General features: G+C 56.6%; 1 protein-coding gene across 2 annotated transcripts; it reads right to left on the bottom strand.

Annotated features, from left to right (window-relative positions):
* Positions 1-18,286: 18,286 nt before the first annotated feature.
* FBLN1 (fibulin 1) lies at positions 18,287-103,618 on the bottom strand. 2 transcript variants are annotated; one of them, XM_030320921.1, is made up of 17 exons: positions 103,423-103,618; positions 87,038-87,143; positions 81,472-81,607; positions 79,281-79,452; positions 74,823-74,882; positions 73,596-73,697; positions 72,640-72,777; positions 71,312-71,449; positions 67,196-67,339; positions 66,267-66,395; positions 65,456-65,581; positions 62,530-62,649; positions 61,535-61,666; positions 59,686-59,809; positions 42,740-42,882; positions 40,717-40,848; positions 18,287-19,097 (listed from the first exon to the last, which is right to left on the bottom strand). In XM_030320921.1, the coding sequence occupies exons 1-17, from the start codon at positions 103,496-103,498 to the stop codon at positions 18,958-18,960; spliced, it is 2,118 nt and encodes a 705-aa protein (XP_030176781.1). In that variant the 5' UTR covers positions 103,499-103,618; the 3' UTR covers positions 18,287-18,957. The 2 variants fall into 2 exon arrangements, with proteins under 2 accessions (XP_030176781.1, XP_030176780.1); XM_030320920.1 differs by lacking the exons at positions 18,287-19,097; positions 40,717-40,848; positions 42,740-42,882 and adding an exon at positions 51,036-51,484 and having other exon boundaries at positions 103,423-103,526.
* Between the last annotated feature and the right edge of the window lie 220 nt (positions 103,619-103,838).

Raw genomic sequence — 103,838 nt, 5'->3', positions numbered from 1 at the left:
TCTCATGAATGTAGATGAAAATCCTAAATAAAAACATTAGTAAATCACATCCAGAGGTATTAAAAGGATAATACTTCTTGAGCAGTAGAGTTTATTCCAGAAATGCAAGGTTGGTTAACACTTGAAATCAATCAGTGTAATTTGTAATAGCAACATCCATCAATTAATAGTAAAAATACATATCCTTAATCTGATAAAGAGCATTTTAAAAAACTCTACTGTTAATGTAAATGAAACTACCAAGCACTTTCCTCTTGCCCACTACACCATTTCTGTTCAACATGGTACCAGAAGTCTTAGCTAGTCCAATAAGGCGAGAAAAAGAAACAGATGCAAAGGAAAGTAAAACTGTTTTATTTTCAGATGGCATACTTATGTACTAGAAAATCCCAAAGAATCTACAAACTACTAGAATCAATAAATGAATTTAGAAAGATCACTAGATAAAATGTCAACATATGAAATTTAGTTTACTTCTGCATACTAGCAGCAAATGACTAGATGATGAAATTAAAAACAATTTACAATAGGAATGAATCTTTTGAAGGATGTGCAAGATTCACACTGAAAACTACAAGACATTTCTAAAGAGAGATTAAGGAAGGACCTAAGTGGCGAGGCATACCACATTCATGGATTGGGAAGTTCAATATTATTATGATGTCAAGTCTCCCAGATTGATCTATAGATTCAATGTCACTTCAATCACAATCCCAGTAGTAAGGCGTATTGACAAACGCTTTATATGCAATTGCAAAGAACCTAGAATAACTGGGACGATGTTGAAGAGAAAGAACAAAATTGGAAGACTTACTCCAGTAGATATCAAGATCTACTATGAGTAACCAAAATTAAGCGACAGCAATTAAACAGTGGGGTATTGCTGTTAGACTAGACATAGACCCATGGGATCAAATTCAGAGTTCAGAAACAGACTCACACATACGTGCCCGCTTGCTTTTCAATAAAGGTACGTAAGCAAGACAGTAGAGGAAAGGACGGTCTTATCAATAAATGAGTTGGATATCCATGTGGAGAAAAGTGGATCCTGACCCCTACCACGTAGCAGGCACAAACATTAATTCAAGATGAATTATATTCCTAACAAGAAAGGTAAAACAATAAAGTTTCCAGAAGACAATATCATCATGACTTCCAGATAAGCACAGATTTCTTTTTGTATGTTTATATATTTATTTTGAGAGAGAGGGAGAGAGCAGGGGAGGGCCAGAGAGAGAGGGAGAGAGAATCCCAAGCAGGCTCCATGCTATCAGCGCAGAGCCCGACGTGGGGCTTGAACTCACAAACTGTGAGATCATGACCTGAGCCGAAATCAAGAGTCAGATGCTTAGCCGACTGAGTCACCCAGGCGCCCCTGGATAAGCACAGATTTCTTAAACGGGACCTAAAAGCTGTTAATCATAAAAGAGCTGATTGATAAATCGGGCACCATTGAAATTAAGAAGGTCTGTTCACTAAAAGAAAGCAGTAAGTGGGTGAGAAATGTGAGCTGCAGGCCGGGAGAAGAGGTATTCAGAAAAGGACTCATATCTGGAAGGCACACAGAATCTTTACAAATCAGTAAGAGAAAGGCCAGCAACTTGTTCAGAACCGGGCGGAAAAGTGGAGGCGATCTCTCACCAAACAGGATCTCCAAATGACAGAAAGTAGAATTAAAGGGACTCAGCGTCGTTACCCATCACACAAAAAGGTCAGGTGAAAACCACAAAACGAGCCATGGATTGGTTAAGAAAGTACTCGACGTCATAGAGCCGACTACCCTGGCTAGACTGCAAGTGCCTGACCATCCTGGGGTTTGCGAGGCTGGGGGGCGGGGGAGCCTCTCCTGCGATGCTGCCACGTTGGACAACCCTTCGGCCTACATTTCTGAACCCGTGATTCCCCTCCTACGTTATACCCTTCAGAAATGGGTGCCCGTGTCCAGTAAAAGACACAGACGACGAAGCACGTGGCAACTTGTGATAAACTGTCGTTTATTCACACAGTGGAATACCACACAATGATCAAAAAGATGTCTGAGGCACGATACCGAATTACAAAAAGGCAGACACAGAGGAGTGCATCCTACATCATTCCATTTATGGAATGAGCAGAATCGTGGCAGAGGTCAGGACAGAGGTCACCTCTGGGGGCTGGGCCTGAGAGGTTTCTGGGTACTGGAGATGTTCTGTATTTTGGTGGTGATCACATGGGAGTATACAAACATAAAGATTCTTAAGTATATATATATTTTAGCTTTTATTTATTTTGAGAGACAGAGAGAGACAGAGCATGAATGGGGGAGGGTCAGAGAGAGGGAGACACAGAATCCGAAGCAGGCTCCGGGCTCTGAGCTGTCAGCACAGAGCCTGATATGGGGCTCAAACCCACGAACTGTGAGATCATGACCTGAGCCGAAGTCGGACGCTCCAACCGACTGAGCCCCCCAGGCTCCCCTTTTTAAAAAACAATTTTTTTAATGTTTCAGAAATCACCTTTTTAAGAGAAATCATTGTGGTTGGGGGAAAAAAAAAACCCAACTTCTGTGAGCCTGATTATTTTATTAAGCATTTATGAGCAATCTTACGTATATTCTTGTAGGGGAACAGCTCCGTTCTGGCCCCTGCCTGCACCCCGACCGCGGGGTCACGTGGGCGAGGCTTGAAACACAGCTGGTCTGGGTCTGGGTCTGGGTCTGGGTCTTGGGGTCCTCCCAGACAGAAGAGCATGGGGAGTTCAGGGAGAGCGGCTACCAGATCCTTTCTCACGGTCCTCCCTGTCCACCCAGAAGGCTGTCCTGAGTCAGCCGGTGACGCAGTGGGATAGCCAGTTTCTCACCAAGCTCCCAGGTTCTGAGGAGGTATGAGGCTTCCGCCTGGACCCCTCAGGGTGCGGGTGCAGGCTACGAAGCCACTCCGCGGCCGTTCCAGCGTCGACTCCCCCACAACTCCAGTTTATGGGGCGGTCACTGTCTCTCTCTCCTTTTCTGTCTACTACGAGCAACAACCGTGTAATCCAAAAAGGCTCATTGTTCTCTGCTGCTGGTTCCGCTGGGGGCCTTGGCCTCGCCTCGCCTCGCGGTTGCCAATTCTTACATATGGAAAGCGGATAGTTTACACTCTGGGCGAAAAGAAGGGGCTATATAAAGGGAGCTGGTATTTACTACAAGCGAACTGTGTGCCGAACACCGCACCCGGCATCACGCGCGTAACCGAATTTCCTTGTCGCAGATTTGCCTCGGTACGTTGGACCGCGATGACTCTCTGTGTATCTATACTTGTTGGCATCGTATCACTTCTGCCCGTGTTCTGGGTGGCAGCCTGCCGTCCAGCAGAGACGAGTTTGCAGAGCATCTGGGTCAAGCCCTTAAGAATCAGCACTGCTGATCTGCCGGGCACCAGCCGGAGCGGTTTGAGAAGGGGATGGTGAGCATTGTCCCTTAGAGGCGGCTGGAGGGAAGGCGGGGACCAGCTGAGCACACGGGAGGGGGTCCGGAGTCTTGTTACCTAAACCGACAGGACTGTATTTTCCGCCACAGGCTGATGGGGAAGAGGGTGGGGAAGGGGACTAAGTATCAAGTACCGCGCTAGGAGTGTTCACGGTAGAATCGTGGTCCCCGCATCGATCTCAGAGAGGGTTAGCTGCGTGCCAACAGCACAGAGCTCGCCGGTGACAGAGCCCAGGACTCAAATCCAGGCCATCTGCCTGCAAAGTCTGAGCCCCCCTCTGTGGTACTCTGGCTGTTGGTAGCCGGTTGCCGTGGAAACCGCATCCCTGCCCTGCCTCAGACTGCGCACCGTCACCTCCAGCTCAGGGACAGCCCACAAGCGCCACTGGGTCGGGCAGAAACCCCGCCAGGCTTCTGAGGGCACCAGCCGACCTTCACGTCAACTGACCTCGAGGGCCCCTGCGGTCGCCAGCCAGTGCCACCGGGTCACCCGCCAAACAAAGCCTCTCTGTGGGCCCCGCCTGTCATCGGCTGCAGTGTGAAGCAAGCGGGCATGTGTGTCGTCCCCTCTGGTCTCCCTCCTTTCCTGCCTTCTTCCTCAACGCCCTGTATTCTGATGACACAGCCCTCCTCCCCCCCCGACCACGTGGGGGTGGGGGTGGGGGAATAACAAGCAAATTGCGGATGATGAATATAATGCGACTAATGACGGGGAAAACGGTGTGAATACCTGCGGGCCACGGCGATGACAGTCGCCATGGGCTGAAAGACTCCATTTACGGCGTTCCCGTCCGGGGCCGGCCGCCCTGCTCTGCCGCTCGGCAGACGCGGGTCTGCTCTGGGGACAGGGCTTTGCTCACTCCATCACGTTACTGCGGGATTGTGTAGCCGCGCCGGGCGGTGGGGGTGGAGAGCCAGCCTCTGTGCTCCGAGGCCCCCTTTGGAGAGTTCTAGAACACAACTAACCTCGGTAGGAGGGCAGATGCGTCCGCGAGGAAGCAAACTACATTATCCCTCTACTAAGAATAAAATGGCAGGGGCGCCTGGGTGCTCGGTCGGTTAAGCGTCCGACTTCGGCTCAGGTCACGATCTCGCGGTCCGTGAGTTCGAGCCCCCGCGTCGGGCTCTGTGCTAACGGCTCGGAGCCTGGAGCCTGCTTCGGATTCTGTGTCTCCCTCTCTCTCTGCCCCTCCCCGTTCATGCTCTGTCTCTCTCTGTCTCAAAAATAAATAAACGTTAAAAAAAAAAAATTTAAGATAAAATGGCAGAGACCGGCCTAGGGCATTTCTAGAAGACAGAAGTTTTGCAGGGTTCATTTGCAGGCGATTCCTTTCTTTTGTTAAGTTTTTTAAAAAAAATTGTGGTAAAACCTACTCACTACAAAACTGACCACTTTCCCATCCCCACCGTCCACCTGCAGAACTTTCTCCTCTCCCCAAACTGGAACAGCCCCCGTTAAACAGTTCCTCATTCCCGGTAACTGCCACTCTACCCACTGTCTCGTGAACCTGACCTCTCCGGGTCCTTCAGGTGAGTGGAATCATACAGTCCGTGTCCTTTTGTGTCCAGCTAGTTTTACTGAGCAAAGTGTCTTCCAGGTTCATCCACGTCATAGCAGGTGTCAGAATCTCCTTCCTTTTAAAGGAATATTGCCTACAATAGTCCACTGCAAGTACAGACCACATTTTGTTTACCTATCCATCCACCAAAGGACACTTTGGTTTCTTCTACCTTTTGGCTCTGGCATCAGGTGATTTCTGTCGTGACGCTCTCTTCGCCTTTTACAATATAATAATTTTGTGCCCCATTTTTAGAAGGATATGAGATGACTTCCCCTAAAGAGCACGCTCTAGAACAGTACAGAGTAAGATAAAGGAGATCAGAAACAAGGCAGGAGGTAAAATTGCATTTTCAATGTCAGCTAGGGTGTTACTCAATTGCACAGTAAGTTTAGATTTGAGCCTCCTGGTGGCCAAAGTGAAAAGGGATATGTTGAGCCTCAGGATTCTGACAGCATATGATGCTTTTATTAGTAAAGTTAGCGGAGTTGTACCATGACGGATCCACTGGCTGCTTTTTCTGAGAATTTATTTCTCAAAATATTTGTGAAATTGAAATGCGTTTTATCTTAAATATCCTGGTGTATAGAGGGAAAACTAACAAAATAAAATGACGAAAACAAAACTTGGTCCAGTAAGTTACAACAGGCAATTAAAGAAATTGGCTTCGGGGCGCCTGGGTGGCTCAGTCGGTTAAGCATCCGACTTCGGCTCAGGTCATGATCTCGTGGTGTGCGAGTTTAGCCCCGCGTCGGGCTCTGTGCGGACCAGCTCGGAGCCTGGAGCCTGCTTTGGATTCTGTGTCTCCCTCTTTCTCTGCCCCTCTCCTGCTCATGCTCTGTTTCTCTCTTGTCTCTCAAAAATAAATCAATGTTAATTTTTTTAAAAAAAAAAGAAAGAAATTGGCTTCTTCTGGGCCTGAAAGACCCCTACACCATTATCCTCTGGCCACCGTGTGTTGTTCATTGTGTCTCTGGGCCTGGCTCTGTACCTGTGCTTTTGAAGATGTGCAATCAGGATTTGCTTAAAATTTAAAATAATAATGGCATTATTTATGAAGTGACATTTACGGAGAGTCCACAGAGGTAAGTCTCCAGGAGGGAGAAAACCAGAACAGAGACCTCTGAGCTCCTCTTCCGGGCCAGGCACTGTGCACTGTGTTTTACATTTGCCGCCTTGCTTCCTTCTCCCCAAAGCCCCGCGAGGTAGTAATTATCAGACCCGTTGTTCAGATGAGAAAACTGACAAGTTGAAGAAAAATCTAAGGAGGCTCTTGACCTGAGCTGGAGAAAAGCACTAGACTTGGGGTGGGTCCCTACAGGGAGAAGGGAGGAAAGGACGCCTTTCCAGCGTTTTCAGCTCCAGACCCACCTATTCCGGAAGCCTTCACGCACACCGTCCTGGAGGAGCCTGCGCAGGTCCTGGGTCCATCGGCTGTCACCTCGGCGGTTATTGTGCGTTGTTTTTATCTCAGGCGTATTTGGATGCGGGGATTTGCACACAACTGAACTGAACGTAGTTGGTAAGGAGGAGAGACTCGTTCCACAGTGCTCATCAGGGCTTACACGCAGGGTGGTCTCTCCTCCGTGTCTGCAGCGGAAGGTGCCTGGGAGGGCCCCAGAGGAGGAGCTGCTAGGCTTGGGGGGGGGGGCGGTGCAGGTCCCTGGGCTTCTGAGGTTCAGGTTCATCTTCTGCTGGGTGGTGATTGGCAATGACCTCCCAGTGCTGCCCGGAGATGGCGCGTGCCAAGCTGATGATAATTCCCTAAAGAAAGCCATCCGGGTCCAGTCGGGAAGCGTCTTTTCGTTTCCAGTCTCTGGTTGGAACAGACTCTGTGAGCACCAGCGGCTTCCACCTCAGAGCCCTGCGTGCCCGTCTCCTGCCGCCTCTCCCTCAGCACCGGAGGGAGCCAGGCCCCGGGTACGAACGCGCCCCACCAGGCCTCACCTCCGGCTGCACCCGTCTTCCTGTCGTACGACAAAGTGCTGCGAGATCCCGATTTCTTCTTGTTTACCAGCAACACCAATGTTCCCAACACAAGCCTGCTCGGCAGAGGCCGGAGTGGGTTCTCCCGGGACGTCAGTGCCGTTAGCACGCGGTCCTGGGATGCCTGGCGCTTTCTGGGCCGTGATTTTGGTTTGGGAGGCTGTGGGGGGCTCGGGTTTCCAGGGCGATGCTGCTGGGGGGGGGGGGCTCTGCCAGCTCCTGACAGTAAAGGCTCATCCAGGGAGACCACGTGGAGGCTGTTTCTGTGAACAAATGCACACTCTTCCTGCTGGGGCAGGCAAGAATTAAGCACCCGCTGCACGCACATCGGTGTAGGAGTCAGAGAGCAAACGATGCCCAGGAGGGTGCTGTCTTGGGAAACCGAAGATTTCTTCTGGGATCTATCAGCCTTTGCGCACAAGGAACATGCAAAGCAGGCCTTCGCCTCTTGGGAAGGATCCCAGGTCACTGGCGACTTGACAGACGGACTGGAATAATTCATCCGTGCAGGTGCAGGATCTGGGGCAGGGTGGCCGGGGCGCGGGACTCATTGCCGAGAGGGAGGGTTTCGTGCAATGATACAATGTCAGGGTCAGAGCGGTCGGCTGATGTTGCCATTATAATGAGTCTGCTAACTGCTTAGATTTCCAGTTGAGGACGTTGGCCCTTGGCCGCTGCCCCGAGAGGGCTGTTTCATGGCCACATTTTGCTCTGTGACATTGCAATGGCTTCTGGGTCCCACCCTCCAGGTGACGCCCCTCTTCCTCGGCCCTATTCCATGCCCGGAGCTCTGCGTGCTTGTCTCCTGTCTCCCCTCCCCTCCCACCCCTGCCTATCCTTCTCCATAATAGTCTTGCCCAAAGCCAAGGCTCCGGGGCAGATTCTAGGTTCCTGTAGAGGTGTAGGGTGGGAGAGAGGGGCAGGGGGACAGAGGTGCAGGCTTCCCCACAGCGTGGCTTCTGTAACGCACGCTAAGGTCACCCCAGGCTCACAGGCAAGTGGTTGCAAGTGACCATACGCAGGATACCACGTTCTTTGTTCTGGATTTCCTGCAAAGGGAGGGAGACAGAAGCCTGCGGGGCCACCCTATGACGGAATGATTGCCTCACCTCCTCTACAACAGCCCTGGGCCATCCCCTCCACTCCCGGCTCTCCAGCACCAGCTGTCCCTGCCTTGTCCGCGGAACAGCCAAGTGGGGAGAGGCCCTTGGGAATGTGTGTCGCACAGGATGGGACACCGGAGGCCAGAATCGTGGTGACGGTGGTAGGGATGGGGGTCAAAGAACCGAGTCCGGTTTGGGAACCATTTCCCTGCCTCCAGCAGCCCATATCAGGGCCCACGGCAGCCGGGCTCCAGAGGACAGGCCACTGAGGGACGGCCTGGCTCCCTGAAGGCCGAGGGCCCTGAGGGTGGGGTTGACTCGTCCCCCAGCATCGGGACCTATGCCAGCACTCAAGGAACCGGCCCCGGCACAGGCACATCAGGCCCCAAGCTGTGTGGACCGTGGAGGGGGCTGCGGGGGGAAGGAAGCAGAGGCTGGCTTTCTAGAAGCATCTCAGGGAACCCAAAGGGAGAATGACCAAAGCCCCAAGGGAAACTCCTGCCTCTTCAGCCTCGCCGCACCGACCCTGGCAGGGCCTCGGTTCCAAGGAACAGCCTCAGACTTGACCCGGCGGAACAAACAGGCAGTGGCAGGGGCCCCTGGGCGCTCGGGTCCAGCCGTCCCGTGAGCAGAGGTGCACACAGAAGGCCCTGCACGCTGGTGGGCGGCCCCTTCACACGGGCGCCTGGCGCAGAGGCGAGCCTGACGGCTTTCCAGGGGAGAGTGGGCGTCGGGCTCCCCGCTCCTAATAAGCACCTTCTTCTCCCGGCGAGTTACCTGCACACAATTAATTATGCAATTATCTAGGCTGGGTTGAGAAGAGTCACCATCAAGTTGTCAAGATAGGCCCTGGGATAAGAGTGTTTCTCTCTGCCGAGTGGAAAACATTCCTTTCTAATTTCCAAGTCCCCTGTGGCTGGCCGCAGGTAAAGCCACCTCTCGTCCTTCGGGGTTAGCCCCGCTCGGGTGTGTATTCATCACTTTTAAACCCTGAACGTGTTTCCGGAGGTATCCCACACACGCGTGCTTTTTATCATTCTTACCACTTCCCCCCCCCCCCCCAGGGCTGGACAATTAACACAATCCGGCAAATATGGGATTTGAAGGGGACCAGGTGGTCCTCGGTTCAGGGCAGAGGCTGGAGGTCGGAGGCCGGGGGGTGGGGCAGGTGGGGGAAGCTGACTTGGCTTCTGGTCTTTGCCAACCCTGACCCGCGAACTCACAGACGTCACTTCGGAGAGGACCATCGGTTGAGTTTTTTAGGCGAAACACGTTTTTAAATTTTTTTAACGTTTACTTACTTCTCAGAGAGAGAGCGACAGACAGAGCGTGAGCAGGGGAGGGGCAGAGAGACAGGGAGAGACAGAGACCGAAGCAGGCTCGGGGCTCCGAGCTGTCAGCACAGAGCTCGACGCGGGGCTTGAACTCACGGACCGTGAGATCGTGACCTGAGCCCAAGTCGGACGCTTAACCTCGAACCTTGATGTATTTATTTTTAAGTTTATTTATTTATTTTGAGACAGAGAAAGAGCGCAAGTTGGGGAGGGGCAGAGAGAGAGAGAGAGAGAGAGAGAGAGAGAGAGAGAGAGAGAATTCTAATTAGGCTCTACACCATCAGCACAGAGCCTGACTCGGGGCTCGAACTCACGAACCATGAGATCATGAACTGAGCCGAAGTCGGACACTTAACCAACGGAACCCCCAGGCGCCCCTAGAAAGTCCTGAATCTTGGGAGACCAGGAAGCCCCCCAGAAGCTGCCCCTTCTTCTGCTCCCACTGCCAGCAGCTCTCACTGGTCACGGTGCGGTCATGGGTCGTCACGTGGCTTGATGGGCCCGCACGTGTGAGCGTCACCTCCATTCCTGTCTGGTGGCAGTGTGTCACAGGCTTCCGTAACAGATACTGCAGACAGAGGCTTTAACATTCATACCTCGCTGTGCTGGAGGCTGAAGTTCAAGATCTGGCTACCGAAAAACTGGTTTCTGGTGACGCTCCCTTCTGGTTTGTAGACGGCCACCTTCGCATCGTGTATGTATGACGTTCGTATGAGATCTCTGGTGTATTTTCTTCTTCTTCTAAGGACACGAACCCTATCTGGTCAGGGCCCCTCCCTGATGACCCTGAATCACTTCTACAAAGGCCTCGTCTCCAAAGAGTCACTCTGGAGGTTAGGGTTTCAACATACGGATTTGGGGCAGGATGGGGGCACAATTCAGTGCACAGCACGGTGGTTTTCCATTCCCCATCCAAAAAACACTTCCTGAGCTCCTATTCTGTGCCCGACACTGTGCCAGGGGACATCAGAACAAAGATGAGCCTCTGCTCTCGGGGTACTTGCTCTCCGGGAAGGGACAGGCACACGAATAGACATTTATTTATTTTTTATAGGTTTTTTTAAAAGTCTATTTATTTATTTTGAGAGAGAGACAGAGAGAGCGAGCAGGGGAGGGGCAGAGAGAGAGGGAGAGAGAGAGAATCCCAATCAGGCTCCCGATGCAGGGCTTGAACTCACGAACTGTGAGACCAGGACCTGAGCTGAAACCAAGAGTCGGATCCTTAAGTCACTGAGCCAGCCAGGTGCCCCATGAATGGACATTTAAAAAAAATTTTTTTTTAATGTTTATTTTTGAGAGAAAGAGGGAGAGAGAGCGTGGGCGGGGGAGGGGCAGAGAATGAGGGAGACACAGAATCCGAAGCAGGCTCCACACTCCGAGCTGTCAGCACAGAGCCCCACACGGGGCTCGAACCACGAGATCATGACCTAGGCCAAAGTCCGACGCTTAACCGACTGAGCCAGCCAGGCGCCCCGACCCATGAATGGACATTTAAAGTACGATTCAGCAAAACGCCTACCACAGGACGACTCCAAATGCACAGAGAAGGGAAGCACTGGTCACATCTGGGAAACTGAGGGAGGTGTCTCAGAGCATCTGGAATTTCTTTTTTAAAGTTTTTTTTTTTTTTTTTAAATTAGGGGCACCTGGCTGGCTCAATCAATGGAGTGTGCGACTCTTGATCTCGGGGTTGTGAGTTTGAGCCCCATGCTGGGTATAGAGGTTGCTTTAAAAAAATTCTTAAGCGGTGCCTGGGTGGCTCAGTCAGTTAAACATCCAACTTTGGCTCAGGTCATGATCTCACCATTCGTGGGTTCGAGCCCCGTGTCAGGCTCTGTGCTGACAGCTCAGAGCCGGAAGCCTGCTTCGGATTCTGTGTCTCCCTCTCTCTCTGCCCCTCCCCTGCTTGCACTCTGTCTCTCTTTCTCTCTCTCTCTCAAAAATAAACATTAAAAAACTTTTTTTTAATCTTTAAAAATTATGATAAAATACGCATGGCATGGTAGTTATGGGGTCAGCCATTCATAAGTGGACATCAGTGACATCAGATACATTTACGGTATTGTTGAACCTATACCTTCTATACCTAAGAGTTTTCCATCCACCCCCAACAAAAACTCTGTGCCCATGGAACACTGACTCCCTAAGACATCTGCTCAGCCCCTGGAGACCTCTACTCTACTTTCTAGTTTGAGGTAATTTTCCTATTCTAGGTATCTACTTCTTTTAATTAAAACCATCCATACAACAGTTGCCCTTCTGTGTCTCGCTTATTTCCTTCTTTTTTATGGGTGAATGATATTCCATTGTATGTATAGACCACATGTTGTTTATCCGTTCATCTGTTGATGGACTCTTGGGTTGTTTCCATCTCTTAGTGGTTGTGAACACTGCTCTGAACACGTATGTAAAAATATCTGTGTGAGTCCCTGCTTTCGATTCCTTTGGGTGTGTACCTAAAACAGTGGGCGTTTTATGCTGGGTCTGGTAGGGTCAGGAGAAGTTCACCAGGCAGAGAAGGTGGAAGCATTGTTACCCCAAGTGGAAGGATCTGTGTGTGCGAACACGTTCTGTGCGTCTGGACCCCGCGTAGAGTGGGTGGGCGGTGGGGGGAAGTAAGGGTGGTGCCCCATGGGAAGGGTCCCGTAGCCGCACCGTGAGGTTGGTGTGGGAGCCTCTGAAGGATCCAGGACCAGGAGGAGCTCCTTCCGGTCTGGGTTTTGGAGGGCCAGCCCGGCAGCTGGGGGGAGACGCAGGTGAAATGACTCACCAGCGGGAGGGGGTGAAGTGAGGTGATTGACTGACTGAATGAATGAATGAACGAACTGAAGGGAGCGGATGGAGGCACGAGATGCAGGGTCTCACAAACAAAGCAGAGGGGCTGGATCTGGGGTGCTTTGCTCTAAAGGAGCAAGTTACTGGGAAGCAGCAGGACCCAGAGGCCAGGGCAGTTGACGTGAGCGGGTCTAGGGTGGCTCAGCGAGGGGGCCCATCCAGGAAGAGACGTGTGCTTATTTCACGGGGCACCAAAGACACCATCCGGAAGACAGCCAGCTCATGGGGTGGTAGCTAAGTGCCCGCAGAAAACCAACAGGAACAAGCCAGGGTGACATTTATCTGCTGGGAGACCCAATGCGGGAGGTTTCAATGATTCAAAGTAATCGCTTCTCTCTGACTTGACTGCTGACCCTTTCCCGTACATAATTTCGTGCGTAATTCTAGCACCATTGCTTACTTAAATGACACCGATTCACGCAGGAGCTGCCACAGATATTAATAAAGCAGCCGTGTTTAAAATGGATCACCCTTCTAATGCCCCATAATGTTTAATAATTAAATTGCGGCACCTTGAGCCGCGGACACGGCGAATCGCGGTTGAATTCTCCAAATGGAATTGCGGCTGCACTTTCCCTTCTGGGCTCCTTGCTGTCACTAGGATGCTTGATTTCACTGCACCAGTCGTGTTGAGGTGGGCGATCCCCCGTGCCCCGTGCCCCCCCTTCTGGTAGCAAATCCCAGGGCCACAGGGGCCCCCGATGAAGCCGCCGTCCTCAAGGCTGAGACCAAAGGGACACGCGAGGTACGTGTACCCACAGTCGGGATGCCTCGTTTTTGCAAAATATGAGAAAATAGCAGTATTAATTCACTATCTATGCTCTCCAAAAAATGTATACAGCAAGAGATGTATTGTTGAGCAGGAACTTGGAAAATTTACATACACATATATGTACACACACACACACACACACACACACACACACACACACACACAGAGTATCAGTTTCCCAGGTTTCCTGCTGTAAAAGGGGGTCCACGGCCAGAAATCAAGGTGTCCGCAAGGTTAACTCCTTCTGGAGGCTCTGAGAGAGGATTCTTTCCAGGATTCTCCCAGCTTCTGGTGGCTGCAGGCAATCTTTGGCTTGTCATGGACGCAGCTGTTCTGAACACGTTTATACAAAAATGTGTGCGAGTGACGCTAACAGCACGGGGCCTGCTTGGGATTCTCTCTCTCCCTCTCTCTCTGCCCCTCCTGCTCTCTCTCTCTCTCTCTCTCTCTCAAGATAAATAAATAAACTTAGAAAAATAAAAGCCCTTATCATTAGAAATGTATATTAACACAGTATTTAAAGTATTTAAACACGAAGTGACAGGATGCCTGGGCTTTGCTTTAAAATGCTCCCTGCACTCTGCCCTCAAGATGTTGGAGAGTAATTCCTCATTCCTTAAGGCTGGGCTGTGTGTAGTGACTTCCTCCCAAAGAGGACAGAACGGACAGGAGGACAGGGCGACCTCACAGCAGAGAAGGCCGACAGACGCACCTCACCCAGATGACGAAAGTCAGCGTTGACCGTTATCAGTCATGTTGATGGCAGGTACCCTGCTATGATGGGTTAGAAGGACACTTCCCCTCCATGGTCTTCCTCCCCCAAACCCATAACCCAGTCTAACCATCAGACAAAGCCCAGCTGAGGGGCGTCCTACAAAATGCCTGTCCAGTACTCCTCAAAACTGCCAAGGTCATTAACAACAAGGGAAGTGTGAGAAACTGTCACAGCCCAGAGGAGCTCAGGGGACATGACAATGACACGTAACGTGGTGTCCTAGATGGGGTCCTGGAACACCAAAAGGATATTAAGTACAAGCCAAGGGAACCAAACTAAAGTACGTATTTTAGTTAACAATGATGCATTAATATGGGTTCATTGATTATAACAGACGTACGAGACTAAGGGAAACTATTTACAGTGGAGAGACTGGGGGCCCGGTGTATGCGAACCGTGTGCTATCTTCACCCCTTTTCTGTGAATCTAAAACTGTGCTAAAAAAGAAAGTCTACTGAAAAAAAAAATACTCCTGGAAAAACAAAAGGAGTCGAGAGAAGGGAGAGACCAGGAGGAATAGTAAAAAGGTGGTTAATTGGGAATTGTTGAAGCCAGGTGATGGGTATGAGAGCTTTCATACACTCTATACTTTAATGCATTAAAAAGAGATCAAAAATAACAAGGTGTTTTTTTTTTTTTGAGTGGGGCGGGAGGCAGAGGGAGAGAAAGAGAGAGAGAGAGAGAGAGAGAGAGAGGGAGGGAGGGAGAGAATCTTAAGCAGGCCCCATGCTTAGTGCAGAGCCTGACTCGGGGCTCAATCCCACAATTCTGGGATCATGACATGAGCTGAAATCAAGAGTCAGATGCTCAACCAACGGAGCCACCCAGGCGTCCCAATACAAAGTTTTAAAAAGTAAAGTCACAGATCCAGTATCTTAGGGATCCTGGCATTGTGGAGACATGACGGGGGGTCACAGGACGGGTGATCACACTGTGAGTTCTGTAGTGATGGGAGCAGAGGGTCATCCAGGGGATGAGACAGGTGTCTCCTTATGAGAAGATGGCCCCGAGCTGGCCTGGCTGAGGAGCTAAGGAGGAAGTGCGTTCGCGCATGCGTGCTGGGGGACAGTTAGAGGTGTTCCTGGCACGAAACGGGGGAGTTGTATGAAATGTAACGTGATTATCATCGGGGTCACGGTGACGGTCACCATACTCCCTAAAGGCCATATTCTGCAAGCTCTGCCGTGCTCTGTTTCTCCCTTGAGACCTCAACAGTCACTCAAGAGTCACTTTCCATCTTATTCCACCTCCAGGAGGGTGGTGAGCAGCGCCTAGAAGCCCACCCCTTCGCTGTGAATGGCGCTGGGAAGCACGATAGGAAAAGAATTGTTGCTGGGACCCCGATGCCACCCAGGCGAGCACAGCACAGCCAGGGAAGGGGACACAATACGCGAAGTGTCCTGGATATGAATCTGAATCGGCTCAGGGTGACGGTCCCGCTGCAGTCCAGGAAGTGGCCTCAGGACAAGCAGACTGGGTGTCCCTGACAGAGGAGGGAGCAAGGAGCCTGCTGCCGAAGCCACGTCCCACAAAACCAGTTCAGACTCCTCTGGGGTCTCTGTCTCCACTGCTTGTCCACACTAGACTCTAACAAAATGTGGCATCTAATTGGGGCACCTGGGTGGCTCAATCGGTTAAGCGTCCAACTTAGGCTCAGGTCATGATCTCGCGGTTCGTGAGTTTGAGCCCTGCACCGGGCTCTCTGCTCTCAGTAACTGCTTGGATCCTCTGTCCCCCCTCTCTCTGCCCCTCCCCTGCTCATGCTCTCTTTCTTTCTTTCTTTCTCTCTCTCTCTCTCTCTCTCTCTCTCAAAAATAAATAAACATTAAAACCAAAGTGCAAATTGATCTTGTAAAATGTTACCAATAGAATCCCGGCATTCACTGTAAAATTTGTTCAACTTTGCTGTATGTTTGAAAATTGTCACGACAAAATACTGGGAATGAAAGAACGCCGCATGGTTTCCAGGTGTTTTCACCTGAACAAACCTGAGAACCTTGTGGGGACTTAGGAAAGCCGGCTTACCTCCTTGGGTTCCAGGTGACGGGTGGCCCTGCCCCCATCTACACCGGCCCCTCCAGGACACCAGGCGACCCAGGCACTCCTGCCACAACGCTGCAGTGCTCCTCTGAACGTTAGTGTAAGTTCCCTTCATTCAAAACGGACGCAGCTTTCTGGTAGAATAGTACAGCACAAGACCTTCTGGAACCTTCCCTCCAAGTTTCTTCTCTACCAAGTCAGCAAAAATGATTCGGTCTGGTGTCGGTGTGCGTTTGCCCTCTCCTGAACTTGCTTTCCCTTTAGCGATTCCCCTCAATTATTTTGTTCTAAGGGACCCCTGTTGTCTGGGGCCCGGAGGCACTGCGGGTTCACATTAGCTGGTCCCCTGATGCAGCCGAAGCTGGGCCCCGGCAGTCATTACTTTGCAAGACCAATGGGATACTTAGTGGTCCACCAGGTGCCCAACCCGGAGCACGATATGCAATAGGAGAAGTTGTGCTCGTGTCTAATTTACACAACGGCTCTATTGACTCTCTCACGGATGGTTAAGAAAATGCAGAAGCAGGAAGACGCCGTACTTGCGCAGGGAATTGGTGTGGCTTGATTGACAGTGGCCATCGCGACCCTCGCCCTCCTCGTCACCACTCTGGACGATGAGTGAATTAAGATTACACACAGGTAGGCGGCACTTTCGTGCCCTGCGTCTCCAGCCGGCGCTGCTCACTGCCGTCTAGGGCAGGGCGGCCGGGCAGCGATTATCGCCTCCGCTTTCCAGATGCAGAAACTGAGGCTGGGCAGATGCCAGTAAGTCACTTATGCTGGGCCCTCCCAAGGTGAGGCCCGAGCCGGCCTCTCTGGCTCCCCGAGTCAGGCGGGACAGGCGCCCAGCTCCCTCTCCTCCCCTCCGCATCTCCACCTGGCAGCTCCTTGTCCGCTCTCTGCCTCCCCTCGGCTGGCTCCCACGCCCCAGAGCGCACTCTCGGGAAGGGCTGATTGGCCAGCTTGGGTCACGTGCTCTCCCGAGAGCCAATCAGTGGCAGGGGGCTTGGCCCTGCCCACCAATGGCAGCTCCCACTCTAACTCCTATAAAGAGAGTGGGAAGGCCCCTGTTCCAGGGGTCCTCGTTTCTCCCTTCCCATTCGCCCTGCAGTACCTCCCCCCCAACTCCCACCCAGGCCTCAGGGAGCAGGAGATACCTCCCCCTCCAAGGGCCTGGGCCCAGAGCTGCCTGGCTCCTGCAGACTTGCCCCCCACCCCCAACCCGCCTCCGCCCCGCCCCCAAATTCCGGGCAGGAAACCAGAACCCCAAGCGGCCTCTCATTTCCTGCCCTTCACCCCCAGGCTTCCATTCCCGTGATCAGACCCCAGGTTCCCCCCCACCCTTCTCTGCCAAGACCCCAAATCACTGGTCTCCAGAGCCGCTCAGATGGCTCCCTGGACTGTCCAGTCCTACACCTGTTGTCCCCCTCCCCACCACTTCGAGACGGCCAGGCCCCAGCAGCTCTTGCGCCTGGCTGGCCCGGGCCCGACTTTCACAGACCAGTGCCCCCCAAATGAGCGACCTCAGAAACGCGGGGAGTTCCCGAAGGTGGCTAGAGACCACATTCTGCAGAACTGGGGCCACGTTGAAATCCCAACGAGGGCGAAGTCCCACGTGGGGCTGAGATCTCAACCAGTGCCAGGGTCCAGGCTGCCGAGATGAGCTGGGATACAGGAGGAGAGAGGCTCTGAGCCACAAGGGGCATCCATACCTAAGAAGATGGGATACATCTGGGCAGGGGCTGGAGGAGAGGCGTGTGTGGAAGCCAGGGACCCCGCTGCCACATCCCCGCGCGTCCCAGTGCGCCTCAGGGCACAGGCTGCACCTTGACTCCACCATCAATGCTGGCAGTAACGGATCACCCTAGAAACCCAGTCTGTCCACGATTCTTCTGACCCAGAGCTTTGCAGAGCTTGGCGTCCGATAAACTGAATTTGAATCCCTTGTCCCTAAAAAGCTGTGTGACTTAGGCAATTGAGCCCCGTTCACTCATCTCGAAATTGTGTACCATCGTGCCCACCTCACTGGGAGCCGTGGATGAGGCACCACGTGCCAAGTGCATGGGGGCGGCGGGGACGGGGGGGGGGGGGGACTCAGTGCACACTGGTGGCCCCTCTTTCCTGCTGAAGAGAATTGTTATTTCCCGCAGTGATTTCAAGAAGGGACCAGAATCCCTCAAGCAATTCTATCAGACGCTGGGGCTCTGTGTCTTGCCTAGCAGGCCTGGTCGTGGGGCACAGGGTGGGCTCGAGCCACACTTCTCAGAGGTGGGCGTGGTATCGGAAGTGACACGGGTGGGAAGCTGTTCCAATACGTGCTAGGCCCCACCCCCAGAACCTCCCCAGGAGGCGGGGTCTCTGAGAAGGCCTGAGGGGACATTCCCAAGCACTTGGAGAGCCCTCTTCTTGAAAGACTGTCAGGCACAGGCCATGGGGAGGCTCGCAAAACTGTTTATTTTCCCCCCCTATGATAAGAAAGGACGGATGCAGGTGCCGAGAAAGTCCAGCCATTCCCCTGGTGAACACGCACGGCTCGCACACAAACCTAACAGGCTGTGCCTTTCCCTTTTCTGTTTCAACAGAACCGTAGGGCACCTTCTGAGTGCTCCCCGGGACATCGTGTTATGCAGCTTCTGGGCAGAACTGGTCATACCTGCTACCCTACCGCAGCCCCATCGTTGGGCGTAAAACACCCGATTGGCCAAAAAAAAAAACCAAAAAAAACAAAAAGTACCAAACGTCAAATTTCGTACAGTCAGTGCAAGAACTGGTTTTCTCTCGGCATCTGGACTGGCTGCCCCCCCAGAAAAACGCCCTTCCTTCCTGGGTCCTTCGCGAGGCCCAGCCCGCAGGCAGAGAAAGGAGCAAACGTTGACCTCTGCATGAAGAAAATAATACTAACAAGCAAGGTTTTCAACAAACAGTTGAGTAATTGGGCTCGCTATTTAAATACCGAAACACAGGAGATGAACTTGTTCATCTGGCCGCAGCTTAATACGTGCGGGCCTGACATTACAAACAAAAACTTAAGAGAGCTCGGCAGGGCGGGCACGGTGGCCGGAGCAAGGACTTGGCCCGGAGGCGTGGCGGCGCCAGGACGGGCCTTCAGAACCAGTACTCGGAGACGAAGATGTGCACGTTGACGACGTTTCGGTGGGACACCACCCCCCCGACCACGTAGTTCATCTCCAGCTTCAGGACGGCATGAAACGGGCCCACGATGGGCCGTACTTGGCGCACGACACCTGGGGAGAGAACGGAAGGCGTCTTAGACCGCGTCGAGCCCCACTCTGAGCCGGACGCTGGAGTCCCCCGCGTGGCATAGGACGGTGAGCTCACCGCAGTCATTTTCCTGACGGGGGATTCGAAAGAGCCCAGAAGAGGGCCTGTCGTGGAGCGGGCGCCCAGGACACGACTGTCCCTCCCTGGACCAGGGGAGGGACCACACGAAGGCCATGACTGGAGGCCTCCTCCCCTGCGCCTGGCCACCTCCCTGTCTCCGGGCCCTGCCGGCACCTCCTCGCCTCTGTGGGACGGCCAAAGGCCCAGAGAGAACTCTCCCGCACTCTGGGACGAGATACATGAGGCTAGGGTGGGCGTTAGCCTCGCTGGGCCGTGGAAAGACTGCAGCCGTCTCTGGGCCTCCGATTCCTCAGGGAGCAAATGATACCATGTGACCCCGTGCTTCTGCACCGCGTGATCCGGGCGACCCAGCACAGCGTCTGCCCGAGATGCACAGGGCGACCTCCCCGCCAGACCGAGGGCTCCCCTCTTCACCTCCCCACACATTCGTGCCTTCTCCCGTAGGCACCAGGAGCTGTTCTCAGTGAGACAGAGAAAATAATAGAATCCTGGCTTCAAAGCCGGTGGAGGATCTAAGTAAGTGCAGGGCTCAGAGAAGTCCAGCAGGGGAGAATGGAGGAGGTGAAGTCTGGGGGAGTCAGGGAGGGCTTCTTGGAGGAGGCGTTCCTCCCGACAGACGAAGCAACGCAAGCAAAGTCTGCAGGCTCGTTGAGCCTCAGTCCCTGCAGGGGACTTTCTCCATCCCACCTGTTCTGATGCTAGGACTTGTCCAAGGTCATGTGATACGGGGGGGGTGGCGGCTCCCTGGAAGTACTCTACGGCCACTTCTGTGGCTGATCTGCAGCTGAAGGCCGGGGTGGGAAGCGTGGGCTAGCACCTGCCAGTCACGTGACCCAGAGCAAGCTTGGAGCCTGAAGTTCCACAACCACATGCTGAGAATTCGCCAATGATCGTTTGCGGCATCGACTGCTGATTCCAGGCTGGTTTCTACAACCATCCCTGCCGCCGACTTAGGAAGCACGCACGAGGCAGCGCGGTGAGGCCCCTGGGGCCCACATAGAAGGCTGGAGAAGGCCTCCCGCACCAGCGCTGGCTCCCGGTCAGGAACACCAAGTTCATGCTCAGAAGGGGAATTTGGGAGTGCCATCCCCCCTTTCACTCTCTGGGCCTGTGTTTCAAAAATGAAATGCCCGGCAGCCGGCGTGGGATTCCAGGCTATTCTAAGTAAACAAGGGCTTCAGCTCTGATGGAGAGATATTCTGCAGGCTGTCAGCACCCTTTCTCTGCCCCTGCCGGGTGGTGACATTGTAGCTTTGTCCTGGGTGAACGCCCACGAACATCTTCAGCTCGCTGCTGAAGACGTGGGCTTGTCACCACCCTCCGTGTGTCAGCGGCCCCTGTTGACCCACTCCCACCCACCCCTCCCGGGGTACAGAGTCTGGGCCAGCTCAGTGGGGGCTCACAGGTGCTGAGTCAAGCATGCTTCCCTGTCCCCGCCCCCCCCCCCCCAGGCAGTCCAGCACCCGCTGTGCCCTGATCAGTGTCACCTTCTCCTCCCTCCTGGCCTCAGCCCCACAGTGGTGCCCACCAGCCTCGGGGGCCTGGGTTACCTGCGGATGTCACCCGTCCTTGGGGCTGAGGTTAAGACTACGCTCCCCGTACTCAGAGTTTCCAGATCTTCAAGGAATTGGTGAGAGGCTGGGGGAGCCTGAGAACTATTTTTTTTTTAATGTTCATTTATTTTTGAGAGAGAGAGACAGTGTGTGAGTGGGGGAGGGGCAGAGAGCGAGGGAGACAGAGAATCCAAAGCAGGCTCCAGGTTCTGAGTTGTCAGCACAGAGCCCGATGGGGGCTCGAGCCCACAAAGCAGGAGATCATGACCTGAGCCGAAGTTGGTGCTTAACTGACTGAGCCACCCAGGCGTCCTATATTATATAGGTATTATATAATGCCAAATATATAACTACATAATAGAAATATGTAAATATACTTATTTAAAATATGTTAAAATCTAACATATAAATATTATGTATAAATATATAGTCGTATATTTTAAATTTATAGAAACTTATACATATCTGTATATCTTATTTTATGTAGATATGTTTATGAATGTTACATAAAACATATAAAATGTACTTATTACAAATTTATATGTAAGCTATAAATATTATCAAATAATGACACACACACTTGAACAGCATTAACAGTTCAGACCCACAGAAGTTTCCGATGTGCCTATGTGTGCCAAGCGCTGGGCTATGTAAATCTGGAGAGAACATGATGGGCTGTCCTGTGGCTCAGTGTGGGCACAGAGAACAGCAGTTACGGCCCCAGAAGGGTTTGTTAACTTTCCTGGGTCTTAATTTCCTCTTCTGTGAAACACGGATTAAAAATAGCAACCTTCGGGGCTGTGTGAGCGGCTCAGTCAGTTAGGCGGCTGACTCTTGGTTTGATCAGGTCACAGTCTCACAGTTTCATGGGTTTGAGCCCCGCATCGGGCACCACGCTGACGGTGCAGAGCCTGCTCGAGATTCTCCCTCTCCCTCTCTCTCAGCCCCTCCAACACTCACGCTGTCTGTCTCTCTCAAAATAAATAAATAAACTTAAACATAAAAATAGCAACCTTCAAAATCAGAAACAGAACGAGCACGAGCGTACCCTCTACCTCCTCAGAAATGACTCGCGGCGGCAAAACGCATCCCATTTCCAATTTAAATGTGATCTGATTTTCAAAGGACGGCTGAACTCTTGCAGGATGGAAAAAGAGGGCAAGTGTTGAGTATTCTTATTGGGTTGATTTCAAAACGTACTGAAAGGAAGGCCCCAAATGTGTAGAGCTCGTCTGCATCTAAGTCCATCACAGGCGCTGTTGGAGGTTTGATTTCTGCGAGGCAGCGGCTCGCCTGTGGCTCGGGCCGCAGCTGCACACAGAGACCAAAGAACCAGGGAAGGAAGCCAGGGGCTGCCTGAGTGAAAGGGACACTGGGAAGGGCCAGGGAGGAGGAGGCCTGACTTCTGATGCAGGTCACATGCAGAGTCGGGATTTTGCAGAATCTTCCCATTTAACGAGAAAAGCGATTGATTAAGGTGGCACGAATATTCGTGCTGCAAGTGTGAAACAAGAAATCCCAAGTGCACAAGCGGGGCTCAGGAGTGTGCCCCTTGCCTTCCCCCCACCCTCCAACCAGAAGGAGCTTCTCGATCCCTTCCCTGTGACCTAATGTCAACACCGAATCTCCACCTCTATCCATAATCCCTGCTAACGCAGGGCTCCCTTTGCAGGTCACACCCATTCTGTGAACTAGCTCTACTTCTGCTCTGGTTTGGGTGGACACGTTCCCTCCATTCCCAGAGTAGTTCAGGCTTGAGTTCAACCTCCTAGTCCTCCCTTTGACCGAGCCCAGGCTTTCTCCTGCTATTACCTTTTTCTTCACAGCTTTCCTACCCATCCATCCATCCACCCACCCTCCATCCATCCATCCATCCATCCATCCACCCATACCCATCCACCTATCCTCCATCCATCCATCTACCCATCCTCCACCCATCCATCCATCCATGTGCCCATCCACCCACCCATCCACCCACCCATCCATCCATCCATCCACCCATCCATCCACCCATCCATCCACCCATCCATCCATCCATCCATCCACCCACCCATACCCATCCACCTATCTTCCATCCGTCCATCCATCCACCTACCCATCCTCCCCCCATCCACCCATCCATGTGCCCATCCACCCACCCATCCACCCACCCATCCATCCACCCATCCATCCACCCATCCATCCATCCATCCACCCATCCTCCATCCATCCATCCATCCACCCACCCATACCCATCCACCTATCTTCCATCCATCCATCCATCCACCTACCCATCCTCCACCCATCCACCCATCCACTCATCCATGTGCCCATCCACCCACCCATCCATCCACCCATCCATCCACCCATCCATCCATCCATCCATCCATCCACCCACCCATACCCATCCACCTATCTTCCATCCATCCATCCATCCATCCACCTACCCATCCTCCACCCATCCACCCATCCATGTGCCCATCCACCCACCCATCCACCCACCCATCCATTCATCCATTCATCCATCCATCCACCCACCATCCATCCATCCATCCATCCATCCATCCATCCATCTATCCATCCGCCCATGCACCCATCCATCCATCCTCTCATCCACCCAACAGAGGGCATTCTGCACAGGGCAGGTTTAAGGAAGATTCCACAGACATTACATTGGATTTTGAGAAATAATTACGAGCCTAGGAAGCACGAAGGACATGTGCAAACCCCAAAAGTATGACGGTTCAGGCCAGTTCTGGGAACAGTGTCAGTCCTGGGGAGAGACAGGCAGACGAGGCTGAGGAGGTGGTCAAGGCTGTTCCTGGGACCTCCCACCCCGTCAGTCTTGCAGAACCAGGAATCTGGGTCTGCAGCCGTCTCCTGGCTTCCTCCCCACCACTGGTCCAGAGGAGTGTGCATTCAGAGCCACCACCAGCCCTCCTACTGCAGAGAAACCAGGGAGGGACTAGAGACGCACGGTGCCCATCCGTGTCACCACTGAGATCGGAAAGCCTCCACCGGGGCTGGTTCCAGCCATCAGGACTTGATTCTGCAGGTATGATATTGGCATCTGTCACGTGCCAGGCCCTGGGGACCAGCTGGACTGCTTACGTCCTCTTTCATGAAGACTCCCTAGCCCTGGGAGTACCCGGTACCCGCTCTCCCTCGGCCGTAACGCCGCATCTGCCCACCGCGGTCACAGCCAGCTCCCCTTTCTGGGGCACATCTGCACTTTGTTCTTCTCTGTCCCCGCTGTCCCCAGCACAGGGCCTGGGGCAGGACAGCGCAGGAGCTCCGTCACGATTACTGAGTGGGATAAAGGCAGAGGAAGATGAGACATCAGTCCCTGAGGTCCCCCACAATCTAGCAAGGAAGACGAAACTCCGTCCTGAAGGGAAGAGGGGCCACGGAAAACTCTGAGGGACAGTAGCTCATGACCACTGTGGCAGCAAAAGGCAGGCCAAAGGGAGAGGCACGTTTCCGTCTTGCCTGGTATGTCTACCTCACCTGCTGGGGTGTTTACCTCCTCGGCTTTCCAGAGCCCCAGGAAAAAAAAAGGCCACGGTGCCAAGTTCAACTGTGTTAATCTTCCAAATCCTCGTCCTTGGCATTTCTGCTTCGGCTGTCAGACGTTGCTGGTATTCCTTGGCGTGTCTGTGCCTCCTAAAGATATAATTAAGCCTTTTTTTCCCCCCTTTGAAAAATGTAGGCCCCCTTGGGCACTTCACCTTCATGTCTGGTCTCTGCTTTGTAAATTGCAGCTGACGTGCTGGGATCCAGGAGCCCGGCGACGTGAGGCACACGGGTCCGATGGGGGACCTTCGTCACCTCGTGCGGTCTGGGGTCTGCATTCCTGGCCCTTGAAGCCACCGCCCCTCAGCCTCTGCTGCTTAGTTGGCACTTGATTGTCCACCAGGTGTTGGGAAGGATGAAAACCAGCTCTCTGCGTGAGTCCTGTGTCCCTGACACGAGACGCCGGTCTATAAAGACACCTGCCGTGGACAGCCTTGGGTTCCCCTGCTGGTTCCTCGCTGACCAGCGGCGTGACCTTGTGTAAGTCGCCATCCTTTCTGAAGCTCAGCCTTCAACCCAGAAGCCCTGGGATTCTAACTGACCGAGTGTAATCGCGTGAACAGCACGTCGAAGAGGCTTTTAACAAGCAAGGTGATGAATCAAGAGGCTTCCGTGATTATCTCACGTCAGTGGAAGTTAACTGTGCTTTTTAAAAGAGATTCAGGTTAGAAAAGACAGAGGTTAAGAGTCACCTGTTGACGTAGCAAAGAGTGAGAAGCTGTCACTACTTGAAACCACGTGATAGTCATTTGCTTACTTGGTGACTATCGGTCTCCCCGCTGCCGTGTGAGTCTGGAGGCCAATGTCACGTCTCTCTTGGCCGTTCTCGTATCTCTGGTTTGTGGGACACTTCGTCCCACTTTGAACCTGACACATAGGTGGCGCTTAACCAACACTTGCTGGACGAATGAATGAATGAATGAATGAACTGAACACCAAAGCACTAAGCACAATCTGTAAGGTTGAAAACGATCACCCAGAAAGGAGACTGTCGGGGGAGAACGCACAGGGAAGGGGGACAAGCGAGAGCCAGGCTTCACTGTCCGGCCTGGGCAGCTGCCACGCAGAGCCAGAAGCAGGGAGGAAGGCAGAGAGCCGGCCCGTGAGGACGAGGTGCCGGGGCCACGACCCAGGAGCTCAGAGGAGAGCCACGAGGTCTTGCCAAACACAAACGCGACGGCAACGGGGAAGGAGCACATCATCACCCGCGTCTCAGGGAAGTTTCCTTGGTAGAAATAATGATCCCCCCAGACGGGGATTAACAGCACAGACCAAGGGCAAAAAGGAAAACTCGAGAAAACGAAGATATACTGCTGGTACAGACAAAGAGAAAAAACTACCACGTGGGGCGCCTGGCCGGCTCAGTCAGTGGAGCATGAGACTCTTGATCTCAGGGTTACGAGTTCGAGTCCCCACGTTGGGCGTAGAGACAACTTGAAGAAACAAAACTAGAGCATGGATGGGCTGGGAGAGGGAACAGAGCCGGCCAAGGGGAAGGGAGATGGGGGGATCCCACATGCCCGTGGCTTCTTGGGCCCTCACCATACTGCTGTCGCGAACAGACATCACCTCCCTTCCCCAGGGGGAGGGGAGTGGGCTCTGAGAGCCCAGATGCCCCAGGTCACACGGCTCACAGGTCCGGATGCCCGCCAGCTGGGACTGACCCCAAAGCCCAGCCCTTCCCGTCCCACTGTGTCTCCTCCCCCCTCACGGTGCTGCATGATGTGGAGGAAACTTCCGGAATGTGCTTTCCCTGGCTGAGTCACACACATAGGGCAAACCTGGCAGAAAGGAACGAACCATGAAGCAGTCACATAAGTAGTCGGCAAGGAAGGAACGGAGCTCCCGCAGCCCTGCCTTCTCGCCCCGAGAAACACCCAGGCAGGTGCTTGCGAGGAAGGGGGACAGGTGTCTGGGCTCCATATTTAAAATGCCAAATGGCAGGGAGCCTGGGTGGCTCAGTTGGTTAAGCATCTGACTTCGGCGCAGGTCACGATCTCATGGTTTGTGAGTTTGAGCCCCGCGTCGGGCTCTGTGCTGACAGCTCGGAGCCTGGAGCCTGCTTCAGTTTCTGCGTCTCCCTCTTTCTCTACCCCTCCCCTGCTCACTCTCTGTCTCTCTCTCTCAAAAATAAATAAACATTAAAAAAAAAACTAAAATACCAAATGGCTCCCAACATGTCTCAGCAGAACTCACCGTCCGTATTTCTTGATCGTTATAAATGTGCCCCCGCCACAGGCCTCCCGTGAGCTAAGGCAGCTCCCCAGAGTCCACCTTGCCCTCCAGGAAAAATCTGGAAAGAAATGCCGCTCTGCATAGACCTGCCTTCCCCCTCGATGCGGAAGCTGACGTCTCTGCAGCGCTTGCGAATGTGCTCGCGAAGCCCATTCCCATCTACCCTCTCGTCCTCCTGTGTCAGCCTCGTTCGTCCTGGAGGAGAACACGGGCTCAGCGCGGTGAAGTGAGTCAGGTCTGGGCATCAGGGAGCCAGCCCTGGGCCACCGCCCCTTCCACCGAGCTGCGTGGCCCGCCGGAGGAAGAGAAGGCCTGGTGCTTTTCTGGAAGGGACTGGCCATCTGATGTACTGACTTGCACCGACTTGGCCAAAAATGTGCCCTTGAAGGGAGGGATGGGCAATCCTTTCCTGCCCCTCCCACCTGCCTGCTGGGGTCCTGCTGCCCCAGACCCAAGCTCGCCAGCCGCTCGGATCTCCCCAGATGCCCCCCGCCCCCAAATCCACCGGCCTCCTCCAGCCTCCAGAGAACGCGAGACTGGAGGTCAACAGGCGCCTGGCTTCCAACCCTGACGTGCCATCACTAGGCAGGCGGACGAAGCCCACCCACGGGAGTTTCCAGACCCTCCTGTCCGCTCCAGCCCCAGCCCCACCCTACCTCAGGCCAGGCCTGACCTTCCGACACCTTCCTCCTCACCCCCAATGCACTCCCCGGCTGCGGCCACAGCCGGCCTCCTAGAACGCAAGTTCTGGGCTCGTGCGAGGCCCTGGCACACATCACATCCCACCCACCCCAGCCCCCGGCTCCCAGCGGGGGTGGAGCATACACCTTGATCAGGCCCCCACGCCCTGTCCGGCCTGATTTCTCGGCACTCTCTGCTCCGGCCACGCCAAGCCCCTCGCAGTCCCCCCAGGATGAGCAAAGGCTACGGAAGGGGCAGGGTGCACACAAGTCTTGCCGACGTGACTTAGCATTAAAGACCCGGGGACCCCAGACACAGACAAGTCCTGCCCTCCACTTTCCAGAGGGCAATACAGCACCACCCTCCTCCTTCAGAGGCAGCCAAGGCCCCGGGGAATTCGAACGCCGGCCGGGTGGGCACCTGCCGGGTACAGAACGGGTACCCCAGGCCCCAGCAGCTGGCTGCGGCGCGTGCCCTCTCTTCTTTATTCCTTCGGCAAGCACGGAGCCCCGGCTCTGGGCAGGCAGCGCACCCGGTGCCGCGGTTACGAACACCGACCGGCGCTGGTGTGGGTCCTCGCGGAGCTCCGGGCCCCCCGCCGAAGTCAGACACAGATGGTGGGGTGGCGAGGCTGGGAAAGTAAGCAAAGAGGCTCCGGGAGAAGTGCTCACCCCAGACCGGGCCCCGGGAGCTCGTGGAAGCTTCACCAGGGAGTCAGTCTCGGCTGGACGTTGAAGGACCGGCCGGCCCGCCCAGGAGAGCTGGGGGTGGGGGGTGCTCAGACATGTGGAAGCAGAGGAATTTCAGGGCTGGGCTGGACCTCAAAGAGCAGGGCTTTGCCCGGCCCGAGGTCACACAGGAAGGTCACGGCCCAGGAGCCCCACGTGGAGTCCCAATACCCCGCGTGCCCTCCTGAGTCCGTGCCTCCGTTTCCTCATCCGGAGATGCGGCGAGTCTCCTAGAGGTTCTGCAAGTGGCATCTGGAACGTGCCGGACGAGGGAGGGTCACAGCTATCGGTCTGACGGCAGCGATGACCAGGACGCCACTCGGGGGTCCCCGGTCTCGGCCACGGAGCGGACGTTCCTCGCAGGGCCCTTCTGGAAACACCCGACATCAAGGCTGCAGGCAATGCTCTTCGCGATCACGGGTGATGGGGGGTGTCTGCGTCCTGTGCGTGTTTATGGCTGTCAGCCGAGGCTTCGGAAGACTCGGGTCGTCACCACACTTTCCTTTGGACGTCGCACAACATGCCTCTCTGCGGCTGTTTGGCTTTGTTCTCGCTTTTGTTTTAAAACGGGGAACAATTTACGAACACGCCCGGTGATATCAAAGACTTCCCCCCCCCAAAGGCGCACGACGGCAGCGGTAGGAGAGAGTCGCAAATCATCCTGGCTGGACACAGACGGTCCCCAGGAGAACCTCGGGGGACACGAAGGGGCTGCTCTGGGCTCGCTCTAACCCCGTGGTGACACAGGAAGGCACACCCCACCCGCCCCCTCCTCCCCTCCAGCCCTCTGTGTAGCCCTCACCACCCGCTGACCGCGAACATATTCTGCTTGTTTCTTTCCGCTCCTCCCCTCTGGAATAAAACGAGTTTGTCGCAAGGATTCACGTCTGTCCGTCTGTCTTGGTCACTGCCGTGTCCCCTGGACTAGGACCTACCCCCGCAGGACACAGACATTATTTGCTGGAAGAAGGGATATGAGAACAGTCCCAAAGGGCCCATCCAGGGTGCTGTGGGGGTGCGGGGCGGAGTAGCTCAGTACTCTGCCTGCAGGGGTGCGGAGGGCGTGCAAGAGGCGATGACCCTGCCCTGGGCTTTGAGGGATGGGTAGGAGTTTACCCAGAGGAGAAAGAGCTGAACGTCATGGCTGAAGTCTGGAAGAAGGGAGAGGCCACGGGGTGTCTGGGGTCCGAGGCCTGGGCTGGTGTGGCTTGCGCACAGTGGAGGGAGGGGAAGGGACAAGAGTGCTGAGCGCCGAGGAGGACAAGGACAGGCCTAGGCTGAGGACGTCTCTCCAGCCGGGGAGGAGGGGTTTAAAAGCCGGCAGTCCCAGCCACAACCGGTCGTGGGGGTCCCTGGCTCCCGGCTTTCAGAGCCAAGTGGTTAGAGCACCTTTTGCTGAGAGAAGAGGACACTTGACCAGGCTCAGCGGGTGCCCGTGGGACCGTGCAGCCAGGTACAGGTGGAGGCCGTCTGTCACAAGCAGCCCCATGTGACACACGGTCCAGGTGCGGGTGGGGTCGTGAGGCCGGACGAGGCTCGCGAGGACAGCATCTCGGGGTCCCAGGACACACAGCTGGCCTTCTCAGGAAGTCACAAGGGGGTCCTCTGTCCCCACATTGTCCCTGCCCTCAGTCCACCAGCCCCAGTCCTGGCCGATCGCTGGAATCCCGCCCTGCACCAGGCGCCGGGCTGGGCCCTCTGGGTGACCCGGGGTTCACGGACGAACGTACTTCCCACCTCTCGCCCCTCTCTGCACCCTCTGTGACACCATGACACCGCTGTGACCCTGCTGCCTTCCACCTGCTCTGCGTGTCTGGACAGCAGTGACCTGAGGCCTTGGTCCGTGGGGACCAAGCAGGCGCGGGGGCGGGAACTCACAGACACCCCCAGGCCGACGAGTCTCCGGGCACCTTGGCCCACCAGCAGGGCCGGTGTCTTGAGTTTTGTCTCCTTCCACCCTCCTGCCGGGGCCGGGACAGTCCCACCCACGGCGGCCCCACCGCGCAGGAACACAGAGCTGTCCGGCCCACCAAGCTCTCAAGCCGCATCATCAGCTGAGACTCACCACGAAGCCTGTCCGGGGGCTCAGACGCGAGGCTCCGTGTGGCCTTCTCTTGTGTCGTCCTCTCTACCACGCTGTCCCCTCCCTCCCCGAGGTGGCCGCGGAGGGGGCCGCTCGTGTGGGCGGCAACCTTTGACTTTCCCCGGCCGAGTCCTGGGCTGCTGGCTTGAGTTTGGTCCAGAAAGCTGAGCTGGGGGGTGGAATGGGGAGGTCCCTCCTGGGGCGGAGGCCCTGAGTGCAGGACAAATGCCCAGCATGCCACTTGGGGCCACTGAGGCAGCCCGGGCAGGAACAGGGCGGTGTCCTGCTGTTCCCCGTGGCCCCTGCGTGCCTCGCTCCGGTGGACTAAAAGCGCTGAGCCCCAGTGAGCCCTCTGGGGGCCCGGCGTGAGCCTGGGGGAGCTCCGGGGGGCGTCATCAGCTGTGTGATGGGGCGCCTCTGAGAGTCTGTGCCTGTGAAATTGGGGGTTGAGAGCCCCCAATCCAGCTGCCCTTTCATATGGTTACGCGGTCAGGCATAGCGCTGGGCCCGGTGCCTTCACCCCATCTCTGCTCCAGCACAGGGGACACAAGAAATGTCTGTGCCTCTCAACTCCATCCAGTCCCCTCCGAGGGACCCCCTCCCCTCCACCTCCCCTCCACCTCCTACTTCCCTCAGTGAGGCCTCCAGCCTCAGGGTGAAGTCAGGCCGCAGCCCATCCCGGGCCCAGAGGCGGCTGGGCCATCACCCTGGGAAACAAGCTGGCTGCTGGCCAGGGTGTGGCCCTGGGGTGACGGGCGGGCTGTGCCTCCGGGAGAAGAGAGAGCGCCTAATCCCTGGGATTTGCCGTGAAAGCCGGGACCCGGCCAATCACTCGTCACCCGGCAGGGACAGCCTCGCTGTTGTTTTCAGACGGAATTTCTGAATCTGCTCCGTAATGTGTACTGATCCCGGGCCAAGCTTTCTGAATCAGGCGGCCGGACGGGGTCAGCAGCACATGTTTAACCCCTTAGGGGGTAATGATTTTAACGAGGTGATCTGGGCCCTTGCTGGCTGGGACAAGAGATGGTGACCTGAAGCCAGATGGCTGGGTAAGCAAGCGCTTTGCTCTGAGAGAGGCCCGGCCTGGCGGTGGGGGGTTGGGGGAAGGGAGGGCAGGGGTGCCATGAGGTTGGTATCTTTGCTCACAAGCTCTTATATCAGGGCAGCTGATGTCGTGCACTGCACACGAAAGAGGCTGCAAAGGGTACCCCCGTAGGGTTTTGCAGTGCGCAACACATTCAGCTGGACGTGGCAGCCGGGCCACACCCCATTTCTGTCTCCCTCTGAGACAATAACAGGTACGGAGCCTACAGGAGCTCAGACGGCAGGATGCTAGGGAAGCTAAGAGGCAGCTTCACGAAAGCAGGCTCTGTAGCTTGGGTGCAAATTTGTAGCACAGCACCCAGCCCAGGGCCCGGCCCAGGATGTTGTGCTGAATGAGCAAGATGATTCAAGGATGACAGAACCCGGAAGGCATGGCCTCCACCATCCTGCTCCTGGCGGGCCTGCCTCGCCCGCGGAGGCCACCACGCGTGCTGATTCCATAAGCCCCGGGCAGCCGGAGCTGCTCTGGGGTGAACAGTCTTGGCCCTGTCCCAAGTGCCTCCCTCTGGACTGTCGTCCCGTCGAGGGGCACAAGCTCTCTCCTGCTCCAGCTCTAGGTGGCTGCCTCACAGGGGCTCATTTATCCCCTAACAGCCCAGCCCGCTGTGTTCAACTCCGCTCCTACAAGGCGGTCGCTGACCCGGCCACGAAAGTGTTGTGGCAATGTCGCCGAGATGCAAACTGAGGCTCAGAGAGGTTCTGTGACCTGCCTGAGGTCGCACAGCTGTAAAGAGAGAACCGAGAATCAAGCCCAGAATGCCTTACCCCAAGCTCAGTGCTCCGACTGTGCTCACAGAGACTCAATCCTGTCTTGCCCCCCAAAGGGCCACCGCAGCTACTGGTATTTTTCAAATGGCAAACTTGAGGGGCGCCTGGGGGGCTCAGTCGGTTCAGTGTCTGACTTGGGCTCAGGTCACGATCTCGCGGTTCATGGGTTCGGGCCCCGCGTCCGGCTCTGTGCTGACAGCTCGGAGCCCGGAGCCTGCTTCAGATTCTGTGTCTCCCTCTCTCTGCCCCTCCCCTGCTTACGCTCTGTCTCTCTCTCTGTCTCTCTCTCTCTGTCTCCAAAATAAACATAAAAAACATTCAAATGGTAAACTTGAAATAAGAGTAATAATCCTTACACACTCACAAATGAAATTTAGAATGCTATTTCAGAATGAAAACGTTCTTAGTTTCCTTTAAGAGGGGTACCGTATGAGAGTGTCAGCACCCCCGTCAACACACGTCACGCTTCAGCACAGACAACGTGGGAAGCGGGGACTGTCAACTCCTTTCCACGGAGAGGGATCCGGTGCCATTGGGATGGGCTTTCTGCACACTCATTGTGCACCAGGCACTGCTGGGGGCTTTCACATAATTGTCTGATCTGATTGCATTAATGGGCGTCTATAATTAGGGCACATCCCTTCCAAACCTGACTTAGGTAACCATCTCTAGGGTGAGTGGGACCGTCACGTGACCCTCCATTCATTCAGATTTTACTAAGCAGTGGCGGTGCCAGGAGCCGGAACAGGAACGCGTTTCAGTTTCTCGGGGGCCCCAGGGGTGCCAGAGCCTCCCACGGGGCTCGGGGCAAACCAAGAACAGAGCTGGCACCTTGCGGACCTGCTCACCAGCTGCGGCTCTGACTGGCTGGCTACAGGACCCGGGGGCGGCCTTCCGTCATTTCTTCTCCGAACAGTGATGCCCACCCGGGGGGGGGGGGGGGCCGTCCCATGAGGCGGCACAGGGAGCGTTCACGAGTGAGGAGGACGCTCAAGGGCGTGGAGCTTGTAAAAGGGCTCCGTGCACGGGTCTGAGCGAATGCACGCGTGGCCACCCGGTGGCTTCTCCACTCGCAAGCAAAACCGGGCCGGACCTCCAGATCCTGCCCCTGGGCCCCGGGCGGCCTGGCACGGGGGACACGAGGCTGAGCCCCGATGTCAGAGGCCCATCCCTTCTCCACGCCAGCCAGCATCAAACATCTCAGAAACCAGAGCCCGCGTGCGGATACGCGCACATCTGACTCCACCCAGTCACCTACACTCACACGTACGCCCCTCCACACACACTCATGCACACTTACCCCCAGGTACACTCACCCTCACCCCCATACACACACACACACGCGCACACACACACACACACACACACACACACGCGCACACGCTGTCAGACCAGAGGGCTTTCCCAGAGACCAATTCACACATGGAGGAGAATCTGAATTTCGCTTCAGATTTGCAGGTTATGCTTAAAGCAAGTTTCCAGCCAGAGAGTGTCCTGCCCAGGCTGCAAACAGTCCCGCTAGGTTGCAACTGCTTTTAGGCGATACAGCTTGGCCCAGGCTGAGTAGATCCCTCTGCAGCCTTGTGCCCCCCGCCCCCCATCAGCCCCCTGTGGGCAGATGGGGAAGAGGCAGGGTCTCCAGCAGCAGCCCCCTGCGCGGCCGCCCGTGGGAACAAGAGCAAGCAGGCCCTGGTTGGGTGAAGAATCAGAGAAGGATGTTCCAGGACCCTGTGCCCCCGCTCGGCACGGTGGTGTTTAAACCTCGCCTCTTGGGGCGCCTGGGTGGCTCAGTCGGTTAAGCGTCCGACTTCAGCTCAGGTCACGATCTCGCGGTCCGTGAGTTCGAGCCCCGCGTCGGGCTCTGGGCTGATGGCCCAGAGCCTGAAGCCTGATTCCGATTCTGTGTCTCCCTCTCTCTCTGCCCCTCCCCCGTTCATGCTCTGTCTCTCTCTGTCTCAAAAATAAACAAAACTTTAAAAAAAATTAAAAAAAAAAAAAATAAACCTCGCCTCTTGACCACGCATATCGGAAGGAGATCTTTGCTCGCAAAGGGGGGCCCGAGACCCGAGACCCCATAGCCAGGAACACTGCGAGTGCTCGAGCTGGAAAGGAGATGCTTCACTGCCTCTCCTCTCTGGCTGCTGCTGATGCCAGTGGTAGAGACGCCAGATGGTGTAGACCAGAGTGCACACGGCTGCACCACGCAGGCCATGGGACGGGAGGCTCTGGGGACAGGCGGCCCAGGTCCAAGTTCCGTCCTCCAATGCTCCCCAGCTGAGAGGCCCTGGAAAGTCACTTGGTCCCTCTGGCCTCAGCCTTCTCATCTGTGAAGTGGGGACAACCCCCGTCGCAGGAGGCGGCAGAGGGATCTAGAAGCAGGGTGGACAGCTCAAGCCCCCCAAGGAACATCACGGACCACCAGTGGCTCCCTGTGGGCCACAGAAGTCCTGGGAGTCCCGGCCCCGTGGCCCCCCCCCCCCAGCCTCGCTTCTCGCCCTCGCTGTGCATCCTCGATGCTCTGGGAGCACCAAACTGAGAGTGGTGGCTTCCCACCCCGCCTCCTGTCATGCTGCCCCCGGGGCCAAGAACGCCTCTCTGCCTGGCTTGCTCCTACTCAGCTGTCAAGACCCAACACTTGTGTTACCTCTTCCAGGAAGCTTCCCTTGACTGCTCTGTGAGGCCAGTGGGTTTGGCCTCTCCTCTGTGTGCCCAGCACATTCCACACAGCCCCGGGAGGGTCCAGTTTGGTGCCCGTCCCCCTCTCCGGGCTGGGAGCTCCCAGAGAGCGCGGGAAGAGCACCTCTCAACTATCTTAGCCTCCAAGAGCCGACCCAGGGTCTGGCCGCAGGAGGCCTCCGCGTGTTTCTGGAACCACGGGGAAGGTGAGGTGATGGGGCCACGGAGTGTAGGCAGGACCTCCAGACACACAGCACTCAGTAGGAAGCATGTGATGCGTGTGCGTGCGGTTACTGGAGCCCAACCTGCGCTTGGTGCCATGTGGTGGCAGGTCCCTGGGTCAGTGAAGAGTGTCGTTATTCCAAACCCCGGAACTCAGGGAGGTAACCGTTGAGAGTTGCCGCCCTGTAGGCAAGTTAGGGCGAAGGGCTGAGCGACGCTTGGGCGGAGACACTCCAGGATTCGTGTAGTGCTTGTCTTGAAGCCTCAAGGCCACCCTCCATGAGTAAAGACCGCCCCCCACCCTTCAAACTTAGGTGGTCAAGATGTCCACGGGGCACCTGGGCAGCTCAGTAGGTTAAGCATCCGACTCGACTTCAGCTCGGGTCATGATCGCACGGTTCGTGGGTTGGAGCCCCGCGTCCCTGGGCTGACAGTGCAGAGCCTGCTTGGGATTCTCTCTCTCTCTGTCTCTCTCTCTCTCTGTCTCTCTCTGCCCCCCCGCCCCGCTCTCTCTCTCTCAAAAGAAATAAACATTAAAAAAAAAAAAAAGGTTCGAAACACCAGCATGCTGAGTAAGGGAACGGGGCCTGGGCTACCCTTCTCGTGTTTCTCACCTGGTCACGGCCAAGCCCACCCCAGGCACCACCTCCTCCCGGCAGCATGGGCTGATGTGCCCAGGCAGGGGGACTGGGCTCTGCACCCACAGCACCTCCCACCGTGCTCTCCTGTCGCTCTCTGGGAGTCAGCCTCCCTAGAGGCAGACACTGCATGTTCCCCGCTCAGCGCATAGTAGGTGCTCAAGAAGCATGGCAGAGCGGGCAAGCCCGTTAACTGAGCGGTCCTGGTGCCCTCCACGCCCACGGGCCTCCCCAAGCCCGGCCAGCGGGGAGCGAAGTGACTGCGGCCAACATTAGATTCCTGCAGATCTCCACCATTTAACCGTGGGAGCGGCCTGCATCTGAAGCGACAGTTCATACCTGCGTGAAACTGATCTGAGATGTAGTTTATGGCCAGGGTCTCTGAGGCCATAACACAGGCGCGGTCACAGTTCGAGCCAAAAGGTTCACGGAAATCTCATGAGGCCCAACGCCATGGGTACCGCGGGCACTGATTTGTTCTGTGTCCATGCTCGTTTTAGTAAAATTACAGCCTTCCCGTTAATTACGCACAGACTGAAAAACAAAACTCTCTACTCCATCGGGGAAGGACAGTTAGCAAACCCGCCTCTTGTATTTCAGTTTATTTGGGGGGGGGGGGGTTGGAGCTAACTACCTAGTAGTTTTAGGGCTGTTCTTATTTTAATTAATATTATTAATTATAAAGGGTGCCCACGAATGCAAATTTTAGGAATCCCACCTCACACACCAGGGGCCAGCGTAGAGGACCCCATTAAAAACAGGAAATGTGAGGGGCGCCTGGGTGGTTCAGTGGGTTAAGCATCTGACTTGATTTAGGCTCAGGTCACGATCTCACGGTTCATGGGTTCAAGCCCCGTGTCAGGCTCTGTACTGACAGCGTGGAACCTGCTTGGGAACCTCTCTCCCTCTCTCTCTGCCCCCGCCCTACTCTCTCTCCCTCAAAATAAACTTAAAAAAAAAAAAAAAAAGCCGCCAGGAAACGTGAGACGTACCACCCAAAGTGGACTGTGTGGAATCACACCTCCATCACAGGCTGGGGGCCCTTTCTTGCCAGGGAGGGGTGAGGGTTTCAGGAAGCTGTTTCCCCGTGGAGCCTGTGTGTGAGCTGGGGTGGTCTTCTCAGCGTGGCCTCGGGGAAATACGTGATCACCCACTGTATGTCACTGCCTGGTGGGGAACCCTCAAGTTCACGAAATGGCTACGTGGCAGCAAAAAGCTGCCAAGACCCCGTCAGTTTACCCACTGGCCAAGGATCAGGCCAGCTGCACGCAAAATTAAAAGGCAGCTCTAAAAGGCAACTCAAGGGGCGCCTGGGTGGCTCAGTCGGTGAAGCGGCCGACTTCGGCTCGGGTCATGATCTCGCGGTCCGTGAGTTCGAGCCCCGCGTCGGGCTCTGTGCTGACAGCTCGGAGCCCGGAGCCTGCTTCGGATTCTGTGTCACCCTCTGTCTGCCCCTCCCCTGCTTGTGCTCTCTCTCTCTCTCTCTCTCTCTCTCTCTCAAAAATAAATTTTAAAAAACATTTAAATTTTTTAAAAAGCAACTCCAGCCTAGTGCTGTCTGTAGTTCCCCCTTGGCTCTGGGGAGGCTTCCACAAGTCCCTCCCCCCATCATAGCCCCCATTCCGGAGCCGTCACCTGAAGGACCCCTTCCCCACGCAGCCCCCGACTGCAGCCAGTAGCCTGCACAGCGAACCGTGAACCCGGGGCCGGATGAGGAAGGCTTTTGTAGTGGCCCGAGAATACCTCAGGCATTAATAGGGCATTTTTGCACAGGCAGAAAGTGCATTTTTCATTTTTCACTGACAGCTGGTTAAGGAGGAATGCCACAGGACGGCTGCTTGGGCCTTCCACAGACAGCAGGAGCTGCCTTTATCCCCGCTAAGAACGGGCTTTTAAAGGATACGTTAGGGGAAGGCCTGGCCCTTTTAGGTTCTGGGTGGACTCAGGGCACTTTCTTCTGTCATTCGGGGGAAGAGTGAGCTCAGTGGCCTCAGGGTCCTGGCGGTCTGTACCCTTGTTATTTCTCTGGGACCCAAATTCTCAGTCACTTTGCCCAAGTCAGCCCGGGCCATCAGTGGGCTCCAGCTCCGGGTGTTCAGGGAGGACCGGGCTCCAGGCCCGCTCTGCCTCCAGCGCCCCTCACCCATGAATGGGGACAGTCCCGCCAGGTCACGGGGTCGTGGCCGGGGAGGAAACACCTGCCCCTGGGACTCGCTGTAAGCCACTCCTTCAAATGTGTGGAGACTCAGCTCAGACCACACCTCCTCCAGGAAGCCTTCCTGAGCCCGGTGTCCAGCATCCGCAAAGCGCATGGCCTAAAGCGGGGAGGGGTTCAGCCAACACCTGTGAGTAGGTAGGTGTCCTTTCCCAGGTACGACAGGCAGCGGGGGGCTGCGCAGTGGTTCACACTGGGCCCAGAGCCCCCGGATCCTGCTGCGCACAGCAGACAGGAGGCTTGCGTGCCTCTGGAAAACACTTTCTTCCTTTCCCAAGGACATCAAGGGTTTCTGCCTGAGACATTGCTTGAAAAGAGAACAGCACCACTAAAAACAAGTTTGCAAACCCCGCCCCCCACCTCCCCGGGGCCCCAAGGTGTTTCTGATGCCGGGTCCCAGGTGCTTACTTAACTCAGCTCCCTCCTTTGCCCCCAGGGAGACAGTCACACCCGTCCCTGAAGGTATTTGTGAGAACCGAGCCCAGGACGGACGCGGGGTGAACACGTGGCTTACAGGCTGCTCACACCTGGGCTCAGGGCCAGCAGCGAACCATCCAGTGCAGGTGGACACGTCTGGAGCTGCCGTGCTGTGCCCGTGTCCAGGGCCAGCATGTGCCAGCACGGCTACCCAAGAGGCCCAGAAGCCCCTGGGGTGCACAGGAGTTATTTGGGACAGAGGCAGGGTTAAGGAAGTCCGGGGAAGAGACCCTAAGCAGAGAAATAAGGCAGCAACGATCGGGTAGGTATAGAGACGAGGGTCCGACCCAAAACACAGCCCGGGTCCCGCCTCAGCGAGACCTTGCCATCCAGACTCCTCTGGCCTCAGTCCTCTACCCGGGGGGAGAGGACGCTGGCACAGGCAAACTCCAGGACCCCGGCCAGATGGGCCTCCTGCAGTCACACCGAGGAGTGGAGGTGGCCGGGCCCACCCGGAAGCGGAACGCATTCCCCGGGGCCAGCCCATCCCTCCTCCACGAAGCACCAGCCTGGATTCCAAAGACCAGGGCACGCGTGACCAAGTGCAGGGAGGGACAGCCGCTCTTGTCTTTGTGGCCTTATCCACATTCCATTCCCAGGGGCTCTGTTCTGTTCCCCGCTCTGCCCCGGGGCGCCGTGGGAAGGACAGCACGCCCTCTCGCCTCTCTGGGCCTCGGTTTCCCCCTCTACAAAGAGGAATCGGGAGAGATGGTCTCCAGGAGCCTCCGGGCTCCGACACGCCAAGATTTTCTGCCCCAGTGGATGGGAAGCCGAGAAACGGAGACTACCAGGTTGATTCTGTCCGGAGGACAGATGCAGCTAGAAAAACACGCTGGTGGGCACTGGATCGGGGCCCAGCCACTGCCCAACCCCCTGGCTGGGGTCACCCAGGAGGGATTTAGCGGGGAACCGAAGGGGCCACCCCCCAAGAGAGCCCTCGCAGGCCACAGAGGCTTATCAGTGTCTTCCGTGTCAGATTTTCATGATGGGTTTGTGGGGCCATCTGTCTCCCCGGCTGGAATGCAAAACATTCACCTGTGGACCCACACGGCCCGGCCTCGGGCCTGGCACAGACGGGGGCTCGGGGAAAAGAGCAGGAATGGAAAGAATGAACGAGTAAATCCGAAGGTTCCAGTCCTGCTCATACGGTTCCAAGGCTGTGATTTACCCCGCGTGGAAGCCACGCCCACAGGGGTGGCAGGAGGGGGCCTCCCGGGCACCGCTGTTGCAGGTGAGGCACCACCACCCCACCCAAGCGGAGCAAACCCGGACCCTGCCTCCTCCTGCCTGCCCTCAGCCCCAGGCCCCGGGGGGTCCCTGAAGGGCCTGTTCATCTAACATGGGGGAAACTGAGGCCCAGGGTGTGCAGAAGGTTTCACGACGGCTCACAGCCAAGCTGCATATGCCCTCCCCTTGGAATCCCAGGGAGGACTAATGTACCATTAATTGTAATTAACTAATTATTCCTGCTGCGAACTAGCGGAGGAGGCGGCTGGGGGTGGGGAGCCCCTAAATGACTCAGTCATGTTTACAACATGCAAACCCATTTAAGAGCTTGTAAAGTCGCTATAAATGGCTCTTTGGCAACAGGGGAATAACGATTCCCTGTCTCCAGCTGCCAGTTTAACAACGGTCGGCGGCGCCGGGGGCGCGGGGAACAGGGTTCTAAGATCCAACAGCGCCACCTAGAGACCTCCTTCCAGAACGTTCTGCCCCAGGGCCGACCACTCTGCCGCTTCTCCCGGTGGACGGACACCTCACAGAATCCAGGGCCTAGGAGACCACGAAGCCCAGTCCCTCCTGCCCCCGTTCGCCGTGGAGAAACTGAGGCCTACGTGAGGAAAGGGCCCGGACCCCGGGGGCTCAGCTGCTCGGAAGACCCTGGGTCTACATCTAAGTCCAGAATGGTAGACGGGATTGTTTTCACTCCCCGAGAACTTAAGGTCTATAAAAACGTGACCGTTCAGGAGAGGTTTATGAACCACTTACCCAGACTCACCTGCTTCCCCGCCTGGGCCTCTGATGGAGCCCTTCCCCTCCCTCTCTGCCCCAGCGGAAGGGCCCCAGCCCTGCTCTGTGCCCCCATGGCGGGGCGGTGCCCGGGACCTGCCAGGAGGGACAACATCTGGACACACCACAAGGCCAGCCGTCTGGGGCCGAGACCAGAGCTCAGGCTCTGACTCCTCACTTGCTTTCCTTCCGTTGACCACCAGAATAAAAATCCTAACAGGTCCCACTGACCTGGGGATGGGGTCCTGAGACAAACACCTTGCCCGTGAGGTATGGCCAGAAGCTCATGGTTGTGAGACACAGAGACCCAGTTAATGCACCCATTCACGGGTGGGAGACTGGCCCAGCCGGGAGCGGACCCCACTCCAAGCCCGCGGTTGCCCTGGGGGTCCCCAGCTGGCCCTGCAGGACAAGGCAGGCTCTAGGAGGGGGGCTCAGACGGCGGCTGCATGGTCCAGAGAGGTCGTCCCAGCAGACCGGCACAGCGGGCCTCTGCCAGGCCGCTGGCCGGGAGGACAAGGAGGCGTCTGGACAGACCTGAACGCCTCCGGCAACTCACCCACAGTCATGCCGTCCATGTAGCGCTTGATGATATCGAAGGAGTCTCGCAGGTTCCCTTCCGTGATGTCGAAGATGATGTCGGCGTGGTTGGCGGGATACATGGGCATGATGGCCCGGAGAAAGATGATCTCTGCGAGAAGGAAGCACAGCATGGAGAGCCCAGAAATGCACCCCTGGGTCACGGGCACCCGGTGCCCGGGAGCCCTGCACGGAGAAGGCGGAGGGGTCCTGAGGGCTCGCAGGTCACAGCCTGTCCCCCTTGTTATCAGCGGGGAAACTGAGGCCTGGAGAAACCTTGGATCTTCTCTGAGGTCATAGAGTAATCAGCAGCAGTGCCAGAGCTGAGGAGCAATTAGTAATTAGTCATAAATCTTCCCGAAGCTGGAAGAAGGGGAAGGGAGGTGGATGAGAGGCAAAGGGAGGGGGGTCAACAAGGGCAAGACAGCGGGTGGTCTCTTGCCCACGGTGATGTGGGTCAGCAAAGCTGCCTCTCCGGGAGCGCCGGGCAGATCGGTGGCTGTGTCTACCGCCGCGGCCTTCTGATACGAAGTGGGGCAGACTACCCCGGGCTGGGGGCGCGAGGCCCCGATTCTACCCTGGCTCTGGATGATCTGGAGGCGTCCTCCCTCTGGGCCTCGGTTTCCTCGCCTTTGGAGTGAAGGAGGCTGACTGGTGGTGCCCACTAAGCGTCCTTTCAGCGTTAAAGGTCAAGGTCTGGATCTGTTGGGCCCGTGACGCCAACAGGCGTCTCCAGCCACGCTCCACTCCCTGCGGAATCAACTCAGAGACCGGCGCTGCCCGAGAGGCCACAAAACCGGCCGTCAGCGGTTTGGGAAGGATTTGTATGTGGTTGGCTGGAACGTGTCATTTGGCACGCGGCAGACCCCAGTCGGCGATTTTCTCCGAGTCCCTGCCTCCCTGCGGAGATCCTGTGCCGCCCCTTTGCCAGAGGAACGAGCTCCGTCAGGCGACCATGTCCCTGGGGAGCCTCTCCTGCCCTCGCCACCCCTCTCTCCCCCCTTCCCCCCTTTTATGTTCTGGCATGTGCTCTCACGGGACCCCGTCGCAGGGTAAACACGGGGTGTGGTCACGCTGGCTCAGCTATACATCTGCCCTCAGAGGCTCACCGTGTTCTTCCTATCGCTGTGCCCCAGAGCGCGGCCTCGAGCCTGACACCCGGGAGGCCCGGTCAACGTTTACTGCAGGAGTCAGTCACGGTGGAGCTCCTCCCAAGGCCAGAGATGAAACCCCTCCCCTCCCGGAGGAAGCGGGGGCAGGAGATCACGGCAGCCCCGCACGGGGGATGTACACCCAGCAGCAAAAGGCGTGCAGAACAGCACCCACACACAGCCTCCCACCAGGTGCCGGCAGGGGCGGGGGTTGGAACACTGCTCTGCTCCTGGGCTCCCTGGATCCGATCCAGCCCCTCTGGGGTCAGCATCGGGTGCAGCCCCGTGATGGCTCCCAAAAGCCTTGGGCTAGAAGCCCCAACGCCGCCCACGTTAAGGCTTATCCTTTCCAGCCTGTCTCTTGCCAAGCCTCTACCCCTCCCAGCCAGGAAACCTGGGCTTAGTTCCTCAAATGCCCGCTGTCCCCCAGACTTACCTCCAGACCTTTCCAGAGGAGTTCTGCTCCGCTTGGCACCCCCTTCTGTCCCTGCTCCCCACTTAGACCCCGGTGGGGAAGTCACTTCCTCCCAGAGGCCCTCCCTGACTCCCCAGCGCTCGGCAGAGAGCCAACACCCAAAAAGATATTTGCCGGACAGCTGTGACCCAGACAGAAGAAGCGCGCCCTCCTGAGCCGAGAGCCCGGAATGGGCCGGCACGGTGCTGTGCGCTCGGGGGACACAGAGGAGATGCGGAGGCAAATCTACGTCTTACCAAGGAGAAGCTCCTTGGGGCCAAGCTCTCGGCTCAAGCATTGGGAGGCCGCTGAGGGGGCTGCCTCGCAGGGACGTCTCTCTTGCGGGGACCTGCCTTGGGGCCCCCACTTCGATTCCGGCCGTGGGAGTCGCCACTCACCTTCAGGGCGGGTGAACTCTCGGAAGGTGGGCAGCGAGACAACAGTATGCGAGATGGTGTGCACAGGATCCAACACGCAGGTGACGTCGTTGGGACGGCAGGACTTGATGCAGCGGACGGTGTCTGTCTTCTCTTGGCGGAGCCTGGGGGGAACCACAGCACAAGAGGCGGATGGGAATGTCGCAACCGCCACTCCCACAGAGACCCAGGATCCAGGAGGACCAGCAGGTGGCCAGGTGGGGAGCGCCCGTCCAGAGGCGGCTCCCGCGGAGAACCGCAGTGGCCTCCGCGGCCCGGCTGCTCGGCGGGGATGCCTCGTGGCCCTTCCTGCGACCTGGACCGGGACCCACGCTCCCGTTTTCACCGGCCCTGGCTGCGGGTGAGCGAAGCTGGGCTATTTGCCAATGCCGTTTCTACAACTGCGGACACATTTGTTCATCCGCTCACTCAACAGGTATGTTTTCAGGGCCTGCTGGGTGCCGGGCACCAAGGATGCCGAGGCAAACGTGGGAGACACGGTCCCGCCTTCCCGGAGCCCTGGGTCAGGTGGGTCGCAGGGGTGGTAAGTGAGAGAACGTGCACGCGGTGCCCAGCTCGGCGCCCAGCACAGAGAAGTCAAACCCACGGTGTCATGCGACAGATCGGGAGGAGGGAGAAGAGGCGGGGGCTTGTTTCAGGTGCGAGTTTAAAATATGTGGGCTAGAAACATTTTAAATCCTCTTTATTGTAAAATAAAACATAAATGCAACACCTAACCGGAACAAAGATGTAGTTTAATGAGTTATACAGTCACTGCTCAGGTCACGAGAGAGATCCCTCATCCACCACCCGAGTCCCCATCATGCGTCCAGATCGATCCCAGTGCCCTCCCGCACCCCCCGGGACCCCTGTCCTGACCGTCCTAGCAGTCGCCTACCTGGGCTTCTTCATTGTTTGTATCATACAAGCATACACCTCGAGACACAGTCATTTAGTCTTGTCCGTTAGAAAAACGTGTTGCTTCTCAAGTCCGTTTTAATCCACAGGTTGCCTCTCTATCCTTTCATTTCCCAGACAGTTGGTCTGTTAAGAAACTGGAAGCCTTTGAGCCATATGGCCTCCTCCACGTGGTCTCACCGGCTGCATCCTCCTGGTGCGATGTGGCGTGTACCTCTGTCCCCTGACTTTCTTGCACACTGGCTGCTGGATCCGGACCTGACCAGATGCAGGGCCAGTCCCTTTGGCAAGGTGACAGATGGTGACGTGTCTTCCATCAGGGGGCACTTGGCGTCTAACTATCTCATAGGGCCTAAAGCCACTGATTCATCGGGGCTTACAAAATGCTGGTAGTCTGGTCCTATCATTTCTTCTTAGTATATTAGTTGGAATACTTCCAGATGCTACTCATATGCTATCTGGTTACCATGGGGTATAGTTCACAAAAGAAAAGCAATGATGCCCGATTCTTGCCTTATTTTTATAAGTTTTCAGGACCATGAACTAGCTCTCTCTCATCATCCAGAGGTCACCCGTTGATTTTTCCAAGTATCGGTATGAACTCATGGATGTGAACTGTTTGATGGGTTTCAACCCACTGCAATGATCATCCTTTGCTGGAGCTCAAGTTTTCCCATCTTTGTCCAGAGGGAAGATCAGAGTGGCTCCTGTGTCCTTTCGACTTGGCCCCAGTAACGTCCAGTAGCTCTCTTGCTCTCTGGTATGACGGGGCGGTCCAGCCTTATTTTGTACTTCTACTGCCCCAGCTACATCTCCGAGAAGTCTTTGTTTTGTTTCGGTTTTGGTTTTTTAGCGGTAAACAGTATTTCAAGACCACAATCTAGATACCAGATATGTTTGGTGCTACTGGGTTGGCCATTTCTCCCAGGCCTCTTCAGTGGACATTTTTAAAGGTAAAATATATCATGAGTTCCTACTGATATTTCTGATTCAAAACGAGAACGACACAGACTTTTAATCTCTTCTGTATTACAGAGGCATCTCTTTTCTTCCGTATCAGAATCCTGGTTCTTAAGAACACAGGAGATGATAGAATATCCCACAATTATTTATTTAGTTATTCTATATTCTGACACAGTAGTCTCAGAAGAGCAAGACTAAAATTACCACCACCACCACGAACACAATTACTTAAAATAATATATATATTTTTGGATACATCCTCCCTATTCTTCCTGCAGGTTTTATAGACGTGCTATATCTACGTTGTTTGGACAGACAGCAATTCATATTTATCTACATTGTTTGGACATATAGCAATTCATTCTATATGCTGTCCTTACAATACTCACTTAGTTGTGGTTGGATAAGCAACTATGCTTAACGCTTGTAGGCTGATACTTTTGCATGTTGATAATGGCTTGTGTCCTTTGTACACATGAGTCTGTTTCATTGAGCATATAATCCTTGGCTTATGTTTTCTTGAGGATCCTAAGTATTCATCTTCTTCCAGCATAAGTGTTGCTGTGAAAAAGTCTGATGACAACATACTTTTTCCCCTTATAAGTCATTGCTGTTTTTGTCTAGATGCCCACTGTTTGTCTTCTCTTTCCTTTCATTTTTTTTTAATGTTTGTTTATTTTTGAGAGACAGAGAGAGACAGAGCACAAGTGGGGAAGGAGCAGAGAGAGAGGGAGACACAGAATCCGAAGTAGGCTGAGCTGTCAGCACAGAGCCTGATGTGGGGCTCAAGCCCATGGACTGTGAGATCATGACCTGAGCCAAAGTCGGTGCTTAACTGACTGAGCCACCCAGGTGCTCCTGTCTTCTCTTTCCTTTAAAGTCCGATAATTTGAGGCCCCCAGGTGGCTTACTAAGTTGAGCATCCGACTCTTGATATCTGCTCAGGTCATGATCCCAGGGCTGTGAGATCGAGCCTCACGTGGGGCTTCTCTCTGAGAGTGGAGCCTGCTTAAGATTCTCGCTTTCCCTCTGCCCCCTCCCCTGCTCACACTCTCTCTAAAATTAAAAAAAATAACAAAGTCCGATAATTTTGCTAGACTATGTCTTGATATTTGCTGTTCTGAGTAGATATGTTCAGGCATGGTGCGTTCTTTCAATGTGGATTTTCAAATTTTTTTTTTTTAAGTTTCTGGAAACTTGCTTGAGTTACCATTTTTAATACTTATTTCTTTCCTTTGTTTTGGGTTAGTGCTTCAGAGATTTCTATTATCTGTATGGTGGGTCTCTGTGTGTGTCTTCTATGTCCGTCACTTTCTCTTTGAGCCTTTTCATCTCTTCTACTTCTTTTTTGACTTATAAAATTTGTCTTCTTTTTGGTCACTCTTTCTCTGAAATATTTCTGAAATTGTTTTTTGCTTTAGTTTTAAATTATTTCCTGGGTTCTGTCACTTCATGTCTCAGTTTTTCTTAATTCTGACCCACAGTTTTCTTACATTTTTGATCATTTTCTTAGTGCTCTTACTCTGTTTTGATATAGGTTACAGTTTTGATCTAGACTGTGAACATCTGTTACTGATGTATTTTCATTATCTGGAGGGATGCCATTCTGTTCCTTATTATCTCCTTTCTTACAATAATTTTTGTAGGAGACTCAACCTTGCTACTTTTTGGTTGATCATTTTCAAGTGGAATTAGTTTTCCTGAAATTTTAGAAAAAGGCACATTCACAGTTTTTCTGACTTCACAGAACTCCCTTATCTGTCATTTGGGGCAGCTGGCCTTCTGATATTCCTCTACATTTACCTGGACCTTCCTTATCCAGTCTGTTGTCTCTTTCCTACTGAACTCTGCATTTCCCACCCAGCAATTTCTCCATAGTGTGAGATCCTGACATTAAGGGAAGCCCCGCTGGCTCAGTTTCAGGGGTTCCTAGGGGCTAGATGGCTCCGTTCCCTCAATGCTTCCATGAGCTCCTTGCACGCACTGGAATGGACTGAGTAAATGTCTCCCAGTCTCAGCCGCTGCTCCATAATTTGTCCTCTGTATTTTCTAGGGAATATCTGTTGACTATTCTGGAGTCTCCCACTGCTTTCTTCTGCACAGGTGCCGATACCATGCCGATGGACATACACTGTACTTGGGGGTTCGTAGGGATATCCTGTCACCTCATTTAGTTGTGCATATTTTCTGTAGATTTAAGTTTTTTTGTCTAGTTGTTTGTGTGTTTTGGGTTGGAATCCAGAGAGCTTCAAACACTATGCTGCTGCATCTTTCCAGATTCTCTGTGCTAGAGGGTTTGCACACATTATCTCACTTAGTCTTTTGGTTTATTTATTTTTGGTCAGTACATCATGGACTCTATTTACTTAATGAAAACAGTGGTGCTATGTGAGGATAAGGTTACTACCAAATGACCATGTAATATAATAAAATTTTAAGTTTCTCTACCCAAAATCTCATAGCTGAAACGGCTTTTTTTTTAATTGTCAAGTTAGCTAACATACAGTGTAGTCTTGGCTTCAGAAATAGATACCCGTGATTCATCACTTCTACAATACCCAGTGCTCATCCCAACCAGTGCCCTCAATGCCCATCACCCATTTTCCCCAGCGCCCAAACTTCCACCCCCATCAACCTTCAGTTTTTTCTGTGTATTTAAAAGTCTCTTGTGGTTTGCTTCCCTCTCTGTTTGTACCTTATTTTTCCTTCCCTTCCCCTAGGGTCTTCTGTTAAGTTTCTCAAATTCTACACATGAGTGAAATCATTTGACATCTGTCTTTTTCTGACTTATTTCACTTAGCATCGTACCCTCCAGTTCCATCCACGTTGTTGAAAATGGCCAGATTTCATTCCTTTTCGTCACTATATCTCACTGAGTCTTTACAGCTCTTTCCTCTACACTACACTGCTTCCTTTATACTTGGAAATCATAGAATGGGGCTTGTATCCAGTGATTTCAGAGATGAGGCCGGAGTAACAATCCAACCGGCACTGACTGATCCCAGCAATCCTATCTGCTTCACAGCATTCAAGACAGCAGGGGACAGGGTTTCGGAGGACAGGAGGCAGAGCCAGGCTGCCTGGGTGTGAATCCCAGCTCCACCTGAGACCAGCTGTGGGACTCTGGGCAAGTTACTTATCTGCTCTATGCCTCCATGTCTCCAATGTGAAATGGGGATCATAACCGTATTTTCCTCACAAGGCTGTTGTGAGAGTTCAATTTAATGCTTGGAGCAGTACCTGGCCCTCAGCAAGCAGTACATGTGTTAGCTATCATAGTCATGATTATTATCATTACAATAATGATAGCCATGATTATTATCACTTGCCCTGGGGAGCCTGGGTTAGGACAGTGATGGAGTCAGAAGTGCAGAGTCCTAGGAGTCCGAGGTGATGGCAGTGACCTTAGACACATCCAAACCCTCTGAACCTTCATTCCCCATTGAACTCAAGATCCAAATGGACACTCACATTCCCTCCAACGAAGGAAAAAACCAACACTTATTGACTGCCGACTATATATACCAGATAGGGCCTCATCTGCGATTACATGTAATTTTCAACATAATCCATGACGGCGGCCTTGAAGCTCTGAAAGGCAAATGACTTCTCCAAGGTCACAGAACTAGTAAGTGGCCAGGAGGACATTCAAACTCTTGGTTATTATTTTTTTTCTGCACTGTATGATCTCAGCAGCACGATGTAGGACTATGACCGTATAGCCCCAAGGAACTGCAGGGCAGAGAGAAGCCTCCAGGTAGTGCAGATATCAGCCCCACATATGCACTCAGGCGCACACACAGAGACAGCAGAGGCGCCCTGAAATGGAATGGGCCACCTTAAGATGTAGGGACTTCTACAAACAAGGGAGAGCGCAAGCTAAGCTGGATGGTCAGTTGGTGGGAATGTCGTACAGGGGACTCTGGCAAACTCTGTAAGGTCACTGCATGGCCTCTAAAGCCCCTGAGCATTTCCCCCCAACTCAATACTCCTAGACATGAAGGAAAAGGGCTTCTTCCAACCTGGATAATCTGGAGCATGGGGAAGGAATACTTGAATACGATAACCGGATCCCTGCTGTGCCTTGCTAACTTCACAGAAGAGGGGATATTTGAACTTAGCCTTGAAAATACCATCCATCGATCATTCATCCATCCATCCATCCATCATCTATCCATCCATCATCTATCCATCCATCCATTCATCCATCTTCCCATCATCCATTCCTCATCCATCCATTCATCCATCTGTCCATCCATCTATTTATTCAATTGTTTACTGAACTCTTTCTATAGGCCAAACACTGCAGATGTCGAGAATACAGACATAATCCGTGTTCTCCGAAAGGTCCCAGTGCAGTAGGGATAATAAAAAGTAATAACCACAAGATAACAGGGAAAATGTGCAGATGTTCAGGGCTACTGGAGCTCAGGTTGAGGAAAGGCTTCACTGAGGAGATGACTTTTGAGTTAAGCCTTCAAGAAACAGTTTGTAGGAGGGTGGCAGGGCACACGCTAAAGCCAAGAGAAGGCACATTCAGGGGAGGACAAGCACCCCTGCAGGACTAGAACGAGGGGATGAGCTAGGATAGAGTTGAAAATGTGGACAGAGGCTAGATCGAGCATGGCCTTGGATACCATTCCAAGAGAGCTGGACTTGACCCGCTGGTAAATGAATCACAGAAGGTCCTAACGAGACCAGGCTGGTCCTTCAGAGGGGTCCTCTGGCTGCAGCTTGGAGAATGCTCTAGAAGATGGGAGACTGGGAGCCGGTACAGACCAGACATGCTCAGAGAGAGGTATGGGAGACAGCGTGGAAGGCTTGAGGTGACTGGCTTCCACGGTAGTTCAACTGCCACTCTGTCAACAGGCACAAGGCATCTGTCTTCCCTGCCAGACAGCAAGGCCAGCACACCCTCCCCCCACCAACTTACACGGAACTATAGGAAGGATCTTAGGACCCCGCAATATCCTGGTTCCCCTGTGATGTTCTGCCTTCCCCTTGGGTTTCTGCTTGGAAACAGCATCGGCAGTCACAGAAATGCTAGAGACATAAGGCAGTGTTGGTAGAAAGTTATCCGTTCCCTCAACGGGCATGGACAGAGCATCTCCTGTGTGTTAGGCACCTCGCCAGGAGCTAGGGACACATCGCTGAAGGGGACAGAGCTGGTCTCTGCCGGCCCAGAGCCCTCCGGGTGGTGAAGACAGACACACGAAACACAGATAAATGGGAAATGCAAACCGTGACAAGCATAACAAAGGAAGCGCGAGGTAGCAGAAAGACTGACAGAGGAGCTGAGCCAAGAGGAAGGCCTCACTGAGAAAGGAGCACTTAAGCTGAGCTTTAGCCAACATTGGAGCCAAGGGTGCAAAGCGTGTGCAAAGGGCCTGAGGCAGCAGAGAACTCAGCGGTGTGGCTCAAGGGAAGGGAGCAAGGGGGGAACAATTTGTAGTCGGGCTGGGGACGCGTGCAAGGACAAAATCATACAGGGCCTCGAAGGGCACTCTGGGGACTGGCTGGAATCATGGTGGAGGAAATGAAGAGAGGCGGGTGGGTCGAGACCCATGCTGAAGGTGTTGTGAGAATGGAATAGTTGGAGTTATGGAGTCAGCAAGCCAGGGTTCAAACACCAGCTGTGCGAGCCTGGGCAAATCACTTGCTGTCTCTGGGTCCCCACGGGGATGAGACACCTGCCTTGCGGCACTGAGGCGATGCACACGAAGGACCCGAAGCACAACGAGTGGCACATCTATCGTCTTATCCTCTGCCTCCTCCTCCTGGCAGGGGGGCAGGATCCCCGGCCGAGGCAACTAACCGTATTCAGGCAAGAGCGGCAGCCAAGATTCTGCAACTGTGTTCTGGGTCTTTCTCCCACCGGTTCAGGCTTGTCACGAAGACAAACAGAACGAGAGGCTCAGGATCGAGTTTTCTGGACTCCGTTAAAGGGTCAGCTCCACGCAATACAGCCAGGACACCAAGCGCAGCCAGAGACTTGGGCCCGCGGCCCGGCTCTGCTACAAATAGGCCACAAAACCCTGGCCGAGCCTTGCCCCTTCTCTGGGCCTCAGTCTCCACATCTATAGAACGAGAGCGGAAGGGGCCCGATACCCTGTTTTCAATGACGGCCTCAGCCTTGGGGCTCAACACAAGATGGAGGAGAGCTCACTCATCTGAGGTGATACACGCGCGCCTCCTTAACCCCGTCCCCGGGCTCCCTGGCGGTGTAGACGGTGACCTCCGTCAACAGGGACTCCCAGATGCATACGAGCATAAGAAAACCACTCCTCCGTCACCGCGTGGGAGCACCAGGCAGTGGCAGGTGCCTGGTTCGCCCCAGGGTGATGGACAGCACGGCCTCCCGCCCGGGCGAAATAAAACCAAGGCACGTGAGGCATGCTGGGTAGGATCGCCTGCTGAAACTTTATTAAGATCCCGGAGGGGAGGGCGAGGAAAGCAACAAGAGGGAGCCCCCGGCGGCCCAAAGCAAGTGCTCACAGCTCTGCGGACACAAAGATGAAAAGCTTGGCCACAAAGGAGCTGACGGTGCCATGGCGATAGAGGTCCATCTTGACGGTCAGGAGCAAGTCCCTGGGCTCAGGGACGGGCTTGGTGAGGGCCACCACCCCGCTGTGGTGGCTCACCTTCCGGGTGCTGAAAAAGCCCTCCTCGTTGCCGCTGGTGATAGCCAGCTGCATGCTGTCCCCGGGGACGGCATTGGAGGGGCCCATGCGGAAAACCACCGCGGGCACTTGGATGTTGGTGGGGAAAGAGAGGTGGTAGTAGGTTATTCTCAGAGGCAGCTTGGGGCACTCCTGATTCTCATGGCAAGGCAAGCGCTCGCAGCGGCTGCAAGAAAAGTGGACAGAGAGACAAGAAAAGGATTAGAGCAAATTCAGCAAGCGGAGGCACAACAGAGCGCGAGGGAAAGCGGGGGCTCGCCGGGCAGGGACTCCCGCCACCCCTCTGGCCGATTCGGCTAAGGGAAGAGCACCCCTCACTCACCTGCGGGAGGTGCCGTGGACCTCCGGGCCGCTGACTCAGGCACTAGCCTCTTCCAACACCCTCAGGGGGCGCTGGGTGGCCGGGGTCTAGGGCCGTGCCGGGAGTGAGGTGTGTCCCCTCTCGCCGGCAGAGCACCCCCCGCCGGGCCACACTCCCCGGGCACACCCTGCCCTCTGAGTGTCGTCCGGGCGCCCGGCCCCTCGCCCACGCCGCGGTCACGGCTACATGGGGCTCTTGGCGGGGCACGGAGATGACCCCGGAGGCGGTCATCTCCACCGCTAGCGGTCACGGCCGCTGCCATCTATCAAGCGCTTGGCCACTCGTCACCAAGCGTTCTCTAGCGCGAGCACCGTAACTGCACCGTGAGAGTGGCCCGAGTGCCATTCTTCAGATGCGGAAACTGAGCCTGGAAGAGTCGGGAGGCCTTCCCAAGGTCACAGAGTGAGGAAGCCAGATTTGTGCTCAGGCAGTGAGGTCTGATCCCCACCCGCCTCGCTGGGTCTTGCGCTCCAGGCCCAGTTTCCTGTGTGTCCACAGGGACAGCCAGGGCCTGGAATGGAGATGGGGATGGGTTCTCACTTCCTGTAACAGGAGGACGATAGCCCCTAATTTCCTGTGACAGCACGGAAAGAGGTTCTAAGTTCCTGTGACAGAACGGGGAGAGTGCCCCAACTCCTATGACAGAACGGTGATAGTTCCTAACTTCCTGTGACCGGATGGAAAGAGGTTCTAACTTCCTGTGACCGGATGGAAAGAGGTTCTAACTTCCTGTGACCGGATGGAAAGAGGTTCTAACTTCCTGTGACCGGATGGAAACAGGTTCTAACTTCCTGTGACAGGATGGAAAGAGGTTCTAAGTTCCTGTGACAGAACGGGGAGAGTGCCCCACTTCCTATGACAGAACGGTGATAGTTCCTAACTTCCAGCAACAGGATGGAAAGAGGTTCTAACTTCCTGTTGTAGGTTCTAACTTCCTGTGACAGGATGGAAAGAGGTTCTAAGTTCCTGTAACAGAACGGGGAGAGTGCCCCACCTCCTATGACAGAACGGTGATAGTTCCTAACTTCCTGTGACCGGATGGAAAGAGGTTCTAACTTCCTGTGACCAGATGGAAAGAGGTTCTAACTTCCTATGACCGGATGGAAAGAGGTTCTAACTTCCTGTGACATTCTCTGACTTCCTGTGACAGGACGGTGATAGTTCCTAACTTCCTGTGACCGGATGGAAAGAGGTTCTAACTTCCTGTGACCGGATGGAAAGAGGTTCTAACTTCCTGTGACCGGATGGAAAGAGGTTCTAACTTCCTGTGACCGGATGGAAAGAGGTTCTAACTTCCTGTGACCGGATGGAAACAGGTTCTAACTTCCTGTGACCGGATGGAAAGAGGTTCTAACTTCCTGTGACAGGATGGAAACAGGTTCTAACTTCCTGTGACAGGATGGAAAGAGGTTCTAAGTTCCTGTGACAGAACGGGGAGAGTGCCCCACTTCCTATGACAGAACAGTGATAGTTCCTAACTTCCAGCAACAGGATGGAAACAGGTTCTAACTTCCTGTGACAGGATGGAAAGAGGTTCTAAGTTCCTGTAACAGAACGGGGAGAGTGCCCCACCTCCTATGACAGAACGGTGATAGTTCCTAACTTCCTGTGACCGGATGGAAAGAGGTTCTAACTTCCTGTGACCAGATGGAAAGAGGTTCTAACTTCCTATGACCGGATGGAAAGAGGTTCTAACTTCCTGTGACATTCTCTGACTTCCTGTGACAGGACGGTGATAGTTCCTAACTTCCTGTGACCGGATGGAAAGAGGTTCTAACTTCCTGTGACCGGATGGAAAGAGGTTCTAACTTCCTGTGACCGGATGGAAAGAGGTTCTAACTTCCTGTGACCGGATGGAAAGAGGTTCTAACTTCCTGTGACAGGATGGAAAGAGGTTCTAAGTTCCTGTGACAGAACGGGGAGAGTGCCCCACTTCCTATGACAGAACGGTGATAGTTCCTAACTTCCAGCAACAGGATGGAAAGAGGTTCTAACTTCCTGTTGTAGGTTCTAACTTCCTGTGACAGGATGGTGATCGCTCCTAACTTCCTGTGACAGGATGGGAAGAAGTTCTGACTTCCTGTGGCACACTCTAACTTCCTGTGACAGGATGGTGAGCTCCTAATTTCTGAGGCAGAATGGAAAGAGGTCTAACTTCTGTTATAGGTTCTAACTTCCTGTGACAGGACGGTGACAGCTCCTAACTTCCTATAACAGGATGGAAAGAAGTTCTGACTTCCTGTAACAGAATGGTGAGAGCTCCTAACTTCCAGTGACAGAATGGTGAGAGCTCCTAACTTCCAGTGACAGAATGGTGAGAGTTCCTAACTTCCTGTGACCGAATGTTGATAGTGTCTAACTTCCTGTGACAGGATGGAAAGAAGTTCTGACTTCCTGTGACAGGATGCTGAGAGCTCCTAATTCCTGAGACAGAACGGAAAGGGGTTCTAACTTCCTGTGATAGGTTCTAACTTCCTGTGATAGGTTGGTGATAGCTCCTGATTCCAGTGATAGGATTAGAGAGAGGTCCTAACTTCCTGTGACAGGAGGGAAAGAGATTCTGACTTCCTGCTACAGGCTCCAACTTTCTGTGACAGGATGGTGAGAGCTCCTCACTTCCCCTGATGGCGACGGAGACAGGTTCTAACTTCCTGTGAGAGGTTGGGGACAGGGACCATCTTCTGCCTCCTGAACACCAGGCCATCACACTCTGATGGCAGCTGCCTTTGGAAGTGGAGCCCTACCGCAGAGCCCCATGGGAGCTGGCAGAGCATGCCCCAGGAAGTTCTGCCATGTTGACCGTGTTTGGATTCTCTGGCCAGGAGCAAGTACCGTCCTAGCCTTCCATCTCGTCTCCCTTTCAGCTCTTTAAGTTTCTGTGCCTTGTGTTGGGTTACTTGGACTTATTTCACATTTGGCGTTTATTGTGAGCGGGGTCTCTTTTTTCCATCCGATTTCCGGCTCTTTATCGGGATGAGGGGAATCATCTCATTTATTTGGCCGTTTACCATTCTGCGCGGGCTTCGCTAGGCCAGCCCTGGGAGCGAGCCCCAGGGTACTCCCTGGGGATGATCCTCCAAGGTAGGTGAGGATCAGGTGCACCGCGGGGGAGTCATGCATGGGAGGGGCCCAGAGGCAGAGGGGACAGATAGGAGAGAAGGAAAGCAGAAGAAGGGTGCTGCTGAGGGGCGGCCTACCCCCCGAGACACCTAGCTCCAGGCTAAACGATAAGGTTCCGGGGGGTTCGGGAGACCCTGAGGGAAGGTGCCTGGCCTCGTGCTGCGTGAATCAGGGTTTCTCCTTCCATTAGCTCATTTCGTCGTCCCACACTGTTCTCCTGCTCTACTGACAGGAAGATCAAAGCTCAGTGAGGACACGTAACTTGTCTGTGACGCCACAGTCTGTATTAAGTGGCAGAAACAAAGTTGGCCTGTCTCACTTCAAAGCCTTCATCCACACGCGCGCATACACACACACACACACACACACACACGCGCGCGCGCGCGCACACGTGCACCAGCTGCTTCAGGAAAGGCCTGGTGGTCTGGCCAGCAGGTGGCACTAGAGTCGCCTTCATGTGACTTAAGCTTGTCCCACTTCTGTGTGGCCTGTACCCTGTCCAAGGACGGGGTTTTGATTTGTCAGATGGACGCATTAACCCAGCACGTGTGGCCAGAGGGGACGTGACGTGTGCATGACGTTCGAGCTCCCACAGCCACCACACCGGAGAACCGGACGCTCCCTCCTCCGTGGTCCCCACACCCCCACCACAAACCCCGAAGAGGCATTAACCGCAGAGCCGCGGGCATTTCTCACACGAGGCATTTCTCGGCCTGGCTCTGTGTGGACCATTCACTTCCCAAGGGCCGGGCGATGGCTCCCCGGCTTCATCTCCAGGACCCGGCGTGAACTTGACACATGCTACGCACCCCAGTAAATGTGCACAAACACGTACGGCCCTGATTTTCCCGGTCAGCTCCAACTTCAACGCTCCTGTCCTGCTCTACCCTGAGCTTATGGAAACATCACAGAAACCTCAACTACCGCATCCGGCAAACTGCCCGCCACCCTGGGCACCCACACAAAAGTCTTTGTTCGCCAGCATGTCTGGAGGGCTGTCGTCGCACAGAGAAGGGCCAGGTCCCTGGGACCACACGCCTCGGTTTCCATCTCGTCATGTACAAGAGAACAACGCGCCCCAATTTTTCAGTGCAACGGATTTGATCGGAACACTCTATTTTCTGTGAAAATGCAATGCTGGAAGTCGCCACACACTAGAGAGAGAAGGTCCCCCAGGCCCAGTCCCTTCTCCTGGGAGGCACGGCCATTCTGGCCACCCCCCAGGCTGTCTCACGCTTATAGCCTTCCCTGCCGGCACCTCCCTGGCTTTCATGCTCTTGTCATTCTGGACAGAAGCCCTGGGAACAGGCCAAGGCAGGGCTCCACTCCCCTCACCCCTGTCCACCCGCATTGTACCCTCAGGCCCAGAGCTGTGCCAACCGAGGCTGTGCGGCCTTCCTCTGGCTTCTAAGACCGCATGTCTCAGGGGTCCGTCCTGCTGAGGGGATAAAGAGGATGTTTTCAGTCCCATCCCAGGCTCTGGAACGCTTTGACATTCCTCCTGTGGGTAGGAGGGAATCGTGTGGTCAGGATCTTAACAGCCTGGACGATCCATGAGGCCCAGCCCTGTGGTTTGTGGCCCAGCCTGCTGGGTCATGCTCCAGTTACCGCCCCTTGGCCGCCAGGGACACTGCCCAGAAGGAGACTGTGTGGACAGAAAGAGAAGGCTGAGGCCCAGAGAGAGACAGAGAGGCAGAGAGAGGGCACACACCTTAAATCTTCCCTATCAAGACTCCCTAAATGTTACCTACAGAAATGCTGGCTAGTGGGTCTTTCCTGATACAGCTCTTTTAAATTTTATAAATTGCTTTCTGCAGGTCAGATAATAAATTCTTTAAGAGGATTTTGGAGGATGAGGAAAAGAAGCTACAAAGCAAGAAAACTCCAGCCTGAGGCGCTAACGGTGCCGAGAAGACGGGCCACTCCTTGCTTGGAGCTCCGGCCTGTATCCTGCCTGGGTCGGTCTCCCATTTGTCAGAGGCTCGTCACTATGCTGACACTAAGCTCCGAGCCCCCGTGGTCCTACGGTAACTCCTCTCTCTAGGAGGGGACAACCAGGATACAAGCCTCCAATGGCCACTCAACTTGGGGTTCCAGCCCCAACCCCCTTCCTACACTGGGCTCCCGGCTAGCCCGTGATTCCGTAGCATGATGGCCCCAACCACACAGCCCCTCAGACGCCCGTGTCTCGTCTCCCATCGGAGGGCCAGGAGCTCAACCAGTCACACGGGCGGCAAGCGGCAGGCGGGGAACAGCAGAGGTGCCCCGAGGAACCTCTGTGGCTAAGCTGAAGTGCCCCGAGGCAGAGAAACGGGATGGCCGGTCATCACCGTCCTCCCTCCCTACCACCCTTGTCCCAGCACCGGGCTGGCTGCCTGGAGCTCGTTACCACTCATCCCTGCTAATCCCCAAGGCCTTGCCAAGCAGGTGTTGCAGACACAGAAAGGGCCCCTGGGGGGCCAAGAGACTGACCTGAGGCCACAGCCCCAAGGAACAGGAGAGCGAGTCTGCAAGTCTGCAAGTCTGGAATCCTGGCCCTGGCTCTTCCCCTTTCCTTTCAGGCCCTGCCCTGGACACCAGGGGGCACCCCCCTAAAAACTGGCAGTAAGACAGACCTTTGGGGCGCCTACCCACTCCCCCATGGGGGCTGAACCCAGCGTGAGCTTTATGAGGGGGCACCCCGCAGGAACCTGGCAGGGTGGCCTCACCACCCGCTTCACAGCTGAGGGTATAGAGGCTCCAAGGAGCCCAAGCGACCTGGAATGGAGTAACTCCAAGCTGGCATCTTTCTGGAATGCCACAGCTTCCCCAAGAAGCTGGAGGACTCAGTCCTGGAGGGCTCGGCCTGGCCACTACCCCCAGTTTCTTTCTCCTCCCCCTCTGCGCCCGCCGCTGGGGGGGGGGCGCTGGCGAGCAGGCATGGGTGTTAATCTGGGCCGTCCTCCCCGGAGGGGCAGCTTGGAGCCCCATCTTCCCTCTCTTGCTTGTACTGTGGGTGGGGCCCTGCTCCCTCTTCCTACTCACAGAAAATGACAAGCCCCCTCTTTATCAGCCCCCAGTACATGCTGATGAAGCCGTGGGATGGGACAGACCGAGCCCTGAAGCATCAACCCCCATAGTGAGCAGAATGCCAGCCCAGGCTCCCCACTGAGCACCCCATTTCATGGCCGGACGCCCTTCGATCCCCTGTCCCCAGCCCTACTCCAGTCCTGCCCGCCACTCCCTCCCTCTTTGCCTCACTCAGTTTCCCCCTCCCCATTCATTCCACCAACGCCTACTCCAGGCACCCCCCACCCAAGCCACATGGGGACTCTGCTGCACTCTGTGGCCACTGCTGCTCTGGAATGTGCTCTCAGTAGGCACGGTGCTGGGCACGGGGGCCTTTGTGGGCCCACCGTCTGCCCGGGTGCCTGCACACAGCATGCCCGCGGTCCCCAAACAAGTAAATGACTTTCTCCAGCACCGAGGCTTGGCCAAGGCTTCCACAGCAAATGCCAACACGCAGGAAGGGGCCGGGTCTGCTGATTTCAGTCACAACCTCAGCCCACGGTGCCCACCTGTCCACCCTTGGGCTCGGGAAGCACGCAGACCCCCAGAGGGAGGCTGCCTCCGGTCTGGGCTTCGTGGCTGCCTGCGTTAGAATTCCATGCCCAGCGCCAGCCAGTCTTCCAGAGTCCTCAAGCCCAGACACAGACCAAGAACTGGGGGAGCAGGAACTTAATACCACAAATAGCAGCCCAGCCTCAAATTGAGGAAACGGAACTTTCTTAGGGGTCCGAGGTACGCTCTCGCTGCCCTCCGGGGCTCAGTTCTGGGGTGCCTCTTCCCTAACCGGGGCACAGGGAGGACACGAGCTATTGGATCTCCAGGCGGACGAACGTACGTGTGCTGGGGGAACAGAGCAAGCCCGCGAAGGTGGCGAGGCCGGAGGACGAGCACCTGGGAAGAGCCCAGAGTGCCGCTGGGGAGACGGAGGTCTGAGCATCTGGCATTCAGCAAGCCGGAGGCCAGGCCAGAACCGCAAGCCAGGGCAGCCGCCCTTTGGGCTTCAGCGAGTGGACACTGGGGCCGGGTGCACCAGCCAAGGAGGCCCTGACCCTCCAGCGGGAGGAGCAGGCTCACGGTCAAAAGGCCGAGTTGCGGTCAGCCTAGCTGTGCACTGGCTTCGAGCGTTTCCGGGGGTTGGAAAGGGGGGTCACGCACCCGTGCTCCCGAATCTGGCCCCACTAGAGAGCTCCTCCTGAAATTACTGACAGTGGCATGAAACGAACCTTGCTGAATAAAATTAGGGGTAGGGTGGTATGCAGTGAGGCCAGAGGTCCTCCCTACACCCTGAGGAAGGGGGTTTCTGGACATCCCAGCAGACACCCTAGTGGCCTGGGAAGGAGGGAGCTTCCAATCACATAGGAACATACAGCCTCAAGTTTGGGACACAGAAAATTCCGTGCCGTTCCCACACAGTCACCGGGCTGAATGGAATCTGGCTTTCAGGAGGGGGGTCGCCTAATGAGGATGCCCCAGCAACCACATCAGCTCACCCAGAAGCATCACTACCTTCGTCTGGGTCAGAGTATGTTCTGACCTCTGCATCTCGCAGATGACGAAGCTGAGGCCCGGCGAGCTGCCTCGGGCCCAAGGTCTCAGGCCTGGTGTTTCTGTCTGGCTCCTCGCACAGGCTCCCTGAGGCCAGGCCTGCCCTCCTTGAAGTCACTACCTAGGCTCTCTGCAACCAGCCTCCCGGCGTTTAGGGGCTTGAGAATCGGGGTCCTCAAGTTTCCCAGGGCCCCGGTGGGAGGGCACAGTTCGTGAGCCGCCCACCCAGGCCGGGAGCCAGGCCCCCAGGAAGGCCGACGCAGACAGACAACGGCGGGGCCCGAGGGACTTACGTGTCTGCGGAGCGGCGGTAGTTCTTGGGGCACTCGAAGGCCAGGCAGCGGAAGCCACCCTGGATGTTGAAGCAGGTCTCGTTGATGGAGCAGTTGTGGATGCCGGTCACACACTCATCGATGTCTGTGAGAGACCCCAAGGCAGCCCGGTGAAGGCTGAGGCCTCCCGAGCCGACCCCATCCCCAGATGGTGGCGCTGGGGCCTCCCACCAGGCAGGACTGAGGGGGGAGATGGGGCCGCCCTTGCCCTCCCCTGGCTGCTCCCCTGCTCCCCTCCCTCCCCTGCTCTCTGTGGCAATGCCCTTGCCAGCTTTCTTACTTATAGGATAATCGGTATTTATGGAGGTTTTACTCATCGTTCACAGTTCTGGGATGAGCTTTGGAGAGTTCCGTTCTCCCGACGGCTCACTGGGCAAGAACTGTTATCATCCTCAGTGTAGGCAGGAGCTCACACAGGCTCCGGGGCTCACCCAAGGCCACACATTTTGCACCTGGCAGAGTTGAGCTTTGAACCCACACGGGCCAGAGCCAAGGTTCTAAGCAGCCAGCACCTGTCCGAGGCTCCTGAGGGTCAGTACCGTCACCTCACGGGGGACTCGTGACATGCCAGAAGGAAATGGCAGAAGCTAATGGCTGCGTGTGACGGATGAGGACACCAAGGCTTCAAGGAGTTCTACGTTGTGCCCAGAGCCCGGGGTCGGTGAGGCCTGGGGCACTGTCCTGAGAGGTCCCCGGACACGGGGAGCTGTCCTCTTTCCCACAGGTCTCAGGAGCAGAATGGTGGGGTCTGGCGAGCCTGAGAGGCGTCTGTGAGAGGTGCCAAACGCCTGATCTGGGCGGTAAAAACAACACTCCTAATCTCAAAGGCCGAGGCTCAGGAATGTGTTTTGCTGTGTCTGGCAGGACCCCAGGTTGCGGCAAGGGAGGCCGGCCAGGAGCAAGAAAGTCATCTGCTCCGCCAGAGAGGCGAAAACAAAGTGACTTCCACCCAGAGCTGCGGACGCGCTGAGTGGGTGCCTCCCAGGAAAGGCCACCGCTCCTGCCTGCCTTTGATCAAAGTCCTTCCTCACGACCAGAAATCACGTGTGCAGAACCCGGGGCCTCTGAGCCTCTGGGTCGACAGTCCTGTGTGGGGGCTCATGAGGAAGGGGCCGGGCAGACCCGACCTCTGTGGCTCAGCTTCTTAGGGCCATCCCTCGATCCACTCCGGGATTGTTCGTTCACAAATATCTACTCGATACCCCTCTCTCGGTCACCAAATGGCTCGGTTACAGGACTCACGGTGACTCCTAGGGTGTTCTTAGATATGGGAGCTGAGTGCAGATGGGGGCCATCGGACCCCCTCATTTAGTCCATGCGGGAGCTGACCCCTTGGCCCCAGCGGGACACCCTCATGAATACAGAGACCTCAGGGCTGTCCCACTGCGGACCACGCCCGCCCTCACCAGGGCAGTCATCGGCACCTTGGGACAGAGGCCTCCCCCACCTGCTCACTGCTCTGCCCGCAACTCTCGGCAGGGCCTGGCTTACGTCAAGGGCCTGTCGAATCAGTGGATGAAAGGCTGACCGAGTAGCCCCCCTGCTGTGGGATGGGGTCCCACTTCCTAAAGGCTGTCAGCCCCTGTTCTGGCCCCCTCGGAGCTGCTGAGGGCAGGGTGGGAGGGTCAGAACCCCCCGGAGACAGGCGTGCCAGGAGTGAGAGACCAGGGTGCGTGTGGACCCCGAGACACTCCGTGGATGCAGAGGCCCCCCCTCCCCTTCCCAGATGCACCCCCCCCAGTGGGTCAGGGAGGCTGCCTGGCCTCAGCTCCCCGGCACCACAGAGCCCCAGGCCGTCCCCAGCGCTCACCTTGGCAGTTGCGGCCGTTGGGGGCCAGCCTGTATCCGGACGGAGGGCAGGTGCACTGGAAGCTTCCAGGGATGTTGATGCAGCGATAGGAGCAGATGTGGCCCCCGGTGGGCAGGGCGCACTCGTCAATGTCTGTGACGGCAAAGCCCACCCTCAGCATCCCGTGGCCGAGCTCCATTCCCAATGGTGGGCCGGGAAGGGGCCTGGGAGGACGGCCACATGGGGCCCTCTGGACACAGGAAGCCGCAGAGTACTGGGGTGGGGCTCAGGAACCGTTACATCGGAGGGGAACGTGAGGCCCAGAGAGGGGAAGAGCTTAGCCCAGCGTCACACAGCAAGTCCACGGTGCAAAGTACGTACATGTGGGGGAAGGAGGCGGTACGGGGGCCAAGTGGAGGGGGAAAGGCCAAGGGCTTCAGAACAGCACGTAGCACAGATGGCCCGCGGGCTGCAGGCACACCCTGACGCTAACGGTTATCCACGTGCTAATAAGAAACACGCCTTCCGTGGAAACGGTAGGAATCCCAACAGCACCTCTCAGCACCTACGGTGCGCCAGGCACTGTACTAAGCGCTTCTGGGTCGTCTTCAACCCTCTGACAGCCCGGTGGGGCTGGGGTCGGCCCTCAGGCTGCAGGTGATGGATGGTCCCCCACCAGGGAGAGGCAGAGCTGCGAATCGGGCATGCGGGGGGGCCCCCTGAGGCCCCTCCTCGCCCCAGGGTCGCACACCGCCAAGCCCTGGCACCTGCGGTCCCCGCCACGTGTGGTCCAAGGCCCCCACACGACGTGGCGCTCACCAGCTACGCATTTCGGAAAGAAAAATCCGGGGAGTGGGTGTGCTGCTTTCTAAACCTCACTCTCGAGGACTCATTTGTATCCAAACAAGCCTCAGCTGCAGGGAGAAAAAACCTACACCGGCCGCCAGCCTGCAAGGGCGTTCGGGAGAAAGGGGCGGGGGTGCTCTCCCCTCAGCCGGGCGGGGCGCCCCCCTCACCTTCGCAGGTGACGCCGTCCACGTCACTGAGCTGGTGGCCTCGCCGACAGTAACACTGGTAGGAGCCGTACACGTTGGCGCATTCCTGGCTGCAGGGACTGCTGTTACACTCGTTCACGTCTGAAAGAGAGAGGGTCCCCGGAGGTCACCCCGCTTGGAGCCACCCCGCACACCCCTGGTCCCCCTCAAGGGAACACATATGGAGGGCCCGAAGTCCCGCCGTCTGCCGCCTGGGGTCGCCCCGAGGGACAGGGGCTCCCATTCCATCCCCCCACTACTCCCCCGGCTGATGGATCCGGAATCTCTCATCAGGACGACATAAAGCCTCCGGTCTCGGCTCCGTCCGGTGGGTCCCGCCTCAGGCTCCCAGGGTCAGTTCTAGTCCTCAACTGGAGACGTGATCACAGCCCTCCCCAGTTCACCTCCAAGACGATGCCCTCTGCAGAGACGGAGGCCCGAGCGAACCGTTGATGTGCCCACATCCCGGATATCCCAGTGCGTAAAGCTCACCACCAGCCCACTCAGCGACTCTGAGCTCCCGCTCGTCTGTTCCCTTCGCTGAGAGCAGGGATCGGCGCAATTCTGGCCCACCACTTGCTTTTGTAAAGGAAGTTCTATTGGCCCACAGCCACACTCACTCATTTACCCTGGCGTATGGCCGCCTTTGCCCTGCAAAGAAGCGGGTACCCGCAACATAGATTGTGGCGGGCAGAGCCTAAAATATTTACTATGCGGCTTTTAGGAAAAGATTTGTGCCAACCTCTGGCCTAGAAGTCCCTTCTCACATTTATTTACTGCTAATTCCTAGCAGGGCAGACGGGGTGAGCAGCTAAGAATGTCCATTAGCCTCTCGGCCCGTGTTTCGTCCCTGCAGCACCCCCAACACCCTGCCTGGCCGTCCCTGCTGCCCAGTGTGGTTTCTCATCAAATCCTAGAGACACTCCTCGAAGGCAGGAACCACGTTCTTGCTACGCACCTTATCGGGGTTGCTTTACAAATGCGTAGCGGAAGGATAGGGCAAAGCTGGCCATGCCCCGGTTTTGTGTCCCCAATGTTGCTACTCACGTAGACGTGACTACCTCCTTTCCAGTCACTGGGGACTGATGAAGAACAGCGTAAGCCATGAATGCTAACAGCAGTGACACCCACGGTCCCCATAGCTGGCACTTGGTCTCACACAGGACACTGGGATATGCTCTCCACGTGCATCATCCTCAGGACCCCCGGGAAGGTGGGTCCTGCTCCCCCCACTTTTGCAGATGAGGACAATGGGGCCCAGAAGTGCCCAGTTACTTCTTCAAGGCCATAACACGGTCAAGCTGGGATTTGAACCCAAGCTCGAGGGACCCCTGTGCATCAATCTTTTTTTCCTTGCCAAAACACGTGCATTGAGTCTGGTTCCTGGGGACAGATCCTAGAATCTTGGGGGGACCCGAGGGCCCAGGATCCCGTCACACCGTCCACCCTCCAGTGGGAGACCTGTGCGTACTGGGTGCGTCTGGGCATACGTGACTTTTGTGATCGTCCTGCCGAGTGTCCAGACGCTGTACCCAGGCGCCGCGCTGCACAGAACAGGGCTTGCGGGGCGACGGGAGGGGAGCGCCGAGGGCTGTAAGAGCTCTGGACTTTGCTGATCTCAGAACCTAGTCCTCAGAGAAGATGTGACGTCTGCTGAGCGCCTACGGCATGCCAGGCCCTGTGCTGAACACACTTCACGCCATCTCGGTCCAGCCCCAGAGGAGGTGGATGTTATCTGAGAACCGACAGACTCAGCACTAACAACTCCCTCCAGCCTCCACCCGGCAGACTAAGGGCCCTGAGCACACTTTAGCATGGCTTCTACCGGCCCAAGACGGGGTGCCCAGGATGATGACCCCAGACCCTTAAAGTGCCTGCCTGAGAAAGGTCAGAGCAGCCCAAAGAAGACACTCGGTCCTGACCTCCCTTTTTCTTAGAAGTGTTGACTTTAGCAAACTTGCAAATGTCAATCCTTGCTCTGTCCCTTTGAGATGTACCCCCTACAACCCAGGACCTGCAAACCACGCCTTTGAAGTGCGATCACTGGGAAGGGCAGGTCCCCGCCCCCCACCTCCGCCCCTGCCCTCCCAGTCTCTGTGGGAGGGCAGGCGCCAGTTAGCAGGTGCAGCCAGCCTAAACATGCTGAAACCCCACTTAACGTCCTGCAGCACTTGTCTTTAGCACACCCCAGCATTTAAAAAGGCTTCTGCCCTTTGGGGCACTTGGGTGGCTCAGTCAGTTAAGCGTCCAGCGTCGGCTCAGGTCACGATCTCACGGTTTGTGAGATCGAGCCCCACATCGGGCTCTGTCCTGACAGCTCGGAGCCTGGAGCCTGTTTCGGATTCTGTATGTGTGTGTGTGTCTCTCTCTCAAAAATAAATAAAACATTTTTAAAAATTTTTTAATAAAGAAAAATTTAAAAAGCCTCCTGCCTTCTGCTTTTCCCAAACTGAGATCGTTTTACACCCAAGCCCCTCTCCGCGGATGCAACAGTCTGGGTAAACTCTGTCTCACCCGTTTCCTCGAAAATCTGACCTACCAAGCCCTGTCTCCTGGTAGGACACTGAGGCAGGCGAGGCCAGCCACTCCTGGAGGTCACGTGAACACAGGGTGGGTGGGACGCCTCCCCATCCCGCACTCTTAGCCACGTCCCTTGTTCCTAAACCGGCTTATCCGTTCCCCACGTGCGTGGCCCTGGGCAGATGCCACTGGGCGCTCCGGGGCCCAGGAGGCCCAGGCATCTCTGACACATCACCTGTCACAGGCGTTTCCCCCACTGATGCCTCACTTAATCTGCGCTTGGGAAACAAACTCGAGTCTGTCCCAATGGACGGCGTCTGCGGGTGGAGCCGCGGCTTCTCCGAGAGAAGGGAGTCGATCAGCCTGCCCGGCGCCCAGGCCGCCTCACCTTCACACGAGCGGCCGTCGGCAGAGAGCCGGAAGCCCACGGAGCAGCTGCAGTAGTAGGAGCCCGGCGTGTTCTCGCACTTGTGGCCGCACAGGCGCCCGGGATAGCGCCGACACTCGTTGATGTCTGAAACGGAGCAGGTGGGCCCCCTCAGTGCCACCCAAGCCTCTGCTGGCGACCCCACCTCCCGCAGCCTCTCTGCTCAGATGAGAGGCGCAAAGTGACTCGTCCCACGAGTCAAACCCACGGCACGAGTGGGCGAGGGAGCCGGGGCCACGCCCGCCCGTCTGCTCACCGGGCCAGTCGCGTGTGCCTTCCGTGACGCACACCTGAGGACGTGTCCACCCATCAGTTCCCCACCCCAGAGCCCTGAACGAGGGTCCACTGGGGTCTGACAAGGGGCCAGCCTCCCCCGAGCACCCTGGTCTGCGGATGGCAGGCGCTCGGCCGGCGGGGTCTGTCCCCGTTCCCGGCGCTGAGGCCACCGTGCCTCAGGCACACAGCCCCGCAGCCCTGCACGAGGGCAGCGACTCTGGGAGAAAATCACTAATGCTCTCGGACATTTGCGGAGTGGGCTGGGGTCTCATAGACCCTTGGAGGTCTTGAGTCAAGCAGAACACCTGTTCTGCGGGCGGGTGACACCCGGGAGTGCAGCACCAGGGCTGGGACCGGACGGGGGTCTCTTGACTCAGGGTCTCTTCTCGGGGACTGCTGCACTAGGGCTCTCCGAGGTGAGGCGTAGACTGTGGCCACGCCAGGGTGCCACCTGGCCGGGCCCCCCCCCCCCAGGCCTTCAGGGATACCCACGTACCCACACACGTCCTGCTGATGCCGTCGAAATAGTATCCGGCTTTGCACTCACAGCGGAAACTTCCAGGCGAGTTGACACACAGGTGCCCCGGCCCACAGGGCTCAGAGGGCGCCGCGCACTCATCCACATCTTGCAAAAGAGAAGGAAGGACACGTTGAAAAACGTTAAGCGGGGGCTTTTCCCTGAGATGATCAGAAAGGAAGCTGGGAGAGCAGCAAACTAAACTGTACGTTGACAAAGCAGTATCATTGGCTCTTCAACACGCTGTCCCAGAGCACCTGCTACGTGCTGGGCCCCATGCTGGGGACACAGCGGACCCAGATGCAGCCCCTACCCTCGGGGCCTCCTGCTCTGGCCAGCCAGCAATGGCCCTAGCTGAGGCGGAAAGGGCCCAGTGACCCGGGGAGACGTTAAGGAAGTATTCTGGGAGTTGTAGAGAGCTTCTCTCTGGCTGGCAGGGGTTTGGATCCAAAGGAACGTAGCAGCGGGTAGGCAGAGGGAATAACGTAAGAGCAAAATACTGCACAGAGAGGAAAGGGCAGGGCTTCTTTAGGGAGCTGCAAGGCCTAGTTATCTGAATTATAAAGCTCGTGAAGGTGGGGCCACCTCAGGAGGACTAGGTTGTAAGCAGGGGCATCTGTCCTTGTCTGTCACCAACGGGGGCTGTGAGCAGGGAGGAATGAGAGCGCTTCCAGCTCAAGAGACCCTGGACAGACTGAAAGGGGTAAAACTGGGGACAGTGGTAGGCTGGCAGGCTACTGCCATGGTCCGGGCAATAGATGACGAAGGTCTAAGCTTGGAAGTGAGCAACGGGATGGATGGACAGGTTCACTTGGGGGATCTCCTCCTCCCCTTCCAGAGAAGGGAGGGGGGTGCCAGGCGCAGACAGAAAAGTTGATTTCAGATTGGTTCTCTCTTCCGATACCAACCAATACAGCGGGTTCCCTCCTCGTTGAGATGGTAGCCACGGCCACAATTGGGCACGTTCTTCTGACATGTGTAGGAGCCCTCCGTGTTGATGCATGTCTGCCCAACAGGGCATGGGGCACTGATACTTAAACATTCATTGATATCTGCAGCAGGAAAGACGGAGACAGCGAGGTTAAACGTGGAGGGCTTCCCAAAACCCAACAGCTAGATCTCCGAAACCCGCCCCCGCCCCCCCCAACTTCCCTCCTTATTGCAAAACCACAAACAGAAGTACTACGATGCCCTCACCCTGGACCACACGGCAGGCTTCCAGCCGGCTCCCGGGTTTTGCCAACACATGCCACCTGAAATACCACCTCCGTGGCATCTCCCTGCCCCTAGAGCTTCAAGCCCGCCATCCTTCCCTGCACCGAATCTGAAGCCGCGTGCCTGGCTCCCAGGTCTGCCCACGGTCACGTGGCTATGTCCCTTCTGAATCCTACAGGACTCGCAGTCCCCCACCACGGGGCTGGCAATTCGGGGGCCATCTCGTGTTCACTCGCTCCACACGGGGTGCGGGGCTAAGTGCCCTTGGCGCCGAAACTCTTGCCCCCGCGAGGCTCTGGGCTCCTCCGATGAAGGGCCCGGCCCGCCTGGCCTCGGCCTCACTCTGGCCAGCGGTCCCCGCGACCAGGCTTGAGCCCTTACAGCACACTGATGGCTCCTGGACAGGCCGCTTGGGTCCCACCTCTGTGCCTTTATTCACACAGCCCCTGGCTGGGAAGTCACCTCCCCTGTCTGCCTGGGAAACACTTTCACAGCTTGCGTGTCACCTCCTGGAGGCCCCTTCCTGTCCGGCCCCCATCTGGGCTCCTCAGGCCCGAGCTGACTTGTGCCCAGCGGGGAGGGGCTGCTGGCTCCAAGTTCACCGCACTGTGGTCTCCCTCCTTGACTGCACGTGCCTGCGTGGGGCCTTCACCTCTGCTGGACACACGCCTGGCGAGTGCGAACCAGTGATCGGACAAGGAGGACCCTTCATTCCCCCAGCTCGAATTTGGTGTAAAACCGCAGAGGCTACACTTCTTACTAGGGGGAGACTTCTACAGGCACCTAGGTTTTTAAGAATCCCCTTGTTCAGACACTTGCAAAGCACCCAGGGGACAGAGAGAAGGGAGTTATGGTAGAAGGCCCCTGAGCCAAAGTCAAAAAGAGCGATCAGCTGTCGTTCTCCCCTCCCGGCCAAGCCCCACGCTCCTTGAACCGTCAGGGGCCAGGACAGTCAGGGGTGGGACCCAGGGCCGCCCCTGGAGTCAGCCTTCACACAGCAGCGCAGCACTTAACAGTTTACAAAAGCTAGCCGGCTCTAGAAGCAGGGTGTCCTGCCTCCCAGCCCGAACATCAGCGTTGACAGGCTACAGTCCGCCAGTCAAATCCAGCTCACTGCTTGTTTTTGTCAATAAAGCTTTATTGGAACACCCGAGCTGCAACATAGACCCTACAGCACATGAACCTGGTACTTACTAGGCAGCCCTTTACAGAAAGAAATTTGTCCCCTGCCCCGTATCAAGAACAAATGCAGCGTCTAGCAACGACATCGCTGCCTCCCCCGGACGTTTTGTGCTCGCCAAGCAGATCTACAGTTCCCAAACTGTGTTCCGTGGAACACGAGTACCCCTTGAGACATGGTGTGCTCCCCGGGCAGGGGAGTCCCCCCACCTGTGAGCACCACAAGGTAAGGAAGGACCAGGCAATCAATGCATGAATGGGACACCGGGAAAAAAATAAAGAACAAATAAATAGAAAAGGTCCAAGCCGTTTGGGAACGCGTCATACGACCTCTGTCTCTTACGGGCTCACACGGGAAAAGCCCGGACGATCCCGGCTGAAAAGCACCTCGCTAACTTTAACCCAATGACGACGGGACCCTTGATTGCCCCGATGGAACACCTCGGAACACCCCAAGATGCAGTGCGCGGGAAGCCCCGCTCTGGCCCATTCCGTCGTCCTCACTGAAGCCAAAAGGTAGATGGTGAGAACTCCGACAGGGAATCAGAGGAAGCAGGAAAAAGAAAACCAACAAAGATAGGATCGTCTCGGGGCGCCTGGGGGGCTCCGTTGGCAGAGCGTCCACTCTTGATTTCAGTTCAGGTCATGATCTCACGGGTTGTGGGATCGAGCCCCATAGTGGGCTCTGTGCTAACAGTGTGGCGTCGACTTGGGATTCTCTCTCTCTCTGCCCCCCCACCCCGCTTTTCCCCTCTCTCTCTGTCTCTCTCTGTCTCGCACTCTCTCTTCCTCCCTCTATCCCCACGCTCACTCTCTCAAACTGAATAAAGTAAAAAACATATATTAAAGAAAAAACGTTTTAAAGAAAGGATCCTGAGTTTCTTTAGGAGCACTAAAGAGCACTGTGGGCACGAGAAGGGGCACCTGCCCGAGCCCGAGTTGCGGGACGCCTCGTGGCTGCTCTGTAGACCCTCCAAACACCCAGGGACTGGCGGGTGGGGCTCCTTCGGGGCTTTGCTCTGCTCACCCAGGCTCTCCCTGCATCTAGGGAAGGATGCAGAGGGGACTGTCCCCACCCCTACTCTCACACCTTGTCCCCTACACACTTTGCACCCCGTAGAGGGGCAACGGGGCTACACAGACTCGCAAATGCTTCTTCCCTGTGGAAATCGGGGCTGATTTTGTCATGAGTCAGGGTTTCCACCCCAAACAGATGCCAGCCTCCTCTGCGGAGCCCCCTCCAAGCGCCCTGCAAGTCTGGGCAGGACCCTCCTCCCTGCTGGCCCTGGGAGAGCCGTCAGCCCCCTGCTCACAGGCCCCCTGTGCTGGGTGACGACAGCCCGGCTGGCGGGGGGCCAACCCCAGCCAAGCGGAGGCCCCCACAGCTCCGATGCCTCCCCACCCTCTCCGCACCGGATGACTGGGGAGCTTAAAAGCAGAAGTCTGGGGTAGGGTTCCAAGGAGGCCTCTGTCCCAGGGGGTTACTGGTCTATTTGTCTTTAAATACTCTGGGATGGTTTAAAAAAAAAAAAAAAAAAAAGGCAAGAGAGCTTTCTGTCCAAACTGCCATTTCAAATCAAAGATCAATATAGATTTATCTGAGAGAGGGCGAGGCAAACCTAAGACAGAAACCAGCTTCCAGAAGCGCCCTTTAAGGAGGGAAACGGGACAGCCTCAGTGAAGGAGGGTTCTAATTGGTGGTGTTTGCAGCTCTCCGGCAGGGGTGTGTGTGTGGCGGGGGGGGAGGGGGGGGTGTTCCTGTCCTCAAAGGCAGGACCCAGAAGCTTCTGCTGGGCAGAGACCAAGGCCAGGCCGGCAGATCTGGACACAAATGCCAACAGCAAACACCGGCCGAGCCAAGTGGTTATAGCCTGGGTGACTCCGGGAGAAAGGGGTGTCACCTTCCGTTTGCAGAGCTCGTGACTCGTCCCTCAGCTCCCTGCCCCCTCCCCAGGCTGCTTCTCTATCCCGAGAGTGTGACCATTCACACGGGATTTCCTTTAATTCCACAGCAGTCTTGCTCTGACGTCAGGCAATACAGTAGATTTGTTTTGCGGCGAAATGTATGTGACATAAAATTTGCCATTTTAACGATTTTTAAGCGTATAGACAGGTGGCATTAAATACGTTCACACGGCCGTGCAGCCATCACCGCCTTCCATCCACACAACTTTTTAATTTGCCCCAACTGAAACTCTGCGGGGTAGACGCTAGCTCCCCACATTCCCGCCCCAGGCCCCTGGCACCCCCATTCTCCCTTCCATCTCGACGAAATCCACTGATATAAATAAAGTATTTTCTACAACTAAACTTTAACACACATCATCTCGTTCCATCCTTGCCTCAAGCCGCCAAACCAGGTAGTAGGATTATTCCCATTTTCTAGAGGACGAAATTCAGAGTCAAAGGAGGGACATAAACCACCTTAACGCATTCATTCTAAACCACGTGTCTCGAACTCCAAAACTGAAGCCGGACCAGGGGAGACCGTATGGCTAACATATTGGCTTCCCAGCCCTTCTGAGGATATGCTTGCCGACCTCTGCTCGGCAGGCCCAGCGCGTTCTAGAGCTGTGGCCCGCCGCTCGAGCGCTCGCCCTGCCTGGGGGACCCTGGCGGCAGTGTCTTACCAATACAGTTGCCTAGAGCATCTTGTATAAAGCCACTCTTGCATTGTAGCTTGGGTCTGCAGCGGAAGGATCCCAGAGTATTCTGACAGATAAAATCGGGGAGGCAGTTATGAATACCACTCTCACACTCGTCAATATCTGGTACATCATAAAAAAAGGAAATTGTTAGCAAGAGTCCTGCCAGAGGCAACTTACAACATTCACAAAAATCACAAGAAAGTTTTTTTTTTCCTCATGCTCATTACTCAGACTACAACCCGAAACATTCCAATCGAGAAGTCACATAAAAAAAAAAGAGCCTTAGTTAGCCAAATAGTGCTCGCGTTGCTGAAGATTTAAAGTTCTTTTTTTTTTCTCCCCCCCCCCCCCCCCCGCCCCAAGGCTCTTATGAGGCAAACTTTCTGTTATATACTAAATAACCCAGGCATTTTCCTGGCAGTATGTGGGATTTTTTTTTTTTTTTTTTTTTTTACCTCTAGGCTAAGTGCACGTTTGGTTTAGACAATAATTAAGCAACGATCTTAGTGGCAATAAAAACTGTGCCTACGAACTCATTCATTCTGACGTTGTCACGATATTCCAAATATGAACAGTGGTGATTGCCATGGGCGGACATTTTGGCTGCCCTTCCTTTGAAGTTCGTGGCTGTCAAATGTTCAAAAGTGTATACTCAGCTGGCTGGGCCCCTGGGATCTCAGGGTCCAAACCACCCAGCGAGGCTGAGAGGATGGACCGAACAGAGCTTTGCCCAAAGGCCCTGCGACGTCTCAGGAGGGTGTGCCTGGCTTTTGAAAAGTTACCCTCGTAACTCAACCAAAACTTTTATACAAGTGGTGCTTTTCGTTCTGAAGGGCTGGAAACCCTCAGAAGAAAACTATGTTCTCATAGATCCTCATCAAAGCCTTATCTGCCAAATGACATCTATGGCTTGGCGGGGAAAGGCCAGCAGCCAGAAATGTCGTGTTTTTAGGCAGCGGAAGAGAGTAAGCTTTGAACTTCAAGGAAGTCTGGAATCAGATGGAAGGCAGCTGTCGCACAGATTTTTTTTTTTTTTTTTTTTTTTTTTTTTTTTTTGTAGAAGGCACATGTGAGCACCTGAAGTTCATTCACTTCTCATCTTGCTTTGAAATGATCCTGCTCTGAGCCTTTTCAGAAGTCCAAACTCACCATTGTCATTAACTCAGCGTTAAGATAAGAAGGTAAATCTTTACTAACAACACAACGGGTCGGTGCCCCGGGCAGTCACAGGTGGGGTCCAGTGCTGCCTTTACTATCTCATTCTATCTATTCCTGGAGAGCTGAGGTGTGTAGACTGGAGAGTGTTATACCTTTGCAATCATTGTCCTCTGTGAGCTCATAGCCAGTCCCACAGCTGCTGTCTCTCTGGCAGCGGAAAGAGCCCACTGTATTGACACAGGACTCCCCAAGCCGGCAATTGTGGCTGCCCGTGATGCATTCGTTGATATCTAGGACAGACGGAGGCAACGAGGGAGTAACCAGCAAGAACAAAGGACCCCGGCACTTCACCACGAGGAATGTACCAGAAGGCACCGTAAATGGGTTCCCAGCATCTCTCCAGTCCCCCACCCGTGTGTATTCGGGCTGTGCACCTGAAGGGGTCTCGGGCACTCACCACCCAATCAAAAGCAATGGTTTCCTTCCCCGGCTAAGTTTCAGAGCGACTGCTCGGTTTTTGGTTTTTTTTTTTTTTAACGTGTTCTTGATTTTCGAAAGAGAGAGAGAGAGAGAGAGAATGAGCAGGGGAGGGGCAGAGACAGAGTGGGAGACACAGAATCCGAAGCAGGCTCCAGGCTCCGAGCTGTCGGCACAGAGCCCGACGCGGGGCTTGAACTCATGAACCGCGAGATCGCGCCCTGAGCGGAAATCAGATGCTCAACCGACTGAGCCACCCAGGCGCCCCCTACCGCTCATTTTGAGAACGCACTAAGCAGCGCGAGGCCCTGTACTGGAGTCACATGACCCTTAGCACCCCTCTAAGAGGCTGTCACTGTCCTCCATCTCCCCCACCCCAAATGGGAGGGGAGAGAGAGGCTGAGGGATGTGCCCAGGGCCACTCAGATCCTGGATTCAGAGCCCGGTCAGACGCCAAACCCAGCCCCGTTTCCCAGCACGGTGTGTAAATGCCCCGGGAGGAGAGCCGTGGCCGGGCGCCGTGGACTCCACCTGCCTACGAACGGGGCCCCGACGTGTGCAGAGCGTCAAGCAGAGACGGGGGCAGAGGCCCCCCGCCGCCCTGCTGTGGCCGGAGCTCGGTGACGGTTACCTTCACAGGAGACGCTGTCGGGCAGCAGCTGGTAGCCCACGAAGCAGGAGCAGACGACCCCCTCCCCCGTGTCTCGGCACTGCTGTTTGCAGGGGCCGCCACCTGGAATCAGAGCAAATCAGGGCAACCGGGGGCCAAACACCCACCACAAGCCTCTGGCGTTTCGGGCTCCCTGTGGGCCAGGCAAACGCCCTCAGGGTGGACGACACACGGGACACAGGCTCCCCAGGTTGGAGCCCACCCTCTCCAGCGTGGCACCCCTCCCTTCCCGAGGGAGACCCCCGGGATCTGGCCCCTGCACGACTCCGGGACCTCCCCTCCAACCACACTTCCTGCAGGGCAGCCGACGGGTGCTCAGAGAGCCAATCTCACGGGGACAGACCTCTACCAGCTGGCTAAACGTTGTCACAGTTCTGGCCGCTCCCCAGGCCCTGCGAGCCCCCTGCCCGCTTCTCCAGCCTCTCCCTCTAGCCCCGGGCCCACCCCTCCCCGTGAGCCGCGCGAGTCTGCGTGTCTCCAACACCGCGTGCCCAGTGTTACTTCCTTGGCCAGCCCCCCCTCACCCACGGCAAACAAGCCTTTCCCTCCCCCAGGAAGGCCTCCCACACCCCCCAGAGAGCTTTCTGGGCTCTATGCCCTCCCCACCCCACCCCCACCTCCCACCCCACCTCTGTGCGGCCTGTCACTGTACCCGGGCCACATCATTCTGCGATTTCACTGGCTCCCAATTAACGCCCCGACCACAGAGCAAGCTTCCTAATGAACCTCTGGAGCAGACTTGCCCGTCTAGACATGCAGAACGGTCCACGAAAGACAAATCTAGTTTTATCATGTGAAAAACAAACCTGCCAGGCCCTAGTCACTTTGAATTTGCGAATGATGCCACCAGTGGCACAGCTGGGGCTCCGGGACACAAGGCAAGTAACACTCGGCCCTCCCTCCGGTGGTGTTCACCCTTCACAGAGCCTGTGTTGGTGGGGAACGCTGTGCTGGGAGCTTTTAAGGGCCCACACGGCCCCTTCCTGTGAGCTCACCCTGTCTCCCCCTGGCCCATCAGGCCCCAGCCCACAGGGAAGGAGGAAGGGGGCCCAGGAGTGCAGGGAGGACAGAGCGACTTCAGCCGACTCAGCCCAAGCGCTCTTCCCAGGACGTCAGACTCCCAAGGATATGAGCGCGGACTCCCCCGCAGGCTGGATTCACGGCCCGCTGGAGGGAGCAGGGCCTCACCTCTGCAGCGGTCGTTCAGGTACGGGTCCTCCTGCTCCTCCTCAATCTCCGAAATCTTGGCTGTGGGAGAAAGAGAGGCAAATTGGACATTTATCCAAACACAGCGTCCCGTCTTGTCTCAGCAGCAACTCTGAATCCTCTACCTCCCTGTAAGCATCGGGCAATCGCGCCCGTTTCATTAGCTCAGCGTTTCAACCGAGTGCTGCGGGAGCTGAGGCCATCCGAAGCACTTGCCCTATTTCAGCAAATGCAGTCACGGCCCCCAAACGGTGCACCTGGGAAAGGCTTCTTGTTAGGGCGTGAATTGTGTCTCCCCCGCCTCACCTCACCCAGAAGATATTATAGCTCTAACCTCCAGTACCTGTGAACGTGACCTTACTTTAGAAGAGAGTCTTTGCAGAGGATCGAGTTAAGGTGGATTAGGGTGGTCTGTGTCCTTATAAAAAGAGGAACCTGGACACAGAGACAGACACGCACCGAGGAAAAAGGATGTGAAGACACAGGCAGGAGAGAGCCATCCGTGCACTGGCCAAGGAGCACCGGGGCGGCCGGGAGAGAGGCCCGCCCTGGAGCAGATTCTGCCCCGAAGCCTCAGAAGGAAGGAGCCCTCCGCCAACACCCTGCTCTGTGGCGTCTAGACTCCAGACTGTGAGACGCTACGTTTCTGTTGCCGAAGCTCCCCACCAACCCGTCTGCGGTGCTTTGTTAGGGCAGCCCCAGGAAATGGATGTCCTTCTACAGCTTGCCTGCAAAACTCAGTTTACCGCCGGTCATCCATAGCCACTCACTGGGTTCATTCCGCAGACGGGTCTGAGCATCTGTGCTGGGGGTTGAGCACTCGGCTTAGACAAGGCCCCTGCACTCAACAGAAAATTCAACACGGCCACGGGAGACGGCGGGGTACCCTAATTTAATCGAATGGGGTGGTTTTCCACTGGTAGTTGTGGGGTAAGAGAAGAAATGGGTTAGTCCTTTCAGCTTGCGTACAGCCAAGGGCGGGGAGGATCCCTAAAAATCCTCAAAAACCAAGGCCTCCGAAGTCGAGGACCCTTCCTCAAGACCGGGTGACAGGGAACCCAACTCAATCACAAGTCGACAGCATTATGTCATTATGTTACAGCGCTGGGCGGGGTGGGGGGGGGAGAGCAAAAATCAAAGTGCGTCCATGTGAGAGATGATGTTTTTGGGGCGATAGTGGGGTGTGGGGTCCGGAGCTGACGACCAACAAGGAATTCTTGAAGATGTCTTTGGTGCAAAAAGGCGATTTTATTAAAGCCCGGGGACAGGACCCGTGGGCAGAAAGAGCTGTCCGGGGACCATGAGGAGAGGCTGGTTATATACTGTGAGGTCGGGGGAGGTAAAGTCCGGGGGAAGTTTCCAGGGACATTTTCACTGCTAAAGACTCCCAGGGCACCGGAAGCCTAGCTGTTGTCAAGCCAGGATGGTTTTTCCCTCCAGCAAAGCATCAGGGCTGAGACAGCAGGGAATCCCGCAGAAACGTGTTACTCTGCTGCCCCGGTATCTGCCAAGGGGCTGCAGCCTAGAAGGAAATTGAGGTCTATCTGCCTTTGTTTCCCACATCAAGAGACACCGAAAGAGACCGCAGAAAAAACCAGGAGAGGAAATGGACCTAATGGAAACCGTATTTCTCTCTATGTCAATTTCCTCTTTCTTCTGCTTTCTGTATCTTCTAAACCGCCCCCAGTGAGTGCGTAATCCACGCACGGCAGAAAAATAAACATCATTACGACCAAACGGTTTAGTAATTCCGCTATGAAATCTAATACGGCATAATTTACCTACACTAACTGCACAAAGGCGGTCTTTTCTCAGCGCTGTTAAAATACGGTAAGGGTCCCTAAGCAAACTTTTTGCTCGGCGAGGAACTGCGAAAAAGACCTCGCGAGTGCGAATCATCTCTTCTAGGTTAGGGGGCTGGGAACCTCTGCAATCTGGGGACTCTCTGCTCACGGGGGGCATTCAGTCCAGGCCAAGGCACAGGCCGGGACGTCTGCTGGGAGGACCCGTGAAGAGCTATTTCTTCACCGTCAAGGTCTGCGTGGTGTTCTGTGGGAACAAGCCCGGCCCTAACGGACCACCATTTCTGCCCCAAAACGAATCCAGAACCTGGGTGTCGCCAGCCTCAATCTCCCAGTCTGTAGAACGGGGATAATCAATATATGTCCTAGTAGTGTTCCACCCAAACCCTCCGTGGTAAAGGGACAGGGCTCTTTCCTTTGTTTTGAGCCAATCCTTTGATAACATGGAATATAAACGAATTGCCAGAAAGAACTCAAGAATACAGACATAGAAGCCCCCGTTTAGAAATTAAATGGACATAAGTGATGCTATCGAATGCTTTAAAGTTTCTAAAAGCTTCCTCTCAACTTCTGTACTTATTTTTGTTAGAGGCCAACAGTGGTCTGTGGGCCCTCTGTGTGGCCCCATGACAGGACACAGTAGGCCCGCGATCAGCGTTAGTGGACGGGAGGAAGGTACGTCTGTGTCCGCGAGGAGGAAGGGCAGGGAGTCCTCACAGAGACTCTGGGGAAAGTCTGGGGCAAGGACGGAAGCGGATAAAAGACAGGAGAGAAAACATCTGGGGCAGCAGAAAAGCCCAGAGAGCGTGATGGAAACAAGACGTAAATCGACAAAAATCCTTCCCAGAGACACGGGAGAAATGCTCCGCCAGCACGAATAGCTTGGGTTTGTTTAAAGTGAAAATGTCATCTCTGGTTCCAAGAGTCACGGAGGGAGCCAGAATGGGGTTCCAACCCTCCTTTACGAGAATCTGAAATCAGCCCCAGGGCATCCACGAGCAATCACAAAGAGAGACTGGGCCATCTGACGCAGAAGCATGAAGCCACCAAGGTCACACGGCCACGGGACGGGCAGCCTAAGGGACCACAGGTACAGGTGTGCGAGCTCCTCTCACCGAAGGCCTTCCCGCCCCTCACCCGCCACAGTGGGGAGGGGGTAGGGCATCCGAGTCAGGAGGAAAGGAGCCCAAAGTCAGACAGCAAGCCTGGGGCCCAGCGGACTCCTGAAAGTTTCCAGGCTTATTTCCATTATGGCCCAGGAAGCCCTGCATCAGTGGAAGAGATTATTAGACAAACAAGAAGTTTCCTGAACCGTGTAACTGAGCCGTGCCCCAAGGCTTGGATTCATCCGGCCTGGGACAAACGGAGGGTGGCGAATGAACAGCCGGGAGCTCCCTGGAGGCTGCTTTGGGGGCGGGGGGTCACTCGCCTCTTTGCTGAAAAAGTATCTATTAGCCGAAAGAGCCCAGGCAGGCAGCCGTGAGTGGTACCCCCGCCCGCCTCTTGTCTGCACATCACTGGCACCAGATGGAGAGAGAAAGGGCACAGGCCGGGGCGCGGGAGGCCGGCGTTCTCCCTCCCCTGTGTGTCGGCCTTGTGGCCTTGAGCATCAGGCCCTCGTCTGTGAACTGAGAGCAAGCCACCCGCCATGCTGCCTGGGCTGTTAGAAACGCAGGGAAGAAGTGTGACGATAAACGTTTGTGGAGCCAGGTGCCACACCAGACACCTCGTCCTCCCAGACACCGCAATTGTCCCCATTGCACCTATGAGCGAACTGAGGTCCGGATAAATCAGTTTACCTAAAATACACGTTAGGACAGGGACGTGAACCCAGACTTGTCAGATCCCAGATCCCACGCCTTCGGTCCCAACTCCAGGGCAGTGGCCTCTCAGAGGAGGTGACAAACGCCAACAGTGCTCTGTCAGTCTGTGCTGAGCTCAGGCAACAGCAAACGTGCATGCTTACTCTGTCTGTGATTGTTAATTTTCTGTGTTAACTCGGTTGGGCCACGGTACCCAGAGATTTGGTCCAACACGGGTCTCTATTTGCCGTGACAGTGTCATTTAGAGGAGATTACCATTTACATCAACGGACTTTGAGTAAAACACATGGCCTTCTGTAATGTGGGTGGGCCTCGTCTAATCAGGTGAAGACTGACCTCCTCCAAGCGAGAAGGAATTCTGCTAGCAGACGGCATTTGGACTGAAGCTGCAATATAAACTCTCCCTTGGGTCTCTGGCCTGCTGGCCCACCCTGCGGATTTCAGACCCGAGTGAGCCAATTCCTCAAAATACATTTCTTGGGGCGCCTGGGTGGCTCAGTTGGTTAAGCGTCCGACTTCAGCTCAGGTCACGATCTCGCGGTCTGTGAGTTCGAGCCCCGCGTCGGGCTCTGAACTGATGGCTCAGAGCCTGGAACCTGCTTTGGGTTCTGTGTCTCCCTCTCTCTCTGCCCTTCCCCTGTTCATGCTCTGTCTCTCTCTGTCTCAAAAATAAATAAACGTTAAAAAAAAAATCTTTAAAAAAAAAAATACATTTCTTTCTCTGCATACGCATGCACGCATATTCTGTTGGCTTTATTTCTTCGGATGACCCTGACTGGTGCGCCGCCCGAAAGGGAAAAGACGGAGGAAATTACCTGCTTCTTGGATGTCCCCAAGGTCCCCGGGGGCAAAGTCTGCGGTCTCCTGGCCCTTGACACAGCATGCCCGGAAGACCAGCCCACACTGGTAGCCGACCATGAGGGTGTACTCGCAGCTCTGGCCCTGGGCCTGGGCCGCCCTCCCCAGCAGGCAGCAATGGCAGCACCTCTGCAAACACAAGAGACTCCAGGTGGAGATGCCGCACAACAGAGCAGGGCCCCCGGGCTCGCTGATCCCCGTGTCCCCAGGCGGCGAGGACGCCGGCTGACGTAGCTGTCTCCTCTAAACGCTGGCACTGTGTAGAGCTCGGCAAGCCAAGCCCGGAGCACGTTGCCAACCCAACCTCACAGGTCCTGGCTCTGAAAGCACCCCCAACACCAGATGTCCCCCCTCCTGCCCGGCTCCTACATCTCCGGGAGGAATTAGCTAGGACAGGGATCCGCTAAGGGTCACACAAGGGCGCCCTGAGGCTCCACTCCTCGTGTGCGGTCGAAGGTTTCTCTGTGATGCCCAGGAAAATGCATCTGCACGCGTCTCTTCCCTCCAGAGCCCGGCAGGAAGCACGCTGTGCATTCGAGAAGCACGGGCACCTGAAGACAAGTCGTCAAGTGAGGGACAGAGTCGCTGCCTGTCACCCGGACCCCGGTGTTCCTGAAAGCCACACCTGAATCCAGGGGATTCGTTCGGCCCTTGATGTACGAACAGCCCCGTTCCAGTCCTTATTATCCTCAGAAAGGCACAGAACTTTCCAACAGGTCCACAGCAGGAGCCAGGAGGTGGGGCTTGGCTCCAGTTTCTGCGGAGGCTGATGGGGCGTTCTACAACCCCCACCCCCCGCCAGAAAGAGGGAGGCTTCGGCTGCCCCCTCCACCTTCCAGGGCATGACGAATCCTCCCCGGAAACACAAATCACTCGTCTGCCAAAGTGGCCCGTTCCCACTCCCGTTAGGATGTTCCGTGGCTTTTCCACACACACCACCCCCCTTCTCTCTAGTCTGGGGACAAGGGCAGAGCTGTCTGCTGGGCAGACGGTGTCTGCAGAGCCCCTGCCCTGCCTGGGGAGGCGGTCACTGGACGCCCGAGCTCCTGGCTCCCGGGACCCCTCGACCAGACCGCCCCACCCTCACCCCTCCCAGCTCCCTCGCGCCAGAAGCTTCCACCATGAAGGCCCACGAAGGCTGAGGGTGGGCGGAGGGGCTCTGGAGCTCCCAACTACTCCACGCCCCAATCTGTGTGAAGACAGAACCCTCAGAAAGGAGCCCCCACCCTCCCCCCCCAGAATCCAGATTCCGTTCCGATTCACGCTCCTCGGAGTTACTTCCTGGCCTTCCTGACTGGGAATGGGAACCCTTTCCTCCTGGGGCTGTCCCCCGACCAGGACCCAGGACCCCGCTGACCGGGTCCAAAGCTCCCTGTGGTTGTTTTTCTCTCTCAGTGCGCGGTGAGGGAGGGACAGCCTAGTTCATTTACAGTTTTCAGGCCCGACCAGAAAGCTCTCAGGAACTCCCCCACCCCCGTGCGAAGAGGCAGATCTTTCACAGGGACAGAGGCCCTCGGGGACTGGGCCCGACCTGGGTGAAGTCACCTGCTCAGAACTCAGCCCCCCCTAGAGCCCAGTGGACCCCACGCCCCGTTCCACCTCCACAGACTCCTCCCCTGCCAGGCCACTTTGGGGTGTGGGCCACTCTGAACCTCACTTTCCTCTTCTAGGGCAGTTAGGGATGTCACGTGTTTTCAGAGACCCCGGGGGTCCCGTTCTGAGCTGCGGGCTCTACTTCCCTGGTGGGCAGGAAAGCTTGAGGGGGCGTCCTGGGCAGGGTGGGGGGCCTGCCGTGAGCTGCAAAGAGGGCTCTGAAGACCGTGAGCCCAGGCAGCCTCTGCTCTGATCTCTGCACTCCTGCGAGAGGCCCTGGGATGGGAGGCCCTCAGGGCCAGCCTGGGCCCCTCCATCCCGGTCTCCTCAGTGCTGTCCGGGGTTCATGACTAAACCGAAGGGGGCGGGGCACGGGGGAGGGCCCTGAGAGGCCCCTCCCCCCTCCTAGGGCCCGCCCCCCTCCTGGGCTCCTCCCTCCTCCCACCCTGCCGCTCGCGAGGGCGGGAGGCCCCGGGCAGATGCCGCAGGCAGGAGAGCACCCAGGCCTCCGGCTGGGGGACAGCGGCTGCTGGCCGGCGGGGGACGGGTCCTCACCTTCACGAACGTGGCCTCGAGGCTGGCGTTGTCGCTGTGCTGCATGGCGCAGCTGTCCTGCTCGTTGGCCAGGTTGATGCCTGTGGCACAGTGGAGCTCCTCCAGCTGGCTGTGACAGCACTGTTCCCGGACCATCCTGCGGGCAGAGGCCAGGGCTCGGTGGGGGAGGGGCCCGCCGGGGGGGGGCCACAGGGCCTGGGAGCAGCAGCCCCTCGGGGACGGGAGCTCTGTCACCTTCGGGTGCCTCCCGTTTTCCAACCCAGCCCCACCCGCACACACACACGCACACACTAGCCAGCAGACGGCCGGTGCTCAATAAGTGCAGAATGAGAGAGGCTGGATGCGGGGTGGGGTCTGGGGGCGGAGGCAGGAGACCCCCATGTGCCGCTGGAGTCCCGGTTCATCTCCCGGCTCCGAGCCTCGCCCTGCAGAAAGCTCCCACCTAGTGACAACACCCAAACACGGGCACCCTTATCCTTCACCGGACCCCAGCACTCATCCCCGTTTTCCAGGCTCAGAGGAGACAGCTCCAGACAGGTGCAGTAGCTGGCCTCAGGCCACAGAGGGAGGACGATGGCAACAGCGACACCACGCTGCGGCGTCCCCGTCTCCCGTCCCCGCGGGGGGCCCCAGGGAGAAGACGGAAGACGCCACGCGTAAAAGGCTTGGGTGGGCAGAAGGACCCTCACCTGCCACAATGTGCTCAGGGCAGTGGGGCCTGGCCCGGAGGCGGGTAAGTGAGCAGGAGGTGTGTGTGAGTCACAGGTACGGCTCCCACCAGACCCGAAATAACCCCGGCTTCAGCCAAGGCCAGCCAGGACAGGAGGAGCCACCCACCCTGCGCGTGTCCAGAGAGAATGGGCCCAGCCCGGCCTCCTCCTGCGGCCGGCCAGCCGGGCTTCCTCTGCCCATGAGCGGCAGCCCCCCCCCCCCCGCCCGCCCTTCCCCCTACCTCCACCTGCGGGGCTGGGGCTCCGCACCTGGCTTCCCACGTGCTTCCAGAACCATCTGGGGCTCCAGGAGGGGTTTGTCTAGGCTGGTGATACTACACGTTTCATTCGTGCTTCGGGTGAGTTTACAAATACTGGGCATGTCACTAAATTGTCAGGAACAGCAACCTGACAGGCACCCGCCCATCCGTTCGCTCAAAGATACTGGCTGGACAGAAAACAGCCTGAGAGCCTCAGGACGAGGACCGGAGGCCCCGGGGACTGTGGATGGGGGTGTCAAAGCTGCCGTACAAAGCAGGAGGCGTAGTTCCTCGAGAAATCAAAAACAGAACTATCCCGTGATCCAGCAGGATACGCCCCTCCCAAAATTGAAAGCAGGCACTCAGAGAGATGTTTGCACAGTCACGTCCACGGCAGCATCATTCACAACAGTCCAAAGAAGGAAGCAGCCCGAGCGTCCACCGAGGGACGGGTGAACGAAACGTGGCCCATCCGCACAGCGACACGGGATTCCGCCCCAACGGGGAAGGAGATCCTGTCCCCTGCTACGACACGGACGGGCCTCGGGGACAGGATCCTCGGGGAAATGAGCCAGGCACAAGAGGACAAATACTGTTTGTTCCCACTTCTATGAAGAACCTGGAGTCGTCAAAAATCAGACAGAGAATACACCAGGCGCGGGGACGGAGTTTCGATCTGGAAAGAGGAGAACATTTGGGGATGGCGAGTGCGTGGAGCCATGCGCCTAAAATTTGTTAAGATGCTCAAAGGGGGCACCCAGGCGGCGCACTCCGCTAAGCGTCCGACTCTTGATTTCAGGTCAGGTCACGATCTCGCAGCTCGTGAGTTCGAGCCCCGTGTCGGGCTCTGTGCTGACGGTGTGGAGCCTGCTTGGGATTCTCCCTCTCCCTCTCTCTGCCCCTCCCTCACTCGTGCTCTCTATCTCTCCCTCAAAATAAATAAAATAAAACTTAAAAAAAAAAAGACGGTAAAAGTTACGCTATGTGTATGTCACCGCAAGTAAAAGAAATCTGGCTGCGTCCCTACTGTGTGCCAGGACCATGCCGAGGCTTCAGGGACGCGGGGAGGGGTGGCCTGGCGGACTAGAGCAGCCTTCCGCACCGAAAAGGCTCCCGCGGCCACGGTTACAAAGCTCTGCCCTGGTGGGGCCCGGAGCTGGGCGGCTGGAGACCCGCGTCCAGATCCCCCCCGATCCCCGCCCTGCACTCTCCCTGCCCTAGACTTGGACCAGCAATCTGACATCCCGCCCGGCTTGCTCGCTTCCCTCCGTCAAGCCCCGGCTCAAACATCCCGTTACAACATCCCACCTCATCCTGAGCTCAGAGCAGCAGTGAGGGGCAATGAGGAGGCGCTGGATGAATGAAAACTGAGAATTTTACTTAAAACCGGGAAGGTCGAATGCCACTCCCAAAGAAGAAAAACGATACGAGGCCTAAGTTACCAAGCGGCCGTTGATCTTTGGTTCCTGCATCCTTTAACTATTACTAACAAGAAGAACCTCTTAAACCAGATTTGATTTATGACCTGCTCTCTCCCCCTCCCCTGCCTTCACCGTCAGTGATAATATTGAGTTTGTGAGAAAATCCCTGCTATCAGGCCTCGATGGGCTGCTGGTCAGGCCCGGCACTCAGAGCCCACGCCCGTCCCGGCACCGAACACCTGACTTTGGGCTCACAATTATCTGTCGTCTGCTGTCCTCGCCCCCTGGAACAGAAAGCATGGACGGCTGGGGAGGGGTCGCGTTCTCCTGAGTATCCCTCACAGTGGCACTCAATGCCTGCTTCTTTTAAAAAAAAAAAAAAATGTTTTTCGTGTTAATTTATTTTTGAGAGAGAGACAGAGAGTGAGTAGGGGAAAGGCAGAGGGGGGGGGGGGGGGGGGGACAGAGGATCCAAAGCACAGAGTTATCAGCACAGAGCCCGACGCGGGGCTCAAACCCAGGACTGTGAGATCATGACCTGAGCAGAAGTTGGACGCTTTAATCGACTGAGCCACCCAGGCGCCCCTCAGTGCCTGCTTCTTGAATAAAAACCCAATTGTGTTCTTAGATGAGTGACATCTCTCTTTGAGCCACCAGCCCAGGCTCGGCCTCTGATCTCCGCAGACTACGTGGGGTTTGAACCCCAAAGGTAACTGAGCAAAGCGGAAAATGTTCAGGAGAGGCTTGGAGGGACGGCGGACAGTGACGCGGTTAGAGCCGCTCAGCTCGACAGCTAAGTACTCTCCAAGAGGCTCTGGACACACACACAGCCCGGCCCGTGAGTTCACTGGGACAAGCCAATTAGCCTCCTAGAGCTTCCGTGAAACCGGCCGTGACCGGTAAGCGGTGGCCGGGGAGGACGTCGTAATCTGCGAACGCTCGCCACCCGGCCAGAATTTCCGTAGGCCCCTGTGATATGAAGTGAGTGCAAGCAGTCGGGGGTCAAGGGAGCCCGGACGTGTAGCCACATTCCCCACAGAGAGAAGAAATTCCCGCTCGGCCATTCAGGTGACATTCTCTGCATTTTAGGATTATCTCTACATGCACGTTCGAAATTTACCCTTGACCAAGATGTCACAGAACAAACGCGTGCTGCATAGCGAAGAAGGTATTTTCCACGTAGTCTGGGGATTAAAGATAACTCCAGAACTTTAATAAAGACTTTGGTGGCTAGAAGTCACTCATAAACGGAGCAGTGACTGAGATCCAAATTCACAAGTAGGGGCCCCCAGCTTCTGAGTTTCTCTGACCTGTCTCTCCATCTGTACACCGAGAGGTTCGGCTGATGCCCTACTTTAACGTCTGTGATTTCAGTAAGTATTGATAATAGAGGCTCCCTGTTACGCATGGAACTGTGTCCCCCCAAATTCCACATTGACGTCCTCACCCCCAGTATCTCAAACGTGATATTGTATTTGGAGACAGGGCCTTTACGGAGGTGAGAAAGACAAAGTTAGGTGATCCGGGTGGCCCTGACCCACTATGACTTAGGTCCTGCTAAGAAGGGGAGGTTAGGACACCGACACGCACAGAGGGACGACCGTGTGGGGACGCAGAGGAGGACGGCCGTCTGCAGGCCCACGAGAGAGGCCCCGGGAGGAGACCGCCCTGCCCACGCCGTGACCCCGGCCTTCCGGCCTCCGGAGCTGTGAGACCATAAATGTGGGTTGTTCAAGCCCCACAGCGTGTGGTGTTCGTCACAGCGGCCCGGGCAGACTGCAACACTCACACTGCCTGGCTTTGTGGGGCTGGCGTCTTCCCTCCTCCTCCTGTCATCGTCCCGGCCCCAAAAGCATGGTGTCACAACCCTCCTTTTGCACTTGGGGAAACCGAGGCTCTGTGCTGGCTCAGGTTACGCAGCCAGAAATCCAGCCCAGGCCACCCAGCTTCCCAGGGCCAGGCTGCTCCTCGCTGGCTCGGTCCCCAAACACAGCGCTCGGTGCTGACCGCCCGGCTCTGCCTCGGCCCCTCCGAGCCACGCTCGGGAGCCAAACTCCCAGCTCTCGCCCATCAGACGCCCCGCAAATTCTGAGTGCGTGGCCTCCCCCCTCCCCGTCAAGTCAAACAACCGACCGTCCTGTTTTCTCTCCCTCTGTTTGGTCCACGACGCTCTGGACCTTTCAAGCATTTTCCCAAATCGAGATTTACGTCGCCCGGCGACGCTGGCCGATCGCGTTATGCCCGTTGCCAGCTGAGATGAAGAAGTCCAGAACGAGGGAAGGAAACTTCACTGCGCCCTCCTTGGCCGCTCTCCACCCAGCCCCCCGCGGCTCCGAGGGCCGCACGGAGGAAACGCACGGCTGTCACAAGGAGGGAACGCTCTCGGGGCCTCGCCTCCCTGACATCTGCTCCCCGGGCGAGCCGATCGGGGTTCGAATCCCAACGCCGTCACCCACCGGCTGTGCGCAGGGGGCAGAGCTCAGGTTCCTGGGCTGTAAGCCGGGATTAACAGCGGGGTTACGTGAGGAAAACGTTCATCACACACAGCAGGGAGCAAGCAGCTCTGTACGGGCCCCTACTCTTACTGTTACCTTTCCGGTGACGATCGACATTCCAGACCTTCATGGTTTACTCGACGCTTAACGCCTGCCAAACCTTCGAGGGAGCTTGGGTTAATTTAGGGAAAAAAAGCACAGTTCGTCCAGGTTTTGGCTACTGCGTAGGGGAACAACCGTCTGCGGGAACGCTGCGCTCTGGACGGGCTCACGCGCGCTGTCGGGGTCTGAAGGCAGGCCACGCTGTGACTCGCCAGTCACGTGATCTCATCCGACCGCCCCTCCCCCCCCCCCCCCAAACAGACCCCTTTTTGTTAGGAGGAGACTGACTTGGCCACGGCGCCCAGCGGTGGCAGAGAGAACAGCCACCCCGGCGAAGCTCTCTTTGCTCTGCAGCCCAGCGAAGGGGAGAGACGCCCGGGCCGCCCCAGGAAGGGGGAGCCCCGTCCCGTGCAGGGACGTGGGAGCACAGAGGAAGGAGGCGGGGGTCATCCGCCACGCCCCCCACAGCCTGGGCAGATCTGGGCCTGCACGCCGGACTCTGCCAGGGGTCCCGGCACAGCCGGCTTCCTGCGAGAGGAACACCGTTCTGGTAAAACGGCCGTCACTGGCAAACGTACCTGCATTCCTTGGATTCCGAGGCATAAGGCAGTGAGCAGTCCCTGTGCTGTGTGGCCATCTGATGTCCGTCTGCACAGCAAGCCTCCATGAGGGTGTCTGCGGCCACTGTGCGGGAAGAGAGCAGGGCGCCTGGTGAGGGGGCCGGCTCACCACTCACTCACGCGAGGTCCCCTTGGACAGGAGCCCCTACCCCACTTCCTCAGGCATCCACAGCAGGTGAGGCCGGACCGGACGGGCCCGCACACATCCTCGGACGCTCCACAGCGTGAACTTTGAACCCACTGGGTCCTGGGCTGGAATCCACGCCGTCTCCTTCCTGGGAAAGCCTAACGCCTCAACCAGTACCTTAACCAGTACCTTAACCGGTACCTTCCGCATCCAGTTCTGACGGGGCTGCGGCTCAGCACCCGGGATCCACACCCACTTGGGCTGAATCCCTGCTCCGGCCACACAACAGAAACTCGGATGGGGACCCTGCCCAGACAGGTCGGGAGGGCAACCAAGGCAGGGACGTGAGCACGCGCCGGGCAGCCCGGCAGCAAGGGTGTCCAGGCACCGGAAACCAGACTCTTAGAGGGTCAGAAATGGGGGCGGCCTGGAGGCTCCCGGCAACGCTGATGAGACAACCCAGGGAGCCTCCCCTGCTGAGCGGAGGGCAGACTCCAGGGAGGACTGTGGCATATACAGACCCGGAGGGCAGAACGGAGACGGGGGCCCCCCACGCCACGAGCCCACCCGGGTGAGAAGAAAAGAGCCAACATTTCTAGGCCAGCTTCTGGGAGCCACGTCCGGGCGCTCTCGGTTAATTTCTGCAGCAACTTGTTGGCGGGGTGGCAGTCCTCGTGATACAGCGGCTGACCGCTCCTGCCCTTGATCTGCACGAGACGGGCGTCTCCGCTCACCCGAAGGACAGGAGGAGGGCTCCCCAAGGACAGGAGGTTCAGCAGCCGGCCCACGCATGCCCTCACAGCTGGACGACGGCCCTCCGGTCCCCAGCCTGGCTCTCGGCCTCACCCCAGACGGCTGCCCCAATGAGCCTCGTGCCTCGGGGGAAGGAGAGGACCCCCCCCCCCCAAGGCAGGAACAGCTTGGTACCGAGATGCCCTCAGCCTAGAGGACTCGCGTGGCCGGGAGCATTAGCACCAAAAGCCTCTGCGGCCTGAGTGCAGGATGACGCTGTGCAGGACGTTGCGAAACTGGCTTTACGAAACCCCACGTTTTCTCACTGATGGCTTTCCAGCACCCAACGGGGTAAATCCCACCGGGCCTGGCAGCGTTTCGAGGCGCCAGCAGCCATGGGTGTCCCGTTGGAGTCCATTATTCTTCCAAGGCCGGGCCCTCGGGGCGGCCCCAGAAGGGAGGCTCACTCTTGGGCTTCGCACGAGGCCGAGAGTTCCTAAAACACCAGCTTTGACAACCGGCCGTCAACCAGCACAAACACCTGTGCAGTCAGACCGGGCGGGGCACATGCTGCCCTTGAAGGCCCTTCAGGCCGGCAGAGACACTGCCGTCGAGCACCAAGAGTAGCCCTTCCAGAAAGATCCCGGGAGAGTTAGTGCACGGCCGGCCCTTTCCCGTGGCCAGGAGGACTAGGGGTGTCGCCTGGAACCGAGTCAGGGCTACCCCTCCGCCGGGGCTTCCGGGGACCCCTGGGCTGCTCTCTGCAATGAGGGAGGTACCCGTCCCGGCCCCACCCCCACGGGGCCAGCGGGGGCGGGGGGGGGGGGGGGGGCCAAGGTGGTTTGGGTGAGAGTGACAATCCACCCAGCCTGGCCTGGGTGCCCCCCTGCTCACAGCCCACCCCCTGTCCGGGGAGCACACCTCACTGTTCCAACATTTCCGATGGCCTTGCCCTCCCAGCCGCAGAGGTCTTACAAGCTGGGCCATCCCTTTTCCTCACGTTCCTCGGCACAAAGCTGGCAAGCAGCAGCTACAGGGCCGAGCGGAAAAAGCATGCGCTCTGGGGTCACAGCTCCAATCCCGGCTCCAGCCCTTTCTTGCTCTGTGACCCCAGGCAGGTGGCTTCCCCTCTCTGAGCCAAAGCTCCAACGGTGAAAACGGGGCTCAAAATAACCTTTGCAGAGATGCTGAGCGAGTGCGCTTAGAAAGGTCTGAGCACACAGTGAGCTCTCAGAAAACAGCGCTTGATTATGTGTTTTCATTTTTTTTAACATTTATTTTTGAGAGAGAGAGAGAGAGAGAGAGAGAGAGATAGAGACAGAGCACGAGTCGGGTAGGGGCAGAGAGAGAGAGAGAGACAGAATCCAAAGCAGGCTCCAGGCCCTGAGCTGTCAGCACAGAGCCTGACATGGGGCTCGAATCCATGAGCTGTGAGATCATGACCTGAACCGAAGTCAGAAACTTAACCGACCGAGCCACCCAGACGCCGCTTGATTATGTGTTAAAGAAACAAAGGGGGTATGCTTGCCATGGCCCATGAGAAATGGGGAACCACGGCCCTGTGTGGGTGTGTGGAAGCCCCCAGGGATGAGCAGTGGCCCCAAGGCCTCCCTCGGACTCTGAGAAAGGCAAGCCCAGTTAAAGCTTAGACTCCCACAGCCAGCTCAGCAGGGCGAGAACTTTGTGCCCGGGGCTGTGGAAACATTTGGAAATGATTCTCCCTGGGGAACCTGAGCGCTTTGAACCTTATTCTCAGCAGGACAATAAAATGTTAAGTCCTCCGCTCCGTTCAGAAATCTGAAATGTCCCTGGAATGCTTGAAGCAGCCACAAGGCTGGGACTTGTGCAAAGCAGAGCCTTCTGGGGGCTGGGTCCCGGGTTTGGGGGACGGGGGGGGGGGAATGAGCAGGCAGCCAGGTGGGAGCCCCACGGCCATCTGGGGCCAGCTCATCCCCCTTGGGCGTGAGGCACCCCATCAGCCTCGCGCACGGCCCCATCAGATTAGCGGTGGAGAGCCCGCCAGGGTCCACAGCCAGCCGGACAGTGATGAGGCAGAGGCACGGGGAACAGACCGGGCAGGGCATCACGGCCCCCATCGTAATAACCAGCCTGACACCAAGTAAGCCTCTTTGCATTCAGCATCTCTCTCCCCCTCGACCCCTCAAGCCCTCTTTCTATGCCATCATTGCAGGCCACACGGCATCACGCTGTAGAGCAGAAAAGGCAACTTTCCCAACCCGTTCCCCCTCTCTCACTTCCGGTATTTTATACTCAGGAACGAACAGCTCTGGGTTGAACACCTTTGTTCATAAACGTTTATTCCTCAAGTCCTGAGCATTGGCGTAGGCCAGAACAGCCAAAGGAGAGGAGCTGGATCAGGGGGGAAGGCATTCTTGGGCAATCCCAGCGGGTTGCCGTCCCAAGAAACACCCAGCCCCACCAACCATGTGGCTGGAGCACGGTGACCAGGGACATGTTTGCAGCCAGCACCTGCGGCCGATGGGTGACCTGCTAGAGCTGAGCCAACTGGCCAAAGTTCATGGGCTTCTGGTGAAGGCTGAGGTAGTGAGCTGGGGATGAGCTGAGAGCTGCAGCTTAAAGTCAGAGGGACCTGAGGGAGAATGCCGGCCGCTGTATTTATCATGCTCCTTTGGGGTGGGGCAGTGCAGAGGGAAGGAAGGGTTCAGCATCAGGCAGAGCTGGGTTTGAGCCCCGGGCCTCACTCTGCAGCTCACCATCCCTGGGCAAATTCTTGAAGCCATCTGCACCCAGGTCTGTGTCCCAATCTGTGAAATGGGGCACGGACTACCAAATCACAGGGTTCTTGTGGGCGCCTGGTGCACGGAAGGCAGCCAGAGAATTCCCTACTTCTGTTCCTCAACCATCCCCATTCACCACTGTCTTTAAACCGTTTGCCGTGGGTACTCTGCCACCGAACTGTCACATCAGCAGCTACAGGTTGGATTCCAAACATAATTACACAAGGAAGGAACCAAATGGAGTTAGGTCACCTAACAGTGACGTGGACATAAATGCTAAGGTGTCCTCGTCCCCACCTGGAACACACCTCACTCACCCAACACCAGTGGGTGGCCAGCTCCACACTTTGAAGGAGTGTCACTCAAAATCCCTGATGTTTCCCTGCCAACCTCTCATTTCACTGCTCCTTGGTCTGGGCTCTGACCCCTCTAGGCTCTGGCCCTTCTCTGTTTCGCCCTGTCACCTGCTCGCCTCCAGACATCACCCAGTTCTGTTGGGATGTCCCTCAACACCGTGCCTCCTCCCCCATCTCTGCCATTACCACTGGTACCGCACACTCACTGGGCACCTACTATGTGCCAGGTACAACACGGGCGCTTCCTTGATTCCCCCAAGGACCCAGGGAGGCCAGTTCATTAGGGTCCCCGTTTTGCAGATCAGAAAATTCCAGCTCAGAGAGGTTAATTGACCAGCTCAAGGTCACACAGCCAGAGGGACAAAGTCAGGCACCAGGTTTGGTTTCGACAGCCTCCAAAGCTAGGCTCGTCTGCCTCCTGGTGAATTAAAAACTCCTCTGGGGCAAGGATCTCATTCTTCTCCTCTCAGTGACCCTGAACCACCCGCCCATGCCCGGCACAAACAGCAAGCGAGGCTCAGGAAGTTGAGCAGGACGCAATGGCCACAGGCATCTTCACCGGGGGCCTGATGGGCAAGACGACCTTGAAGTATAGGGTTTGCTGCAAACATGCCTCTTCAGGGGGAGGGAATGATCCCAAAGGACAACGCTTGATTGGAGCCGACTTCCGCAAAGTGCCAGGCTGCCGAGAATTTAAGCAAGAGCCTGGGACCTGCTGGGGCATCGGTCTGAGACTCCAGAACTGCCACTCTCTTGGCCTTGAGACGGTTACCCCCAGCCCGTCGGAGGAAAGCGGAGCTGCGGGGAAAGGAGGTGGAGCGAGGGGGACACCCTGAAGAATGTTCCGGCGTCACGGCTCAAGATGTCAACAAAGATACCGTCTGCAGTAGGTCTGTCTCTAAAAAACAGGTGTATCCTGTCCAAGAAAAGGTCTGTTGTGAACTTATGTTCTGAAACAAATAAAGCCTCCCGGCTCCTCCCAAGCGTCTCCTTTCGATGGGGCAGGGCCAGACTCTCCAAAGCACAAAAGCCAATACCACTCCCACCCCCGGACACACGTCTTCCAAGAAACGTCCCAACTGGAAAGGGACGCACGGTCTTTGCTGTTTTCATACGTGTCCCCTTTGTAGTGAACAAGCCTTACTCTGGTGGTGAAAAATCACTTTGGGTCAGAAAGAGAGGTGGCCCAGGGAAAGAGTACCAGGCAGGGAGCCCGGGCTGGTGTCCCTGCTTTGTCCCTGGTGTTCACGAGGGGAATTACAGTCACTACAAATGTTTGCCGTAACCCGGACACAGAGTACGGAAAACCATTGCCTATGGTGCTTCCATCCTAAAGACCCCAACGTGCTGTTCCATTAAAACCATGTAGAGTAGAACAGTCTGGACCATCACTCACTCTCCCTCATTGCCTTTTTTTTTTTAATGTTTATTTATTTTTGAGAGAGAGAGAGAGAGCTTGAGTGGGGAGGGGCAGAGAGAGAGGGAGACAGAGAATCCAAAGCAGGCTCCTCACTGACAGTGGAGAGCTCGACACGGGGCTCGAACTCACGAACCGTGAGATCATGACCTGAGCCAAAGTCAGATGCTTAACCACAGAACCACCCGGGCCCCCCCGCCTTGCCCTTCCTCGTTCCTATAGAACAATGGCCGTGCATGCATCCCTGGGTTAAAATGAACTTGAACACCCCGCACGACTGTTGTCTTTAAAAAAAAAGCTGACCATCTAAGAGCGAACTAAACGCTTCATTTAAAACGCCGTGGTCGAAGACGACATCCTCAGTGAAACAAGCCAGTCGCAAAAGGATAAATAAACACTGCCTGATTCCACTTAAGAGGTCCCGAGAGGAGCCGCATTCACACAGACGGAAAGTAGGTGGGGAGTTCATGCTTCTCGGGGACAGGGCCTCAGTTTGGGGAAAGGAAAGAGCTCTGGAGATAGCTGGTGGCACAACAGGGTGAAGGTTCTTAACTCCCGACTGTGCACTTAGAAACGGTTCAAGTGGTTAACGTTATGTGTATTTCATCACAATGGAAAAAACACATTAAAAAAAACTGAGTGGGGGGGGGTGCCTGGGGGGGCTCAGTAGGTTAAGCCTCCAACTTCGGCTCAGGTCCTGATCTCATGGCTCTTGAGTTCGATCCCCACATCGGGCTCCCTGCTGTCACCGTGGAGCCTGCTCCGGACCCTCTGTGTCTGTCTGTCTGTCTCTCTCTCTGCCCTTTCCCCACTCATGCTCACACTCTCTTTCTCTCAAAAATAAATAAACATTAAAAAAATTTTTTTAATTGAGTGTTTGTGTGGCATTTTGTATCACCCTTCAACAGAAGAGGAGTTGGGTGTTCTGCTGATTAACTCACTTGCCTCTTTCAACTGATGTTGTGGTTTGTTTTTTTTTTTTTTAATGTTTATTTATTTTAGAGAGAGAGAGGGAGACAGAGTAGGAGCGGAGAGAGAGAGGGGGCGGGCACAGAATCCGAAGACAGGCTCCAGGCTCCGAGCTGTCAGCACACAGCCCGACGCGGGGCTCGAACCCACGAACCGCGAGATCGTGACCTGAGCCCAAGTCGGACGCTCAAGCGACTCAGCCGCCCAGGCGCCCCCAACAATCGGTGTTGTTTTACTGCATGAATGTGAAGACCGTAGCAAGGATTAATTCGGTAAACCGTGTCTTAGAACATCCTCTCATAGCAGGTTGGTGGTGAATACGACGTTTTACGCAGCAAGCCAGGTGACCTCCAACGGAACAAGTGAAATGTTAAGTAACGAAGGAAAGCAGAGGGTGGCACTCACTCCCCGGCCCAGGCAAGAGCCAAGGGAAGGCTTCTGGAGGTGACAAGGAGGCCGTCCTTCCATCGTCGCTTCCCCAACCACACAGGGAAGAATTCAGCATCGTCAGTGGAGGGGGGGGTGGGGGGATCCCCAGCTCCGCGCTGACACGGGACGCCCAGCTGGGCATCAGGTCACAGAAATCCCACGTGGAGACCCCGCCACGCCCGAACGGCCCTCAGCAACCTGGAGCAAATGAGGACACTTCTGTCTCTTCCATCCCTAACTTCTGGGAGCGATGCCAGTTATCGATGCCCGCCCATGCCCGCTGCCCAGCTGGAGGGGCTCTTAGGAGAGAAGCGAGGCCTCGGGCAGCCTGCAGTCTTCTCGCTCAGATCGCTTCCCTCCCTTCGGAGAGGAAGCTTCGATAGAGCACAGTTAACCTCCGGTTCCTGTACTCTGACTGCGTGAAGTGGGTCCACAAAGCATAATATAAACCAAGCAAAACCTCTCTTGCAAACTCTTCTTGGCTTTGGACTCGGGCATCCCAAGGGAAGGCGAGAGACGTTGTGGATCAAAACCGCCCAGCCCCGGGGGCGCCCCGGGAGGCTCGGTCGATTAGGTGCCCGCTCTCGGTTTGGGCTCAGGCCCTGATCTCACGGTTTTGCGAGCTCGACCCCACGTCGGGCTCTGCGCTGGCGGTGTCTGGGATTCCCTCTGCCCCCCGCCCTGCGGGCTCTCTGGCTCTCAAAAATAAACCGCCTGGCCCCAAATCTGCCCTCCACCTCACTGAGCCCCCTTATCTCCATCCATCAAACGGGGCGGTAACTGTGTAGGGCTGGGAAGAACAATGTGCTAATTCGGGCAAAATGCTTACGTCGGTGCCCGTCCGCAGAAAGAACCCTCCCAATCGGGCAGCCACAGAAGGCACCGCACCGCTAGGGAGAGGGCATCCTTCTTGACGGGAATCACACGCTCCCCCAGACTGACACGTCGCCAGAGGACCGCCACCCCGCCCCCTGCCCTCGGGAAAGAGACACCCCCGCCGGAAGTCCCTGGTGAGCAGGTGGACAGACAGACTGGTTCAAGGGCAGCGGATGCCATCTGTCCACTGAGACAGCCGCTAAAACCAAACCCCTTCCAGGCGAATTACGCCTTCGTGAAGGCTGCAGTATGGACTGTGAAACGGGGCGGTTCTGAACCCGTGGTCAAGAGGAGTACGCGTTCTTGTCGAGGGGTAGAGAGACAGACACACGTTCTCTCCAACACGGCAGATGCCGGCCGGCGGTCAGAGGGGTTCCGGGGTGCTCCTTGGATGGAAGCTTCCAGAATGCCAGCCTGCCACCTGCCATCCTCGCAGGGGCTCCGGCCGATGACTGACTGGCCTGTGAGCTGTCCTAAGCCCCGCACACATTCAAAAGAGCCCCTCTGTGGCCCACTCAGTCGGCGGACCATGCGACGCTCGACGTGGGCTGGGAGCCCGAGCCCCACGCTGGGGGTAGAGAGGACTTAAAAAAAAAATCGTGTTTAAAAAGCCCCTCTCATGACCCTTCCACGTGCAGGCTTCTGGCTTGGGGCAAGGGATTCCTGAGGTGAAAAGACAGGACCCCGTCCTCAAGGGGGTGGCCCAGGGAGGCACCAGGCAATTGTCACTGGGGTCTGGTGTACAGACCCTTGCAGGTCTGGGATAGGGACAGAACCATCCCCCTTCAAGGGCACCCGGCCTCCCAGGAGGAAGCAGGGCATGCCCGGGTCTGCTTTCAGGGCTCCACACAAGAGCCGCCCGTGCCTCAACCTCCCCCCCACCCCCACCCCAACCCTCCACCAGCACCTGCCACGAAGCATCTCCCAGATCTCTCCCTCCGGGCAGGAGCCTCCTTCCGCCAAGGCCAGCGGACACGTGGGCTAGCCTCACCTCCCGACATCTCTGCAGCATCCCACCCTGCGGGGACCCCTCTCTCCTGCTTCTGCTCTGAACTCTCCGGCCACCTGTCATGTGTCGTCTGCACCTGGCCTTTGGAAAGTGGAAGCCGGGTGGTGCCGGGCGCACTCCCTTCCGACAGCCAGTTCATCCACACCCACGCCAGTCCAGAGGCCCTTTCCTCCAGAAGTCTTCCGTCACTGACCCCCTCCACACACACACACACACACACGCACGCACACGCACACAGCAGTTCCACGGCCTCTTTGCACCCTGAGCTTCCCGGCACTTAGCACAAATAATTAACTGCACTGTGTACTTAGTGTCATGAGGGCTGGGTCCCTGCACCTTGCCCCACGCGGCCTCGGAACACTCAATACATTCCGGTGAAAGAATGATCTCATGTGATCCTAGCCACTCTAGGAAGCAGGGGGTCAGGGAGAGATTAAGCAAGTGGCCCGAGGCCACAGAGCAAACACGGAGGTGGCCTTGGAGCCTGGCTCGGACTCTAAAGCTGACCCCCCCCCCCCCAACACGCTGAAGGAAACTGGCTTCCTCCCAAAGCCGGACTTAGCAAAATCCAGACTTCTCAGCCAGAAAGATACATGAGGGGGTTCCGCGTCCCGCTTACGAACGCGAGTTGAGGGCCGTGCTCCCAGGTTTCAATCCTGGTGGGGCCGCTGTGTGCCCGCAGGCGCACTGCTTGACCTCTCTGAGCCTTGGTGGCCTCACCCGCACTCACGGAGAATGGGGGATAAAAACAGGAGTGGTTGCAGAGAGAAGTCTGATGTCAAAATAGGAGGCGTATGTAGGCAGCAAAGCTCCTGGTACATTTTACTCCAGCAGGTGACACGATCCAAAAGGAAAAACAGGCTCAAGAAAAATACCGGCTCGGGGCGTCTGGGTGGCTCAGTCGGGTAAGCGTCCGACTCTTAATTTCAGCTCAGGTCATGATCTCATGGTTTGTGGGGATCGAGCCCCGAGCTCGGAGCTTGCTTGGGATTCTCTCTCTCCCTCTCTCTCTGCCCCTCCCCTGCTCACGCTCTCTCTCCTCTCTCTATATATAAATAAACAAATAAATAAATAGAAAGAAAATACTGGCTCACCCCATTAGCATAAAAATGCTCCCATCTCAAAACCAGTCCTGGCAAGATCCCAGCCACCACCCAGGTTTCTGGAAGCCCCCAAGCAGGTACACTTCCCCCCTCAACGTGCCGGGCAGAGCTCAGTCCCGTGACCCCTCGCGCCCCCGCCCCGGCCATCCCCCTGGGTGGTCTCCTGTCGCCTCATCCTATGGGCTGAGACCCCCACATGTCTGCCTGTAGCCTGATCTCGCCCCCAAACCCAGGCTCCCCCAGATGTCAGACGGGATGCTTAGAGTGTCCACACAGAACTTGCGCTCTTCCCCACCCCGTCCAGCCCCCCATCCGTCCAGCTGCTCGCGCGACAATAACGGGGTCAGCCTGAATCATCCCTTGTCCCTCACCCTCTACCTCCCATCGCATGGTAAGTCCTGTCCACTCCAGCTCTACCTCTATCCACTTCCCGGCGGCCCCCCGACTGCCACTCTGCCCAGGGTACCTCTAGCCCTGGACCCTGCACAAGCGTCCACACTGGCTCATGCCGCCTCTCCCCAGATGCCATGCAGCAGTCCAGAGTGACTTCTGGAAACCTGAGCCAAATAACCTCACTCCTCTGCTTAACGTCCTCCGGCGGCTTCCCAGTGAACTGTGGATAAAACTCAGTCTGCGCCCCGATTTTTTTTTTTAAATTTTTTTTTTTCAACGTTTACTTATTTTTGGGACAGAGAGAGACAGAGCATGAACGGGGGAGGGGCAGAGAGAGAGGGAGACACAGAATCGGAAACAGGCTCCAGGCTCCGAGCCATCAGCCCAGAGCCTGACGCGGGGCTCGAACTCACAGACCGCGAGATCGTGACCTGGCTGAAGTCGGACGCTTAACCGACTGCGCCACCCAGGCGCCCCATGCGCCCCGATTTTTAAAGCCCTCCCGTCTCAGCTGCCCTCTGCCTCTGCCCCAGAGGTACACACTCCCTTCTGGTCCCTCCAATATACCTGGTCCCACCTGGGGCCTGGGACCAGCTGTTCCTTTTACCCAAAAGCTCTCCCCAGATCTTTCCACAGACGGCTCCTCGCCACTCACGCCTCAGCTAGGTATCCCCTCCCCTCTCTGCCCACTTGAGAGCCACCCGGGGCTGCTGTCACCGTCATGACACGTCATGGTCACTATGGCACCGATTCCTACCGACACATCCTCGTCAGGGCACCTATTCCTGTGTTTGCTGTTAGCAGGTGCAGTGGCCCCTGAAAAGATACATCCACGTCCTGACCCTGGAATGCGACCTTATTTGGAGTCAGGGTCTTTGCAGGTGCAATTAAGGATCTCAAGATGAGAGCCTCTTGGATCACCCAGGTGAGCTCTAAATCCCAAGACAAGTGTCCTTGGAAGAGAAACCCAGAAGGAAAAGGCAGTGTGAAGACAGAGGCAGCCACGAGCCCAGGAGCACCAAGAGCCCCCGGGAGCTGGGAGACGCAAGGGTGGACCCTTTCCCAGGGCCTCTGAGGGGACTGAAGTTCTACAGACCCCGCGATACCTGACTTCTGGCCGCCGGGACGGTGCGAGGACACATCTCTGTTGTCTTAAGCTGCTCAGTTTGCAGCAATTTGGTCCCGGGCCGCAGAAGACTCCTAGGGCACGCAGCTCCGCGTCCCCAGGGCCTCGTGCTTGCTGAGTACGTGACAAACTGACAAATGATGGGCTCATGACAAATAGCTCCTCAGGGCTCCGGCCAGGCCCATAAGGGATGCTTGGGAAACGTTTGCTCAATAGAACTGAGAAGCAGTCCTCTCTCTGGGCCTCAGTTTCCCCCACCTATACAAAGAGCGGGCCAGCTGATCTGCGGTTTCCGTGTCCTGACAGACAAACCACTCCTTCCCAAATTCTCAGGCGCCCATCATAAAACCTGGGCCCCATCGGACCCCAGGTGTAGGGATCCTGGAGGGCCCGGACCCCCATCCGTGTGGCGTCGGTGCAGCTAAGAACACACATCACAGACCCTCCACTTGGAGGAAGAAAGGCTCTGGGGCCCCCGCCCTCAGGAGCAGTAGGGGAGGGGGGCTTGGTGGTTGGGTCCCCCAGGAAGCCAGCAACAGGGTGGGCAGGAATCCAGTGTCCCCGCTCCCAGCGTTGGCCACGTCAGCACGGCCCTCTGGCAGGATCACTTGGCAAGGCTGGGGGCAGATTAAGCAGGAACATGACCTAAACAATTTCCAGGGCCGTCTTCTCCAGATGCCGGGCCCGCCCTGTTGTGTCTGGAACCCAGGTCCAGCCAAGGACATTTTCCTTTATAAAGGTGCCAGGAAAGGGGCGACTTCATACCCTGTGGACGGTTCTAGACCTCACCCAGGGTCCTGTGGTCAGAGGCATCTGCCCCTGCGTGCACCGTCTCCCCCCCACCCCCACAGCACTGCCTACGGCAGGTTCCTTGAGGGGTCCCTGAACCCCACCCCCAGATGGCAGCAGGCAGGGCCTGACTTGGGCCACACCCAAGGGAGAGGCAGGGCCAAGGCCAGGCCCTGGGCTGGGTCCCCGAGCAAACAGCCCTCCGGCACCACGGCCATGGCCTCCCCCGTACAGGACAGGCCTGTCCACGGATCTGAAACAAGACAGATGCCATCACCTTGGGGATCACTTCCTGCCAAGCCAGCCACGAGCCCCTCGAGGGCCCTGTGGTCCCCCGTGCATGCCAAACACGTGTTCCTCCTCAGGACACGCGTGCAGCAATTGTTAATGGGACTCGAGCGCTGTCCTACCTGCTCTTCCCCTCGTTAAATTTAAGGCGAGACAGCCGGGCGGTCAGGAGCATGTTGTGCTGTGACCTGGCCTTCTATTTACAGCTGTGCTTCCCAGGCAAGTTACTTAACTGCTCTGGGCCTTGGTATATATGTCTGTAAAATGAAAACAATAATAGTACCCTCTTCATAGGGTTGTTGAGAGGATTAAATTAGTGGCTAAATGTAAACTATGCCACTTATAATTTCCTAGAGCAGAGCGTGTACTCATTCCAGATTTACGGAAACAGAAGCACAGAGGGCATGGGATTGGTCACTTTCAGAATCGGGACCGGTCTCCCAACCTCCTTCGAGGGCTGGCTCCCACCACGTAGGACCTCGTGATAACACGCAGGCACCTGGCTCCCTCCTGACCCAGAGTCAGGTGAGGACCAGCCTGAGGGCTAAGGGGGCAGGCCCAGCGGGCACCGACCCAGCCCCTGGTCCTGCCTTCCCAAGGCTCCCAGCCACACCCTCTCATCTCCAAGCTCCCTCCAGGCTGAAGCGTCTCGGATCCCAGGGAAGCTGACACAATGGCTGTCCCCATTTGGTTATGTGGTCACATCTGGGATCATTACAAGGAGACTGGAACCATGCAGCGCCTGCAAAGGCATTTATTAGTCAAACTGTTATAATCGGATGTTTTGCAAAGTAGGGTCTTTTATTACAGATAAAATACACCGGCGGGGGGATTGTGCGCGCCATTAGAACTGGCTCCGTAAAGCTTCGTCTGCACGGCTGCCCCACCCGACGCACCCACGGCTCAGGGCCCTGCCATCAAAGGAACTAACTGGAGGGAAGAGGGGACGTGTCCACGTCCTCTCTCGCCTCCCGGGCCTCTGCCCATGCTGCTCCCTCTGCCTGAACACCACCCTCCCCGACCTTTCCAGAAACCCAGCCAGCTCCTCCCACACCCCACCTTGCATGCTGCGTCCTCGGGTGGGGGGGGGGGGTCCTCCCTGACTCTCTGCCTGTCGGGGTTGGTTTGAAATGGACTGTTGGCTCTTCAGGCTCTCCTGGGGGGTGGGGACCCCATGGGCAGAAAGGCCAGGCCTCTCTTCTTCCTCACCGTGTCCCCAAGATTCAGAACAGCGTCTGGCACAGAGCCGACACCTAGTGCCCCGACGACTGATTGCCCGGGGAGCTCAGCTGACGCCGCTCTGCCTGACCTTCCCCGACACGGCTCTGGCCCTCGACAGCTGCCGGTTCGGAGGCCCTTCTGGGAAAATGAGTAGGACTTTCAGAGCCTTCTTGGGGACAAGGACACCGGCTTACCCTGGGGAGGGGGCAACACAAATGATAGGTCATAGTAATCCAGCTACCTTGGCAGACCTCGCCCCCCCCCCCCCGTCTGTCCCTCAGTCCTCAAGACAACCTAAGAAGTGGGTTTCTGTTCTGTTTTACAAATGAGAAAACCACCAACCTTCGCATGGACTTTTCCAGCAGGATACGGGCAACCTTGTTTCCCGTCCCACCAAAGCTCGTGGTGCCCTTCCCCCCGCCCCCCACAGTCCAGCACGGGTGGCAGACAGAGCCCTGAGTTGAGGGGGGGTCTCAGGCAGTACCAGAAGAAGGTGTCGCCCGGAGCCCTAGGGGCACCCCCAAGGCTCATCTTCATGGATTCAACGCTCTGGCAGCCCCCCTCCCCAGTCTGTCTCCCCCCACCCCCTGCCAGCCTGGGAAAGTTCCAGCAGCGGTGCGGGCCACGTGTTTCCAAGCCAAGCCCTCTCCCGTCTTTGTTCTCCCTCCCAGCGACTTGCTCTGTAATCAGTCGGAAACACTGCCCCGCCGGAGCCAGCCGGAGGCCAAGAAAGTCTTGGAGAAAACACAGTTGTCTTTCCCCAATGCCCTCCTCCTCTCCACTCCCTCCCTCCTGCCCCGCTCTCAGGAAAGCCCAACAGGGCAGACAGACACAGGACAGAGTGTGGCTCAGCTCTGTCCCTTGGCAGGGGAGATCAGCGCCCTTCTGCACCGCAGTGGCCGGGCCGAGTTTCAGCAGCTCGGCTAAAGGGCTCCCCACTCCATGGCCTTTTCCATGATCACTTTTCAATTAGGTTTCCCCGTGGACCCCGCAGGCCTGCAGCGTGAGGCCGTGTCACTTCGGGGAACCTTCGGGCTTCCAAGCTTGCAGCCGCAGAAGGAAACCGGGGAAGAAACCCCAAACTGTATGGAAGTCGCTGCAACTCAAAAGAGGGGCCGCCCCCAAAGACACGGAAGGCCACGCCACCGTGCGCAATGAGCGGGTTTGCTTTATCATGTGCCCCTGAAGTCCGGGCCTTCTCTGTAAAGACGACGTGCGCCCCTCCAGCCTGACCGAGTCTCCGTGTTTTTTCGGAGTCAGATGGCAGGGCAGCTTCCTCACACACGAGGCAGAACAGAACAGTGGAGAAGGACCGGGCACTCAGCCTCGGAAGAGTTCGCCCGGGCCTGTCGCAGTTGCCTTGTCTGCACAATACACGGGGGCCCTGGGGTCCTTTCTGTTTGAACAGGAGCTTTGTGTGGCCTCCGATCAGGGCCCCCCTCTGGGCTTGCTCTCATCTTCCGATGAATGCCCTTCTTCCCTCTGCCCACCTGGCCAGCTCCCGCCCAGGCACCATCCCCTCCAAGCCTCTGAGCCCCGGGGCGGGGAGGGGCGGGGGGGGGGGCGGCTCTTGCTGCCAACCCTGAGCCCTGCGCCTCCCATGCCCTCTCCCCCACCCCGCACATGATGGATACCCCCCCAGCACACACCCAGGACACAGCCGGAGCTCCGGGATCTGCTGCAGCCAGTGAGTGAGCCCGGGACCCTCTGCAGAGCTCTGCCCTCCGCCCCCAACCTCCCAGGGGCGACCTTTGGATCAAGACGGAGGGTGGTCACGGAGGGTGGTCACGGGAGAGGTGAAACCAAGCTAAGCCAGAGATAAAGGATCTAGGATTCCAAGGGTGGTCCAGGCCCCAGGAAGGACAAAGCCTCTGGGCAGGCAGGCCTGTCTAATGACTGATGAGTCACGGGTCAGCGGAGAGGTCAGAGGCCGCGGCTCTGCTCACCCGCAGCTGCACTTAATCCGCAGGGCCTGGTGGTCGCCTCCCAGGAGCTAGGCCTTGAGGGTGAGGGGAGAAACAGGAGCCATCCCAGGGCTGTCCGTCCTGGGCCGAGGGGCCTGGCCAGAGGTCTACCGGGGGAGACTCAGCCCCCTGGCCGCCACAGGGTGGGTGGGTTTGGAAGTGGCCTGATCCCAGCCCCGGCTGAGCATGTAGCCTGGCAGGACCTCCCTCGGGGCCCTCTGTGACCCAGGAGGGCAGAGGTTTCCCGACGACGGCTATCCCCAGACTGCTCCCTTCCTTTCTGCTCTCCCACGTCCACCCCTAACCCACGACTGGCTTGGTCTCCTGGGCAAAGTACTGTCCCGTCTCAGTCTTCTCGCCAACACGCTGGGTACGACAGCCCCTACCAAGAGGTGGAGGCGGGGGCAGTGAGAACCGATTCGCCAGGGCCTTCTGGAGGCAGAGCGCGGCCCGAGGGGCGCCGCGAGCGTCGGCTGGGGCTTCCTGCCCGCCTCCCAACCTTGGCCGCCGCGGGAAGACGGGTGGGCGCGAGCGTGGGCAGCGCGGGAAGGCGGGCGGGGGTGGGGGTGGGGAGGAGGACCTACGGTCTTTGAAACAAGTGCCCCAGGTCACCGAGACGATTCGGCCGGGGGCCAGGAGTGGGGTGCGGGGAGGGCACTGTCAGGAGCGCCGCGGGGGCGCAGCGCCGAGACGCCGACGGCTACTGCAGCTCCGGGACTTCCCGGAGGTGCGGGGCCGGGAGGGGAGCCCCTAGAGCGGGGGCCGTGGACTCGGGGCGCCCCTACCTCGGGCGGCCAGCAGCGAGAGGCCGCCGAGCAGCAGCAGCGGCAGCGGGACCCTCCTCGGCGCGGCGCGCTCCATGGGGCCGGCGGGCGGCGGGCGGCGGGCGGACAAAGGCGCGGGGCGCGGGGCGCGGCTCCTGGGCTCCACGCTCCGGCCGAGCCTCCGCAGCCAACGCTGGGCCCCGGCGGCGCGGTTCAATTATCCCGCCCCGGAGGAGGGCGCGGCGGAGGCGGGGCCGCAGGGCGCACGGGGCCCTCCCTCCCGGGCCGCCCCCCGCCCGGGGCGCGCGCACTCCGGCCCCGAGGGGAGGGGCGGGAACGGGCACCCCCCCCCAAACGTCTCCCCGGCGGGGGGCGCCTCCGGGCGGGACGCACCCCCTCCGCTGCCGCCCTCCCCCTCCCCCCCGTGCGCCGGAGAA

The sequence above is a fragment of the Lynx canadensis genome, chromosome B4 (assembly GCF_007474595.2).
Source record: "Lynx canadensis isolate LIC74 chromosome B4, mLynCan4.pri.v2, whole genome shotgun sequence".
Lineage (NCBI taxonomy): Eukaryota > Metazoa > Chordata > Mammalia > Carnivora > Felidae > Lynx > Lynx canadensis.
The sequence above is the reverse complement of the archived record's forward strand: the minus strand, read 5'-3'. Positions and strand labels throughout refer to the sequence as shown.

Excerpts from the sequence above, each read along its gene's own strand:
- FBLN1 (XM_030320921.1), bottom strand. The coding sequence starts at position 103,498 with ATGGAGCGCGCCGCGCCGAGGAGGGTCCCGCTGCCGCTGCTGCTGCTC. Across the intron at positions 66,396-67,195 it reads GGAGGGAACCCGCTGTATTG|ATGTGGATGAGTGCGCGGCG; the intron begins GTTGGTATCGGA and ends CTCTTTTGCAAG. Across the intron at positions 62,650-65,455 it reads CGACGGCCGCTCGTGTGAAG|ACGTGAACGAGTGTAACAGC; the intron begins GTGAGGCGGCCT and ends TCTCTCTTTCAG.